Raw genomic sequence first — 140,576 nt, 5'->3', positions numbered from 1 at the left:
GCTCTTTTGCTGCGAGTTGCTCTCGATTTATCCATTATAGCTCAGTGGGTGTACCACACAATGCTTCCATATGGCAGAGGGAGACACATTCATAACCAAAGTGCAGAGGCCTGCCCGCAGCGCTGTCCCGTGATAGATGGAGCCCCATCTGTGCAAAAGCCCACCATTCGATCCCATGGAATCTGTTTTTCGTCAATATAGCCACACAGCACACTGTGCCGTTTCATGCTTGGGAATCGTGAGACAGAACAATATGTCCTCGTGAATAGCATCCCCCAACATGTAGCGATCAAAAGTCAATGCATCTCGGCCCTCACAGCTAACGTCCATTTAGAGAGCATATGGTGGGGAGTTTTTGAGTCGTTCGGTCAGAGTTTCCTCTTGATTGCTAGCTATAGCATCAATTCCTAGTTTCACAGTGTTATCTGACAAAGGCATTGATGTGAGTTTCTGTGCCTCTGCCTCCCCACACATTGTTTTCACCATATCAATTGCGGCCGGAAATATCAAATTCTCTGCAATAGTGTGTGGTTTCATAGCATAGTGGGCTAAGCCATTCACCGTGGGAATGATTCAAGTGCAACGGTCAAGTGCAGCCTTTTCCCGATCACGATCTAAGGGCGCTCCCTGGTTAAATTTTTACTTTTAGATTTGAATAATTTAAATTTCGATTTTGAGAGACAAAGACGATAATATAAAGTATATATACAGTACCAGTCAAAAACTTGGACACACCTACTCATTCCAGGGTTTTTCTTTATTTAGACTATTTTCTACATTGTAGAATAATACTGAAGACATCAAAACTATGAAATAACACATATGGAATCATGTAATAGCCAAAAAAGTGTTTAACCAATCAAAATATATTTTATATTTGAGATTCTTCAAAGTAGCCACCCTTTGCCTTGGTGACAGCTTTGCACATTCTTGGCATTCTCTCAACCAGCTTCATGAGGTCGTCACCTGGAATGCATTTCAATTAGCAGGTGTGCCTTGTTAAAAGTTAATTTGTGGAATTTCTTTCCTTCTTTCAACAGGACAATGACCCAACACACCTCCAGGCTGTGTAAGGGCTATTTTACCAAGAAGGAGGGTGATGGAGTGCTTTATCAGATGACCTGGCATCCACAATCACCCGACCTCAACCCAATTGAGATGGTTTGGGATGAGTCGGACGGCAGAGTGAGGAAAAGCAGCCAACAAGTGCTCAGCATATGTGGGAACTCCTTCAAGAGACTGTTGGGAAAGCATTCCAGGTGAAGCTGGTTGAGAGAATGCCAAGTGTGTGCAAAGCTGTCATCAAGGCAAAGGGTGGCTACTTTGAAGAATGTAAAATATAAAATATATTTTGATTTGTTTAACACTTTTTTGGTTACTACATGATTCCATATGTGTTATATCCTAGTTTTGATGTCTTCACTATTATTCTACAATGTGGAAAATAGTTTTTAAAAAATAAAGAAAAACCCTTGAATAAGTAGGTGTGTCTCTCGCCTCTGCTGGGACCTGGCCTGCCACTGTGGGGGAGCCTCCAACAGCACCTGACTGGTTACATGCCATCCTCCTGGACACCTTCAGCACTCTGTCCCCTGGCTGCTCCTTGCCTGCCACTGATGGGGTTGCCCAGCGGGCTCTAGACTTACATTCCGGCAGGGAATTATTTTCTTTGTAAATATGCCGCTCATATTTCGGGGTGGCTGCTACGAATTCCCTGCCGGTGACACTCATCAGCACCTCACAACCCTTCCAAGTTGCACACTCCACTCCACTCCACTCCCCATCCCCCAGGAGTGGTACCTGAGAGACTAGGGGTACCTTAAACCGGCCTCTCAAACTCTGATTGGTTGCTAGGGCAGTTGCTAGAGCAGTTTGTAGGGGGCGGGACACCCTTCTGACTCTCCAGGTCACAAATGTTTTAGTCTCCTCCTTGCAGTGGTAGAGAGAGCAGCAAGCTCACCTCTATCCTGCATAGAAACTTCTGGACTCATAACTCTGAACTTGGGATTTTGTGCGTGCGCAAAGTGAGTTGTGTGACATTTCAAATCAAATCAAATCACATTTTATTGGTCACATACACATATTTAGCAGACGTTATTGCGTGTGTAGCGAAATGATTGTAAAAAAAAACAGAATGCTGGTGAGTTACCTCCGCTCTGAAATCCAAAAGTTATTTCCCGGCTAATAATGTAAGAAATAACACACACAAAATAAAAAATACTGCAAAGTTGCTTAGGAGCAGAGCTGCCATGTCTGTCGGCACCATGTCTGTCTTAAACAACTAAAACACTTGTATAATGTTCTTCATAGTTATTTGCTAATATTGCCTATTCTGTACAGTATATACCTGAGTTGTTATATGTACAAGTAGTATGTTCATTTATACAGTCCTTTATTACCATTATCATTGATCTTGTGCTAATGTGTGTACAGTGTTTTCATTACCTATTTTCTCCTGTTTCAGAACCACTACCATTCCTATTCCCATTTCTATTCAATGTCTGTGTTGTATGTCAATAAAGTATCCCTGTGTGTAACTCTGTGAGGTTGCCTCATTCCCCTTTGACCGGGGGAGGTACTAGCGGGTCACAGATCAGCCCAATCAGAGAGTCGTACTCTTTCATGGTCCTTTTTATCGCCGGATTTGTGACTTTCCTGACACCACTACGCTATGGCGGTCTACAGAATGCGCACAGGGTGCTTTCCACACTGCCCACCTGCGGTCCAGTGGAGAATGGCTCTGGGGTATGCAGTGGATTACCACTGCTTGGATTATGCCCCCTCTCTGGAGCCTATGGGAACCCCACGCCTGCCGACGGCGCAGCATGGACTATATGGCTCCACTCCTCCACTACATGGACTACAGGCATCAGACATTGTGTGGTTGATGCAGGGGTTATTCCCGTCGTTCCTGCATCAGCAATACCCTGAGTGGCTGGACTATTTTATCCTGGGAATACAAAAGGCATTGGAGGAGCCAGTGGCAACCCGCAGAGAGGTTCTGCAGCCACTCAGGCGTTACATTGCAGAGCAGCATGCTCTTCCACCTCGCACAGTTTCACAGGTGGCCCTGCAGGTCTACTGCTAGCCTGCAGTCCAGTGTTCACCTGTGTGGGAGCCATCTCAGCCAGCACCAGTACTAGCTCCTCTGCAACGGTCCCTGTTGGCAGCACCCAAGCCAGTCCAACGACCCCTGGGACTACAGCCAGTCCGGTCGCCGTCGGTGCTCCAGCCAACACCCCAGCCACTGAGAGAGATGGTACTCCAGCCGCCAACTCCACCAGAAGCCCAGCCTGTCCGGGGGCCACGAGTGCCCTCACCAGATCATCACCAGCCAAAGCTACCCAGTGAACCTTCTTCAGCAACCGCTATCACAAGCTGCTGACAGCACAGCTTCACCTGATCCAGCCACAGCTCAATGTACAATGTAATTACAAGGTGTTACACAGGATTTAGCTAGTTAAAATGAAATGTATCTTGAGGAGCACTTACTTGTAATTAATGTGTACTTATATACAACTTTATTGCAACATCTAAAAATACCTTACATTTATTACAAAATAATAAGGATTTTTATTGTTAATAAATTGATTAATTACATTAAATAAAGATATAGGCCTACTCAATAACATAAAGCCTACAGTATGGTGAGTAGCCTAGATCAGTGGATCCCAAACTGTGGGTTGGGACCCACTTGTGAGTTGCGGCAGGGGTCCACGTGGGTCTTGGGATGATTTTTTGGAATGGAAAAATGCTTTCAGTGTGAACTTAATATATTTTTTTAAATAATAGCCTATAATCTTTGAGAATTTACAATCAACTAAATAAAAGCTAGACAATCAAGCCCCCATTGCTTTTGTTATAATGTTTGAGCATAAGAACACAGCATTAGCCATGGCAAAATGTATAGAATTGCAGAAAATTAGCTTTAAAGCTACAACATTTTATATTGGCTGCCAAGATTATATTTTTTACTTATACTTTGGTCTATGTATGTTTTTTCACCGCTCAACTCTTATGGTGGGTCGCAACTCAAGACACGTCAATTGGTGGGTCACGAAGCAAAAAAGTTTGGAACCTCTGGCCTAGATCACTGTTTCCCAACTCCAGTCCTGGAGTATCTCCAACAGTACACATGTTTGTTGTAGCCCCGGACCTGATTCAACATGTCAACTAATCATCAAGCCCTCTATGAGTTAAACAGGTGTGTTTGTCCGGGGCTTCAATAAAAATGTGTACTGTTGGGGTACTCTAGGACAGGAGTTGGGAAACACTGGCCTAGATAGCTAACTTAGAAAAACTGGATTGTATTTTTCTTTCCTTGAATCCATGTATCCAAAAAAGCTAAACAAATTGAATGGAAAACTTACTTCTTCTGTGTTTATGTTTTTGACCTACAACACTTTGTTTCTTTCATGACAATCTTTCATGTCTGGATTTTGCACACTGACCTTCTCAACCCCGTTCTTTGCGCACTGTCACATGATGTCAGTGTCAACACATGTGGGCAAGTTCAAGATCATCCTTATTTTGAGCGTGTTAGCAGATGGGCAGATCTTGACATGATTCCTTAACTCCTGGGATAAATAAATAATTGCACCAATGCATCCCTTCCAAAAGTTAGAATGTTCCTCAACAGTGAAACCCTTGCAAGGTTACATGATGGAATAAGAGTTTGTCTTATGATCATTTTAAGTGCATTTATAAACCATTATTCAACCAAGCTTAATAGGCTTACAATTCGGTAAGCACAAATTACTCTATCACAATTTTAACCAAAACTGTTTATTAATGTGTCTAAAAATGTCATTGACCCATTGTCAAATGCACCGTTAAATGATTTAACAATATAAAGTATTTTTTTATGTGAACTGTTTGTGAACCCATTTTTGCTATTGAGCCTGGGCATCCGACTCCAGAGCCCTTTATTGCAGAGTTATGCCAATGAGGTGGTCGGTTTTCAATTGGCTAAAACTTATCACCTTGTTTGTGCAGACTAAAATATGGTGTTGTCCGTGCTATCTGGGATCCTTGGGACGACCCTATCCCATTGAAGTTGACATTTAAAATAGTTAAGGTAAGGGTTAAGGTTAGGGTTAGGGTAAGGGTAAGGGTAGGGGATAAGGTTAGGGTTAGGGTTTAGGGTAGGGATGTCCCAAGGATCCCGGATAACACTGACCAATATGGAGCGTTGGGATGCTATCGGAAACTTTAACATTTCTAACAAGCATGGTAACAAGCATTCGTTGTTACACTTCTGTAATTACAGACTGCAATTACCACCAGTTACATGTTGTTATTACAGTGTAACTATTAATTATTACAATTAATTACAATACTTGTTACAGTGTCATTACATATCTAATGATACTGTAATAAGGCCCCATTCAAATGTAGTGTTACCTTTATATATATATATATATATATATATATATATATATATATATGTCATAGTGTAAAAGCAGGTGAGCTGGTTCTACTCTTTTCTGCCATTTTCTGCTGTTTTGTTGTGGTGGACAAGAGGCGTCGAGCATAACACGTCAACCATGTTATATACTATAGAATTACTTTTGTGCCTTTCATATCAAGCGAACCTTTTGAATTCGAGAACAACATTCTTAGTATTGCAAACAAAAATAATGATATTGAAAGCAAAAGTTAACCCAAAAGTATTGAGAGCGCAAATTCGATGAAACGCTACTCTCTTTGCCTGCAATCTTTTCTATCTTTGGTTACGTTACCCCGCCCTTTGCTTTTGCTGCCTTTTTTTGGGGTTGCACATTTTTGACGCATTCATTCCATGTAGGAAGGGTTAAGAGGGAGCCTAAGATGATGTGTCTCTATTGGTAAACGAATGGCGGAAGCTGACACATAGTATGAATCTGATGGCGCTAGCAAAGATGAGAATGAGAATGAAGGTGATGAGAATACTGGATGAATTACAGTCGCTAAAGGAGGGGTAAAGTGAGCTAAAATCACATTTAAAAAGGCGTCTAGTAAGCCTACTGCTCATGGTACTTCACAGTTTGTAGTAGGAGTGCGGTTTGAGGATAAGAAGTACCTGGGAGATCCGTTTGATGTTGCCATGATGGTGAAGAAAGTGTTGGGTACTGTGGAATCTATGAGGGTGATCAGCATATGTTTTGTGTGTCGGCAGAACAAAAGGAGCACGCGTTGCGCCTTAACAGAATCCAGGAGAAATTCATAACTGTCAAGGGCTTGATTTCTGGAGTCTCTTTGGAAGTTGGGGCTGAGAAAATCAAGATTAAAATTCCTGGGGTAGAACTGCACTGCAGGAGTGGATAAGAACTCAAGAAAGATCGATACCATTGTATCTGCAATTGAACGCTTCTTGGGAATGGAGGGTGTAACACAGGGGTTCCAAAACTTTTCTGGCCCACAACCCCATTTTGATATCTGAAAATTCTTCCAACCCCAACCATGTGAAACAAATAAACATGTAATTAACAGCCAATGTTCACTTTTTTTAATTGGGGGCTTTGGCAGTCAATTGCAAAACATTCTAACCATATTTCTGATTGTATTATCAACTCACCATCATATACTTTTAATGTGGGGCTATGACAGTCAATTGCAAATGAGTCTGACATAAGTTATCTCACCACCACTAATGAGATGGGTGTGCTTGATGCATGTCTCTCGTCGAAGGTTTTCAAAGTCAGGGGGCGTGGTCGACAGTGCGCGCCTCATCTCTCCTGTCACATCCCAACCTGGATCGATATTTGTTTTTAATGCAGATCTGTGAATCAGTTGTCTGCAGCATTCGGTCACATGACAGCTCAATCAGTTGTTTGATTTCACTTACCGGCATGTCAACTGAGTCAGGATCACAGTCAAACAGAGAAGATATCAGTTGGAAAACGTACCTCAATGCAGGGATGGGATATGCCACTGTACTCCAAATTTGACCTATATCCACTCTGATACATCGAGAAGATTGAAATACTGCTAGTTTTCAGGGAAAACATCCCTTTTCATCCACATGCTAGCTAGCAGTAGCCACCGCAGCCATTTTGGAATGGCAGTGTAAGCCAATCAGCTCCTTTGTTGTTTCAATGGGACGTGCCATTCCATAATGACTGATGTGGCTACTGCTAGCTAACATGAGGATGAAAAATTTAGTATTTAAATCTTCTCGATGGAGCAGTGTGGATAAAGGTAAAATTTGGAGTACAGTGGCATATCCCATCCCTGCATTGAGGTACGTTTTCCGACCCTTATCTTGCGCCAGCTCCAAGGTGTTGTAATGTAACCATGATTGCGTTCCGACCTTTTGTTTGTACCTTTCGGCAACAGCAACTCAGAAGAATCAGATCGATTCTACTCTATATCATAGATAATCAGGCCCCTTACAGAGTCTCTGGTACTGTCCCCTGCGGGATATAATACCTCACTACTGTAGCGTTGACAATTGTCAATATTTACTACTGTATGCAAACAGAAACTTGACATTCAACAAACAGAATGTAACTTACAAGACCTCAGTGGTGGAGGATAGGACTACAATAAGAATATAATGACATTTGAACTCTACCGTGAACACTACCATGCCGTAGAGTAGCACTTAAAATTGAATATTGCTGTAGGCTTCAGCTACAGGGCATGGTGTAGAGGTGGTTGAGAGAGCACACAAGGGCTACGTCCTACTTCTCCACCATTCTCCTGAAGTGTGCACTTGCAAACTCCTTGTCATGTATTTAAAAGCATAGGATAGGTTTGTAAGCATTGGCAGGAGGGAGTTTCCAGCATTGCTAAATCCATCCAAGAAAGTGTGTAAGTGCACACTTTGGAAGAAGGGTGGAGGATCGGGATGCTACTCACACAGTAACATGACTTTTAGGTCAAACTCTTATTGGTACTGCATATGAAGAGAATCAGTGCCAAGTAATGACTTGTAATGACTTGAAACCATAAAGTTAGATACTGTCGACAAGTAGTAGTAGGCCTACCTAATATAGGATACCTACTTGTATCAGCTGGTATAGATGAACTCCATGAGGATGAGCTCCTACATGTGCTCACTACTAGATGCCCTCCACATCTGGAAGTCTTAAACAGACAGACAGACAGACAGACAGACAGACAGACAGACAGACAGACAGACAGACAGACAGACAGACAGACAAACAGACAAACAGGCAGGCAGGCAGACAGGACAGACAGATGGACACACACAGCCAGTGTGAGAGACAGGACACAAAAAAAGAAACAAATGCAAAACAAAATTGTCTATATTACATGAACACCAGTGGCAGACTGTGACGTTTAAAATAAGGGAGGATTATTTTTTTAATTAGCATGACCTTATTTCTATTACAGCATATTGGATGACTGTCATTCATATTCCATTCACCCTGCTCAATGTAACATCGATAGATTTAGGATACTACATGATACTCAAATTTTCCCTATAACCATCATGAGGGTGCTACAACCTAGCCTATGAATGAAAGTTTACAACGTACACTACCGTTCAAAAGTTTGGGGTCACTTAGAAATGTCCTTGTTTTCTGTACACTTAGAAAGAATTAGATATATTCTGAACAATAAATTATCAACATTTGATCAAATCTGGCAGCCTTTCCTCTCTTACTTGGACCAGTCGGCACTGTGACTTTGTACTTTTTAACGCACTCTCAATTGTCATATTGTAATCTACCTTTGGGCAGCGTGTGCTGGCCCCGCCACCCGAGCAGTCGGGAGGGGAATAGGGTGGAATATGGGGGGGATAAAGGGGGGTATAAGTATAAGTGGGGGGGTTACATCTACCCTTTTCTTTCTACCTGTCCCTGTTCTGTATGTCGTGTTTTGTAATATTTGTTTTGTGCCCAGAACTCTGGGTCTTGTTGTTCATATCTGTTCTCTTATGTTTAGATAAGAACTGTACACGTGTCTTTCATACCTATACACCATTGTTGTGTGTGTTCAAAAAAAAATATTTGAATGAGAAATGTCCTTGTTTTCGAAAGACATTTTTAAAAAATGTCCATTAAAATAACATCAAATCGATCAGAAATACAGTGTAGACATTGTTAATGTTGTAAATGGCCATTGGAGCTGGAAACGGCTGATTTGTAATGGAATATCTACATAGGCGTACAGAGGCCCATTATCAGCAACCATCAGTCCTGTGTTCCAATGGCACGTTGTGTTTGCTAATCCAAGTTTATCATTTTAAAAGGCTAATTGATCATTAGAAAACCCTTTTGCAATTATGTTAGCACAGCTGAAAACTGTTGTGCTGATTAAAGAAGCAATAAAACTGGCCTTCTTGAGACTAGTTGAGCATCTGGAGCATCAGCAATTGTGGGTTCGATTACAGGATCAAAATGGCCAGAAACAAAGAACTTTCTTCTGAAACTCGACAGTCTATTCTTGTTCTGAGAAATGAAGGCTATTCCATGCGAGAAATTGCCAAGAAACTGAAGATCTCGTACAATGCTGTGTACTAATTTGGATGAGGCGGTTATTACAGTTATACATAAAAAGGGTAAAGATCCGGAAGAAGTAGGGTCATACAGACCAATATCTCTCCTCAATACAGACCAAAAGATCTTAGCAAATACTCTGGCTAACAGGCTTAGCACTTTAGTGGGCAAATTGATCCATTCGGACCAGATCAGCTTTATCCCTAACAGAAACTCATTCTTCAATCTCAGGCACCTCTCCAACATTATGTATTCTCAGAGGTTACCCAACGTGGACCTTGCCGTTATATCAATTGACGCCGAAAAGGCCTTTGACCAAGTTGAGTGGTCCTATCTATTTAAGGTCCTACAGAAATTGTATATTGGAGATGGGTTCATAAAATGGATCCAGCTTCTATATAGGAACCTCTGTGCGAGAATACTCACTAACCAATCATTGTTGCCCTGATTTAACCTTTATAGAGGGACAAGGCAGGGTTGTGCGCTGTCGCCTCTGCTTTTTGCTCTAGCCATTGACCCTCTCGCTCAAGCGATCAGATCTCACGCAACAATACACGGCTATAATACTAAAGATACTCTAAATAAGATTTCTCTATACGCAGATGACATTCTCCTCTATGTAACGGAACCCCAATCTAGTATTCCAGCTATTCTTGATTTGATTAACCTGTTTGGTACCTTCTTGGGATACAGAATAAATTGAAACAAGAGCGAATTAATGCCCATACGGTTGCATAACCCCTCTTGGTTAGAAATTCTTCCATTTAAGGTATCTTCAGATACATTTACCTATCTAGGAATTGTAGTTACCAAACAATACTCCTCTCTATTTAAAGAGAATTTCCCCTCTCTGATGCAAAAACTCAAGGCAAACATACAATTTTGGAGAACTCTCCCAATTTCCCTGCTCGGAAGAATTAATGCCATTTAAATGGTCTTCCTCCCACAACTGCTTTACCTATTCCAGAACATCCCAGTGTCACAAACGTTAATTAACGAGACGGACCAAGGCGCAGCGTGGTAAGCGTACATTTTTATTAAGTACTAAACTCACGACAAAACAACAAACAAACGAAACGTGAAGTCCTAGGTTACACAAAACAAACCTTAACGGAACAAGATCCCACACCGACTAGTGCCAAACAGGCTGCCTAAGTATGGTCCCCAATCAGAGACAACGAGATACCGCTGCCTCTGATTGGGAACCACCCTGGCCAACATAGATCTAAACGATCTAGAAAACACAACATAGAAAATATGACATAGAAACTCCACACCCTGGCTCAACATTTAAGAGTCCCCAGAGCCAGGGCGTGACAGTACCCCCCCCCCCAAAGGCGCGGACTGCGACCGTGCCACACAAACACAACAGGGTAGGGGCCGGGCGGGCATTCCGCCTCGGAGGTGGATCCGGCTCCGGGCGTGACCACCACTTTCTCTCCACCTCCCCGTTGCGCCCCTGGTCTGGTCTGGCACCGCTGACTGGAGCTGGACCCGACGACGGTGGATCGATCTGTACAGGCTCCGGACTGGAGCCGCTGGCCGGAGCTGGACTGGGCACCGGTGGAGCGGATTGCTCTGGCTCCGGAGTGGATCCGCTGACAGGAGTTGGACCGGACCCCGGTGGAGCGGATTGCTCTGGCTCCGGAGTGGAGCAGCTGACCGGTGCTCAGGCACCGGTGGAACAGGCACGGGCCGTGCCGGACTGGACACACGCACCACTGGCTTGGTGCGGGGAGCAGGAGCGGGCCGGACCGGGCTGACGACGCGCACCACTGGCTTGGTGCGGGGAGCAGGAATGGGCCGGACCGGGCTGACGACGCGCACCACTGGCTTGGTGCGGGGAGCAGGAACGGGCCGGACCGGGCTGGCGACGCGCACCACTGCCTTGGCGCGAGGGACAGGAACAGGCCGGGCTGGACTGGGAACACGCACCACTGTCTTGGTGCGGGGAGCAGGAACAGGCCGGACCGGGCTGGCGACGCGCACCACTGGCTTGGTGCGAGGGGCAGGAACAGGCTGGACCGGGCTGGCGACGCGCACCACTGGCTTGGTGCGAGGGACAGGAACAGGCCGGGCTGGACTGGGAACACGCACCACTGGCTTGGTGCGGGGAGCAGGAACAGGCCGGGCTGGACTGGGAACACGCACCACTGGCTTGGTGCGGGGAGCCGGAACGGGCCGGGCCGGACTGTGGAGGCGGACTGGAGGTCTGGAGCGAAGAGCTGACACAACCCATCCTGGCTGAATGCCTACTTCCACACAATACGTGTGAGGCATCAGCACAGGACGTACGGGGCTGTGCACTCGTACTGGCGCTACAGCACGTGGCACTGGCGCAGGATATACGGGACCGAGGAGGCGTACTGGAGACCACGAGCGTTGAGCCGGCACACCCCGTCCTGGCTGAATGCCCATCTTTGCACGACACGTGCGTGGTGCTAGCACAGGACGTACAGGACTGTGCCAGAACACTCGCGGCACAGTACGTGGCTCCGCATAACACGGAGCCTGCCCACTCACACGCATCCTAGCCTGAGTACGGGCAGTTGGCTCTGCTCTAACCCTAGGCTCCGCCAACCACCCTTTTAGCCCCCCAAATTTTTTTTATTGGGGCTGTCTCTCGGGCTTCCTCCTCGGCCGGTACCCTCTGCGTTGCCGCTGCTCCTCTCTATAGCGCGCCTCCACAGTCTCCTCCCAAGGATGGCGATCCATTCCGGCCTGAATCTCCTCCCAAGTCCAGGATCCCTTCCCGTCCAGGATCTCCTCCCAGGTCCAGGCTGTCTGTTCCTGGACACGCTGCTTGGTCCTCTTTTGGTGGGATCTTCTGTCACGAACGTTAATTAACGAGACGGACCAAGGCGCAGCGTGGTAAGCATACATTTTAGTAAGTACTAAACTCACGACAAAACAACAAACAAACGAAACGTGAAGTCCTAGGTTACACAAAACAAACCTTAACGGAACAAGATCCCACACCGACTAGTGCCAAACAGGCTGCCTAAGAATGGTCCCCAATCAGAGACAACGAGATACCGCTGCCTCTGATTGGGAACCACCCTGGCCAACATAGATCTAAAGGATCTAGAAAACACAACATAGAAAATATGACATAGAAACTCCACACCCTGGCTCAACATTTAAGAGTCCCCAGAGCCAGGGTGTGACACCCAGTATTCATCCCTAAGTCCTTTCATAAACAACTGGACTCAATTATCAATCCATTCATCTGGGATTATAAAACACATAGGATAGGTAAAAACCACCTCTGTAAATCCAAGATGGAAGGAGGATTGTCTCTCCCAAATTTTATATTTTACTATTGGGCCGCTATCCTCCGTGCTGTTACGTTTTGGCTGGATGATTACACTATTCCAAAACTGAGCTGCATAGGATATTTCCTGATACCTCCCCAATGTGTGATAAATGTCATGCTGCGGAGGGTTCACTACTCCACTGCTTTGCCCTATGCTCTAACTTGCATGGTTATTGGTGTGGAATCGTTTGGATCCTCTCTGAAGTTCTGGAGATTTCAATTGACCCAGACCCGCTTCTGATCATCCTGGGAGTGTCAGAAACCCTAAACAGATTAACCAACCCCCCAGAACAACTAATCTCTTACAGTCTCATTTTGGCAAAAAAAATAATCTTGTTGTTTTGGAAAAGGAAGGAAGTTCCCTCTACCAAATTATGGCTCAGTGATTTGGCAAACACTCTAGACACTTAGAAAGAATTCGATATCTTCTGAGCAATAAATTATCAACATTTTATCAAATCTGGCAACTTCTCCTCTCTTTTTTGGACCATTCAGCGCTGTGAATTTGTACATTTTAATCCACTCTCACTTGTGATATTTTAATCTACCCTTGGGCGGCATGTGCTTTCCACGTCACCCGAGCAGTAACTCTGGGTCTTTTTGTATCTGTCTGCTCTTTTATGTTTATATAAGAATTGCATACTTGTCTTTTCTACAAAGTACCTGTACACCATTCTTGTGTGTGTTCAACAAAAAATATTTGAACCGAGAAACTCTGTGTTAAAAGGACAACTGCACCTCCTAATTTGGCCTTGTTTTTCATCAATGCTCATTAAGAAATGCTAGCAGCCATGACTGAAGGCAAACGAGAGTTATGTAGCACTATATTGGATCATTCCAATATGGTATCCTTCCGTGCAGCAGGATACATTCTGAGTAAGAATTTCAGATTAGTCTCATGTACTGGGGTAGTGCTACGGCTGACCCCCTTAAATAGCTGCCGCCACACTACTTCCACCTCTTCCATTCCAGAGAGGATTCGCTTGGTAAGAGCTCTATGTTAGAGTGTATAAGCTCAGAAGTATACCCACAGCTATTCAATAGCTTAGAGCAGCTAGCTAGCTAGCTAGCCTCTCCATCAGGGTCCCCCCACTCCGTTTGGCTTGTGCTATCTCGTTTGGGTTTCGTCCTTGTTTTTATTACTTGTGACAGTGTACCAACCTGGGCCATACTCGGTTTGGTCTACCAGTATTGCGGCGCTGAGGGTTTGGGCTTTTTCAAAATGGCGCCGACAGACATGGCAGTTCTGTTTCTAGCTCCTAAGTAACTTTGCAGTATTTAGTATTTTTGTGTGTTATTTCTTACATTATTAGCCCAGAACTTATTTGTGTTATTACATACAGCCGGAAATAACTTTTGAATATCAGAGCGGCGGTAACTCACCAGCATTACGACCAGAAATACGACTTTCCCAAATTGGATCCTTTGTTCGTACCCCCCAGGGCAATTTAACTTATCCCAGGGCTGTTCCAAGACGCCGCCGGTGGAGAAGAGGTATTTGGAGTGGACTTCTAGTCCGACTCAGGAGGCGTGCACACCATCCACCGCTTCCAAGTATATTACTTGCTAATGTTCAGTCCCTGGACAATAAAGTAGATGAGCTCAGGGTGAGGGTCTCCTTCCAGAGAGACATCAGGGACTGTAACATACTCTGTTTCATGGAATCATGGCTCTCTCTACTGTTCCCGTCCATTCAGCCAGCTGGGTTCTCAGTATATCGTGCAGACAGGAATAAAGAACTCTCCGGGAAGAAGAAAGGCGGTGGTGTATGTTTCATGATTAACTACTCATAGTGTGATTGTGATAATGTACAGGAACTCAAGTTCTTTTGTTCACTGACCTAGAATACCTCGCAATCAAATGCCGACCGTATTACCTCCCAAGATAATTATCTTTGGTTATAGTCACAGCCGTGTATATTCCCCCTCAAGCCGATACCACGACGGCCCTCAAGGAACTACACTGGACTGTGCAAACTGGAAACCACATATCCTGAGGCTGCATTAATTGTAGCTGGGGATTTTTACAAAGCAAATTTGAGGAAAACGCTACTGAAGATCTATCAACACATTGCCTGTAGTATCATGACTCCATTCTGCTCCTCCCTTCCTATAGGCAGAAACTGAAACAGGAAGTACCCATGCTAAGGTCTATTCAACGCTGGTCTGACCAATCGGAATCCATGCTTCAAGATTGTTTTGATCACGCGGACTGGGATATGTTCCGGGTTGCCTCTGAGAATAACATTGACGTATACACGGACACGGTGACTGAGTTCATCAGGAAGTGTATAGGGGATGTTGTTTCCACTATTAAAAACTACCCAAACCAAAAACCGTGGATAGATGGCAGCATTCGCGCAAAACTGAAAGCGCGAATCACGCATTTAACCACGGCAAGGTGCCTGGGAATATGGTTGAATACAAACAGTTTAGTTATTCCCTCTGTAAGGCAATCAAACAGGCAAAACATCAGTGCCTCAGACATGAGACGTATGTGGCAGGGTCTACAGACAATCACGGATTGCAAAGGGAATCCCAGCCACGTCGCGGACACCGTTCTTTTGCTCCCGGACAAGCTAAACACCTTCTGCGCCCGCTTTGAGGATAACACCGTGCCACCGACTCGACCCGCTCCCAAGGACTGTGGGCTCTTGTTCTCCATGGCCGATGTGAGTAAGACATTTAAGCGTGTTAACCCTCGAAAGGCTGCCGGCCCAGACGGCATCCCTAGCCGCGTCCTCAGAGCATGCGCAGACCAGCTGCATGGAGTGCTTATGGACATATTCAATCTCTCCCTATCCCAGTCTGCTGTCCCCACTTGCTTCAATATGTCCACCATTGTTCCTGTACCCAAGAAAACAAAGGTAACTGAACTAAATGACTATTGTCCTGTAGCACTCACATCTGTAATCATGAAGTGCTTTGAGAGGCTAGTTAAGGATCATATCACCTCCACCTTACCTGACACCCTAGACCCACTTCAATTTGCATATCGCCCCAATAGCTCCACAGATGATGCAATCGCCATCGTACTGCACACTGCCCTATCCCATCTGGACAAGAGGAATACCTATGTAAGAATGCTCTTCATTGAATATAGCTCAGCCTTCAACACCATAGTACCCTCCAAGCTCATCATTAAGCTTGGGGCCCTTGGTCTGAGCCCCGCCCTATGCAACTGGGTCCTGGACTTCCTGACGGGCCACCCCCAGGTGGTGAAGGTAGGAAACAACACCTCCACTGATCCTCAACACAGGGGCCCCACAAGGGTGCGTGCTCAGCTCAGCTCCCTCCTGTACTCCCTGTTCACCCATGACTGCCTGGCCAAGCACGCCTCCAACTCAATCATCAAGTTTTCAGACGACACAACAGTAGTAGGCCTGATTACCAACAATGACGAGACAGCCTACAGGGAGGAGGTGAGGGCCCTGGCGGAGTGGTGCCAGGAAAATAACCTCTCCCTCAACGTCGACAAAATGAAGGAGCTGATCGTGGACTTCAGGAGACAGCAGAGGGAGCACACCCCTATCCACATCGACGGAACCGCAGTGGAGAAGGTGAAAAGCTTCAAGTTCCCTCTGTGTACACATCACTGACAATCTGAAATGGTCCACCCACACAGACAGTGTGGAAAAGAAGGCGCAACAGCGCCTCTTCAATCTCAGGAGGCTGAAGAAATTCGGCTTGGCCCCTAAGACCATCACAAACTTTTACAGATGCACAATTGAGAGCATCCTGTCGGGCTGTATCACCGCCTGGTTCGGCAACTGCACCGCCCGCAACCGCAGGGCTCTCCAGAGGATGGTGCGGTCTGCCCAATGTATCACCGGGTGCACACTGCCTGCCCTCCAGGACACCTATAGCACCCGATGTCACAGGAATGCCAAAAAGTTCATCAAGGACATCAACCACCTGAGCCACGGCCTGTTCACCCCGCTATCATCCAGAAGGCGAGGTCAGTACAGGTGCATCAAAGCTGGGACCGAGAGACTGAAAAACTGCTTCTATCTCAAGGCCATCAGACTGTTAAGTAGTCATCACTAGCCGGCTACCATCCGCTTACTCAACCCTGCACCTTAGAGGCTGCTGCCCTATGTACATACAGTAGACATGGAATCACTGGTCACTTTAATAATGGCCCACTAGTCACTTTAATAATGTTCACATACAGTTTTACTAATTTCTATGTATATACTGTATTCTACTATATTTTAGTCAATGCCACTCTGACATTGCTCATCCTAATATTTATATATTACTTAATTCCATTCGTTTCCTTTTAGATTTGTGTGTATTGTTGTGCATTGTTAGATACTACTGTACTGTTGGAGCTAGGAACACAAGCATTTCGCTACACACAAGCATTTCGCTACACCCTCAATAATATCTGCTAAATATGTTGTGATGCCACGAGAGGCTACCGCTTCCAGCGGGGTTGCCCAAGTAGTGCAAGGAGTCCAGGTTCAACCAAAACAAGGATTTTTATTAAAGGTCTTCGGCAACTAACGAAATTATAACACAATTCTCTTCTTCCCCGAGCCCACCTTCCAGACCGTGTCTCTTCCCTTCCAAAACAACCCCTGCCTATCAGCCCCTGATTGGTTTCAGCTCCGTGGGAAGATTGGCCACAGAGGGTTGGAGTTCCCGACCATACCAGCAGATGGAGCCATAGCTGTCTGGGTTTGCAGCCACCTCAGGGGGATGTAACGTCCCTCCAGGACACAGCCTCTCGTGACATCACAATGTGTATGTGACCAATAACATTTTATTTGATTTGATTTCGTCTTAGTTGTCTGTGTGACTTGTCTGTCCACCGGAACCCTCCCGGTTATAGCCTTTGGGTTCGGGGACCGCGCCTACCCGCAAGATCGGGAGACTGTGTATGTTTCGCTCTGGCGGGCTTGCAGTTCTCCCCTGAGAGTGAGCTAGATAACAAGCTATGCAAAGTAGCTAGCTTAACGAGAGGTGACATTTGCAGGACTAAGCACGGTTATAAACACACTTTCCCTTAAGTCCTGCCAACCTCCACCCCCACTTATATAGCAAGAGATAAGCTATAAACGTGGCGTGAGTTACAGCCGACCCACACGTATAAAGCAAGAAATAAGTTATAAACGTGTGTGAGGTAGAATGCCCTGCCCCTTCACGGTCAGGCAGTTTATACTGTTGGCTTAATTATTTTTCCACATGGAAAAGCTACAGCCATTCATGTCTCCTCTCCTACCTTCAGATAGTGTATGAGACAAAGGCTGATACTGTAGGCCCGTAGTAATTTTTACTATTATACAGTATTGCGCAGTGTTTACTATAGACATAGTACAGTGCATTTGGAAAGTATTCAGACTCCTTGACTTTTTCCACAGTTACAGTCTTATTCTAAAATTGATTAAATAGTTTTGAGTGCATGTTTGAGGACCCTATTGAAGTGGCTATCCCGCTCCTTCCTGTTAAAGGGGATGAGCCTGATCAGAGTCCACCACAGAGAGCTGAAGCCTCTCTGACGGGTTGAGGTGCCATGTTCAGAGGCAGCTGGCCGCTGGAGCCTCCCATGGAGTGATCAACACATCAATGTGCTGGAGCTCAGGATAGTTCGCCTAGCTCTTCAACAGTTCCAGCCCTACCATTTCCCCTGATCACAGCTACGCTAGACAGGGTCATCTTGATTGGCCACCAGCTGCTCGTGATAACTCCATGCTGGCTGAGACCACCATGGTTCAGCCTTCTGTTGTCTCTCCTTTCGGGGACCCCATGTTAGCTGCGCCTGAGGCCCAACATATTCTTCAGGCTGGGGGGATACTGTGGCATCCGGACCCGCAGAGCCTCCAGCTTTTGGCTTGGCCTCTGAGAGACATTAGTGGACCAGTCTAGGCCTTCAGGACAATGGGGTGAACACGTTGCGGTTTCTTCCACCAATGCGTCATGTCAAATGGGGGGGGCATATTCTGTACCTGGTTTGAGAGCGGTTTTACAGTTTTCACAGTCACTGCTCAATGCGGGCTGAGCGGCATCCACATTGAGAGTGTATTTAGCCACTACCTCGGCATGCCATGACGAAGGCCAAGAGGGACCCATGGCTGGCTAACCATTGCTCTCCAGATTTATGAAGGGAGTTCGACGTCTGTGTCCAGCAACGGCCCGCTTGGTGCCAAACTGGAACGTTGACGTGGTGCTGTCAGCGATTGCTAAGCTGCCCTCGAGCCCCTAGAGTTGATGACTTTGAAGCGCCTATCCATGAACGTGGCATTCCTGTCGGCTATTACCTCCACTAAGAGGGTGAATGCCTTTTCAGTGAGCACTGAATGTTTTTCCGAATGGGTCCAGACAAGAGAAGTGTCACCCTCCGTCTTAACCCCTCATTCTTGCCGAAGGTCCTGTTTGACAGACCTGCACCGGTCCTTACATTTGTCCGCATATGCTCCTCCCGCGGCTGTGGGTGAGCTGTGTGTTTTTTTCCCCAGGTGTGCTCTGCCCGGGTCAGGGCCTTGGACACTTACATTACACAGACACAGGCAATGCAACAGTCTGATCGGCTATTCGTTTGCTATTGTGAGAGAGTTCTGGGCCAGAGCCTATCGATACAAATACTCTCACATTGGATGGTGGACACTAGTACTACAGCATGTCGGCTGGCCAGCCAGCCTCTGCCGTCTGCTGTAGTGGCACATTCTACTAGAGCAACTATGACTGCCCTGAGCTCAGTCCTACGGGACTTTGCTCTCTGTCACTCCAATCCTCTTTGTCAGTTATCTACGGCGCCTCGAAAATGACACGAGGTGGAAGTAGTGCCTGCTCGTGGAAAGATACCATTTTGGAGTGATCCAATAGTTCACATAACTGTGATTACATACGTAACCTTCATTGTCTTGGGGGTGTGGTTTAATGTGTGTGTTTCTTGGGTGTGTCTTTGCCATTCAATCACAACAAACAAGGCCAGTAGCAAATATTTTTTATAACTATCCCAAGCTAGACCAGAGCCTGTCGTTTCCAATGGGAGCAAATTAATCATTGTGGGCAGAACAAGCAAGGAGGTGGGCAGAGCCAAGCACGAGCTAGTGAGATCATATTGGTGCGTTCTAGCATTTATTTGCATATTTATTTATTTTATTTATTTAACTTTTATTTAACTAGGCAAATCAGTTAAGAACAAATTCTTATTTACAATGACGGCCTACCAAAAGGCAAAAGGCCTCCTGCGGGGACAGGGGGCTGGGATAAAAAATGTAGGACAAAACACTCACGACAAGAGAGATAAACACTACATAAAGCGAGACCTCTTCCCGTTAAGGAACGCCTAGTCTGTGAAGCGTGCGTGTGCAATAAATCAATTCGCCCTCGCACTCCTTATAAACAAACAAAACAATTATAATCTTTGGCAAAGGGTAAAGTCTTGTCACAACTTCCTCAGAAGCTGCCTCCCCTCCTTGTTCGGGCAGGCTTCGGCGTTTGTCGTCACCGGCCTTCTAGCCACTGCCGCTCCTCATCTCATCATTCCATTTGTTTTGTGTTTATTACACACACCTGGTTCATATGCCCTCATCAGTACCTGTATAAGTGTTCCCTCTGCCCCCTTGTCTTTATGTGAGATTGTTTATTGTGGAGGTTAGATTAGCTCGGTGGAGCTCTTTGTATTTTGTATCGCCAGGATATTTCACCTGTGTGCCTTGTTGTTTTCCAGTGCACCTGATTTCCGCACTGGAGTGTTTTACGCATTGCTGAGTACCGCTGTGTTTTCGGAATAAACCTTTTATTCTGTGATTTACCCTCCTGCGCCTGACTCCTCCAAAATCACTCACCACAAGTCTACAAAACGCAGTCCACTCTGTTTGTTATAGATTTTAATTTTGGAAACAGAAAACTGTATGGAGAACAAATGTTTAATCAGTGAGAACATTTGCACAATGTCGGCCAAAATCGATCTCGCTCCATCTTCTACCACTGCCGGCCACTGGGCTTCGTCTCATCACCATATTTGGTATATTTGGTAGTGAGTGGAAATGCCGATCGGATGCTTCACATTTATAGATCCGGTAAAATATCTGGCTCATTGTTCTATCTACGCCAGTAGTGAGTACAGCGAGGTAAGCGAAGTTAGCTTTGCTATGGAGATAACTACGTTTTGAAGTTGAGGACTTCTCCCCTCCTGACTGACTCGCCATCTCTCAAGATGCTCAGCTAATTCAGTTCTACAGTATGTGTAGGCTAAAGCCTGCACTGACCTTGTGTTTAGCCAAGCTGACAGCAGCTAGCTAGCATAGCTTGCTGATAACTGCAGCTGGCAATCCTATTTAGCTGATATTTCTCTGTCAAATCAGTTATGGCAAGATAGCAAGAGCCAGTGTCAAGAATGTGTTTCTTAAGACGCTCTTTCTACAACACCTTGCTACAAAAGTAACTTGCAACTTAGTGTCGTATATGAAGATTATGACTATTCTAGAGGAACAAAGAGGGGATGTTTATCTTAGTTCAAAAGTAGCCATTTGTAGGGTGACGCCCCAGGGGAGACAGGTGATTGGACAGCAGAGGGAGCAACCCATATTTCTGCATTGTTTATAAGTATATGCTGGAGGGAGAGGGGGTTAGAGCAGACATTACAATTTGAGGACACTGCTCTCCGGGTGGTCATGACATCCGTCACTTATGCTGAAATCTTGTGATATGAATAAACTTATGATCAAGGGTTCAGTATGAGCGGACTCCTTTGTTTGACAGTAATGAGCACCAGCAGCGACAAGATACACTACATTAGTTTAAACGTTTCATCGCATCATGTAAATATATGTTACCGTGGAAAAGGTATCAACTGTGAGTTGAATTCCCAGTCTTGAGTAAGCTCAGCTGTCCTACAACACAATATTCTATAACTGGCTAGTTTTGTCTCATCTCGTCTCGTCTCTCCTTATGTGTGCTGTTAGATCTTTCCCGTGGGACAAAGCCCAGAACTACTAATCTCCCTACAACATTGACTAAAAATCGATGTGTGTTCATGTTACAAAGACAAAACATGTTATGCTTTAAGTATCATATTGGTGTGCTTATAAAGACAGTATGCCTACACTTAGATAGAAAATAAAAATAAGTTGTGTGTAGAGTACAACTTCAGCTGTCTAACCAGAACTAGAATGGCATTGTATTTGTCTAACTAGGCAAGTCAGTTAAGAACAAATTTTTATTTACAATGACGGCCTACACCGGCCAAACCCGGGCGACGCTGGGCCAATTGTGAGGCTGGGTGAGGTTCTGTCTTCAAGTCTCCAGTGGGTGATGAAGTCCCCTCAATCTATAGTATGTCATGTATTACAGGTTATAGACAGGTGCAGTCAGGTGGCAGGATGGGTGGAGTGCATGACACTTCATCCTGGATGAGAGTTTGCCTCAACCCATGTGTCCAGCAGGCAGAGTTCAATAACAACAGGCAGATGTGAGATGCTGGAGGATGGCACTCTTCTCATACCTCTCTGTAGGCTACTGCCTACTGACCAATTAAATGCTTCCTCCAGCCTACAGAGGTAAGTAGCCTACAGAGTAATATGAGAAGAGTGCAATTGCTGAACTTATGTAGATATTCTAAACAAAGTGTTTTGATAACTTTCCAGTGTAACAGTTCCATGTAGAATAAACCATACTTCACATAATACTGTAGAAGCAGTGTTCTGCTAATAAACAACGTGCAAATATGATACTTTCCTGTATGGTGTCCCAAATAAGACAGGAGTTCCCTAACATGTTTGAAGAATACATAGGAATAATAAAAACTACCAGAGGCGTAGACTGCACTTTCAGCACATTATCATTCACACTGCACCAATCCATTTCACTGCATTGCTCATCACACCAGTCTAGCTACAGTAAATATTGCATAATGTTACATTTTGGTTTTAAGTAGTAATATTCATATAATTGGTCTAAAATGCCTAAATTCAAACACTTCACCAAATTTGTATGCATTAATTAAGTTTCCCATAATCGCTCCGGCAATTTTTTTTCCTTTCTCATAGACTAAAGTAATAAGCTGAAAGGAAGTGAACAATGTTTTTATTTCTTCAGGAAATTACATTATTATGAAAAGTGTAGTCATAATAAACTACTTTGTGTTACTGATGGTTCATGAAGGCGGCACAGACACGTAACCAAAGGCAGGTTGTTGAACATTGAGTTGTCTTAAGTCCTCCTCAAAGCAGTCAAAAGATTCTGCAAAAACTCTGAAATTTAGAGAAAGCATTAGAGCTGACCAAAGTCCATTTGAAATTGATATTGTAACTATGAAAGCAGTGTTAATAATAATATATTACCTATGTGTCACATGGAGGAACATTCATACAGGCCAGACTCTGTTTTGGGTCCTTCAACAGTGTGCAGTTCGCAAATGGCGTCCCTTCAAAGTATGCTTTAACCTTAATAGGAAACCCTACTGTCTCACTGGCAAGGAAACAAATAGCAAATAAAAAGAGTTAGATTCACCTAATTTACACTTGACACACCAAAACACAGCAGAGTGCACATATTTCACACTGCACCAAATAATCCTGAATGTGCCACAGAGACCAGATACATAGGAGCAGATACACACAAACTACTTGGTTAATCAGTGAATAGTATTTTATACAGTCTCCTTACCTGTATTCTGACAGATCAGGTATGCACTTTTGTTCTCTGGTCGTTTTGGCTCCTTCTCCACAGGGGGGCTCACACTGACTCCACTCACTCCATTCACTCCACTTACCATCAACTAAACACAAGTGAAGCATTATGTGAGGAACATTACTTCTTAAGTTTACCATATGTTTCCCAGTCTAAACAGTTCACACATATATTATGAAAACATTTTGTGACGTTTTTGTTCATTTTGGTGTTAGACAGCATTAGGCTGTTTTTTCCCGGCTGTTCGAGCACACACATTTTTTTTTTTTAGGCTTGTCGGAGTTTGGTAGCTGAAGTCTCTTCATCAGTGATTTGTCAACAGTAGGGATTATTCTATGAAGTTTGTCATTCAACAACAGATGACTAGTTTTCATGCACATTTTCTCACTTGAGAAATACTGCACCAAACATCTTAGTTAAATGTCTAATTGCGTGACTAAGACCTCCTCTGCAAAAACGTGAAAACGTTATCTTAGATCACGACTTCCGCCGAGGCTGCCTCCCCTCCTTGTTCGGGCAGGTTTCGGCGTTCGTCGTCACCGGCTTACTAGCTACTGCCGCTCCATATATCATCATTCCATTTGTCTTGTCTTGTCAATTACACACACTTGGTTCATATTCCCCTCATTAGTACATGTATAAGTGTTCCCTCTGCCCCCTTGTCCTTGTGGGTGATTGTTTTATGTGAAGATGAGTGTAGCTCGGTTGAGCTCCCTGTACTTTGTTTTGCCGGGGTTATTTATCCCTGTGTGCCTGTAATGTGTTCCAGTGCGCCTGTATTACGCACCGTGCTGTTGACGCTATCCAGCGTAACTGTGTACTACGGAATAAACTCTGTATTCAGTGATTTACCCTCCTGCGCCTGACTCCTTCAAATCACACTCTCACATTCTGACTATTTTCAGGAAATGTACTTGTTGCTACGGCGTCTCAAGTGGGACAAACAGTAATATTGCAGTTTTTTCTCGTTTTTCAAGCGAAGGTATTTTAAGGGAGGATGCGAGCACAGATGTTCACTTCGCCTAGCCGAGTTCTGCAAGGAGCAAACCAAACCTATGTATGTGGATGCCTTTAGCCTACTGCATATGAAATGCATAATGAGAATTTGTATTATCCAATTATCACTGCAAAAACATATAACACTTGGACTGAATAAAATGTCATGAAAGAAAGCAAACAACACAGCTTAATCAATGGAAGCTAAATCTTGTTTAACTCACAGTAGCATGATTTTATGTCATAGCAGGCCCTGTAGTCTGTAATCTTTCCTTCACACGCCTTCCCATCAAAACCTGTGTGTTCACACCATCTTTGCCGTCTTTGCTGTCCACCAATTTTTCGACAACGAATCTTTCCTCTATTAGATTTACATTCTTCCCATCTCCCCCACTGTGACCACTGACCATCCACTGTGGGACAAAGAAATAACCATTATCCTCATGGGAAGTCTTTCAGTTGTTAGGAGGACTTGAAGGATACAATGTTTTCACTACAGAGTACCATATACAGTAATAGTATTACTATAAAAGTGTATAATATTATTCTAATTACAGTGACAAAATACAAATCTAAACTGAACATCAGCTGTGTGAAAGCTATAATCCTCTCAAGAGAGACTACATTTGATCAAATGACTCATCTGCTAAAAACAATATTTGCTCAGAGGTAAATAATTGATGAAATGAGCAGAGGGAATGGGTTCTTCTCCGGCTGTCAGTACTTTACCTGGGCAATGGTTTTTGGTATTGCAGATTTTTTTGTCTTTATTTGATCCAGAGCAGGGCAGACCTCCATGTTCAGGGGCTGGGTTGTTACACTGTCTGAGCATTTCAGAAATCCCCAACCCACAGGTAACGGAGCAGGAGCTGGGGGGGCCCCACGGCCCCCAGTTACCATTCACTGTCGAGGATAAAGAGGGGAGTTTGTTTTACATACAATATGAGTACAACAACTTTAGGTTATCAGTCAGAACCTCAGAGGAAAATAGGATTGCTTTGCCATGCCACTTACCAGGACAGAAAGGAAGCTCATCACAGGTCCTAGTGTTGCTCCCTAACCCAGGGCATTCATCACCAGGGGGCACTGAGGACGGTGGTGGTTTGGTGCATGCTCTGTTGCGCTGCTGTGTAGGTCTGGGTAAATTCTCCCCCACACAAGTGCCTGAGCATGGCTGCCAGTTCTCCCAGTTCGACCAACCACCATGAGCTACAATCAAAAGAGGAGGAGAGCGGACTTACTCCAGTGAAAAGACATGCCAAACTTGTATCATGTATGGTGATGGTTATTGCACGTGAAGGAATAGAGTGTATTGTCTAAATCATGATGGTCTTTACTTGGACAGACGCGATCAACCACGCAGGGTTCCAACTCTTCACTTGGACCATCACAGCTGCCTCCACATCTAGGTTGTGGTTCGGTGCATGTCCTCACTCTGTTTCTTACGCCCTTATCACAAGTCACTGAGCAGGGCTGCCACTGACCCCACTTACTCCATTGGCCTTGTTCTGAAAAATGTTGGGCAAGATCATCAAAAGAGGCACAAAATACATTGACTGTCTGTTAGAGAGGGTATGTACCTGGACAACAGTTTGAATCAATGCAGACTTTGGTCTCTAACGTGAGTTTCTGAATCTCTCTTGGGCTAGTCGTCTGAGCACATTTTCCCTGTCCCTGGCATTCTCGTCGTCTCTGCGAAACTCCCTCCTCACAGGGGACAGAGCAGCGGCCCCAAGCAGTCCATTCAGACCATAAAGGTGGCCTACAGGTGTCATAAAACACAACAAATCACATCCTGCACTGGGACGTTGGATGTTCAAATCTGAAACTCATTGACACCAGCCTGGTCTCAGAGCATTTCGTATTATTCTGTACTCACCCACAAGACTTGCATTTTCCATCTGATCCAATGTATCCGTAGTGAGGGTTAAGACAACAGTCATCCATTGTCACTTCTCCTAGTAGCCAGAGATCGTCACAATTTCCCGAATCCCCATCAAACCTGGTGTAACATTTCACCTCCGGTGATACTGGAATCATATAGAACATTCATAGATTCTAATCACTGCTTCAATAATTTTTCTAGCATTTCACCATATTATTCATTTTTTACTTAACCTTCATTTTATCAGGGAGTCATACTGACTCCAAGGTCTCTTTTACAGATGAGCCCTGAATTACAGAAATTACAGAAAATACACACATCAAAATATAAATACAAAATGCAAGCAAAAAAAAAAAAGGTCATTATAAAAAACATTCATCAGTAATAAGGTCCTCAATCAGCTTTCTGAATTGCCCTAGAGGCACCAAAACATCAAATTTAAGAACATTTTGAAGATTGTTCCACAAATAAGGTGCTAGAAAACTAAAATCTGATTTACCTAACTCAGAGACCAAAGGAATTTCCAGAGTTAGTCACCCCTTAGACCGGGTAAGTCTAAAGTTTAGTAATGATGTTAGGTACAGTGGGAGTATTTGTAAAAGGGCTTTATACATGAAAACATATCAATGTATCAACCTACGTGACATCAAAGAGGGCCAAGGACATTTCTGGTAGAGAATGCAGTAATGAGTACCGAAACTGTCACCCATAATAAAGCACCCTTGATAAACTGCATCTAACGGCTTTAATAAAGTGGCAGCTGCATTAATACAGATGATGTCGCCATAGTCTAGGACTGATAGGAATGTCAACTGAATAATCTGCCTTCTACTTCTACTATTTTGCAAGAGGCATGACCTATTTCTATAGAATACATTTTTACTCTCAGCTTCTTAACTAACTCATCATTATGCATTTTAAAAGACAGCTTTTCATCTGTCCAGATGCCCAGATATTTGTAAGCAGGGACACGATCAATATGGACACCCTCCAAAGTACATATGTTTAAGTTATTTGTATGCGCTCTAGAGAACAACATATACTTAGTTTTACCTGTATTCAATACTAATTTCAGGTCAATAAGGTTTTTCTGTAATACAGTGAAGGGAGACTGTAGTTCAGATCAGTGACAACCTGTCATTCAGGGCAGGTGGGGCAGAGCCCAACCTGTTTTGAGCCCCACCTGTGTATATATATATACATATATAAACAGTATATATTTATTTTTTTGCCTGTGTTGCATGTTATTTTGGCATTAATACGTGTCACATATCAGTTTGCAAACAATGTAAAAAGAAAAATCATTGAGTTAATAAAGCCGCATTCAAACATGGTCTCTTTTTTGCTTTCTTGAGTAAGGCAGCTCCAAAATGCAGGTGTTTCAGCCTAGCTCAGTGGTTTCTGTGGTGGTGGGGCAGCCAGCAGAAAATACGGAGCGTAGGGGTTGATAATGTTCTCTAGTTGCGCCGTGATTGGCTCAGTGTTCTGTCACTCATGGGGACACTATGTCATCACAAAATCTACAGGGAGAGCTCGAAAATTCAAGCCCCTTAGGTGCTGCCATAGATTTACATTAGAAGTGCCCATCGAAGAAGGCTCAAGGTCATTGGCCACAGATATAATGACGTCAAATCATGTTATATCTACAGTAGCTTTGATTGGACTGATCATGTCAACATCATACTTTCAAAATCTTTCAATTGCTTAGCTAATAAGCAGTCATCATCATGAATCAAGTCGACAATCTACTGGCAAATCCTTTTCAAACCTTGTCATACGAAGATAAATTATAGATTAAACGTATCGGTGCTCATCGGCCATTGGACATAAATATTACACAACAAGTTGGAAATCGCAAATTCAACAATGAGTGGTTTGGAAAGAATCAGTGGCTAACTGCAAGCGTTGCAAAGCAATCACTAGCCTGCTATTCAGTGGAGTGGGTATGTGGTCCAAGTCTGGGTTTAAGGGTCTCTTTTCCAAGCTTAAAAGTATAAACATTCACATACAACACTATGGGCCAGAAAAGGTTGAATACATTGGCTATGCTGTTAATCCAGCATGATTTCTGCCGCGTTCAAAACAACTGGAAACTCAGAACTGGGAAATCTCAGACTTCAGTGAGTTCAAGACAACTGGGAACTCTGAAAAGAATGAACTCAGACTGGGAAAATACGATTTGAATGGTCATCCAACTCGGAATTCCAAGTCGGGAACTCGGGCCTCTTTCTAGAGCTCCGACCTGAAGATCACTGACGTCATGATTAGACCTTGTTTTTTTCAGAGTTCCCAGTTGTCTTGAAGCACCATAAATCCAGAGAATGCCAGACTTTGATGACAAAGTTTGATGACAAAATTTGCCCACAAGAAGGACTGCCGCGCCACCTTCCTGTTCAAGTGAGCACAGAACAACAAGGTTAGTCCAAAAATGTATTGTATGCTGCTGCATAATGATGTAATATGCCAGGGAGATATGTATACTGTAGCTAAGAAAGTAATACTAAGTGTATGTTGTGTAGTAAGCTGTTAGAAGCCCATGTGCCTCACCTTAATAACTTGGTCCCTTTCCCCCTCTTAACTTAGCCTACTGTTCTGACTAGTGGTGCACATGTAGCCTATAGCCTGTTTTATAGAAATGTAATCATCAAATATTGTAAGAGCTTTCATTGTCTGCTTATATGCCCCCTTTATTTATCCTATGGTTCTGACTTAGTGTACAGGGAGAATACTGTAAGAACGGTCCATGTTCTGAATTCTGTCGCTGTACATTTCAAAAGTGCTGAGCAAATAGTTATATTGACTACGTCCGTCCTAGCTCACTCATTAATGTCTTAATCGAATTGACGGATTGCCTCTTATCTGCTCATCGTTCCTTCATGCCATAGTTTGTACATCTCAATTGTCAGTAGAAACCACATTTGTTTAAGCAAGTCAGACATATCAGCTATGTTTTTTAAAAAGGCAGTAAATTAGGCTGAATTAACTGTTTCGCTGCCAGATAAGGCTCCGCTGATAGCCAGGTGTAGCGGTGGTAAGGATTCACTCCATGGTGCTGAAAAGAAAGCTCTGCTGTTGGGACAGCTTTGTGTAGGCCCTAAACGTTTGTGGGCACCGTTTGTCACCATTATAATGCAATTAATGTATTGTTTAGTGTTTTGTTGTGTAGTGGATTTGCTGGCATGCATCTAAAAGAAAAAAATTGGGGAGTTTGCCCCACCAAGATTTACATGCTAAAATTGCCACTGGTTCAGATAGAGCCTAGTCAACCGTGGGGGCAATAGCATACACAACAGTATCATCGGCATACAAGTGCAGGTTACATGTTTTTTTTACAGACATGTCAATATTGTTCATGTAAATAGTAAAACGTACAGGACCCAGAATTGACCCATGATGATACATATTGAGTTCTATCTGTCAAGTCATTTTTAAACCAGATACATGCAGCCTGGTCTAGGCCAATTGAGGAAAGCCTCTGAATTAGCAGTGAGTGATCAGCAGTATCGAAAGCCTTTGACAGGTCAGTGAAGAGGGCAGCACAATGTTGCCTTTTATCCATTCAGTGAACCACATCATTTATAACTAGGGATGCAGCAGAGATAGTGCTATGACCTGGTCTAAAACCCAACTGATGTACATTTAGAACACATTTCAAAGATAAGAAAGATCTTAGCTGAGAATTAATCAAGGATTCTAATATTTTAGCTAGGCAAGAAAGTTTATAAATTGGGCGATAATTATTTAGGTCACAAGGATCACCACCTTTGTGAAGGGGTAGTACATGGGCTGCCTTCCAAACCTTGGGGATAGTACCAGATGTAATCGTCAGATTAAAAATATTGGTTAATGATTCAGCAATCAGGGTGGCCGAGAACTGCAGCAAAAATGGATAAAGCATATCAGCCCCAGTGGATTATTTTTTACATCAAGGCATCTAGCCCATCACAGGTAGTAAATTGTTGAAATGAAAACAAAGATTCACTAGAAGTTGACAGGTTAACCGTCATGTTAGCTAGAGGCTGGCAGAAGGAAGAGCAGTCAATTGACTGACCAGGGTCAATTAAACCACAGTTTCTCTCAAATAAAAAGCCTGCCGAGATAAAATGATTAAAAGCATCACTTATCCCATTCTTCTCAGTTATGATGCCAGAGTCAGAATTTAAAAGTAACGTGGTGTCTAGCATTATAGTGAAGTGTTCACAAATCAATATTTTTTAATATCACATTAATTCTAGTGTTATGAGTAGGTTGTAAATATTTGTTGAAAACAACAATAGTAAAGGCACTGACCTGATTCCCTTACAGTCATCAGCAACACTAATGAAGTCCACAACAACTGCGCCATTTCTCTGTCTTTGTCTATGCCTAGTACTTCTTACTGTAGCTCTCTGTCCACTCTCTCTAGCAGGCTTATCTGGTTAATGTTTCACTTTATAGGAAAAAAACCCCAGAAAGATGTGCATCCCATTCCCGTAAGGTTAATAAACTCCCCAGTAAGCATGGACCGACGCCGGTGTCTTTTGGACGTCTTTGTTTTGGTCCGGACCCTCTTTTTTTTCTATTTTTCTTTTGTGATCCGGACCGGCCTTGATTTCAACGTCCATGGATGTATATTTTTGGTCCGCTCTGGTCCGGCCTTGATTTTGCCCAAACATAGATGTCCATGTTTGGTTCAGATTTGGTCCGGTACGGACCAGCCTTGAGTTCAACGTACACAGACTTCCGGTCCAGACCGGCCTCGATTTGGCCCAAAAATAAACGTCTTTGTATGAAAAATGTATGCACTCACTAACTGTAAGTCGCTCTGGATAAGAGCGTCTGCTAAATTACTAAAATGTAAAAATGTCTTTGATTGGTTCAGATTTGGTCAATCATAGATGTCTATGTTTCACAAGTTTGGACAGTACAGCACACAGTACAGTACAGTTGTCACGGTTTCGGCCGAGGCTGCCTCTCTTCCTTGCTCGGGCAGGCTTCGGCGTTCGTCGTCTCCGGAATACTAGCTGCCACCGTTGCATGTTTCTATGTTCGTTTGCTTTTGTCTGATTGTTGTCACACCTGTTATCATTTAGTGTCATTAGTGTCCTATTTAGTTCTCGTTGTGTTTGTCAGGTGTTGTGTGTGATTGTTTTACTGTCGTGCCGGTAGGCTGGATATTTACTGTTTGCTCGGTTGAGCTAGTTTGCTCCTTAGTTTTGGAGTATTTTGTCGCACCTGTTTGTGCGCTTGTGTTTAGGCCTACGTGCGGAGCTTTTGCCTCAGGGCATTTATTTCGTGTTTGTTTTGCTGTGCCTCACTAAAGTCTGTTGGACTAACGTACTGCGTCCTGCGCCTGATTCCACCCACACCCACCTACATCTACCTTGACAACAGTACATCAGAGTACAGTTGTTATGATGAGTTTCTCGGGTATCAAGTAATTCATGATGCAAGAAGATATTTAACACTTAGATGGAGAGTTCATACAAATATTTAATAGAATCGGTACCGGGTTCATCTAACAAAATGCACGTGCTTCGCCTCTTGCCATTCAAACTACTAGACAAAGAACACCTCTCAGTTTATATACGTTATGTTGCACGTTTCTTCAACACCATCTGTTAACCATCAGTGGGCACTCCCTTCTTTGATGTTATTACCTTGTACCCCAAGTCAGAATATCATGTCCATCAATAATTCTAAGATATACCTTAGTAAGCTCCCTCGACATACTGGAATCATTGGTATTCAGACTGTGCGGCACCCAGAATCACTTATCTACTAAATTTAACCTGGTTCCCACAACACTATGAAATGACATCATAACAACAGTACAATACAGTAGAGTGCAGTACAGTAAAGTACAGTATAATGTACTATTGTACTGTACTGTACTAAACTCTACTGTGCTCTACTGTACTGAACTGTACTGAACTAAACTCTACTGTGCTCTGTTGTACTGTGCTGTGCTGTCCAAACTTGTGAGACATAGATGCAGTGTTCCTTTTTACATTTACATGTTGGGCTTTTAGCAGACACTCTTATCCAGAGCGGCTTACAGTCAATGCATTCAACTAAGGTAGATAAACAACTTTTCTGTAACCGTTACTGAGAATGTTATTGTAGTTTAAGTGTTCTGTTGGTTTTTATTTTGGTCTGAAAGGTTTGACCATGATCACTGCCAGAAAAAGCTAACATAAGTGCATGTGACAGATGGGAGGAATAATACATATTCCATACTGCAATCTTCAGTTAGCTCCATTTTCCTATTTTAATTGGAATAAAAATGTTGAATGTGATATGCTTTCTTCATTGGCATGTAGATATAAGTGAATTATGTACGGTTGAAATTTGGCCATAGAAATGTATTTTCAGCGTCTGAAGAAGATGTATTTTCAACGTTCATATAAGACATATTTTCAAACGTCCGGATGTCATTTTGCTCACTGGGTCATACCTCCCCCTGACCATCTTGACTGTTTTTGCAGCATTGTTGCTCAATTGTTATACAGTGTTGCACAAACTGCCAAATGCACCCAGTTTAACCCTGCCAGACTTACAGACTGTATAGGCAAAACAAAAGTAGTACACAAAAAGCGATAGAGAGAGATCCATGTGTGTGGCCCAGAACTGACTGTTTCTGGGCAGCGTGTTAGAGATCCAGTTTTAGATTTTGGATGCTTGAGGACAGTCATTTTAATCATGGTATGAATCAATTTGGAAATATATTAAGCAATTTTGTCAATTTGCCCAAATAAAAGTATATGAGCAAGTTTATATTTTTTGAAGACATCTCTAAGCTAAACAGTGAGGGAAAAAAGTATTTGATCCCCTGCTGATTTTGTATGTTTGCCCACTGACAAAGACATGATCAGTCTATAATTTTAATGGTAGGTTTATTTGAACAGTGAGAGACAGAATAACAACAACAAAATCCTGAAAAACGCATGTCAAAAATGTTATAAATTGATTTGCATTTTAATGAGGGAAATAAGTATTTGACCCCTTTGCAAAACATGACTTAGTTCTTGGTGGCAAAACCCTTGTTGGCAATCACAGAGGTCAGACATTTCTTGTAGTTGGCCACCAGGTTTGCACACATCTCAGGAGGGATTTTGTCCCACTCCTCTTTGCAGATCTTCTCCAAGTCATTAAGGTTTCGAGCCTGACGTTTGGCAACTCGAAGCTTCAGCTCTCGCCACAGATTTTCTATGGGATTAAGGTCTGGAGACTGGCTAGGCCACTCCAGGACCTTAATGTTCTTCTTCTTGAGCCACTCCTTTGTTGCCTTGGCCGTGTGTTTTGGGTCATTGTCATGCTGGAATACCCATCCACAACCCATTTTCAATGCCCTGGCTGAGGGAAGGAGGTTCTCACCCAAGATTTGACGGTAATGGCCCCGTCCATCGTCCCTTTGATGCAGTGAAGTTGTCCTGTCCCCTTAGCAGAAAAACACCCCCAAAGCATAATGTTTCCACATCCATGTTTGACGGTGGGGATGGTGTTCTTGGGGTCATAGGCAGCAATCCTCCTCCTCCAAACACGGCGAGTTGAGTTGATGCCAAAGAGCTCCATTTTGGTCTCATCTGACCACAACACCTTCACCCAGTTCTCCTCTGAATCATTCAGATGTTCATTGGCAAACTTCAGACGGGCCTGTATATGTGCTTTCTTGAGCAGGGGGACCTTGCGGGCGCTGCAGGATTTCAGTCCTTCACGGCGTAGTGTGTTACCAATTGTTTTCTTGGTGACTATGGTCCCAGCTGCCTTGAGATCATTGACAAGACCCTCCCGTGTAGTTCTGGGCTGATTCCTCACCGTTCTCATGATCATTGCAACTCCACGAGGTGAGATCTTGCATGGAGCCCCAGGCCGAGGGAGATTGACAGTTATTTTGTGTTTCTTCCATTTGCGAATAATCGCACCAACTGTTGTCACCTTCTCACCAAGCTGCTTGGCGATGGTCTTGTAGCCCATTCCAGCCTTGTGTAGGTCTACAATCTTGTCCCTGACATCCTTGGAGAGCTCTTTGGTCTTGGCCATGGTGGAGAGTTTGGAATCTGATTGATTGATTGCTTCTGTGGACAGGTGTCTTTTATACAAACTGAGATTAGGTGCACTCCCTTTAAGAGTGTGCTCCTAATCTCAGCTCGTTACTTGTATAAAAGACACCTGGGAGCCAGAAATCTTTCTGATTGAGAGGGGGTCAAATACTTATTTCCCTCATTAAAATGCAAATTAATGTATAAAATTTTTGACATGCGTTTTCCTGGATTTTGTTGTTGTTATTCTGTCTCTAACTGTTCAAATAAACCTACCATTAAAATTATAGACTGATCATTTCTTTGTCAGTGGGCAAACTTACAAAATCAGCAGGGGATCAAATACTTTTTTCCCTCACTGTAACTGCCACAAACTTCTTCAACTAGTACCATGGAAATACTTTTAGCCAGCTAAGTCCACAAAGTTTATTCAGGAATGTCCATTTTTAGTTCTTTTAAAATCTTAAATTGATAAAGTTGTAATGCGCTGATTCTCTTCACTGCAGATCTGACCCATCACACCACTTTTCAAGGGGGGCACTAAGATCCAGATCTCATTCTGTGCTCAGTGGTCCTTGATGAGGATCTACCCCATGACACCACTCTTATTAATCATTAATAAAATAAAACAATGGGCCTTTATATACTCTGTGTCCCAGTCTTTATATGCATGTTTTATGTTTCAAGTTTAAATGTCACATGCACAGTGTACAGTGAAATGCCTATCTTGCAAACTCAAAACCAAACAATTAAATAATATATAACAATGTATTACTAGAAGAAAATACACAATAAATAAGAATAGGAAATATGAAATACACAAAGTAAGTAGGTAAGCACACTATATACAGGAAATATTTAAGAAGTCAGTTCCAATACCAAATTTACATGTGCAGGGATACTGGAGTGATGGAGGTAGATATGTATAAGGGTAAGGGGACTAGGCAACAGGATATAAGATAAACAGAGTAGCAGCAGCTTGTATGTGAGTGGGTGTGCGGGTGTGTAGAGTCAGTATAAATGTATGTGCCTATTATCTGTGAGTGAGAAAATGATGGTGTGAGTGTTTGTGTGTGTGTTGGAGTGACAGTGTGTGTGAGTGTGTAGGGCCCTGTGAGTGGGCATACAGACAGTGTAAATATTTAAATAAAAGGTCAGTAAAGATACATGGTAAACTCAGTCCATGTTGCTTTTTTGTTAGCTGTTTATCAGTCGTATTGCTTGGGGATACAGTGTCTTGCAAAAGTATCCCCCTTGGCGTTTTTCCTATTTTGTTGGATTTTTATTTGGATTTCATGTAATGGACATACACAAAATAGACCAAATTGGTGATGTGAAATGAAAAAAATAACTTGTTTAAAAAAATTCTACAAAATAAATAACGGAAAACCTGCGCGTGCATATGTGTTTATCCCCTTTGCTATGAAGCCCCTAAATAAGATCTGGTGCAACCAATTACCTTCAGAAGTCACATAATTAGTTAAGTAAAGTCCACCTGTGTGCAATCTAAGTGTCACATGATCTGTCACATGAGCTCAGTATATATACACCTATTCTGAAAGGCCCCAGAGTCTGCAACACCACTAAGCAAGGGGCACCACCAAGCAAGCGGCACCATGAAGACCAAGGAGCTCTCCAAACAGGTCAGGTCAAGTTGTGGAGAAGTACAGATCAGAGTTGGGTTATAAAAAAATATCAGAAACTTTTAACATCCCACGGAGCACCATTAAATCCATTATTAAAAAATTGAAAGAATATGGCACTACAACAAACATGCCAAGACAGGGCCGCCCACCCAATCTAATGGACAAGGCAAGGAGGGGATTCATCAGAGAGGCAACAGAGACAGATATATGAGCGTCCAATCGTTGCCAAATGTGCTTTTTTTAAGGATAAAGCAATGGTTAAAGCCTAGGTGAAAGACTTGCTGGCACCAAAATAGGAATTAATGATCAGTTCCCGAGTGAGATTGCAGAACGGCGCAAAGTTCTGTAACCAATCTTCAAGGAAAATAGATTAAAAGGGAAGCGTGTTGCTCTCGTTGTCAATAAACTGTATATTGACCACCAAATGTACCGCGACACAAAGACTACTCCATGGCTATTCTGAAAGTTCTAATAGAGGAGTCGAATAATGGAGCACCCAATACTAGCCATGGTAGGGATTGTAATAATAAAGAACATTTATAGTATTTATAGTATTTTATAAAAGGATAAAACGGTATTACAAGAAAAGATAACAAGCAAAATAATACATCTTCAAATACAACTAATTAGAACACATGTACTCCATCAACATAGTGGAGATAAAAACATAGCGAACAGAAGACATAGAAGGCACAGTATGTGGGTATGTGTGGATGAATTGTGATGGAAGGTGTGGTGTGCGTTTTTGTGTTTGAATAAGTGTGGCGTTAAGTGAGTGAGAAAGGAAATGGTTGCATATCCCAGAACCAACGTGTGTCTGTGAGCAGGGGTTGTGAGAGAGAGCTTTACATTTTGTGCAGATGAGGGATATACATTTTAAAATATAGTATACATCGATTTTTTTATTTTATTGTCCTATCATGATGGAACGATCCCCAACCCTATATCCTAGACACCCACCTGAGTGACCCATACACCAAAGAGAAGTCCCCATCTGTTTTATGTACCTACTGTGAGCCTATATGCAGCCTAAACAGAAAAATTAATGCGGTCAGAGACGTACTTGAGCAGCACCGCCCCCTCAAGATTCTGAGTCTGCCTGGCAGGGTTGGTCCTACAAAGCCAGAGCCCCCTGATGGGAGAGCATAATATACAAGGACATTCTCAAAGCTGCTAATGAGAACCTTGACGACCTTGTACCTAGCCGGTGGGGATTCCGGTGGGGTACCGCCACCCAGGTAGTGGCAGTGCTGGCAACACTGGCTGCAGTAAACCATGGGGAGGGGGTTACACTCGGACAATCAGAGAGGGGGCTTATTATTGTGGCCCAAGTGGCACAAAATAATCAAAGGTCTGACTGCACGGAGATGCTTGGGAAAAATGGTTACAATGGGGTACCAGAGTGTTTGTGTTTCAGGTGAAGAGGGTGGATCTGATCTCCATCACCTAGGACTTGACATAGATGAAATAGATTCATCAAATCTCAAATCTGCATGCTTTCTCAAACAGCTGTAACTGTATATGCATTCGTAAATCAGGTCCTTTCTTGAGTTGGGCTCTGGGATGTAACAACCGTTGAGCATCTGATCTTATGGTTGATTATGGAGGAAAGGGGCTGAGTGTGTTAGAGTATGTGCGTGTATGTTTATCCCACATCTGTTGCAAGGGGGTAAGAATGTTAGGGAGAATATAGGATGAACCACAAGAATTGTTTGCTAAAATAATAATTGCTTGTCAAAAATGTCATGTAAAATAATGGCAATCCGGGTTATAGGTTAAAATCCTACGCATGAATTGCCAACATTATTACGCATATTAATCGATAATGATGGAAAATAAGTGGGGAGAACAGTGGGGAGAACAAGTATTTGATACACTGCCGATTTTGCAGGTTTTCCTACTTACAAAGCATGTAGAGGTCTGTAATTTTGATCATAGATACACTTCAACTGTGAGATACGGAATCTAAAACAAAAATCCAGAAAATCACATTGTATGATTTTTAAGGAATTAATTTGCATTTTTTGCATGACATAAGTATTTGATCACCTACCAACCAGTAAGAATTCCGGCTCTCACAGACCTGTTAGTTTTTCTTTAAGAAGCCCTCCTGTTCTCCACTCATTACCTGTATTAACTGCACCTGTTTGAACTCGTTACCTGTATAAAAGACACCTGTCCACACACTCAATCTAGCAGACTCCAACCTCTCCACAATGGCCAAGACCAGAGAGCTGTGTAAGGACATCAGGGATAAAATTGTAGACCTGCACAAGGCAGGGATGGGCTACAGGACAATAGGCAAACAGCTTGGTGAGAAGGAAATAACTGTTGGTGTAATTATTGAAAATGGAAGAAGTTCAAGATGACGGTCAATCACCCTCGGTCTGGGGCTCCATGCAAGATCTCACCTCGTGGGGCATCAATGATCATGAGGAAGGTGAGGGATCAGCCCAGAACTACACAGCAGGACCTGGTCAATGACCTGAAGAGAGCTGGGACCACAGTCTCAAAAAAAAACATTAGTAACACACTACGCCGTCATGGATTAAAATCCTGCAGCGCACGCAAGGTCCCCCTGCTCAAGCCAGCGCATGTCCAGGCCCGTCTGAAGTTTGCCAATGACCATCTGGATGATTCAGAGGAGGAATGGGAGAAGGTCATGTGGTCTGATGAGACAAAAATAGAACTTTTTGGTCTAAACTCCACTCGCCGTGTTTGGAGGAAGAAGAAGGATTAGTACAACCCCAAGAACACCACCCCAACCGTGAAGCATGGAGGTGGAAACATCATTCTTTGGGGATGCTTTTCTGCAAAGGGGACAAGATGACTGCACCGTATTGAGGGGAGGATGGATGGGGCCATGTATCGCGAGATCTTGGCCAACAACCTCCTTCCCTCAGTAAGAGCATTGAAGATGGGTCATGGCTGGGTCTTCCGAAACACACAGCCAGGGCAACTAAGGAGTGGCTCCGTAAGAAATATCTCAAGGTCCTGGAGTGGCCTAGCCAGTCTCCAGACCTGAAGCCAATAGAAAATCTTTGGAGGGAGCTGAAAGTCCGTATTGCCCAGCGACAGCCCCGAAACCTGAAGGATCTGGAGAAGGTCTGTATGGAGGAGTGGGCCAAAATCCCTGCTGCAGTGTGTGCAAACCTGGTCAAGACCTACAGGAAACGTATGATCTCTGTAATTGCAAACAAAGGTTTCTGTACCAAATATTAAGTTCTGCTTTTCTGATGTATCAAATACTTATGTCATGCAATAAAATGCAAATTAAAGTTGAAGTGTACCTATGATAAAAATTACAGGTTTTTTATCAATTAGTATATTTTAGTTTAACCACAATATTTGTTGCATTATTTGTTCTGTCGTTTCTGGAGGATTAAATTGAAATTGCAACCAACTTTCTATGGCTTGTTTTAGAAATAGTGATATTTGGGAGATTATTTCCTTTTCAAATAACTTAAAGTGAGAGGTTGTAATCTGAATAAAGGGAAAAAGGCCTTTCTTGAACATTGGGTGAGATAATCTTACTAATTTGCTAGAGAACCAGTTCGGATTTAAGTATAGCTTTTGGATGACTGAAGCCTTTAGTGATAGGTCTAATGCTTTCATATTTAATAATTTCTGTCCTCCGAATTCATATTTATTATATAAATAGGCCTGTTTAATTTTGTCTGGCTTGCCATTCCAAATAAAATTGAATATTTTTTTCTCATATAATTTAAAAAACTGTTCGCTAGGCGTAGGCAAGACCATAAGCAAATAGGTAAACTGGGATAATACTAAAGAGTTAATCAGGGTAATTTTTCCACAAATTGACAGGTATTTACCTTTCCATGGTAGCAAGATCTTATAAAAATAAATAATATGCCATTTAGCAGACGCTTTTATCCAAAGCGACTTACAGTCATGCGTGCATACATTTTGTTTTGTGTATGGGGTGGTACCAGGGATCGAACCCACTACCCTGGCGTTACAAGCACCGTGCTCTACCAGCTGAGCTACAGAGGACCTAATCTATTTTTGCTAACTTTCTATTAAAATGTATTGGAGTGAGATCATTTATTTCATTTGGGATATGTATTCCGAGTATATCCACATCACCATCAGACCATTTGTTTGGTAAACTACATGGTAATGTAAAAATTGTATTTTTTAGTGATCCAATACATAATATAGTACATTTATCATAATTTGGTTGTAATCCAGAGAGGTTAGAAAATGTATCTAGATCCTCTATGAGGCTGTGGAGGAATTCAAGTTGTGGATTTAAAAGAAAACATGAATCATCAGCGTACAATGACACGTTTGTTTTTAAGCCCTGGATTTATAATCCCTTGATATTATTGTTGGATCTGATTTTAATAGCTAACATCTCGATGGCAATAATAAATAGATATGCCGATAGTGGACAACCTTGTTTCACTCCTCTTAGGGAGAGGTTGTTGCTCCGGCACCACACTGCCAGGTCACTGACCTCCTCCCTGCAGGCTGACTCATCGTCGCCGGTGATCAGGCCTACCACCGTTGTGTCGTCAGCGAACTTGATAATGGTGTTGGAGTCGTGCATGGCCATACAGTCATGGGTGAACAGGGAGTACAGGAGGGGACTAAGCACACACCTCTGTGGGGCCTCTGTGTTAAGGGTCAGCGTGGTGGAGGTGTTGTTGCCTACTCTCACAACCTGGGGTCGGCCCGTCAGGAAGTCCAAGATCCAGTTGCAGAGGGAGGTGTTCAGACCCAGAGTCCTAAGCTTGGTGACGAGCTTGGAGGGGATAATGGTGTTGAACGCTTAGCTGTAGTCAATGAACAGCATTCCCACATAGGTATTCCTCTTATCTAGGTGGGTGAGGGCAGTATGGAGAGCAATTGAAATTGCGTCGTCTTTGGATCTGTTGGGGCGGTATGCAAGTTGGAATGGGTCTAGGGTGGCTGGGATGGTGGAGTTAATGTCTGCCATAACCAGCCTCTCAAAGCACTTGAGTGCTACAGGGCGGTAATCATTGAGGCATGAAGCCTTAGAGTTCTTAGGAACAGGAATGATTGTGGTCATCTTAAAACATGTGGGGATTACAGACTGGGACAAGGAGAGGTAAAAAATGACCGTGAATATGCCTGCCAGCTGTTCTGCGTATACTCTGAGAATGCGCCCTGGAATACCGTCGGGGCCCGCAGCCTCTCGGTCAGTGATGGCCCTCACACCCGGCTCGATGTTGTTGTCAATACTGTATGCAATGTCTGTGGGTGAATTATGAAACAATTACTGTAAGCAGATGTGCAACAAAATTGTAATTTAGATTTGTTTTTGCCGTTACTTGATCTATTTTAAATGTACTGTAAGAATATGTTGCAGATTACACTTTAATTGGTGCCTATGGAAACAAATAGAAATGTAATGAACAATGTTTTCAATATCCAACCTAATCCTCCGCAATACTTTTTATCAATGCTTAAATTAATTTCCCTTGCCAAATGCAAGTAGGGTATGGGCTTGTTATTTAATGAGGGGCAATTTTGGTAATTTCTTAGGCCGGGTGAAAAACATGTATTGTATGAGTGATTGCTCTTGTAAATCGCTCTGGATAAAATAATCTGCTAAATGACACATTTAAAATGTAAATGTAATAACAGGTGGTCATTACCAGGTTATGATGAGGTCTTAACTTTGACCAGCACAAAATATAGCACATAATATAGTGGTCACAATTATGACCAACTGGTCTTATTCTGGTCAGTAAAAATACGTTGTAAAAAAAACGTTTTCAATTTTTCAACCAGTTTGTGACCAAAATAAGATGTCATAGAAAGACGTAATACTGACGTCTTTCTAACCAGGTTTTGCCCACTGGGCTGTGTTCGTGGTAGGTGACAGCAGCAGGACAGCAGACTGCAATCCTCCCTTTTCCCACCCGTTCTGTAGGTGGCGACAATACCCTATCTTGAAATTATCTGATGCGGTCCCGCAAGTTGAAGAAGAAAATGCGAAACAATTCCGGTTCCGTGGACTTGAAGTGTTGACCTGACAAAATGCTCGCCCGGTTGTCACGGTTTAGGCCTGCCTTGACCCGTTTTCGCCCTAACCTGGCGTGCGGGACTCGGTTCGTATCTCAATCCTCGGGTGCTGCTGGTTCGGCCACAGTGTCGGATTTGCAGCCCTCGCATGCCAAAGAAGGCCATGGACAAGCAGAGGTCAGCGCGTTCGAAAAGGTGAGTTGGTCCTGAATCGAAACGGAAATACCATTCTCTAGTTCTCATCTGTTATTATTTACATTTTTCACATCCATTGTAGTTTTTGACATAACGATACACATTCCTTCAGTCAAACATAGTGGCTAGCTACATTACTATCTGCACTCAGGGATAGTACTAGCTAGAAACGTTAGCTAGCTACTGTAGCTAGCTAGGTAACACATTGTTTACAATGCAGTGTATCATGAAACCATAACAACAATCTCTCTCAAATCTCGACAGAATCGAGATTATCATGGGTTCTCTCAGGACCCTGTCGTTGACGAGTGGAACATGAGGATGGCCTTCTTCTTTGGCATCTCTATGGCTATTGTAGTTGGGGGTACCTTCATCCACTATTTGCCAGACCATGGGTATGTTTAAGCCACACTGCACATCCCTCTTTGTTACTTGCTCTGTCACTTGCTGGAGCAGGTGCACAAAGAGTTTGAAAAGCCCAGCTACAAAACATACAAAGCACATGCTCTTTCCATGATAGACTGACCAGGTGAATTCAAATGAAAGCTATGATCCCTTATTGATGTCACATGTTAAATCCACTTCAATCAGTGTAGATGAAGGGGAGGAGACAGGTTAAATAATGATTTTTAAGCCAACCAAACTACACTGATGAAGAATGTCTTGAAACATCTCTATCAAGCTTGTCAACCAGATACTACTTTAAGGCAACCAAACTATCGGAAACCAGTCTTTTTCAGTTAAAGGCAGCGACGTGAGGAGACTCATTTTGTCTTTTGTTTTTGGAAAACTATTTTGGGATAATGGTGCAAAAGGTTGTGTCATCATCCCCTTCATTTGACGAAGACGACTGATTCAATATTTTATTAATCAAATGTTTTTTTGTGTAAAAAAATAGTAATGTTTATATATCACATTACACATTTAGTAATGACAGAATGCATTTTAAACTTCACGCACAATAACACTTTTGTATGACTTAAAAAAAGTATTGTAGCGATAGGAGTGGGGGATAAAAAGGTGCTTGTACATTGATAATAGAGCTCTGCTACCCAACCCAGACGGGCCCGACATTATACATTGGGTTAGGGCCTGTTTTTTTAATCAATTACTAGGGTACTGGCAGGGCTCGCGTATCACTAAATTGATCACTATCATTTTGAAGCTGAGCCATTTACTTGTGCTCTGCTATGCAGTACAGTCATATCTGACTAAGATCATAACATGGTGTCAGAAGTGCTTCAACCTCATCAAATATAAGACAGGAGAGACTATTTCACAGAAAATAAATGTTCCTTGATTTGGAAGGCGGACGAGCAATATACACCGTCGTAGTACGGATGAAGCCTGAGCTGGAATGTGAAGCTGGTTAGCTTTAGAAAACCCTGAGTAGAATGTAGCTTGCTTCGTAGGATACCCCTCTGGACTCCACAAATTCACTTATGTTGTCTCCATCTTTGAACCTCTAAACAAGCATCCAACAGACACACACACACACACACATCTTACGTGCTTGATTTAGTTGATCATCACAAACATAATAATTGATCATTAATCTTTTTGGCCTGTCTTTTTCTCACCAGTATGAGACAGTGGGCCAGGAGGGAAGCAGAAAGGTTGATCACACAGAGGGAGGCTGCAGGTCTTCCTCTTATGGAGGAGAACTACTATGACCCAAGCAAGATTGTGCTACCAGGAGCCGGAGAAGAGTAGGATGTACTATAAGGAGCTGCACATTGATCATTTGTTTTTTCTGACTGTACATTTCTCTTCAGTATAATGTTATAAAAAATATACTACTCTACTACACCATTGCTTGATCATTCTTTTGTAGCCAGTGGTCAAACGGAATAGCCCTTAGTAGCAACTGTGACTGTATCAGTGATCATGAAATGGTACAAGAGTGTCAAACTACTGGAGTCAATACTCTGTGAGCCCCTTGTAGTTGCCCCGAGCCATGCCATCACATCTCCAATGGATGATACCACAGCTGTGAAAGTGTGACATTGTTATCATGCACCACCCCCGCAAATAATATTAGAGTAGCAGACAATCTCCAGGAAGTCTATGGCATACATCGACAACAGAGGCTGCGTTTAGACGGGCAGCCCAATTCTGATATTTTTGTTCACTTTTGACCAATCAGATGAGCTCTGAAAAATATCTGATGTGATTGGTCAAAAGACCAATTAGTGGAAAAAATATCCAAATTGGGCTGCCTGTGTAAACGCAGCTTTTGAGTGATGGCATGGATGCACAAGTGCACACAGTAGTAGTGCTGGTGATTGACAAACTTGAATGTGGCCTAATGACCATTCTGAAAGAAGATAAGGATTTAAGTACCTACCGGTAACACCTTATCACAATGCGTGCAGGAATAGGCTTCAGTTAAAGATGAACTGAAACGCTAAAACAAACCATGACATCTCATTATGAAACATAGTTCCGCCCCGATACCCAAATAGTGGCCCGGGTGCTAAATCCGGTCCCAAATAGTGGCCCGGGTGCTAAATCCGGTCCACAACATTTAATGTGGCTGGGTGAAATTTAATTTAGAGCAGGGCTGTTCAATTCCAGTCCTGGGGGGCCTTTATGTGGCATCATTTTGAGTGCGGACCCCATCACAACTTTTTGCTTATCTGAATTCATGGGTTTTGCGCACCAACCAAACTTCTGGGAGAGCACGATGGTCCCCTTTTGATCAATCCTAGAGGGCCGAAACAACATTTCTGGTTTTGTTTCTACCTGGTAGTTAAATTGCACTCACCTGGTTTCCCAGGTCTGAATTACCATCATATTGAACCATATTATAGCCATTTCCCTTAATGATGCCATCTCTACAAATCATAAGCAAAGATTGTCTATTATATTTACAAGATATTCGAGTGGCAGCTCTAATGGAAATACATGTCCTCAAAGATGGAAGGCAGGCGGAGGAGGTGAGATCAGGAGGGACAATTCTAGCCAATGAGAGGGCAGATGTGTGTGTGAACAACAGGCCATAGAGATACGTAGAGGACTCATCTTTGTATCTGTGCCATTATAAATTGAATTTTATTTGTCACATGCTTTGTAAACAACAGATGTAGACTAACAGTGAAATGCTTACTTACAGGTCATTTTCCAACTATGTTAAAGATTTACAAAATTGAAATAGTGACACAGGGAATAAATACACAGTGAATAACAATAACAAGTAAAAATAACACGGCTATATACAGGGAGTACCAGTACCGAGTCGATGTGCAGGGGTACGAGGTAATTGAGGTAGCTACCGTGGGGAAAAAAAGTATTTAGTCAGCCACCAATTGTGCAAGTTCTCCCACTTAAAAAGATGAGAGAGGCCTGTAATTTTCATCATAGGTACACGTCAACTATGACAGACAAAATGAGATTTAATTTTTAATGAATTTATTTGCAAATTATGGTGGAAAATAAGTGTTTGGTCAATAACAAAAGTTTCTCAATACTTTGTTATATACCCTTTGTTGGCAATGACACAGGTCAAACTTTTTAAGTCTTCAAAAGGTTTTCACACACTGTTGCTGGTATTTTGGCCCATTCCTCCATGCAGATCTCCTCTAGAGCAGCGATGTTTTGGGGCTGTCGCTGGGCAACACAGACTTTCAACTCCCTCCAAAGATTTTCTATGGGGTTGAGATCTGGAGACTGGCTAGGCCACTCCAGGACCTTGAAATGCTTCTTACGAAGCCACTCCTTTGTTGCCCGGGCGGTGTGTTTGGGATCATTGTCATGCTGAAAGACCCAGCCACGTTTCATCTTCAATGCCCTTGCTGATGGAAGGAGGTTTTCACTCAAAATCTCATGATACATGGCCCCATTCATTCTTTCCTTTACGGATCAGTCGTCCTGGTCCCTTTGCAGAAAAACAGCCCCAAAGCATGAGGTTTCCACCCCCATGCTTCACAGTAGGTATGGTGTTCTTTGGATGCAACTCAGCATTCTTTGTCCTCCAAAAACGACGAGTTGAGTTTTTATGATTTTGGATGATCCAGAAGAGGATTGGGAGAATGGCATATGGTCAGATGAAACCAAAATAGAACTTTTTGGAGGACAAAGAATGCTGAGTTGCATCCAAAGAACACCATACATACTGTGAAGCATGGGGGTGGAAACATTATGCTTTGGGGCTGTTTTTCTGCAAAGGGACCAGGACGACTGATCCGTGTAAAGGAAAGAATGAATGGGGCCATGTATCGTGAGATTTTGAGTGAAAACCTCCTTCCATCAGCAAGGGCATTGAAGATGAAACGTGGCTGGGTCTTTCAGCATGACAATGATCCCAAACACACCGCCCGGGCAACGAAGGAGTGGCTTCGTAAGAAGCATTTCAAGGTCCTGGAGTGGCCTAGCCAGTCTCCAGATCTCAACCCCATAGAAAATCTTTGGAGGGAGTTGAAAGTCCGTGTTGCCCAGCGACAGCCCCAAAACATCACTGCTCTAGAGGAGATCTGCATGGAGGAATGGGCCAAAATACCAGCAACAGTGTGTGAAAACCTTGTGAAGACTTACAGAAAACGTTTGACCTGTGTCATTGCCAACAAAGGGTATACAACAAAGTATTGAGAAACTTTTGTTATTGACCAAATACTTATTTTCCACCATAATTTGCAAATAAATTCATTAAAAATGATGAACCTATGATGAAAATTACAGGCCTCTCTCATCTTTTTAAGTGGGAGAACTTGAACAATTGGTGGCTGACTAAATAATTTTTTTCCCCACTGTATCTGATGCTGTCTGGTCCAAACGAGTATGACAATGTTGCTGCCCGTAGCATTGAAGGCAAGGGAAGCCAAAGAGCATCTGGCCTCCCTTGACAAAAAAAGTATAAAAAATGTGCCAATCAGCGTTGAGCTAAACTGAGCAAGCTCAACTGTGAATGGTCCTGGCGCACCAAAAAAAAGTGTCAAGGGAAGCCAGCTTGGATTTGGTATCACTCCTATCAAATCCCATTGAGAGCATACGTCATTGATAGAAAACCTTGAATTGCTGCATCTCGTTGTGTTGTTTGTTGTCCTCCGGTAGGTAGCTAGCTAGCCAGCTAGCTAAGATTGGCCCTTTCCTAAATTAGCCACGGATGGAGATAGGGATTTGGACTTGTGGTGTTACTTAATTCTCTTTACTGGCCAATGATTATAACGGCGATTTTAATCCAACCATTAATTCATACATTGTTGTGCCCCTGACCTGAGGATGGAAGTTCAATGTTAACTAGCTAACGTTGGCCATGAATGGAAGTTAGGCTAGTGAACAAGCATTTTAGCCAGGTAGCCTAGGACAACAAAAAAAATAAGAGTGTACTGTATGACAGAGTGATAGACCGTTTCGTCAACATGAAAGAGAAGAGGATGGCATTGGCGTTTCTCTACATGCACGAACACACACACAACGCATTTGGCTTCCCCAGTGATTTTACCCACGCACCGCTCCTGCGTCTGTGACAGCATGGGCAGTGCAATTGAGGTTATCTCCATTTTAAAGTAATACATTTTCTTCTTCATTGGCTGATTGTTCCCAACTCAGGAATACCCACCCATTTGACTACTTTAAAATGGTGGAAGTCCTCAATGTCCATGCTAAAATGGGTTTTATAAACTGGGTGGGTCGAGCCCTGAATGCTGATTGGGTAGCAGCTGTGGTATATCAGACCGTATACAACGGTTATGACAAAACATTTATTTTTACTGCTCTAATTACATTGGTTACCAGTTTATAATAGCAATAAGGCACCTCAGGGGTTTGTGGTATATGGCCAATAAACCACGGCTAAGGGCTGTATCCAGGCACTCCACATTGCATCATGCGTAAGAATAGGCCTTAGCAGTGGTATATTGGCCATATACCACACCCCCTCGGGCCTTATTACTTAAATATCCATGATGAGTCCTATATCTCTATGAAAACAGGAACAACTCCAATATAAACTTGTTTTTTTCAAAATTGCCGAAATGCCATGTGCGTCAATTTATATCAGTGCATTCGTAACAACCTAACCATTACGAAACGTATATTCGATCAAATAAGCCCCACGTAGAAAATTAGCAATTACATTTTTTGTTGACCAAATTCGACACTCATCCTCCATACAAAAATGTCTCACTTTGTGTGTTTCTTTTCGTGAACAGATTTTGGGCAGAGTAAAACATCTCACGTCGCCTCTTCCTCTCTGGCATAAGAAAGCAAGCAAGCATTAACATTTATATTACAATCCCTCAATGTTATAAGGCCAATTATTGATTTACTGCTGTATACAATTTTGGGTTTGACCCACCCAACATTCTTGACTTAGTATTGCAGAAACTGCTTCTCCAATAGAAATCCCTGATCACACTTGCAGGCAATGTCATGGTGACATTGGCTAGCTAAGCTCATGCATAGAAACACATCATTGTGTCTAATGGTCGTCTCGCGCTGACCTACGCATGTGCAGGCCGTCAAATCAAAGGCATTCCTTCGATATAAAGTAGTTTTTGACGAAAATGAAAACTTGTCAGTTTGTCACTTTCACAAGGTTGGAGTAATTAACAACTAAGGAACGATTTTTCACTTCTCTCATTGACCATGTTTACATGCGCACAGTAGGTCATATCCCGCTTAAGGTCTTATTCCGGATAAGCTGTTTACATTACCTTTGATATCCCGTTCACAAGTATCCCTGTATCCGCGAATAAACAGAATATTCCTAATTGAAGTTCATATGGGTTAAAAGGAATAGTAAATATAATATGGACACTGACTGTAGGCCTATACAGGGTTCCCCAACTGGTTGCCTGCGGGCAATTTTATTTGGCCCCCCAAGTTTTCTGACACCAAAAATGTTTTTCTAAGTTTTTTTAAATGTTTTTTTTATTTATTGTTGTACATTAAGACTGTAAAAACACCAGCAAATCAGCTCCAAGTAATTTTAATTTTGGAAATCTGTTCCAAAGTATTCTGACGCATAATAGAGAGATACAGTATGTGATCGTATACAAATGTATCTGTTTCGGCTACTTGCGGTTGTGTTGGAATATTTTATGTTGCCGCTTTTCTATTTACCAATTTCTGTGTTCATGCAAGTGACTGATTGAACGAATCCTCACTATCAGTGTCTGCAATTTGGCAGTATGCCCAGAACCTTGTTTAGAGAAAGGGATATCTCAGTTTCAAGGTCTCAGCTTAGAGAGAAGAAGCCTCGTGAGGTATTGGTCTGTCACATGCATGACCCAGTATTGGTCAGTCACATGAGTGAAGCAAACGTTAATTATGAATAAGCTAAATCATGCAAATATGACTTGTCAGTTTATAACTAACGGGACTGCCCCGTGAGAGCTTCTGACAGACGTTCACTATGGTGCATTAAGTTTGTTGGAACTTCTCCAGTGCGCTGACAATAAATAATGTTTCATTTAAGATTGGCTTCGAGTGTCCCTATGTTAGAATTTCCACTACAATTTGGCATCACGTTCAAGTTGATTGATTCTGCCTGTGGAGCTTTCCAGTGGGGGTCTGTGAGAAAAACTGGTGGCACATTTTATGAAGCGTGAGGGAAATTCCTGTCTGACCAACAGACGACGAGACCCGCCCAGGACAGACCCTTACTGTGAGCTGCCCAGGAGGAGACACATAATTTGCGAACAATTGAGTGACGGCAACTGATTTCAATAAGTCAATTTAAATTAATCTGTATTTTAAAAAATTATAATGATAAAAAATCTAATAAAAGGGAGTAGCGCATAAAAAGGTACCCATAGTCTTATAGAGAGAAGACTATTCACTAGTTTTATGAGAAGACTAGAGTGAGGGCGTAACGGTACCATGGAATGCCCCGCTGACAGCTGTCTGTAGGCATTTCTAAGAAACATCTACGTGGTCTGCAGCCACTACAAAATAACAGGGAATGAATACGGGGTGTTATTTATATGTATAGCAAGTAGGGGCAAGAGAACCGTTGAAGATACATATGATGCATAGCAAGTAACGACAAGAGAATCGTTGAAGATGCACAGGAGGTAATAAGGGAGATTACAGATTGTGTTTGGAAATAGTACTAAGTGAATGTGGATGTGAAAGTTGTGTGATTGTGAGATATGACATATTAAGCTGATTGAAATTTGGATAGTAAATGGATTGAAATTATTACTATTAAGATTGGAATTTAGATAATAAGATTGACATTTGGATATTAAGCTGATAGAAATGTGGATAACAACATTGAAATATGGATAAAAAGCTGATTGAAAATTGAATAATAAGATTGAAAATGAGCTATAAATGACTGAGTGAATGAGAGCTGTTAGGGGACTAGCTCCAGTGTGAATATGGAGTGACTGTGAGCTGAGTTTTCCAGTTCTGTGTGCTGATTTATACCATTATCTACGTTATGTACAGGTAGAGGATAACATGTCTCAGAGGATGTCTCGATTAGTAACGAGGATAACATGTTTAGATTACATGTCTCGTCAATAACGAGGATAACATATCTCTGAGGGTAACATTACTCATTTTTTGTGATTACACGAGGATAACATGTCTCATCAGTGGAGTTTGATGTATAACGTTATTATGTGTGTGGCGATATGAATGAAGAGTATTATTCCCGAATATGCTGTTAAATAGAACTACTGTAAATATCTAAACCCCTGTATGAATAGAACACTAGTCTGAAGGAGGAATTTGTGATGTAACACAAATATATAATGGGTTACTAGATAAAGTAACATAATATTGAGTATAATGGGTTATGATGATGATCTGATGAAGTAACAATAGAAAAATAATAATAAATATACAACTTGCACACCCACACGTAGACGTACGTAAGTGGTGTAAAAAGTATTCTTTAATTTTTCCCTTTTTCTCCCCAATTTCGTGGTATCCAATTGGTAGTTACAGTCTTGTCCCATCGTAAGGACACGGTAGAGGCGAAGGTCGTCCTCCGAAACACAACCCAACCGAGCCGCACTGCTTCTTGACACAGTGCCCACTTAACCCGGAAGCAAGCCACACCAATGTGTCGGAGGAAACACTGTACACCTGGCGACCTAGTCAGCGTGCACTGCGCCCGGCCCGCCACAGGAGTCGCTAGTGCGTGATGGGACAAGAACATCCCTGCCGGCCAAACCCTCCCCTACCCTGGACTAATTGTGCGCCGCCCCATGGGTCTCCTGGTCGCGGCCGGCTGCGATAGAGCCTGGACTCGAACCAGGATCTCTAGTGGCACAGCTAGCACTGCGATGCAGTGCCTTAGACCACTGCGCCACTCGGGAGGCCCTTGTGTAAAAAGTATTCTGAGAAATGTTCAGAGTGGTCCCTTTATGGATCATTTGAGGTATGATAAGGTTCAAGCATTGTACGGGACTTCACTTACCCCTAACCAATACAACTATAAATAGAACCAATTATTTTCTGCTAACTAAAAGTAAGGCTACAATTTATTGTACTCCCGGTGGAGTTTTTGTTGATATCCCAAATGATGACGTTCTAAACCAATTCGTGAGTAGGCAAAATGGAGACTGCATCTGTTTCCCTGCCTATGCTGTCTCAGGTGCCAGACTTATTATGGACGGAGCGCACCATCTACTGGGGACTGAGACAGTGCCAACCCAGTTAATACATATTGATCCCTCCAAAGCATTACACATTAATCTTAAAATAATAGACATTTAATAAATATTGAAGCAGAAAGTGAATATCCAACAGAGATTGGTAATAAAAATATAGAGTAATTTTTTGAAGGTATACTCAAATGAAAACAATGCCTTCCAATATGGAGAAAGTTATGTTTGTTTTGTTTTAAACCTTGCAATAGGGGGAAAAGCAGAATGTTGTTTGAGAGTGATCTGTGTGTTTAAGCAGTAGTGATTGAGGTATTCCTATTGGGAAGGGAGTCCAAGTTGAGGGAAACAGATATGGAGACTAGTGAAAGTAACAAAGTGAATGGTAATTGGCTTTCAGATAGCAATCCAATAATGCAATATCTTAGTAATTTGAAGAAGTAAGACAGAGGGATTGAGCATTGCGACTTCAATTAGAGGCCGCTCACTCTTCAAGGCCTGGTCCACTGCTCTCGTGTTTAAGTCATCTGTTGTTTGTGATTTAAGATAAGCTTCCTGTGGAACAATAGATAGCCGCCAGTACACACTGAACTCAAACAGGCTGTAAGAGAGACAGTGGGAAATTTGGGACAGAGGTGAATAATTGAATAAGACACGTTTTTGACAATTTATTTCTCAATTCTATAGTTTGGGTAGCACCAGGGATTTAAGTAAGAAGGTAATGTCATCTAAAACAATAATCTGTTTCCATTACGTGGAACTGTGTCCAGAATGAAGTAGATCCAATTAAATGTTTTAGTACCAAATATTGAGCTGATAAGCCAGCACCAACTTTTTGAAGGTCCTAGCAGATTTGTTAAACAGGTTTTATATTTTGACTAAGTTTATGTCCCTGGAACAGTTTGTACAGAATTGTATTTCAATGCAACAGGTCAAACTGACAATGTTTACTTTAGAAGGTGCCTATTCAGCTTGACAAGACACTATCATCTGATGTGTCTGAAGTATAATTCTGTATACAACTGATGGAATGTCCGCTACCAAGGTTTTTTTTTCATGTTTATCAATGATTCTGTATCTCCCCCTTTGAAAGGCTTCCTACGGCAAGTGCATTGGGAGAGCAGTTAAAGGTACCCGGATCCAGATGTTAAGGGAGCTCCCAAATTAAGTAAGGCCTGGCCATTTTGATTGTTTTTACCCTATGATTTTTACTAAATACACGCCAGCACCCACACACAACCCACCTGTTAATGAATATTTGTTAGTGGTGTTAATACTGATTCATGGTGTGGGGTCTTTTTATTTGGTTTTAGTGGGTTTTTCATGGGCTATAAAGGATGCAACTTAAAGGGTACACAAATGACATTTTTGGAAGTCTCTATTGTCAGAATTCTAGTTGCACACATGTAAATTCTCTTGATAAGAAATATACTGAAAAACCCAATGTAAACCTAATACACAAATAATGTCTGAGGTACAGGAAAACAAACACACACTTAATAGGGCTGACTGACCTTTGACCTGACTTCCTGGTGAGGCCTGATCACCTTCACTAGAAAGACTGGAGACATTCGGTGAGACTTAAATGGGCTATGTAAACACTAATAATTAGAAGAAGTTTATAATTTATCAATAGTCCTATGTGTGATTCGGACCACGAGAAGGACAGAGAGAGAGCGCTGCCCCTGAATGAGGGACACCTGTCTCTAGTCTATTTTACCATTACCTTATGGGATAAAATTATTTCCTCATGGAGTTATCAAGAGTTGTAATTCTAATTTGATTTGTTTATGTAACCATACCAAACATAACATATCATACTAAATGTGCGTCTCAGATTTACATACAGAATAATACGAAATGCTCTGAGACCAGGTTGATATCCCAGGCATCTTATCCTGGTTCCACATAACCAGGATACAAGCTTTTTCGGGTTATTGTAAATGGGATATGACGTTTATATGCGTCAACTCAAAAACAGAATACTTTAGTATCCCGAACAGCAGTAGTGCGTGGGTAAAATCACTGGGGAAGCCAAGCCAGGAAAAAAAAGCCATATTACAACCTATGTGTTGTGATAATTGCTCTATAACCTGTTAGTTCATATGCCTTGCGACCGTGATGTATAGGCTTAAGGCCGAGACAATAAGACACAGTGGCAAAATAAATTCAACCAAACCTTTGTTTCATCACAAAACCGGAGAGCAACCTCTGTCCAGTGAAGTCCACAAAGCATATTGCATGTAACAAACAGTTACATGACCTACAGCATGTTCAAGCAAGTTAATGTTTCCGACATTTTCGGACTACTAAACAACTATTGATTTAGAACCACGGAGAGTAACCGCAAGTCGCAAAGAAAACAGGAGCTGCCTCCGCTATTCCAGCACCAGTTCAACATCATCAAATCACCTATGCTTAGTCTAACACAGTGACAACTGAAAGATACAAAAAAACAATTCAGTCCAATCAATGTAAGCCTCAATATGATGTAGCTGTCCATGGTTCTGATTTCTCTGTGTGTGTGTGTGCGCGTTCGTGCAAGTAAAGAAAACATGTTGACTCAGCCTACTTGTACCCTAAACCCTATCATAACCCTAACCATTTTCCAACAAATAGAACAATGAGCCAGATATTTCACCGGATCTATAAATGTGAAGCATCCGGTTGGTGTTTCCACTCACTAACAAATATGGTGATGAGAGGAAGCCCAATGGCATGCAGTGGGAGAAGATGTAGCTAGATCGATTTTGGCTGACATTCTGCTAATTGTCTTATCGATTAAACAAACATTTGATCTCCATACAGTTTTGTGTTTCCAAAACTAGAATATGTATATAAATGCTAGAACGCGCCAATAGGATCTCACTAGCTTGTGCTTGGCTCTGCCCACCTCCTTGCTTGTTCTTGGGTTAGTTATAAACACCTTTGATTTTACATTTCAACTTCAATGGGGTAGGGACGTCCCAAGGATTCCGAATAGCACGGACAGGAAAATATCAACTCTTGACTTCCGTTTTAGTCCCTGAACCGGTATACATGTATCGATTTGTTGACTTAAATATCTGTCACTCATTAATTTGAGGCGTCCTATTGGCGCGAGATCATGGGCATAGGCGGATGTTATCAGCGTGGCACACTGTCGGGGGTGGGTTGAAGGGTCGGACAGGAAAAGAAAAAGAAGGCGAGGACATCTGTAACGAAAACGGTAATAAAACGAGTAGCTAAATGTAGCCTATTTTAACATCTTTATTATTGATCACCTTGAAAAGAGACCATTTATAAACTAAATGTTTGAATGAGGCGTTAAACGTGTTTTCTGTAGCCAAGATGACATTAGGCCAGAGAAACATATTAGCCAGCGACGTTGATGCCGGAAACGAACGAACAATTGAAGTGAAAAGACTCGTTTCAGACAACACCAGTCAGAGCTAGACAGGCCAATGCTAGATAGCTAGCAGGTCATCATAGTCATGTATATAGTGCCATCATTACCATTGTGAAGTTAGTAACACATCCCTGGTCAGCTAGCTAGCTATTCTTCGCCCTGTAGTAGTGGACAAGCTCTCTAAGCTAACTAACTAGGTTAACTATATATCCTAGCTTTCTAGCTAACTCGCTAGCTACCACTGACATGACAAGTGACTTGGCCGGTTTCATAACCGTCGTCCACCTATCCGCACTTACTATACTGGGCGTTTTTAAATTAGAATCATTGTAACTAACTAACGTTATTTGTTTGTCCAACTAGCTACAGTAGTTATCTAGCACTGATTTGAGTTTACGTGAAGAGGGGGAAATTAGCCATCTAGCTAATAGAGCTTGGGTGCGGCTAACCCAGTCATAGACGAACTACCTTTAGCGCCTATTGACGATAGTATCTTCTGCCAGGCCTGGGGGGTTTTGTTAAGATCCCCAACGCTCATTCTGAATGTTAAAACGCATCGCTTGCGGTATAGGTTTTGGAAGCTGTACCTGTGCTATCTAGCGTGCTCTGAACACCTGTGTGTAAATGGGTAGGAAGTGTAGTTCGTCAACTGGAGGCACACACAGTATAGGTCTGTGCAAAACTGCTTCACTTACTGTTAAAACAATTAAAATGATATGAAATATAGGGGCAAATCAGCATGTTTCGAAAACCGTTTAGCAAGAGATGATTTGACGTTTCTAAACGTTAAAACAGCGTGGGCGAAGCTAACCGCTGAAAATCCTACGGAGAAGGGTTTTTGAGATAGTTAAGGTGCAGGTGTTGTTGTTGAGGACATGCGTCCATGTGGTGGCTAGCTGGATGGCAATCAAAGGGTCTTCTGCAGGTAGTCTGCCCTTGTTTAGTGATGATAGTGTCAATGTTTTTAGGTATTATGGGTCATTCCATGTGAAAATTGAATAAACATTCCCACGAATGTATTTTCCTGAAATTCAGTAGGCTTATTGAGAAATAATTAATCAAAGTTTGGTTACTATAAATGTATGGGGTTACAGGCCTTGAACACTATGGACTGGTTTCATGGACTCAGATTAACCCTAGTCCTGGACTGAAAAGCACTGTGCAATGTAGATCCTTCATTGAATGCTCTTCTTAGTCAAGGAGGACTAGGCTAAATCTGTGTGTGGGGAAACTGGCACTATAGTAATATTCCAGATGCACAGAATCTGTAGCCTAACTCTGTAATCACTGGAGCTGAGGTTGGTGGCTGGCTTTCATAGGTTCTTTGGTGGGGGGTATGGGTTTGATGCATTTAGGAGGCTTAGCCCCAAATTAAGTTCATTAACAGGAGGGAACCAGGGTTTCCATTAGCCATAATAGAAAGCCGATAAATAAAATTGGCACCAGCCAATTGCCTGTGAGAAGAAAAAATTGGCGTGTGTATATTCGTTATGTATCTTATTTATCACACGTGCACAACATACCGATACAGAGCCTTTGACATGTACATATTACCTAAATTACCTTGACTAACCAGTGCCCCTGCACATTGACTATGTACCGGTACCCCCTGTTTATAGCCTCCCTACTGTTATTTTATTTTACTGCTGCTCTTTAATTATTTTGTATTTGTATTTTTTACTTATCTATTTTTTACTTAACCAACAATGCAGTTAAGAAAAAAATTGTTAAGGGCTTGTAAGTAAGCATTTCACTGGAAGGTCTACACCTGTTGTATTCGCCGCATGTGGCAAATACAATTTCAATTGATCTGTCAGACAGTGCTTTTATAAGCCCAATCATTGCGCAACAATTCTAAATGCAATAGTTTATTTCTCAACTGGTAATTGAAGCGCGCTTCCCATTCGCCATTCAAAATCATAGGCAACAGAAGCCAAGCTTCATCAGCGCGTCACACACCGCTTTGCAATGAGCTGGAGGCAGTATGCATTTTGAAAACATATAGCTACTTAATTGTTTGAAACCTGAACGTTTTACTTCATATTATGAGGCATGCTTTAAAGTATACCTTGCTTCAAAGTAGCCTAGGCAAAATCCGACCATATCCGTGGAGGAAACTATTTTATAGACTTCCATAGGCCATTGAAACCAGTAGCCTATTTCGCTCATGTTCTATTGGTTTTCAACATTTTTTTCATTTTCCGGTAGCCAAATGTACATTTGCATGAAGCCTACTGCCTTGTGCACATTTCTGTGCTAATAATGTTAAGACATAGTAGTTTATCAACATTTTAAGCTAAACTTTCTGATCTGTTGCATCAGATTAATTGCTTTTTAATGTTGTTGTTTTTTATTTTGCCTAGGCCTACTGATTTGTAAGAATTTGGGATCTATCATCCTACAACTGTCCCAGAGTCTGTTTGGGCTATTTATTTCTCAACAAGCTGACCAATAGAATAGGTCAACTTTTTACTATGGGAGATAGTAGATTGACATGGGCTCACAGACGGCGCGTCCATAATGCTAGGGGAAGCTTTCCCTGGGTAAATTGAATTAAATTGCCAAAATGACATAGCCTAATTAGCCTACTGTCAATACAAAAATAAATAAAACCATTCAAAATAGGCTACTAAAGCATGATTTGGCAACAGCAGATCATTAGCTTCCCCTAGCCTTAAAAAACAATAAAAGTTGTGTATTGTTTTAAATTGCATTGCCTACAATCGAAAGGAAAGGCAGCGCGCGCAGCAAATACCAAATAGATAGTTGTTGAGTTGTGACTGTCAGTGAAAAGTAGAGGCCCAGCCAGGCATATCGCAATATTAAAAAATTAAATCACGGGAACGGAAAAGGCTATTGGAGTATTTTCATTGTCTTCTCTTTACAGCAATCTGTTTTTTAGTTATCAAAATTCTCAACTTAATTGAGCAAACAGTAGGCCTATAGCCTATCTTATTGGCACCAGCTGAGAGCATCGGCCATATCCCTGGTGAGTGCGCACTGCGTATATTCACTACCATTGTTGGGTCAGTGCCACTTAAGTTTGTTTTTGGACAATAATTTCGTCCTCCAGTTTAGATGGACGTCATATTATATTTGTGTCTCCAATTCTCGTAGGCCTATTATATGGCAATGTCGTTTTTATTGATCCGTTTGTCAGTTGAGTAGGCTACCCTGTAATATGTCCTAAAAAAAATCTGCTGTCTCCAGTCATATAAAGTGTAGTAGAATTGCATGAAATGTATTTTTCCCTAGTAAAGAAATAAGAAACGTATCTGATATAGCCTATAGCCCAGGCCTCTACGCGCTCAGCCATGCATTGAACGGTATTTTTGGCGAACAGTGATTTAATTATATTATTAGCCTAAATTATGACTATCCTATCTACTCATCACATTACGAATAGTAGGCTATTTTGCTGTTCGTTACTCGTCTTGTTGGCTGAGGAAAGGTAAATGTGGACAGTTATTCTAACATCTTCAAAGTGCATGGTAAGAACACGCTCAATTTGCATGTTCTGTTAAGATTAATTACCATCATCTAAATGTGACTTCTGTCATTCTGAGCTCCATGGGTGGACACCCTAATCCAGTTACGCATCCAATGCATATGGGTCCGGTGAATTTCTCAAATGTCCGGTAAATTAAAACGCTGCCAGTCAAATGCCCAGAGCCACATTTTCATAATGAAAACCCTGGTAGGAACACTCTTTCTGCACTCGGGGTGCACGCAACAGGCACCGTAGTGGTCCCATTGAACCATGGTTCGGTTCACATTCAAAGGCCGCTGGATAAAATGCAGTCCAGTCCGACACAGGAAATGCTTTGCACAGTATTATAGATTGTAGACTGAGTGGGCAATCGACAAAATGGCTCACAGACTTACTTGGAGCCAAAATGAGTGCTGCATTCCAATTTTCTACCCTCTGCCTTAAGTGTGCACTTATTCAATAGCCTTCATGGATTTAAAAGGAGAGCACTGGTGGCTTACTACAATCCAATGCTTTTATGTGTTGGGAGGAATGCAAGAGGTAGAATTGGGACGCAACCAAGGTTAAATGTCTATTGGAAATATGGGCTGATGAAAACGTTAGGCCAACTCAGTCAGTGCCGATGAGTTCCAGAACACTGACCACATATTAATAGAGTATGCAATGTAGGTCAAGCAATGCATTTCCTTCTCCATCCACATTACCTTGTATGCATCCTCCACATGTGCCGTTTAGCTAGCTAATCATTTACAATGGGAAAATAAGTTATGTTTCTTCACCTGTCTGTATATTTATTTTTTATTTTTTACTAACTCAATAACTTGAAAGCCCTGATTTGCTAAGGTAATTTTAAGATGTCAGGCTTGAAAATCCATTGAGCCATTTTGGCACAGTGACTCACTACCCAAACCAGACGCAACTGGTTTCAAGTGGCCAAGAGATGTCATGTAATCTCCTACTGCTATCTAGTGGAAGAACTGGGAATCAGACGGAGGATATATTTAAATAAATGGATAGGTAGAGACTTCAGCTTTCTACTCATATGTACAGTATATCATTCCTGTAAGACGACGGTATAGCACGTTACAAAAGCCCTGCACTTTTAAAATGTCTGTGTACCAATGGGAATTTGCGCATGATTAGACCATCATTAGGTAAAAGATCTGATCTTTTTTTTTTGGAACAGTAATTGGTGACATTTTCTCAAACCTAGACTTTCAAATCTCTTATTCCCCAACATGGGGACAATTGGGGGGACCCCACCCCCTAAAAAAGAACCCCCGGTAAATGTCAGTTTTGTTTGGTCTGCTGTATCTCGGGCTCTGTAGTAGTAGTTACATTGTTTCTGACCCCTTTATCTGAGTCCCACAGTTCTTACCTTTCTAACAGTTTTTGTAGGACTTAGTTTTGAAAACAATTTACTTTTAGGGTAGTATACAATATTATGCGTCGTTTAGAAAATGCCACCAGAGGGGGTCAGAGTAACAGTTTAACACTGTATGAACACATTTGTTTACACATTTTAATTCGCTTGGTTGTACTATATTATCACTAAAACTCAAAATAGTTTTTCTAAGAAAATGTTGCCACTTTTGCTGGATTTGCACTTTAACTGAGAAATTTTCTTGCAGATGGCTGCGATCCGTAAGAAACTGGTGATTGTTGGTGATGGTGCTTGTGGAAAGACCTGTCTGCTCATAGTCTTCAGTAAAGACCAGTTCCCTGAGGTCTACGTACCTACAGTGTTTGAGAACTATGTGGCAGATATTGAGGTGGACAGTAAGCAGGTGAGTTTGTACTGTTAGTCACACAGTATGCTATCAAGACATAATTTAAAGCACCATTTTTATGTTGAAGTCTTATAGTTTTCACCTTTTCTCCAGAACAAGTTAGTTTTTGGCCAAACAGCAGTGTATGCACTCACTACTGTAAGTCGCTCTGAATAAGAGCGTCTGCTAAATGATTAAAATTTAACTGAATTTCTGCTCTCCATGTGGCTTCTAGGTGGAACTGGCCCTCTGGGACACAGCTGGACAGGAGGACTACGACAGACTACGGCCTCTCTCCTACCCCGACACTGATGTCATCCTCATGTGCTTTTCCATAGATAGCCCTGACAGCTTGGGTAAGACATTGGGGACTGTAATGTTAATTTGTCATGTGTGGTAAATGCAACAAATCGTCCCGTTTCACTTGCAGCATTTTCCTAAAATGATCCCCTGTGTCTGAAACAGAGAATATCCCAGAGAAGTGGACCCCTGAAGTAAAACACTTCTGTCCAAATGTGCCCATCATTCTTGTGGGTAATAAGAAGGACCTGCGGAATGACGAGCACACACGTCGGGAGCTAGCAAAAATGAAGCAGGTACAGTATGCATCATAAAAATGTATTATTTAATTTCAGCAAATTGACTCATTGTCCTGATCCAGTCAGGATATTTCTGAAATGTAGCATTGAAACTAAACAAACCATTGACATTTGTTTTCATATGGTTGTGTTGCCTCCGCTACCTTCACTTCATGTATTGTCTGCTATTGTCTAAATCTACACAGGTTGAGGTTTTTGTTTTGTTCAGTTATCCAACATGCTAGTTACGTTTTTGTTTGGCTTGTTATGATTGGTGGTTAAGTATGTCACAGGATGCCAACCATAGCATACCTCTGAACACTTTTCCACCTCTGACACATAAACAGGAACCAGTGAAGCCAGAAGAGGCCCGGGACATGGCTAACCGCATCAACGCGTTTGGCTACTTGGAGTGCTCGGCCAAGACGAAAGACGGCGTGAGGGAGGTGTTTGAGATGGCCACCAGGGCCGCACTGCAGGCCAAGAAACGCGGAAAGAAGAATGCCTGCCTCCTGCTATAGAGAGCTGGGGAAAGACGGGAGCGGGAAGGAAGGGGGAAACAAATCGGGCCGAAGAAAACGCTGCACCCCTCTTCTAAGTCTGCCTCTGTGGAAGGGTGGGTGAGTTTCAAGGGGGGTGCGAGGGAGAAAAACATAATTAAACTAGGCCAAAGGAAATGGAGAAGATGAAGGTTAAATGTAATGAAAAAGGGAGTTTACATTTAAGGCCAAGGTGATTGCCAATCGGTTTTCAATGTAAGATTATTGTATGGTTAAGATTTTTTAAATTGGGTCTTGGACGAGTAGAAGGTAAAGAAAAAACACAATATCTCTCCGGTAAACTTGTCAGAGTGATGATCTCTGAGGGACGGGATAAGATTGGTGTTCATGATAGGGTGTTCACCACAGAGCTATTGCCCTGGTTCATAGAGCTGAGCATCGTCAGAGAAAAAGGGGGTTTCATTGCATCATGGTGCATGTTCTCCCAACTCTGTGACCTCCCTGGCTTGCAGTGTGTCTGTCTGCGCTTGTCTTTCATTTCTGTCCAGCCATACCATAGGTGTTTATTTTCTTTGTTCTCCCTATGGATAGACTAACCCCATCCTTGCGCGGACCAGCATCTCCTTCTATGGTATCATAATCTTGCGTGGACCAGCACCTCCTATGATATCATTGGTCAAATAGTATAGTTAATTTGATAAAAGCAATTTTGATTTTAAATAGCTACATGTTTTTATTTGCCTTTGACTATAAAATTCATATTAAAATGCATACAATAATAATGATACTAACTGATTTTTGTAAGCCTGTTCATGTATTGTAATAAAAAATGATTTTAGAATTTGATTTTATCATTAGTTGGCCTCTAGTCAGATATTATACATTTGGTGCGGCCTGTCAGACACTGGTTTGAAAGGGGGTTATGACTTTGTATTAAGTGATAAAGGTTTTGCAAATTTTGTATTTTCCTCTTGCAGATTGTTTTTGCCTGCATGCCAGGCTGTTATTGGGAGTGGGTTTTTAATGTTGACCTATTTCTCACTCCTTCCATGTCTTTCTAAAACTGTTGATGTCTTCCCTTTTTTTTTGTCTCTTGTACTGTATGTTTAACCTTGTGAGAGTCTACTGGCTTATCCTGTATCAGTTGTGCATATTTTGCAAAAACAAGTAACTTTAGAATGAAAGAGTTTTAAAATAACATGTAAAATGCTTAGTAATTCATTAAAGATTATGACAAGATGTCATACTATTAAACGCAAGTAACTTCTTTAAAAAATATTTTAGTCATTTGTGGGGGGGTGGTCTTTTGTATACAAATGCATCCTCACATGTCCGCAGTCCTCTTTTTAAAAGTACTCAAGAAAATAAATTGTTATAGGGAATGATTGGTTGTCGTTCTTTCATGCTTCATGCCTCTCAACACAAAATCCCAAGATGTGAATGGAATTTATTCACAATTCTCAGTTACAAAACATTACAAGAACTTCAACATTTGACAGAATAGATCAAGGCATCTAGAAAGGAGTGCATCTCCTTACCATCCCTCATGTAACTTCCATCTTTCTCACTTAAGTATTTACAAAGTGTGGTGGAGTCCGGCAACAAACTCCTGGTAATAGGGCTCTGAAAAAAAGAGATTTGTCTTGAATCTTCTGTTGTTGGTGTTTAAAGAATTGACAATTGCACTACTGTTCATAGTTTTTATGGTGTGGCTGCGGATCCGACTTTTACTGGACCTCTCTTCCCGACAGTTAAGGTATGAGAGGGCCTCATGCGGGATACTCTACATACAGTGGGGGAAAAAAGTATTTAGTCAGCCACCAATTGTGCAACTTCTCCCACTTAAAAAGATGAGAGAGGCCTGTAATTTTCATCATAGGTACACGTCAACTGACAGACAAATCGAGAGAAAAAAATTCCAGAAAATCACATTGTAGGATTTATGAATTTATTTGCTAATTATGGTGGAAAATAAGTATTTGGTCACCTACAAACAAGCAAGATTTCTGGCTCTCACAGACCTGTAACAACTTCTTTAAGAGGCTCCTCTGTCCTCCACTCGTTACCTGTATTAATGGCACCTGTTTGAACTTGTTATCAGTATAAAAGACACCTGTCCACAACCTCAAACAGTCACACTCCAAACTCCACTATGGCCAAGACCAAAGAGCTGTCAAAGGACACCAGAAACAAAATTGTAGACCTGCACCAGGCTGGGAAGACTGAATCTGCAATAGGTAAGCAGCTTGGTTTAAAGAAATCAACTTTGGGAGCAATTATTAGGAAATGGAAGACATACAAGACCACTGATAATCTCCCTCGATCTGGGGCTCCACGCAAGATCTCACCCCGTGGGGTCAAAATGATCACAAGAACGGTGAGCAAAAATCCCAGAACCACACGGGGGGACCTAGTGAATGACCTGCAGAGAGCTGGGACCAAAGTAACAAAGCCTACCATCAGTAACACACTACGCCGCCAGGGACTCAAATCCTGCAGTGCCAGACGTGTCCCCCTGCTTAAGCCAGTACATGTCCAGGCCCGTCTGAAGTTTGCTAGAGTGCATTTGGATGATCCAGAAGAGGATTGGGAGAATGTCATATGGTCAGTTGAAACCAAAAAAGAACTTTTTGGTAAAAACTCAACTCGTCGTGTTGGGAGGACAACGAATGCTGAGTTGCATCCAAACTGTGAAGCATGGGGGTGGAAACATCATGCTTTGGGGCTGTTTTTCTGCAAAGGGACCAGGACGACTGATCCGTGTAAAGGAAAGAATGAATGGGGCTATGTATCGTGAGATTTTGAGTGAAAACCTCCTTCCATCAGCAAGGGCATTGAAGATGAAACGTGGCTGGGTCTTTCAGCATGACAATGATCCCAAACACACCGCCCGGGCAACGAAGGAGTGGCTTCGTAAGAAGCATTTCAAGGTCCTGGAGTGGCCTAGCCAGTCTCCAGATCTCAACCCCATAGAAAATCTTTGGAGGGGAGTTGAAAGTCTGTGTTGCCCAGCGACAGCCCCAAAACATCACTGCTCTAGAGGAGATCTGCATGGAGGAATGGGCCAAAATACCAGCAACAGTGTGTGAAAACCTTGTGAAGACTTACAGAAAATGTTTGACCTGTGTCATTGCCAACAAAGGGTATATAACAAAGTATTGAGAAACTTTTTATTGACCAAATACTTATTTTCCACCATAATTTGCAAATAAATTCATTAAAAATCCTACAATGTGATTTTCTGGAGAAAAAAGATCTCATTTTGTCTGTCATAGTTGACGTGTACCTATGATGAAAATTACAGGCCTCTCATCTTTTTAAGTGGGAGAACTTGCACAATTGGTGGCTGACTAAATACTTTTTCCCCCACTGTAGATGTTTTTTTTTTTTTACATAGCTGCTGCTCACACTGCTGCCGCTTCCCCCTCCTGATCGGACGTCTTTGTGGTGTAGTCTACAAACTTTGACGTGTTGTACAACACTGTCTGTTGTAACAGTAGGCTATTGCAAACAAAAGCACGACACAAACAGGCAGTCTAAGAAGCGATTCCATGTTCTTTTTTCAGGAGGGAGTACATGCAGCTATTTAGGCATATCAAACAAGGAAGACACAGGCAGTCTAAATAGCGATTTTAATATTTTTTAATTGTCCTTGCGGCAGACTGATCACTGGAATTCATTGGCATGTTGTCATTGTCAAACTGCTTACCAGCTACACACTTCAGCTGCCTATAACGTTCAAAGGTGGAACAGCTACTCTGGCAAATTTCAATCACATCCTGTGGTACTTGCAAAATAACAGTTGTAACCTGTTACGCAGATTGTTTTGCCCCAATGCAAAACTCAGGTGGGGAGTTCACCATCATTGCAAGCATCGGCAAAACAGGTGGCAGTCGTAGTGTTATTTCTTAGCTACGATATGGCAGCGTAACTATAAAGATTAGACTACATCATCACAAATATACAGTGTGGTTAAGACAGATCCCCAGCCTCTGCCTAGTTTTTATAACTATGTTATCCCATGTAATTGATTGATGTACTGATACAAACCTGTGTCAGGCTGTATGTAGGAGTGTCTGATGAGGAAGTCTAGGACCACCATGGCACAGTTGGGCTTGAAGTCGTCACTGACCAGCACTTCCTTCAACTGAAAACAACATTGTAGGCCTACTTGAATTCATTATTCGTGGGCCAGACATAAAAACTATCATGCAGTACTGGAGGTGCTCAAAAGTAGAGTGCCTGACCTTGTCCATGGAGTAGAGGTAGAAATCTTGCACCTCCCCATCCCCTATTCTAGGCTTGAACTCAGGAGGTAGCTCTAAGTCGAACACAAACTGGCTTTCTGGAAACACCCCCTCCTCATCCTCATAAGTATAGCTATGAGAGAAGACACAGGGATGATTGAAATAATGTGGATAAGATTGTAGGCCTATGTAAAAGCATGCAAAGAGACATTCTCAATGAGACACTGCAGAGAGAGCAGGCTACTCCTGTTGAGTTGTCAATCACCTCACTGTGCTCACAGGGCGGGCAGTCTCTGCTATGTCTGCTGGGATGCAGGCCTCCTCCTCACACTCCTTGATCAGGGTGTTTTTCACACTGATACCTGCTGCTAGACCCCCAGCTGCCTGAAAACATGGTGGAAGAACATTATCAAACCACAGTTTGCCATTCACTAAAAATATGTACAGGTAATATGTCATCGGCTGTATTCTCTTTCTAAATAGGTGCTGACCAGGTTGTCCAGTTTTCCAGGGTAGGTTTGCTTGGTCATGGATCGTCGTCCCACCCACATCCTGAGTTCCCCATTTTCATCCTGACAGTACCCATTAATATGGACTCCATACCGTTTCACACCAAAAAGGCCTACAAAGACAATGTTAATGGGGCATGCAATGGCAGGGGGAACACTGGGATTATTTTCTACTGTTATTGTTTAGGACACAACTTACTTGTGGCCGATCTCTCCATACACATTAGTGGAGTGTCGCAGAATCTGGGCATTACTTCATACTTCTATAGAAGAGGCACAAATATATAATTTCAAGGATTTGTAAAAAATAAAAAAAGTAAACGTTTGTTTTCAGTTTTACAGTATTTTGTAGTACTCTCACCTCATCTCTCCATCCTTTCAAGACAGTCAATAAGCCTTCCCTCCTAAGTGACTGAAGAACAGAATCTACAGCCTCTGACCTCCTCCCATAGGAGTCAAGATTTTGGCACAGAGTAATAGCGCCGCCTTGTGGTGGATTGAAGACCTCTGGAAATTTACTCAAAATGGACGCCACTTTGGAAGGCACCCACCCAACTTGCTCTCCTCCCACCTCAAACCGAAGGCATGTAGTGCGACTGGAGCCTGGGTGACGCAAACAATATTTATGGATGCGAGAGAGATGTGTTGTAGTATAGGCTCGATAATGCCGCGTTCACGTGCTAGCCGGAACTAGGAAACTCGGAAATGTCCGACTTGCTAACTAGTTGTAGTTATAAGTCAGACATTTCAGAGTTTCCTAGTTCTGACTAGCACGTGAACGCGGCATAACATCTAATAATTTCGCTATCAAACACACATAGCTAGCTACAGCTGTCATTCACTTCCAGTCATCACAAATAGTTTTAACTCTAACCTGGCGAATAAAAGTTATTCATTCGGCGAAGCACCTGGAGCATTTTTTCCGACCAAGTAGTCATGATTTCGAGCCTATGTTTCTGGCATGAGTCCAATGCTTTTATGAAGGGTAAAAAATTAAACAACAATATGTTACGTTTTATTTAGCTAGCTACACAATATTTTCACTGTGGTTATGTTGCCGAAGCCACGTTTCTTTCAGCCGTATATAATCGGCATGCGCACTGCACAAATCGACCACATGATTGTTCTTCTTCTGTGGATTTTATATGGCGGTTGGCAACCAACTTTAAGGTGCATTACCGCCACCAACTGGACTGGAGTGTGGACCAGAGACAGTGAAGGTCTAAATCCTACCCAATAATCTCGTCTCCCTAAGGAAACGAAATACATAATTAAATACTACATCCCCTGAAGATTTCCCCAGCAGTTCACTTAATCCTGGCTCTTCAACCCCATTACTCCTCAAATCTAATAACAATTGCTCCCTTTCTCTCACATATTTCTGGCACTGAAATAGAACATGTTCCACTGTCTCCATCTCCTCCTGACAATGATCACACCTCCCAGTCGGATGTTTCCCCACCAATTTCAATGTACTTGTGTTTCCCAGTCTCAGCCTTGTGACAACACTTTCCTCTCTTCTTTCTTCTCTCTCGGCCTGAGGACCTCCCTGCCCCCACCTTTTCCTGGATCTTATACAGGTGTCTTCCCTTACTCTCCCTGTTCCACAACTCTTGCCACTTATTTTTAACCACTGTTCTTATTAATCCCTTAGCTTCTGCTTTACTGATTGACAATTCTATCTCAACATTAAGATGTTTAAGAGCCTGCTTGGCAATAATATCCACTTCCTCATTCCCTCTACTCCCACATGAGCTGGTACCCAGAGGAACATAACAAATACTGACATCTGTTTCACCCTATGCAAGCACTGCAAAACCTCATACAATACATCCTGTCTGATCTGAGACACACATGAATTTAAGCTCATCAGTGCTGCACAGGAGTCAGATTAGATGACTACCCTGACCACATTATTTGCTAAATTTCCATTGGTTGAAACCAGCTGCTGCAGCAGACGAGTCTGACGCACACCGATATTTGGACTCACAGGGCTGTGTGAGTGTGTGTGCGCACGCATGCGTGTGTTGCCGCTTTCAAAACAACTGGGAACTCGGAAATCTCAGATTTCAGTGCGTTTAATACAACTTTGAACTCTGAAAAAAACAAGCTCCGACTTGGCATTCCAAGTTGAACAGCCTTTCAACTCGGAATTCCATGTCGGAAACTAGGGCAGCTTTCTAGAGCTCTGACTTTCCGACCTGAAGATCACTGACATCATGAGTTGACCTTGTTTTTTTCTGAGTTCCCAGTTGTCTTGAAAGCACCATTAGTGTGTGCGTGTGTGTGTTTCACACAATGATAAAGTGATGCCTGGTGTTATGGTGCTTTCAAGACAACTGGGAACTCGGAAAGAGACTAGGTCAAATCATGAAGGAAGGTCATCTTCAGGTTGGAAAGTCGGAGTTCTAGAGTTTCTGACTTGGAATTCTGAGTTGGATGACCATTCAAAACAATTTTTCCCAGTCGGAGCACGTTTTTTCACGAGTTCCCAGTTGTCTTGAACGCACTGAAGTCGGAAGTCGGAGATTTCTGAGTTCTCAGTTGTTTTGAACGTGGCATTAACCCTTGCCAATACCTTGGACTTTCTCACTCATCTAAAGAGCCTCACCAGGCCTACATTGTGCCCTTTATACAGCATCAACCCTGCGAGCTATTCCTTCGGCCCATTACAATATAATACAATAGGCTACGATACAATGTTGATAAGCAATTCTGCTGATATCAGTTTTATTGAATTGAAGACACTTACATCCGGATTACTGAAAATCTTTCTTTATTGAAAATATACAGTATTGTGGAGTATAGTGTTTACTCCCATTTGTTAAGATTTTGAATAGAATAATCTAGGATTATTGGGGATTAAATACATTTATATTTAAGAAATTCACTTGAAGGACATAACAAGACCCCTTGTCTTTAAGGTCCCTAAATGAAGGGGATGATAGTGCTTTGGATAAAAACTGGACCACATACAAGATGTCAACCAAGGCCGATACACATTGAGGATGGATGCATGTGTTTAGTGGTAGATGGAGCCGAGCAGAAAGTGGCTTTTATTTCAATGTTTTCCAACTTGTTCAGGCAATGGTGTGACGGAGTGTCAGAGCTAAGAGGAGGTATGAGTATTTTCCCGGTCTGAAGGTCCATGAGTTTTGAGTCCTTTACTCAACCCCCTTCATAAATTCCAGGAACTCTATGGAAGAGAATGACACACAGAGCTCATGATGGAGCAGGAATAAAATGTCTTACTGACGGCCTGGATTTGAACTGTGAAAGGTTTGGCATGAATGGATAGCCTAGATGAGTGTCAAAACAATTAAATAATAGCACATTCTGGAAGTGCCAGCCTGATCTATAGGCTCAAATTTATTTGAGCACATTTATATTTGATATGTATTATTGACCGCAGTATTAATTTCTATTCACAGAAACAATTAGAATAGAAGGGTTCAGAACCTTTGTAAGACATCACAGTACAGTTGAAAAATATATGGCAAATAGAAATCCAATATGGATGGTGTTAAGAGATAGATGGGAGGTATTGAATGGAGTTGAAGGATGGGACTAATAGCTACTAACAACAATTAATAACAACAAGATAAGTAATGTAAAGTATACTGTGTCCATAATAAGTATATAGGTTATAGGTTGAGAGCTTTTGTGAAAGAGCACAGTGAGAAAGATATGGCATATACAGTGGGGAAAAAAGTATTTAGTCAGACACCAATTGTGCAAGTTCTCCCACTTAAAAAGATGAGAGAGGCCTGTAATTTTCATCATAGGTACACGTCAACTATGACAGACAAAATGAGAAAAGAAAATCCAGAAAATCACATTGTAGGATTTTCTATGAATTTATTTGCAAATTATGGTGGAAAATAAGTATTTGGTCATTAACAAAAGTTTCTCAATACTTTGTTATATACCCTTTGTTGGCAATGACACAGGTCAAACGTTTTCTGTAAGTCTTCACAAGGTTTTCACACAGTGTTGCTGGTATTTTGGCCCATTCCTCCATGCAGATCTCCTCTAGAGCAGTGATGTTTTGGGGCTGTCGCTGGGCAACACGGACTTTCAACTCCCTCCAAAGATTTTCTATGGGGTTGAGATCTGGAGACTGGCTAGGCCACTCCAGGACCTTGAAATGCATCTTACGAAGGCACTCCTTCGTTGCCCGGGCGGTGTGTTTGGGATCATTGTCATGCTGAAAGACCCAGCCACGTTTCATCTTCAATGCCCTTGCTGATGGAAGGAGGTTTTCACTCAAAATCTCACGATACATGGCCCCATTCATTCTTTCCTTTACACGGATCAGTCGTCCTGGTCCCTTTGCAGAAAAACAGCCCCAAAGCATGATGTTTCCACCCCCATGCTTCACAGTAGGTATGGTGTTCTTTGGATGCAACTCAGCATTCTTTGTCCTCCAAACACGACGAGTTGAGTTTTTACCAAAAAGTTATATTTTGGTTTCATCTGACCATATGACATTCTCCCAATCCTCTTCTGGATCATCCAAATGCACTCTAGCAAACTTCAGACGGGCCTGGACATGTACTGGCTTAAGCAGGGGGACACGTCTGGCACTGCAGGATTTGAGTCCCTGGCGGCATAGTGTGTTACTGATGGTAGGCTTTGTTACTTTGGTCCCAGCTCTCTGCAGGTCATTCACTAGGTCCCCCCCGTGTGGTTCTGGGATTTTTGCTCACCGTTCTTGTGATCATTTTGACCCCACAGGGTGAGATCTTGCGTGGAGCCCCAGATCGAGGGAGATTATCAGTGGTCTTGTATGTCTTCCATTTCCTAATAATTGCTCCCACAGTTGATTTCTTCAAACCAAGCTGCTTACCTATTGCAGATTCAGTCTTCCCAGCCTGGTGCAGGTCTACAATTTTGTTTCTGGTGTCCTTTGACAGCTCTTTGGTCTTGGCCATAGTGGAGTTTGGAGTGTGACTGTTTGAGGTTGTGGACAGGTGTCTTTTATACTGATAACAAGTTCAAACAGGTGCCATTAATACAGGTAACGAGTGGAGGACAGAGGAGCCTCTTAAAGAAGAAGTTACAGGTCTGTGAGAGCCAGAAATCTTGCTTGTTTGTAGGTGACCAAATACTTATTTTCCACCATAATTTGCAAATAAAATCATAAAAAATCCTACAATGTGATTTTCTGGATTTTTCCCCCTTAATTTGTCTGTCATAGTTGACGTGTACCTATGATGAAAATTACAGGCCTCTCTCATCTTTTTAAGTGGGAGAACTTGCACAATTGGTGGCTGACTAAATACATTTTTTCCCCACTGTAGAAGCAAACCGGATGGACATCATGAAAATTATCGGTGCGGTTCAGGGTAGAGGAAGTTCAGGAGTAAAAACAAACAAAATTGAATTATTGTAAAATTGACTGTGTCCATAAAATTAATATACTATGTATAAGCTGGAAGTAGAGGCCTATCCATTGTTGTTCACTAGTTTAGTCCAACTAGGGAAGGGGTGGTGGGGTTGGAAAGTAATAAAGGGAAATATATATTTTTTAAAGGATATGTATATATATGTATGTATATGTATTTATATGTATGTATGTGTATGTATGTATATGTATATACAGTTGAAGTCGGAAGTTTACATACACCTTAGCCAAATACATTTAAACTCAGTTTTTCACAATTCCTTACATTTAATCCTAGTAAAAATTCCCTCTCTTAGGTCAGTTAGGATCACCACTTTATTTTAAGAATGTGAAATGTCAGAATAATAGTAGAGAGAATTATTTATTTCAGCTTTTATTTCTTTCATCACATTCCCAGTGGGTCAGAAGTTTACATACACTCAATTAGTATTTGGTAGCATTGCCTTTAAATTGTTTAACTTGGGTCAAACGTTTCAGGTAGCCTTCCTCAAGCTTCCCACAATAAGTTGGGTGAATTTTGGCCCATTCCTCCTGACAGAGCTGGTGTAACTGAGTCAGGTTTGTAGGCCTCCTTGCTCGCACACGCTTTTTCAGTTCTGCCCACACATTTTCTACAGGATTGAGGTCAGGGCTTTGTGATGGCCACTCCAATACCTTGATTTTGTTGTCCTTAAGCCATTTTGCCACAACTTTGGAAGTATGCTTGGGGTCATTGTCCATTTGGAAGACCCATTTGCGACCAACCTTTAACTTCCTGACTGATGTCTTGAGATGTTGCTTCAATATATCCACATAATTTTCCTTCCTCATGATGCCATCTATTTTGTGAAGTGCACCAGACCCTCCTGCAGCAAAGCACCCCCACAGCATGATGCTGCCACCCCGTGCTTCTTGGTTGGGATGGTGTTCTTCGGCTTGCAAGCAACCCCCTTTTTCCTCCAAACATAACGATGGTCATTATGGCCAAACAGTTCTATTTTTGTTTCATCAGACCAGAGGACATTTCTCCAAAAAGTACGATCTTTGTCCCCATGTGCAGTTGCAAACCGTAGTCTCGCTTTTTCTTTTTATGGCGGTTTTGGAGCTGTGGCCTTTCAGGTTATGTTGATATAGGACTCGTTTTACTGTGGATGTAGATACTTTTGTACCTGTTTCCTCCAGCATCTTCACAAGGTCCTTTGCTGTTTTTCTGGGATTGATTTTCACTTTTCACACCAAAGTACGTTCATCTCTAGGAGACAGAATGCGTCTCCTTCCTGAGCGGTATGACGGCTGCGTGGTCCCATGTTGTTTATACTTGCATACTATTGTTTGCACAGATGAACGTGGTACCTTCAGGCATTTGGAAATTGCTCCCAAGGATGAACCAGACTTGTGGAGGTCTTTTTCTGAGGTCTTGGCTGATTTCTTTTGATTTTCCCATGATGTCAAGCAAAGAGGCACTGAGTATGAAGGTAGGCCTTGAAATACATCCACAGGTACACCTCAGGTACACCTCTTATTGACTCAAATGATGTAAATTAGCCTATCAGAAGCTTCTAAAGCCATGACATCATTTTCTGGAATTTTCAAAGCTGTTTAAAGGCACAGTCAACTTAGTGTATGAAAACTTCTAACCCACTGGAATTGTGATAGAGTGAATTATAAGTGAAATAATCTGTCTGTAAACGATTTTTGGAAAAATGACTTGTGTCATGAACAAAGTAGATGTCCTAAACGACTTGCCAAAACCATAGTTTGTTAACAAGAAATTGTGTGTTGAAAAACAAGTTTTAATGAATCCAACCTAAGTGTATGTAAACTTCCGACTTCAACTGTATATATATTTGCGAGAAAAAACAACATATGGGTTGATGGAATTTACAATCTATCTGCAATATTAAAGCTAATCTACCCCCTACATTTTTTTAAATAATAATAATAATAATAATCTATTCACAGTATTTCATAACATAACTATTACTGTTGGACTTCTTGTCTTACCATCATAATCAATTTTTCCATCATTGTTTTTGTCTCCATCCTTCATGAGTTCTTCAATGTCATCCTCAGTGATGGCCTCTCCAGTCGACTCCAGAATGGTCTTCAGCTCCTCCAAATCAATGTAGCCATCTCCATTTCTGTAAGCAGCATCAATGAGTACACATATCCCTGATAACACTGTACTGTACTGTACTCTAGTTACTCTGTCAACAATATAATTTTTTTATTGACATGACTTTTTTAGTTGTCTATATGTTTGTCTTTATAGGTTCTTGTTAGAGTAAAAGCAAATGTTTTTTGGCAACCACTTTGTTTGATATTAGCCTTACTTGTCAAACACGCGGAAAAGTTCGCCCAACTCTTCCTCAGATTTTCCTTTGCTTTCCTCCTTCATGCAACGCACCATCATGACTAGGAACTCATCAAAGTCTACTGTCCCGCTCCCTGTAAACACAGACACACACACACACACACACGCTCACACACACGCACGCACGCACGCACGCACGCACGCACGCACGCACGCACACACACACTCACTCACTCACTCACTCACTCACTCACTCACTCACTCACTCACTCACTCACTCACTCACTCACTCACTCACTCACTCACTCACTCACTCACACACACACACACACACACACACACACACACACACACACACACACACACACACACACACACACACACACACACACACACACACACACACACACACACAGACACAGCAGCTGTAACATGGTGTCTTAATGTTGCAATGTCGAAGGCTGCCTTGAACTCTGTTGGGACATAGTGGTGAGAAGCAGATTTAGTGGAGCTTATGGGTATTACTAGTGTAGAAAGCTCTCCCTCGCCCTCCATTTGGCAAATCTGACCATAATTATATCCTCCTGATCCCTGCTTACAAGCAAAAACTAAAGCAGGACGCACCAGTGATTCGGTCAATAAAAAAGTGGTCAGATGAAGCAGATGCTAAGCTACAGGACTGTTTTGCTAGCACAGACTGGAATATGTTCCGGGATTCTTCCAATGGCATTGAGGAGTACACCACATCAGTCACTGGCTTCATCAATAAGTGCATCGATTGCGTCTTCCCCACAGTGACTGTACGTACATACCCCAACCAGAAGCCATGGATTACAGGCAACATCCACACTGAGCTAAAGGGTAGAGCTGCCGCTTTCAAGAAGCGGGACTCTAACCCGAAAGCTTATAAGAAATCGAGCCTACCAGACAAGCTAAATTATTTCTATGCTCGCTTCGAGGCAAGTAACACTGAAACATGCATGAGAGCATCAGCTGTTCCGGACGACTGTGTGATCACGCTCTCCGTAGCCGATGTGAGTAAGACCTTTAAACAGGTCAACATTCACAAGGCTGCAGGGCCAGACGGACTACCAGGATGTGTATTCTGAGCATGAGCTCACCAACTGGCAAGTGTCTTCACTCTCTTCAACCTCTCCCTGTCTGAGTCTGTAATACCAACATGTTTCAAGCAGACCACCATAGTCCCTGTGCCCAAGAACACTAAGCTAACCTGCCTAAATGACTACCGACCCGTAGCACTCACATCTGTAGCCATGAAGTGCTTTGAAAGGCTGGTCATGGCTCACATCAACACTATCAACACCATTATCCCAGAAACCCTAGACCCACTGTAATTTGCACACCGCCCCAACAGATCCACAGATGATGCAATCTTTATTGCGCTCCACACTGCCCTTTCACACCTGGACAAAAGGAACACCTATGTGAGAATGCTATTCATTGAGTATAGCACAGCGTCCAAAACCATAGTGCCCTCAAAGCTCATCACTAAGCTAAGGACCCTGGTACTAAACACCTCCCTCTGCAACTGGATCCTGGACTTCCTGATGGTAAGGGTAGGTAACAACACATCCGCAATGCTGATCCTCAACACGGGGGCCCCTCAGGGGTGCATGCTCAGTCCCCGCCTGTACTCCCTGTTCACTCATGACTGCATGGCCAGGCACGACTCCAACACCATCATTAAGTTTGCCGATGACACAACAGTGGTAGGCCTGATCACCGACAACGACGAGACAGCCTATAGGGAGGAGGTCAGAGACCTAGCCGTGTGGTGCCAGGACAACAACCTCTCCCTCAACGTGATCAAGACAAAGGAGATGATTGTGGACTACAGGAAAAAGAAGAGGACCCAGCACACCCCCATTCTCATCGACGGGGCTGTAATGGAGCAGGTTGAGAGCTTCAAGTTCCTTGGTGTCCACATCACCAACAAACTGACATGGTCCAAGCACACCAAGACTAAGGAGACTGAAAAGATTTGGCCTGGGCCCCCAGATCCTCAAAAAGTTCTACAGCTGCACCATCAAGAGCACCCTGACCGGTTGCATCACCACCTGGTATGGCAACTGCTCTGCCTCCGACCGCAAGGCACTACAGAAGGTAGTGCGTACAGCCCAGTACATCACTGGGGTCAAGCTTCCTGCCAACCAGGATCTCTATACCAGAGGAAGGCCATAAAAATTGTCAAAGACTCCAGCCACCCTAGTCATAGACTTTTCTCTCTGCTACCGGATGGCAAACAGTGCCGGAGCGCCAAGTCTAGGTCCAAGAGGCTTCTAAACAGCTTCTACCCCCAAGCCATAAGACTCCTGAACATCTAATCAAATGGCTACCCAGAATATTTGCATTGCCTCCCCCACCACTCTTTTACGCTGCTGCTACTCTCTGTTTATTATCTATGCATAGTCACTTTAATAACTCTACCTACATGTACATATTACCTCAATTACCTTGACTAACCAGTACCCCCGCACATTGACTTGGTAGCGGTACCCCCTGTATATAGCCTCGCTATTGTTATTTTTATTGCTGCTCTTTAAATATATGTTACTTTTATTTCGTATTATTTTATATTATATTTTTGTGTGTGATTTTTTTTGGTATTCTTTCTTAAAACTGCATTGTTGGTTAAAGGCTTGTAAGTAAGCATTTCACTGTAAGGTCTACACCTGTTGAATTCGGCGCATGTGACAAATACAATTTGATTTGATTTGATTTGATTTCTCCATAGATATGAATCATGCAAAAGTAAAGAAGAAATGTCATGGGGTTGTTAGAGAGATTATTGTGTCCAAAAAGCAAGACTCACCATTTCTCTGCTCTTCTGTTAAGTTCTCAACCTGAAGGGAACAATGGGGCAAGTTACAAATGCAGTTATAGTGCTTTTGAACTCATCTTAGCCTACTTTATGTGCCTAAATTCTGCAGGTTGGTTGGCCTCTTGTCATTTATTATTTGACAAACCACTCATAGTTGGACCACACTGGAGGCCATTGGTGGCCATTTCCCCATTATCTTGTCTCTCTTCACCTTTATCTGCAGTCAGCCCCTAGCCCTCGCAGTGTGTAATGCATTCCATTAGTACTCCAGCCCCTTCTCTCTCTCCTTGAACTGAAAACCTGTCGAGCACAGCCACCTACCCCTGGTGCAGTCTGACTGAAATGTCACGCTGCTTTCTTCACCTACTATTCTTGTCGTGTGGCGAGGGGGGGCTCTGGCACCGACTCCACTGACGGACATTTGTTTGAGCCGACAGCTCTCTACACTTTTCTTCCTCCTAATCGTCCTTTGTTCTATTGTTGTCAGGTAGAGAAATGCCAGAAATCCCATCTAAACACACAGCACGTCATCTGGGTCCTCAGAGAAGCTAATGATGAGCTCAAATGATCATAATGACATGACAATGTGCTTTCTGTTGTGCTAGCACAGGGATAATTCAAGTTTAATTAACTTTTTCAGAATAGCTGGGCTCATAAAACATGAATAACTTTGTGTTTAACCTTGGTGAGTCCTGGTACTTGTAAGTTGCTCATTCAAAAGATACAATGTTGAATTTCTATTGACTTTACAACTCTTGTGGTGAGATAATTTATTGATACACTGAGCTCTGCTAACAATTATGTTAGAAGGACAATATCCTTTTCTCAATTGGACAATAATGGTCAACACATTCAGAAAAGCTCTGCTGGCCCTTCTCGATTACTCTCCTCTACAAAAAGAGAGTGTTGAATGAATGTTGTGCTTTCCCATCACATGACCATGTTTAGTTGGGTCTTCACACTCAATATTACTGCATTTACTTTTGACCAATCAACGCTAAGGTGGGAACATGTCTATATGTGACTACCAATCCGTTTCCTTTTACGACCTCTTGGTTTGTCAAAGGTATCTTGGGGATACCGAAATCATCATTTACAACCCGGTAGCTCTCGTGAATTATTTCTCGAATTGAGCTTGACTGGTAAACCCATTTCTCGCTTTTCACAGCTCTTGGAAGCGGATTAGGGCTTCTTGATGTCATCAATGTCTAATTCAGTCAAACAGCTAGAGATGGCTTTCCTCAGGGCCCATTAACCTCTATTATCCTCTGGCTCGTGTCCAGAGAGTGTGTACTGGAGCATATAGCCATTGTGTGAAATGTGTTAAACATAACACCACAGTCATGACGGGCTGTTATATTCCTGTAAGTCACTTATCCAGAGTGACTTACAGGAGCAATTAGGGTTAAGTGCCTTGCTCAAGGGCACATCGACTGATTTTTCACCTAGTCGGCTAGGGGGATTCGAACCACGATCTTTCAGTTACTGGCCCAATGCTCTTAACTGCTAGGCTACCCACTCCACAACCTGAGCCAACAAACCCCAAAGAAAAAGCATGTGATTTCATAACAGTGCCTTGTTTTTGGCTTGTCCAGCCACAGTACACCCAGGTACGCCAATGAGGGAAGTTTGAGATCATGACCCTCCTTCCTCCTTAGTATATCAGATGAAGACTCCTAGCTAACCTCAGTCAATCGATTCTAACTGTCCTCGACATAAACTATCTAGCATTCCCCTGTGTCACCTAACTACCACCCTGCAGGTTTCGTCCCTGTATCTGTACTCACCGCTGCTTTGTATACATCATCCATGGCTGCTGGCCTGCCTTTGTCTCTGTCTCAGTCACCGGAACACAACGATGCTCCCACAAATGCCTCAGACACAGGACAAAGGATAGAAGCAACAAAGCCTGCTCCAGCAATTATTGTTAGGGGTGTGTTGTGTTAAAAAAAACTTCTGAACCCCCTCTCTGCGTCATCCTACTGTTCCCATCACGAGAGAGAGATATCTATAAATAGAAGAAGAACAGAGATGGTCCAACAAAAGGAGAGCCTAGGCAGTGGCACCTAAATTGGTGACATGTATTGTCTCCAAGCTAGATCTAGAGCGAACGTGATACCAAGTAGGAATACATTTTTTTAAGGCTGTCAAATCAGTACACTCATTTGTTTTATGCCAATGTGGTTGTTTTGGACATAACAGCAATTTCTTAGTAAAATAATGATCTTTCACAAACAAGATTTGGGGATTTGTTGGGGATTTGGTGGCCTCTCCACACTGGTCTGTGGGGAGAGAAATTAGTTCTGATGTGTTGTCGGCTATGGAGATAATAGCGAACACTGTGTATGAAGTGTATACAGTACAAATAGTCTTTATGGTGTTAAGAGGGGGTTTAAACTACAGTTGGGCCTAAGTGGAGGGCTGCATAAGTGAAGCCCTGTCTATCATAAGCTGTATGAATGTCCTCAAAATACACGAAGTCAACACAGAGGCATCAAATGTACATTTCTTTTTAATTGTTTAAGCTCTTCATATTCTGTAGTTTTTAAGGATTATTCAAAAGCAATCACATGAACACTAGATGTATTGGTCTGCACGTTCCCTATATTCTTGATAGGCCTATAAATGTATAATATGTTTAGCTACATATACTTTATACAGCGAACTTCTGAAATTAGCAAAGAAAGAGGAAGAGAATTCCCTGACAATCGGTGGGTGAAATGGGCACGGGAAGTCATTATGACAATAGATAAATACAGTTGAAGTCGGAAGTTTACATACACCTTAGCCAAATACATTTAAACTCAGTTTTTCACAATTCCTGACATTTAATCCTAGTAAAAATTCCCTCTCTTAGGTCAGTTAGGATCACCACTTTAATGTGAAATGTCAGAATAATAGTAGAGAGAATTATTTATTTCAGCTTTTATTTCTTTCATCACATTCCCAGTGGGTCAGAAGTTTACATATACTCAATTAGTATTTGGTAGCATTGCCTTTAAATTGTTTAACTTGGGTCAAACGTTTCGGGTAGCCTTCCACAAGTTTCCCACAATAAGTTGGGTGAATTTTGGCCCATTCCTCCTGACAGAGCTGGTGTAACTGGGTCAGGTTTGTAGGCCTCCTTGCTCGCACACGCTGCACCAGTCCCTCCTGCAGCAAAGCACCCCCACAGCATGAAGCTGCCACCCCCGTGCTTCACGGTTGGGATGGAGTTCTTCAGCTTGCAAGCTCCCCCTTTTTCATTCAAACGTAACGATGGTCATTATGACCAAACAGTTATATTTTTGTTTCATCAGACCAGAGGACATTTCTCCAAAAAGTACGATCTTTGTCCCCATGTGCAGTTGCAAACCGTAGTCTGGCTTTTTTATGGCTTGTTTTGGAGCAGTGGCTTCTTCCTTGCTGAGCGGCCTTTCAGGTTATGTCGATATAGGACTTGTTTTACTGTGGATATAAATACATTTGTACCTGTTTCCTCCAGCATCTGCACAAGGTCCTTTGTTGTTGTTCTGGGATTGATTTGCACTTTTCGCACCAAAGTACATTCATCTCTAGGAGACAGAACGCGTCTCCTTCCTGAGCGGTATGACGGCTGCGTGGTCCCATGGTGTTTATACTTGCGTACTATTGTTTGTACCGATGAACGTGGTACCTTCAGGCGTTTGGAAATTGCTCCCAAGGATGAACCAGACTTGTGGAGGTGTACAAAAAATTTTCTGAGGTCTTGGCTGATTTCTTTTGATTTTCCCATGATGTCAAGCAAAGAGGCACTGAGTATGAAGGTAGGCCTTGAAATACATCCACAGGTACACCTCCAATTGACTCAAATGATTTCAATTAGCCTATCAGAAGCTTCTAAAGCCATGACATCGTTTTCTGGAATTCTCCAAGCTGTTTAAAGGCACAGTCAACCTAGTGTATGTAAACTTCTGACCCACTGGAATTGTGATACAGTGAAATATAAGTGAAATAATCTGTCTGTAAACAATTGTTGGAAAAATTACTTGTGTAATGCACAAAGTAGATGTCCTAACCGACTTGCCAAAACTATAGTTTGTTAACAAGAAATGTGTGGAGTGGTTGAAAAACGAGTTTTAATGACTCCAACCTAAGTGTATGTAAACTTCCGACTTCAACTGTAGATACAGTAAAGCTATTTTGGATGCTTTGTGTCCTTAACCGGAAATAGTGTGCCTGCACCAACATCTCAGCTGTCAGAGAGAGAGAGAGAGAGAGAGAGAGAGAGAGAGAGAGAGAGAGAGAGAGAGAGAGAGAGAGAGAGAGAGAGAGAGAGAGAGAGAGAGAGAGAGAGAGAGAATATGGTTTGGTGAAATGGCAGATGATAAATCTTTCCTCTTCACAGACAGCACCTGCCATTGTCTGCCAGCTGTATTACAGGCCCCAGGTCAAAGATCTAATCTCTTATGCGGACCTAAAATAAACAGACCATAAATAATAGTCTGATTTTTATGGTGATAAGTGACCACAATCTGCACAGTGGCAAACTCTGGTTATGTCAGTTAGGTGTTTCATCTCATGAAGTGTGAATATATGTCTGATGTGAACATCATTTATTTGCATGTAGTGAGGTTTCAGGTTTCCTTGTGTATTGAGCAAAGATAAGCTTCATATGTAACGCTGTCATAAATGCCAGGCCTTGAGTAAAAATACTATTTTGAAACGTGTGTGACAAATGTGACTTCCTCTCACACCACACTGCTCTCTAGAATAACCTGAGGTTTGTCAGGACTTATAATGGGGATGGATGAATTCAGTTACTTTGAGCACTTAACTTAGCCACATGTTATTTTGTGTCTGGAATTATGTAATTCCCTTATTGTGGCAACAGATACTGCACATAGGTTTAGATACTTATTCAAACATAATATACAGTTGAAGTCGGAAGTTTACATACACTTAGGTTGGAGTCATTAAAACTTGTTTTTCAACCACTCCACACATTTCTTGTTAACAAACTATAGTTTTGGCAAATCGGTTAGGACATCTACTTTGTGCATGACACAAGTAATTTTTCCAACAATTGTTTACAGACAGATTATTTCACTTATAATTCACTGTATCACAATTCCAGTGGGTCAGAAGTTTACATACACTAAGTTGACTGTGCCTTTAAACAGCTTGGAAAATTCCAGAAAATGATGTCATGGCTTCAGAAGCTTCTGATAGGATAATTGACATCATTTGAGTCAATTGAAATCAAAAGAAATCAGCCAAGACCTCCGACATTTTTTTGTAGACCTCCACTGGTCTGGTTCATCCTTGGGAGCAATTTCCAAACGCCTGAAGGTACCACTTTCATCTGTACAAACAATAGTACGCAAGTATAAACACCATGGGACCACGCAGCCGTCATACCGCTCAGGAAGGAGACGCGTTCTGTCTCCTAGAGATGAATGTACTTTGGTGCGAAAAGTGCAAATCAATCCCAGAACAACAGCAAAGGACCTTGTGAAGATGCTGGAGGAAACATGTACAAAAGTATCTATATCCACAGTAAAACGAGTCCTATATCGACATAACTTGAAAGGACGCTCAGCAAGGAAGAAGCCACTGCTCCAAAAACGCCATAAAAAAGCGAGACTACGGTTTGCATCTGCACATGGGGATAGAGATCGTACTTTTTGAGAAATGTCCTCTGGTCTGATGAAACAAAAATATAACTGTTTGGCCATAATGACCATCGTTATGTTTGGAGGAAAAAGGGGGTTGCTTGCAAGCCGAAGAACACCATCCCAACCGTGAAGCACGGGGGTGGCAGCATCATGCTGTGGGGGTGCTTTGCTGCAGGAGGGTCTGGTGCACTTCACAAAATAGATGGCATCATGAGGAAGAAAAATTATGTGGATATATTGAAGCAACATCTCAAGACATCAGTCAGGAAGTTAAAGGTTGGTCGCAAATGGGTCTTCCAAATGGACAATGACCCCAAGCATACTTCCAAAGTTGTGGCAAAATGGCTTAAGGACAACAATGTCAAGGTATTGGAGTGGCCATCACAAAGCCCTGACCTCAATCCTATAGAACATTTGTGGGCAGAACTGAAAAAGCGTGTGTGAGCAAGGAGGCCTACAAACCTGACTCAGTTACACCCGCTCTGTCAGGAGGAATGGGCCAAAATTCACCCAACTTATTGTGGGAAGCTTGTGGAAGGCTACCCGAAACGTTTGACCCAAGTTAAACAATTTAAAGGCAATGCTACCAAATACTAATTGAGTGTATGTAAACTTCTGACCCACTGGGAATGTGATGAAAGAAATAAAAGCTGAAATAAATCATTCTCTCTACTATTATTATGACATTTTACATTCTTAAAATAAAGTGGTGATCCTAACTGACCTAAGAGAGGGAATATTTACTAGGATTAAATGTTAGGAATTGTGAAAAACTGAGTTTAAATGTATTTGGCTAAGGTGTATGTAAACTTCAGACTTCAACTGTATATATTGAGACAAATGTTTTATAACAGTGAGAGTCAAAGTAAAAACAATAGTAAATTAATTGTGTAGCAAACCAGACTTGATTCTCACATGGACTCAAATAACCTTCTATGGTTCGCTGTCAAGGGTAAATTGAGGTCAGCCTCTTAGCCAATCACCTGCTTAGTAAAAAGGCATTGTGAAAATATTCAAGATTTCTGAATTCTCAGACCATGCAGTGCATTGAAAGGCACAAGGACAGATTTATTAAGCGTTTGCACCAGTGCAAAGTTTGCACCTGTGTTTTGTATACTTGCTGTAAGGCTGTTAATTCTCACAATCTTTTATTGACCTGTCACGATCGTCAAAAGGAGTAGACCAAGGCGCAGCGTGGAATGCGTACATCTTTTATTAGAGTACTTACACAACTAACAAAACAACAAAACGAAACGTGAAGTCCTCGGTTACCAAACAAACCAACACGGAACAAGATCCCACAAAACACAACTGCCCAAACGGCTGCCTAAGTATGGTTCCCAATCAGAGACAACGAGAATCAGCTGCCTCTGATTGGGAACCACCCTGGCCAACATAGATCTACATGATCTAGAACATAACATAGAAAATACAACATAGACAATCCACACCCTGGCTCAACATATAAGAGTCCCCAGAGCCAGGGCGTGACAGTACCCCCCCCCCCCAAAGGCGCGGACTGCGACCGCGCCAACCAAAACCAACAGGGGAGGGACCAGGTGGGCATTCCGCCTCGGAGGCGGATCCGGCTCCGGGCGTGACCACCACCCTCTCGCTACCCCCCCGTAGCACCCCTGGTCTGGTCCCGCTGGCCGGAGCTGGACTGGACACCGGTGGAGCGGATTGCTCTGGCTCCGCAGTGGAGCAGCTGACCGGTGCCGGACCAGGCACCGGTGGAACAGGCACGGGCCGTGCCGGACTGACGACGTGCACCACTGGCTTGTGCGGGGAACCGGAACGGGCCCGGACCGGGCTGACGACGCGCACCACTGGCTTGGTGCGGGGAGCAGGAACGGGCCGGACCGGGCTGACGACGCCGCACCACTGGCTTGGTGCGGGGAGCAGGAACGGGCCGGACCGGGCTGACGACGCGCACCACTGGCTTGGTGCGGGGAGCAGGAACAGGCCGGGCCGGGCTGGTAACGCGCACCATTGGCTTGGTGCGAGGGGCAGGAACAGGCCGGGCCGGGCTGGCGACGCGCATCACAGGCTTGGTGCGAGGGACAGGAACAGGCCGGACCGCACTGGGAACACACACCACTGGCCTTATACGGGGATCAGGAACGGGCCGGACCGGACTGGCAACACACTTCAGTACCTCTCGCCGTGCCTCTACACTTTCCCTCCCTCTAATCACCAATGGCTCCCGTAACCCGGTGGCCTTCTCTCCTCGTCCACAAACTCGCCCCTTATCTGCCTCCAGCAGCCCCGTCGTCCATGCCATGTGCCCCCCCCTAAACATTTCTTGGGGTTGCCTCTCGCCTGTCCGACGACGACACTGATGGCGCCGTACCTCCTCTCTCGCCAAGGCTTTAACCTTTGCCCATGGTCCTCTGCCCTCGAACATGTCCTCCCAGGACCACCATTGGCCCACCTGGGCCATCGCCAACTTCTCCATCTCCTTACCCGGCGTTAGCTCCGAAACACGCTGCTTGGTCCAGTATTGGTGGGATCTTCTGTCACGATCGTCAAAAGGAGTAGACCAAGGCGCAGCGTGGAATACGTACATCTTTTATTATATTCACCACACAAACAAAAACAACAAAACGAAACGTGAAGTCCTCGGTTACCAAACAAACCAACACGGAACAAGATCCCACAAAACACAACTGCCCAAACGGCTGCCTAAGTATGGTTCCCAATCAGAGACAACGAGAATCAGCTGCCTCTGATTGGGAACCACCCTGGCCAACATAGATCTACATGATCTAGAACATAACATAGAAAATACAACATGGACAATCCACACCCTGGCTCAACATATAAGAGTCCCCAGAGCCAGGGCGTGACATGACCTTTACCAGTAGATATTGGGGCCCATATTCATAAACCGTCTCAGAGTAATATCGCTGATCTAGGATCAGTTTAGCCTTTTAGAGAGGGGTCTTGATCCTAGATCAGAACTCCTAAGATTCTTTATGAATATGGGCCCATGTGCAAACTTTGAACTAGTGCAATCGTTGAGTAAATCTGATCCTATAAGTATCTATGGCGTATGCTCAGATGACTCATTAGGATTGCGTACTCAGTCTGTTTTGTTCCTGGTTGGCCAGGCAGCAGTTCAGCAGGTGTCTGTTTCTAAAAGCAGGATGATGTAGGAGTGTTTGGTATTTACTCTCTCTGAGCGGTTGGTGTCAGGCACACCTTTTTAAATCTCACAAACAGGATGTGGACACCTCAATGGAAAATTTGGATGGGGTTTTGAGAAATGTTTAAGAAATTAGACATGAAATGCAACCAGGGGTCATACTGGGAGAAATAGTGGCAGAGGGACAGTGAAAGAGTTGGCCCAGAATGCAGTGAGTGTTGCTGCAACCATATCCCACTCCACTCCCAGAGATAAGGTTAAGTGTATATTAAACTTACTATATCGGGAAACATGAATCTACTTTGTCGACATACATTGTGGTTGTCTTAGTTACACGCATTGTGTGTAAACAGAGGAGAGGCAAGGCCCTTGGGACACTACAGGGGGAAAACCGTGCGGTCAAGCAGGGTCGCAAACCAGAGGAAGAAAATCCAAGAATTTCTCAGGAGTGTGGTCTCTGTGTCCCCCTGTCCTGTTGGCTGGTAGTGGTTGGTGGTTGGGGGGGTGTTGGACTCAAAGCAGCCTTTCATTCCAGCTCGGTTCCTATTGGAGAGCTTGGAGAGATTATTTTTTTCTTCCTTCCTGGCCATACCGTACAGTGGGCTATACCTCTTCTGGCTCGTGGCCAATGGGAATGGGAACTGTCAGAAAGCACTCCGCTGGTTGACATCGCAGTAATTATTTGACCCCTCCAATAAGCACTCTCTGACTGGACCTCCTCTATTGGTTTGTTTGGTGTACCAGGGGCTGGGGGCGGAGAGGAGAGAGGTGGGGAGAGGAGAGGTAGGTGGTTTCTTAAAGAGGAATGAAAGAGGGTCTTTGTCCTGAAAAAGTTTTCCTTTTATTTTTTCACCCACTCCCCTGCTTCCTCTCTCCACTCCTCTCTCCTTTCACCTTTGGGTTTTTTCTGGGGTGTGTGGCCAAAAATCATTTGTTGGGGGTGAGAGTATATAAAGGTCCTTCAGGAGTTGAGATTCCTCGAACTCACTTTGAAAGGGTTTCTGTCCAAAGGAAGGTTGACCAGGAGAGTCCAGGGCAGAGCTGACCATGAACAGATTAGCGCTCCTATGTCTCTGCCTATGTGCAGCAGTCTCACTAATCAATGGGAAGCCCAGCAGGAAAGCAGAGAAGCTCAGGAGGTCCAAACCCCTGGTAGTAACTGACTCATCTGAACCGGATGATACTGATGATGCTCTCCTCCTCGGTAAGTTTTCAACATGCTCTTGGAAAAGGGTGGTGGAAAGTTAGATGGAGGAAATATGCATGCATACTTCCCAGTGCTTCTAGTTTTTGTGATTATAGAGTGTTTACCCAAGTCAAGGGTGGTCCACAATCCTTCACAAAGAACTGCATTCAGTTTTCTAAGACTGAATTGGAGTGTGGGGCTTGTATCAGTTTCATGTGGACTTTACCTGTGGATCATGTGTCGTGCAGGTGAGTAATGCTGTGTGTGTCTGTGTCTGTCTGTCTGTCTGTCTGTCTGTCTGTCTGTCTGTCTGTCTGTCTGTCTGTCTGTCTGTCTATTACAGGACGGAGCAGGCAGTGCTCGGTGAATGGGATGTCCCTGTTTGACGGGGCCATGTGGTCGCCTCAGCCCTGCCTCGTGTGTCAGTGTCAGATGGGAACTGTCAGCTGTCACTCTGTCACCTGCGCCGGTAAGCTGGCAGCTGCTCAAATAACAAACGTTTACTAGCTACATTTACACTGCAGCCAGTTTGTACGTCTGCCTTCACTCCTATTGTTCATCATTCAAGTTGTAGATTGTTATTGAACGATTATACTCTTATTTGTTGTTATTAGATTTCATGGCAGCTTTCTAGTTGAAATGGTCCATGCTGCATAAATTGTACAAATTGATCAGGGCATGGAATTGAACATACATATATGTGTACATATATACTGTATAAATGTGAATTTAACATATATTGCCCTTTCCCTCAGGTTCAAACAACCAGCAGACAGTGGCTCCCAAAGCCAAGAAGCCCTCCCCTAATGCAGAGGAGAAAGAGGGGATCCCAAAGCGGAAGAAGAGTCTCCAAAGAAGAGCAGGAAGTCAGAAGAAGGTGGAGCGGCCTGTTACTCCAGCGAAAGCGGTGGGTGCCCACGGGAATATGAAGAGGGCAATGCTATAGGACCTGCACAGCAGATGAACTAACAATGCTTTAAATGTTGTTTGCCCCGTGTAGCTCAGTTGGTAGAGCATGGCGCTTGCAACGCCAGGGTTGTGGGTTTGATTCCCACGGGGGGCCAAGGGGGCCAGTATGAAAATGTATGCACTCACTAACTAACTGTAAGTCGCTCTGCATAAGAGCGTTTGCTAAATGACTAAAATGTAAATGTTTATGACGCAGGTTGACGTTTATTGTCATTAGTCTTGTCCTGGAGGCAGAACTGGGCGATTTAGGGTTAGGAATTAGGGTTAGCAGTCTGGTTAAGGTTAGGGTTAGGTTTAAAATCAGATTTTATGACTTTGTGGCTGTGCCAGCTAGTGACCACTTTGCAGAGCTGCCTACAGAACAAGATTCATGACGAAAAACACTAACCTGCGTTTATGACTAAGTATTGATTGACAGGGATATTTGTGAGGGCAATGAGTCACCAAATGAATAATAATTTTAAATATATATATAATTGTATATATTTTGTGTGTGATGTCTATGTTGTAAAACCCGTGGCCACCCAGAAGAAGAAGCAAGAAGAAGCTGTGAAAAAACAGGAAGTGGTGGTGAAGACAGAGGTCAGGAGGGCCGAGGTCCCTGTGGCCAAAAGGCGTGGCCCGAAGATAACCAAAGTCAGCCTTCCATACCTTCCCTACGATGACGATGATGATGACGATCACGATGACCACGACCACAACGAGCATGATGATGATGATGACGACGATGACAATTACATCATCAGGGCCATGGGAAAATCCACCATGAGGGCCACCGTGCACCTGGCTGTGGCACCGACGGGGAGACCAGTCACCATGGTGACTGGCCGACTGGCTACGACCACCACTAGGAAACCCGTGGCGAGGGCGCCGGGGCCGGAACATCCTGTGGTCACATTCCCCAGGAAACACAGCATCATGGAGTCTCTCCCTGCTGGCTGCCTGCTCTTGGAGTCTCTGATCACCTGTGGCAGCACTGGCATGGCCCACATCCCCATCCTCTCAGACCAGGGGGTCAAGACCCTCTATCTGGCAGGTGAGGAGATACAGAGATCTCAAATGTTCCTTACAGGGACAATTAGCAGAGTCAAGAGGGGGGACAATAATATGGTTTATTAAGATGGGTAGCTATGTTTAATCAGTTTGAATTTCGTGAAGGCAAAGGATTTATCTATAATGGCTTCAATACAATCAAATGTGCTTTGCGGTGCATACACAGTTGCATATAAACATAGTTTGTACACAAAGATACTGCATAAACACTAATGCAGGTCCAATGGCATGAGGGCCCAGGTTTTTCTCTGTTTGAGGTGTCTGGGTCAGCTTGTGTTCTATTCTCTTATCAGACAATAAGATCAGTAAGATCCCTCCCCAGGCTCTGGCTGGGCTGCCCAACCTGGAGTGGCTGGACCTGAGCAAGAACAAGCTGGACGACTCCTCCATCAGCCCTGACCTGTTCCAGGTGAGTCTCGGAGCGTATTTCTTCTCAACACATTTGGCTTTGGTTCCAGTTGGACCTCTACTGCGCCGCCAGACCACCTACATATCTCAGCCTCATGTTACTAAGGGCTCTATTGACCATTCTCATGCTGCATTACCTGGATTCCTCTCAGTCTGTTATGATAGAATATAAACATGTAATATATGTCACAGTCTAGTGTTATAGAACAGGGTTTTCCAAACTCGGTTCTGCCCCCCCGGTGCACGTTTTGGTTTTTGTCCTAGCAAAGCTGATTCAAATAATCAAAGATTGATGATGAGTTGGTTATTTGAATCAGCTGTGTAGTGCTAGGGCAAAAACCAAAACGTGCACCCATGGTGGGCCCCAGGACCGAGTTTGGGAACCCTGTTATAGAATAGTACAGGTATGTGCATGTTACAGTCATTTATGTTATAGGTAGCGCCTAATGTTTCAACAAGACGATCCATCTTGTAGTTGGACTGCTAGGACTTCTGCTGTCTCCCAGTTAGCGCATAAGAGCAGAAGTCGAATCTGGTGCCATCGGGTTGAATCTCACTTAGCTGTTGCAATAAATCTGGGAATATTGTCAGTCAACAGACAAGCCACAACTAAAAACAGAACAATATTTTTTGGCAAGGTGTCCTAACATTCACCTGTTCCCACTTAGTTGTCAGAGTCCCTTGATGCCAAGAACTCACAGTGTTAAAAACTCCCTAGAGAGAACGTTAGTGTTTATCAACTACTCTGCTTTCAGTACATCTCAGAGTTGACAAAGATTAGATAACAAAACACATCATGAAAAACACATCAGAAATAAGACATAGGGTGGAATTCAATCAAATCCCCACTGGGAGAACTATTATTATTCCTGCGCCTATGTCATATGCCTTATACCAAAAATGTGTGTTTCATTTGGTAAAATTAAGGTAAAATTGCAGTTCTTGTGCTTGGCCATAATAGAGAGAGAGAGGGACACTGGTTACATCACAGTTAGCACGCCTTCTGTTCTAAGGTGGGTGGCTTCCTGGCTTGTTTCAGATCCTAACCAAGCTGAGGAGGCTGAATCTAGATGGCAACAATCTGACCAAAGTCCCCTCGTTTCTACCGCCGTCCCTGGTGGAGCTGAAGATCAATGACAACAAGATCCTGGGCCTCACACCTAGCAGCTTTAAAGGTATATGATTGTGAGATTTACAGAGAAAGAGAGAGAGAGAGAGAGAGAGAGAGAGAGAGAGAGAGAGAGAGAGAGAGAGAGAGAGAGAGAGAGAGAGAGAGAGAGAGAGAGAGAGAGAGAGAGAGAGAGAGAGAGAGAGAGAGAGAGAGAGCGAGAGAGAGAGAGAGAGAGCGAGAGAGAGAGAGAGAGAGAGAGAGAGAATGTGTACAAAGCTTTGTTCTGATAGGATGTGCAGAATAGTTCTTTAGCATTGTTGGCATAGCCCATTTGGCAACAAATATCTGTAAAACAAGTCAAGTATCTACATTGGATATTATTGACATGTTGATATTGTCGTGTTGCGATTTGAAAACGTGTCTCTCTTCAGGTTTGTCCAAACTGCTGACTCTGGAGCTTGAGGATAACCACTTCCACGATGGGAATGTGTCACCTTTGACCTTCCGGCCCCTGAAGAAACTAATCTATCTGCGACTGGAGGACAACAAGTTCCGGGCCATCCCCTCGGGGCTTCCTACGACCCTGCAGGTCAGTGATTGGACAAGGTGCCTGTGATGCCATTGTAGTGAGCATGCAAGAGCCAATGACATGCAGTAAGTAGCCTCAATCCAACAGAGGAGTTTAGCTTGGGGAGGCATGACTTTCTGAGACATGTGGGTCAATCAAACTTTCCCTTATTTGAAATGTGTCTTGGGTGCAGAGCGATGATGGCGTGGTAACACTCCCCGGCACATGTCACATATACAACTCCCCACTGGAGACCAGGGTTCAATCCTTGCATCCAGCCTTCCCACAGTTTTCCCCACTTGCCTATCTCCACACCTAATTTCCCCACTGTCTGAATAAAGTAAAAATATGTATAATAAATGAAATACGTCTTGGTATAGTCCACAGACTCTTCAATAATGTAGTAACATGACAGAGGCTTCTGATGTTTTACTAAACATGCAGGTTTTTTTTGTAATTGCGAGCTAGGTCCACACATATCACAAACTCCCGATCTGTAGTGTGTAGACTGATTAGGTCCCCCTCACCCCCCTAACAACACAGTAGGTCCCCCTCATCCCCCTAACAACGCAGTAGGTCCCCCTCACCCCCCTAACAACACAGTAGGTCCCCCTGAACCCCTAACAACACGGACACTCAAGGTGTTTTGCTGCTTGTATTTCCAGACACTTCACCTGTCGGATAACAGAATAGAAGAGGTGCATGAGAGGATCCTTAACAAGACCGTCAACCTCAGGTTTCTGGACCTCAGTCATAACAAGATCCGGGAGGACCGCATAGCCCCAAGGGCCTGGATAAACCTGTTGTAAGTCCCAACAACCCAACCGCTCTCCATTCTTACTTTTGCAGCATTTAGGAGGTTATTGTTCAGTGCAATGATTGCTGATTACTGCTACTCTGGTTTTGATCGCCACCTTGAGGGGAATATTGGAACACATTTTATTCCTATTCTAGATTCTTGTTGTCTTTTAATACTAACATACAGTATTTCAGATCTTGCAGAAAAGTGACCTCTGTATTTACTTTATGAATGTATTGAATATAATTTTTTTTACAAACAATGTAGTGAAATGCATGAATATAAACATGATTGCATACATGATTCTTAAGCAAAACTCTAAATGGTGTAATTCATCTGGCACTCAGTGCATGTGTTGATCTCCCAGTTTGAGTAGCAATAATGAGCGGAAAATATAATGTTTTCAGGGCACAATTTTAATTGCATATTTGAAGAAAAGGAGAAAGGGGAAAAAAGAGAAGAGAGGGAAAAGCAACGGAAGATATTGTTTTGGGACGTGCTGATGTGGCTGGCTACACAGCGGATCAGCAGAAACAGTCCAGCTTTATGATAGGTTGTGGAGAGAGTCAAGCCCAAAGGGAGGGACTGCTGGCCATCTGCCTTTGTATGAAGGCTCTTAGTGGTTTGAAACTCCTACAAAGTCGTGGCATAGATGTGATGGATAAGATGGAACCCTCTGGTGAAAGATTGGGAAACATTGAACCAGCCTTCTAAAGGAAAGGTGGACTAGTAATATAGTCCTAAAATGGAAAAAGTCCCCTTTTAATCTCAGTCAATTGGAGACATAATGCAGTATATTCATTACCTTCTATCTCTTCATGTCTTGTCATATATTGAGCAAAATATCTCCCTGTATTTTCCCTACCATTTCAGAAAGTTGGAGTCGTTGGATCTGTCGCACAATAAGCTGGTGCATGTTCCCTCCTTCCTCCCTGTGGGCCTAAAGCAGCTCCACCTGCACCACAACCAGATTGAGCGGATCCCTGGCTACGTGTTTGGCCACATGAAACCGGGATTGGACCTCCTTCACCTGTCCCACAACAGGCTGAGCAATGACGGCATTGATAATGTGTCATTCCTGGGTCTGTACAACTCTCTGACTGAACTCCTGCTGGACCACAACCAGCTTCGCTCCATCCCAAGGGGGCTACTGAAGCTCAAGAGCCTGCAGCTCCTCCGCCTCAACCACAATGTTATCAGGTAACTCAACCACAACGTTAACAAACTACTCAACCACAATGTTATCTGGTAAGTCAACCTCAGCGTTATCAGGTAACTCAACCACAAAGTTATCTGGTAGCTCAACTACAACATTATCTAACATAACTAAGTTCCTCTCTCTGTCCTCTTCCTCCCACTGGGAGATGAACCAACTTTTTTGAAGAGCACAGTACTGTACTCTTTTTTCGAAATAGATATAGCCAGTTAGCCACATGCAGTCTAACCATAATGGCCCATCCAAATCTATTGTGAATCTCAATGTGTAATTTTGTTTCTCTCTCAGTTGTTATTTCCTTTAGTCGGATCAAAGGTCCTTCTGTCTTGTCTGAGTATTATGTCTTTCTGTCGGTGGTCACTAAGTGTCCATCATCTGTCTAAATGTCTGTTTTTTTCTCTTCCCTGCAGGTACGTTCCTCTGAACTCTCTGTGTGACACGCGCCTGAGCGAAGACTCGCCTCTAGTTTCCATTCACCTGGAGTACAACCTGATTGACCGGCGCCTCATCCCGCCCACCGCCCTCTCCTGCATCAAGACCTACCACAGCATCATACTACGGCCCCAGAGTCACGAGGAAGATTACCACCATGAAGATTACTAGTATCCCCCTTCCTCCCCTCCCTCCTTCTTTTTCCCCCCTTTCTTCCACCCAATCAGTTTGTCCTGGGTTTGACCTAGTCGGCGTGCCTCATTACATCATTTCCTCTGAGTCTGTCTCTGATTATCTTCTTCTCTGATGAGTTGTGATTAGGTTATTCAGACTTATGATACCCACGCTGTATGCAACAGGTGAACTTAGACTTCTATCCTAAGTCTTACCATAAGTCTAGGGCAATGTTTATGCAACCAGCCCTTTGTGAGTGGGCTTCATTATCACAAGTAATAAGAAAGATTGTGTGTTTGTCTTTTACCTGTTTCACAGATTCACTCTGTAAGGCAGTGTTAGGTTTTACTTTAATCTTGCTTGATAGTAGCATGTATCGAAAGAAAAAGAATGTGCAGTTACCCAGGGAGATCAAGGTAGCTACTTGACAGTAGTGAGAGCCAAAGATGTCCAGGTGCCCTCTACACTACACTCACTGTTGTTTTTTATGAATTGATGAACAACTGTTTCAACTTTGTGACCAACTTGTGTAAAGAAACATTTTGAAAATAAAACATGTTAAATAATTGCTATTCATTGTCTATAGTTACTTTAAATAGCCTGAGTAGATCTTAGTAACTCTAACAATCTACATGTGCAGCACTGGGTAGAGGCAGTTGCTGGTTGTTTTATCCTTGGATACAGTGGATGCTGTATTTGCCCTTTAAGTGGTGGCATAGTTCAAAATGGTTTATTTTGGGCATATATCTTAAATAAAATGTGCTTAGCTCACCAGGAGTGGTTGGATTGTAATTGGTGTATATACTGTAGATCTCAAACTAAAATGTCTCTCTCTCTGTTTGTCACACACACACACACACAGCAATGAAAAGGGGACTGGACCAATTATTGGTTATGGCTTAAAATACTTGTTTTTTTCCTTTTGGTAACTCCTTCCGTGGTACTGTGCAGAGCTCTGACGCTGCTGGCAGATGGACTCACAGATAAAGGATCATCCCATGGAATAAAACACTTGTCCTGCATATCAGTTTATGAGGTTTAATTCATCTTTATTTAAAAAAAAATAAACCTCTAAACTTACTTTTTTTTTTTTACTGAAACGGTAAGTGTCTTCCTGTTTCATTATGACTGACATAGTACATTTATTTGAGCTTCTTGACTTAAAGATGATCGTTTATTCAGTATCATTTACAGTAAGAGGACACTATATGTTACAACTTTATTTCACAGTTGGTTGAATATTCTGCATTTGAAACATTTTTTATTGTTAAAGTAATATATAACATTTGAAATTGACTATTACGTTTTAAATTATTTGTTTTAGCCTTCTGGGTCGACACAACCCTCCCTAGCCTACAAATTCTATATTCCTTTTATAGCTTTGGCCATAGTTGATCAATTCCCCTTGAGACATAACAAACATGGACAATTTCATTAACATTCAAAACTTCGAGCCACCCCATACTGTAGTTAAAGTGCTCACTGCAGGGAGACAAGTCTATTACAAAATGATAGACTAAGAATTTAATTTAACAGCAAATAAGTCATTTTTGTGTATGTCATACATCTCATTCACTGTATTTATAAATTTGACCCTCCAGCCTGGTCTCATAGACTAAATGTAACATAGTAAATGTCTGGTTACATAAGACAGAAGGTTACTTAAGGCAAAAACATTTTAGCTAATTAACAGCTTTGCAACGTTAGCCACAACAAATCGGAATTCGTAACATATTGTAAGAATTGCAATTCGTAACATATTGTATGAATTGCAATTCGTAACATATCCTACAAATTGTAATTCATAACATATCATACGAAATGGATGATGGACAGCCACAAATTAATACATACCATACGAAACATAACATATCATAATCATTTACTTTTACTATGTTACGTCTATCCCTGGGTCCAGGTTGGACCCTATGCTGAAATAGCTTATGTTTTGGGAAAAGAGTGGCTGTGACAGAGTGGGGGCTGGATTCAATCCGTATCGCAGAAGTATCGCAGAAGATCCACATAAAAATGTAAAGGTAATTTCCAAATGAACAGACATATGCAGTGTTTTACCGTGAATGCAGTCTCCACAAACGTGGGAACAAAATTTAAATCAAGCTATAATGCGGATCTTCCACAATACTTCTGCAAAACGGATTGAATCCAGCTCTTTGTCTATAAAAAACCTTTCCTGAGACCAGCCAGTTATGTGGCTTCTAGGGCCTTACTGTGGTAAAGGGTGTGGGAGTTTGACTCCTGAGACAGGGAGGAAGCAGGCCTTTCACAACACGTGGCAAAGGCAGGGGAAAGTCAAACTCCAGAGTAAAGACTCTTTGCTCATATGAAAAAATAACTTTGAAGAACAAACCAATTCAATGCTTTTCTTATTTTCAACAAGAAACCTCGAACTGAAGACTTATCCGAGATTATCCCAAATTACCTTAGGGCATCTATTGATAGTTTGCAGTACAATCCTGCTAATGCATATTGACAGATGGCACACACTGTAGTAGTTACAGACCTAAGACAACATAGTATCCATGGTTCATGATTTTCTGCCTCTTATGCCAACCACAAAATTGATGGGAAGAGTAAGACTGGCTTTTAAGTGAGAACGCCTGTGACATATATGATAGATCAAATCTTGAGGATGAAGCCTAACAAACAGATGTATGAAAGCCAGGGTGTATTTCACTCTTTGTCGCTGGTTACTATTTGTTTTAGACTGACTTTTGCTCTGGAGTGGCAATGTTGACTATGAGATTACTCTGGACTGGAGGAGTGAACTGTAACACAATGCTAGCTATAGGTTTGGTGTGTGTGTGTGTGTGTGTGTGTGTGTGTGTGTGTGTGTGTGTGTGTGTGTGTGTGTGTGTGTGTGTGTTGTGTGTTTGTGTGTGTGTGTGTGTGTGTGTGACAAACAGAGAGAGAGATTTTAGTTATTTTAAACTTCTTCTTATTCAACATTTGAGATCTACAGTGTATACAATTACAATCCAACCACTCCTGGTGAGCTAAGCAAATTATATTTAAGATATATACCCAAAATAAACAATTTTGTACTATCCCGCCACTTAAAGGGAAAATACAGCATCCACTAAGAATAAAACAACCAGCAACTGCCTCTGTGTGTGTATTGTTTTATTTTCTAACTGGTAGTTAATCGATTTTTTACATTGAGGAGCAACTCTCCAATTGTAGGCTACAGGAATTTAGTTAGATAGTTGCTGGATTCATAACTGTGGCTCTTTAATGACTGTTGCTCATTTTCCTTGTGCTTTTTTTGTCTTCCTCTTGTGATTTCTCTTCAACAAAAGGCCCAGCCATGCTTCCCTTCTCTGTTGTCCTTCTCCTGCTGTGTGCTACACCTCTACCCACCCCCTCTCTGGCACTGCCCTTTGAGCAGAAGGGCTTCTTGGACTTTGGGAAGAGCATTGACGTAGAGGGGCTGATGATGATGATGATGAATGATGAAGAGGAGGGCTCAGCAGTTGAGGAATACTACAAACCAGAATATTACAAACCAGAACAGCCTACTTGCCCATTCGGCTGTCAGTGTAACCAGAAGGTTGTGCAGTGCTCTGACTTGGGTGAGTTAAGAGATACAATGTCACAATATTATATTCTCTCCAAATGATTCTTCACACCAAATATACAATTGTTAATGTGTAGACAGCAGTCACACTGCACAACTGCATGCTACTTTTTAGTGCTACGTGGAGTCTTGGCCATCTGGTTTCTTCCTAATTATATGGTGACAGCACACACACAAACAACAACAAAGTGCAACATGTCCGTACAAACCATAGCCTAGAGAATTACTCAGCATTTACCAAATTACAGTATGAAGATAAATTCTAACTTGTGGATTTATCCAGATATAACTTTAAGATTGAGAACATACTGTGTATGTCCAAGAGGTATATTGTCATGATTCATAGATTGAAAAAAACTGTTAAGCAACAATAACAATTGTTTATATTACAACTGAACTGTAATGATTGTGAACTGACAGAATGTGGAAAAGTGTGTAAAGTCAAGCAGGTAAGTTCATCTCTTGTAGTTTGATCTGCAGGTTTACACTATGTGCCATATGACATCCCCCCGGAGACCAGGCTCCTGGACCTTCAAAGCAACCAGATCACCGAGATAAGAGAGGATGACTTCAAGGGACTCAGCAACCTCTATGTGAGCACTAACAGTCAAAATACAAATGGTGGAAGAGAGTTCTGGCATTTCAATAGAAGGAAACGTCACTTGTCTGTCTTTGCTTTTTTCATAGTAGCGCCCCCTTTCAGTGTCCATACTGAAAATATACACACTTTTAACGATGTCTCTTCAAATAATATATTGTGTACAATATATAAAACATAACTTTTTCTATAATGGTAATGGGTTGATTCGTATCTGTGTTTGAATATATCATAGTTTAGAATTACAATGAAAACAGTGCTTGTATTATTCTATAAGCGATGGTCTATATTTCTTTTGGGTCGGGGTGGCTGGTCTCCTCATGACCTATCCCTCCTTTCTCAGGCTCTGGTGTTGGTGAATAACAAGATCTCCAGGGTGCACCCGCGGGCCTTCATGCCCCTAAAAAGGATGCAAAAGCTCTACTTCTCCCACAACCAGTTGACAGCCGTGCCCAAGAACCTGCCCTCCTCCCTGGTGGAGCTGCGCATCCATGACAACCGCATCAAGAGGGTGGCGGCCGGGGCTTTCTCTGGCCTGGGCAGCATGAATTGCATTGGTGAGATGACAAGCTATAGTTAGAACTTAGGCCAGATTTACTGTGTTAGCACCAGATTCAAAGGTAGTTTTTTTTTCTTTTTTTGGGTGGAAAAGGTCTTCGAAGTGTACATCTAGCCACTTCAGTACTGGAGCAGGTATTGGCATTGACTTAAACACATACTTTTCTTCCACAGAGTTGGGGAGGAATCCTATTCAGAACAGTGGTTTGGAGCCTGGAGCCTTTGATGGACTCAAACTTACCTTCCTTCGCATTTCTGAGGCAAAACTCACAGGCATCCCTAAAGGTGGAAAGCATGGCATAACCTTTACAATAATGTTATTTGGAGTGCTCTGCGAAGCTGCAGGGCAATATTTGTTTCATTGAAACTTCCCACACATTTACACTGAAAAATCATTTGAATCTATTGGTCACCTGTTTTCCTTCAACTTCCAGATCTCCCTGAGGGTCTACATGAGTTGCATTTGGATCAGAATCAAATTCAAGCCATTGAACTAGAAGACCTAAGGCAATATGAGGGTTTGCACAGGTAGGTCTGGACAAGTAGCTTTACAAGAGGGTGTTCAATGTAATAATAATATAATAATAATAATATAATAATGTCTGAGAGTTTCTAAAAGTCCATCGCATAATGCATTTATGGGGAGTTTATGAATGCTGTAGATCTATATATAATTTTTTCTTTGCTCAGAAAACTTGATTCAGCAAAATAAAATCACCCGCGGGCCGAATTTGGCCTGAGGGCAGCATTTGGGGAACCCTGCACTAGAGGGTGCCACTATCATGATGATACCCGACTCCGTTTCTGTTGTGCAACTTGAACAATTACTCTTCTATTATGCTGTTGTTACTTATATGCTTTTTAAATTTCTTTATAAATATTTTCCTTTGAAGATAAGAAGTGAGCATCTGAGAGATTTTTTTATATATCATTTTTGTTCTTGGACATAAAAGACTGTAAAATCACCAGGAAATTAGCTGAAAGTGATTTTGATTTAGGAAATCTGATTCCAAGTATTCCCACGCATAAATAGAGAGGCATATGTGATCGTATCCCAATGTAATCATCAATTTTGAAATGATTCTGTTTTTGTCAAATACAATATCTGTTTGGGATTATTGTGGTCAATCTGCTGTGTACAAATTATTTATAACTATGTTTCGACCGCCCGACCATTCACTCAAGGAAAAATCGTCCCACGGCTGAATGTAATTAGGGACCCCTTCTCTAGTTGGTCTGACCTTCATTGTCTCATCAATCACTCGATTTCAATGTGTGTGTGTGTGTGTGTGCGTATCCGCATGCATGTGTGTGTGTGTTAGGTTGGGTCTAGGCTACAATCATATTCGCCACATTGAGCACGGCAGCCTGTATTACCTGCAAAACCTGAGAGAGCTGCATCTAGAGAACAACCGGATCCCCAATGTCCCTGGAGGCCTTGCTGGAATGAAGTATCTGCAGGTAAAGTGTGGAGGAGGTTGTGAAGCAGCATCAATCACATAAATATTGGTGATTTCACTTGATATGTTATGTTGATAACAGTCGATATATGTAATGTTTTTTAAACAGGTGGTCTACCTTCACTCCAACAACATCAGCCAGGTTGAGGTGAATGACTTCTGCCCTGAGGGCTTTGGTGTGAAGAAGACTTACTACAACGGGATCAGTCTCTTTGATAACCCAATCAACTACTGGGAGGTGGAGCCGGCCACCTTCCGCTGTGTCAGCAACAGGATGGCTGTACAGTTTGGCAACCACAAAAAGTAGTGCATGAGAGGCACCAGTTGGGGAGGAATACATGCAACTCAGATGTAAAATAAATAACTTTGTTATACAGTTAAAAAACAATTCATTAATAGTCTGACGTAGCGTAAAAGATAGATAACTAAAATAACTTAAGTCTGTTTTGCATGCATGGGGTGGGTGATATTGTATATTGGAAAAAAATGGATCATCCTCATCATTTCAATCAATCAATCAATCAAATGTATTTCGATAACACTTTTGTTTTTTGTAAAATCTTAGGTGGGTTGTTTCACAAAATGAGTCCCTTTTGCGTCCCTTTGATATTTTAAGTAGAAATTCTACACCAATATTGCATTTTAATAGCCTGTTATATTAAATTAAGTGCCCTTTAATATAGAGCACGTGGACATTTTTATTTATTTTTATGAATAAAGACTTGCTAAAGTGCCAACATTCTGCATTTTGACATGTCCCTATGTGCACTCTGTGACTTGAAGGAAGAGTTTAACCCACTTAACCCCAACATTTTCCATAGTTTTCACCATCATAGCCTTGGTTATTTTCGTTGCTTGACAAAGTCATTTCTGAAGATTATTATTTATTTCATGTGATTATTGAATAATTTTAAGGAAGAAAAAAACCTGCCCCTCATTTTAAGGTCAACCATGTTACGTGAACTGAACTCTTGCTCTAATATGGTGAAACTATCCTCATAGTATAAAAGCAGGTACTTTTTTTGCCATTTTCTGGAGTTTTGTGGTGGAAAACTGAATGGGTCGAGCATAACACGTCAACCCTGTTACCCATTCATAGACAGGCTAGTGGAAATGTTTTACAACTTACATTTTTTGTGATGCTTTCATTTAATTGCCCCTCCCTGTTTCACACAACAAGCTTCCTGTCACAAGGGGATTTATGGCTGATTTAAGATGAAATAATCAACCCTGTTATGCAACCCTGTTACTTTATTTGGCACTTAATAGGCACTTACTATAGTATTTTTTTATTTAACCTCTTGAGATGGGAAAACACGTTTTTTATTAAGTTGAACATCTGTTGTTTAAATTAGTTGAAATAAAACGTTTTTGTTTTTTTCACCAAGTTAACATACTCAAAAGGGACTCATTTTGTGGAATGACCCAGGCCTACTTTCAATTAAGCTGGTCCATAGCAATTTGTGATTCTCTGTAATTTTGTTTGTTTGTTTTTGTTTGATCTCAACTGACCTTTGATCTGACAACTGATCTCATGTTTTGGATATAAAAGAAACTGTCAGCTGAAAGCTTTAAGCACCTTCAGAAGAATTGATCACTCATAAAATTTGTGGAAAACATTTTGTTGTCATGATGTGTTTGCATTTTGTATGGAGTTGAACATTGAATAGGCTTATTGGAAATTATTTAGAATACATTTTGCCTACCTTTTTATGAAATCTTGTGATTTTTTCAACAAATTCAATATTCTACTACTTTATCCTACCTATTAGAATATTCTCAATATTCTTGCAGACTGGCTAATGTTTTAATAGGCTTCAGCCTGACAATAATATAAATACTAGCCAAACATTAATGAGTCACTGACACTTAAAACATTTTACAAACGACTTTCCCTTAAACTCGAAAAACACGCCCTGCCACCAAACCTGCTAAGATTTAGTTGTCAAAACTATTGACACAAGAATGGACTACACGCAGCAGGTAAGCTATAATATATTTTACCATAGCCTAATGTACTAAGAAAATATTGCGTTCTACAGCAGTCAGTGATGATGAAATTCGTTTGTAAATGTAATTTACATTTGACCAATTTGCATTTTAATTAACGCGCGAGAACACCTGTCAGCTTTACTGTACTCTGTGACTGTAGCCTATCTTTCTGCTGCGGGTAAGGAATGTGCACCTCCAGAACTTGGGTAAATCCTTCCTTGTGTGTGTATTATGTTTTGAAAGCAGGTTATTAATAAATCACTCTTATAGTTTATTTCTTGACCAACTACCAACTTTACAAAATAGTGGGCCTATGTAGCCTACAGTGTCGTTAAATGACAGATGAGATGTAGGCCTATAATATAATGTCCTATAATGTCCTCCCGAGTGGTGCAGTGGTCTAAGGCACTGCATCGCAGTGCTAGCTGTGCCACTAGAGATCCTGGTTCATATCCAGGCTCTGTCGTAGCCGGCCGCGACTGGGAGACCCAAGGGGCGGCGCACAATTGGCCCAGCGTCGTCCAGGGTAGGGGAGGGAATGGCCGGCAGGGATGTAGCTCAGTTGGTAGAGTGTGGCATTTGCAACACCAGGGTTGTGGGTTTGATTCCAGTATGAAAAATAAAAATATATGCACTCACTAACTGTAAGTCGCTCTGGATAAGAGCGTCTGCTAAATGACGTAAATGTATAATGTATAATGCCTTCAGAAAGTATTCACGCCCCTTGACTTTTTCCTAAATGTTTTGTGTTACAAAGTTGGATTAAAATTAATTGAATTGTCATTTTTTGTCATCGATCTACACAAAGTACTATGTAATGTCAAAGTGGAAGAAGAATTCTAACATTTGTAAAAAAATAAAGTAATGAATAATAAACCACTAATATATATTGATTAGATAAGTATTCAACCCCCTGAGTCAATAAATGTTAGATTCACCTTTGGCAGCGATTACAGCTGTGAGTCTTTCTGGTTAAGTCTCTAAGAGCTCTGCACACCTGGATTGTACAATATTTGCACATGATTCTTTTTTAAATTCTTCAAGCTCTGTCAAGTTGGTTGTTGATCATTGCTAGACAGCCATTTTCAAGTCTTGCCATAGATTCTCAAGCCGATTTTAAGTCAAAACTGTAACTAGTCCACTCAGCAACATTCAATGTCGTATTGGTAAGCAACTCCAGTGTATATTTGGCCTTGTGTTTTAAGTTATTGTCCTCCTGAAAGGTGAATTCGTCTTCCAGTGTCTGTCGGAAAGCAGACTGAACCAGGTTTCCCACTAGGATTTTTCCCGTGCTTAACTCTATTCTGTTTTTTGTATCATAAAAAAAACTCCCTAGTCCTTGCCGATGACAAGCATACCCATAACATGATGCAGCCACCACAATGCTTGAACATTTGAAGAGTGATACTTAGTGATGTGTTGTGTTGGATTTGCTCCAAACAAACGCTTTGTATTTAGGACATGAAGTTAATTTCTTTGCCACATTTTTTGCAGTTTTACTTTAGTGCCTTATTGCAAACAGGATGCACGTTTTGGAATATTTTTATTCTGTACAGGCTTCCTTTTCTTCACTCTGTCAATTAGGTTAGTATTGTGGAGTAACTACAATGTCGTTGAACCATCCAAAGTTTTCAACTATCACAGCCATTAAACTCTGTAACTGTTTTAAAGTCACCATTGGCCTTATGGTGCAATTCCTGACCGGTTTCCTTCCCCTCCGGCAACTGAATTAGGAAGGATGCCTGTATATTTGTAGTGACTGGGTGTATTGATACACCACCCAAAGTGTAATTAATAACTTCACCATGCTCAAAGGGATATTCAATGTATGATTTTTTTAATAATTTTTTTTATTTACCAATAGGTGGCCTTCTTTGTGATGCATTGGAAAACTTCCCTGGTCTGTGTGGTTGAATCTGTGTTTGAAATTCACTGCTCAACTGACGGACCATATAGATAATTAAATGAGTGGGGTACAGAGATGTGGTAGTCATTAAAAAATCATGCTAAACACTATTATTGCACACGGAGTGAGTCCATGTAACTTATTATGTGACTTGCTAAGCACATTTTTACTCCTGACCTTATTTATGCATGCCATAACAATGGGGTTGAATACTTATTGACTCAAGACATTTCAGCTTTTCATTTTTAATTTATTTGTAAAAATGTCTAAAAACATATTTCCACTTTGACATTATGGGGTATTGTGTGTTGGCCAGTGACAAAACATCGCAATTTAATTTCAGACTGTAACACCAACAAAATGTGGAAAAGGTCGAGGGGTGTGAATACTTTCTGAAGGCACTGTATGATGTGTCTTAAAAAAAAAAAAAAATCAGCACTGCAAGTCTATAACTCAACTACAGTAAGCCTACTGATTGAATGTTGGAAAATTGCAAGAACTATTGTGTGAAATCATTTACCAACCTGCACCTGCGTCTACAATGTTGTCAAACCTGCTCCTAAACCGGATAGGTAAACTGTCACAGGGTGGAGTTTTGAATGCATTGCTTATGGTATGTTCTGTACAGATTGATGAAATTGTGTCAGCTGCCAAGTTTGGAGACTTGATCGAATTATCTTACCCTATTGGATACTCACATTGGGGTGTATATGATGAAGATGGACACATAATCCATTTTGCAGTGGCAGGTGAGACATGAATGTGAAAGCAGGGTAACGCAAGATTGGTGTGTTACAGAGTTCATATATTGATATTTAGAGTTAATGATACCCATAAAGTCTTGAGTCAACAAATTGACAACTCTTTTTATGTAATTACTATTTTATGACCCTCAAGTGCATCTTTATTCCCAAACTGCTTTGATCCTAGATGAGGGGCGGCTGATGAGTACCATCCGCCATGACCTGCAAGCAGCATTTCCTGTGTGTGGTGACCTCCTTCTTGGGCAGACCAAGATACACAGGATGCATCTGATGGAGGTCACCGTGCCCAAAGGAGTTCATGTGATGATCAGCAACAACAAACATGGCCACCAGCCCTCATCACAGGAAAATATGAGGCAGAGGTGTGATGCTCTGATGAACACAGAGTTCCCATACCGACTATTCTCACTCAACTGTGAACACTTTGCCTCATTTGTACGATATGGAGAAGCTGTGTGCAACCAGGTCAGTTGAAACATACATATACAGTTGAACTGGGGTCTCCATCTCCAGTTCTGGAAATTGAATCAGGTGTGTAAGTGCTGGGCTAGAACAAAAACATGTACATCCAATAGCTGCCGGGACCAAAGTTAGAGATGCATATCAAGGACATTCTGGGCACAAAGTACTCATAAAATAAATACATTTGAGAAGCACATTTGAGTTTTGTTTTTTTATTCCGGGAAGAACTAAGGATAAGGAGTGTGAAGACGGGACAGATGTTTTCCAAGACATTGTGTCTATCTATTTAGTAAACCGGGATCTATTTGACTTAATGTGCTAAATGTTGCCAATGGAGCAGAGCAATATGAAATCATTTGGCATTTGAGTTGTGGATGATTTTGTTGTGATATGTTTGTGGTATTTGGATGAGGTGTCCTACAGGGCAACTGTAGTGTGTGTTAAGAAGTAAAGCTTCCAGTGTGGATTCATCCTCAATCAGTAGCCTGTGTCTATATTATTTTATAATAACCACAAGTAAAGTATAGTGCATATTAGGCTACATTGGTGGTAGCTGTGGGATGGCCTTTGTAGGGAACTGTTGCCATTTGGGGTTTGGTGAGAATGGAAAGATGCTCTGCCTCAGCCCTTAGGCATAAGCTTTTGTGGCGCAGGGAGTACAGCTCTCGTCTCTGCACCGCAGAATCCATGGATCGAGCCCAAGTACAGCTCATTCTCTCCACGTCAGCCTGTTACTTTCTTTTTCAAATAGGTTCTTGTTTCAACGGACAAGTTGTCATTGTAAACAATAATTGTTTCTTAATTTACTTACCGGTACCTGTATAAACAAAGATTAAAATCCCCATCATATATACTGTGAATACTGTGTAGGCTATATTGAATTACATGTATAGTATAGGTGCGATCAGAAAGATGTCCTGCTGTCATAGGCTACGCATCTTGAAGCCTAATTTGTAAATGCCTCCGTTATGAGCTGCATATCACCTTTCATAACCCAAAAACATACTCCTGTTTATGTTGTCATAAACAAAGGATCAATTTCATGTTTACATGAAAGATTAGTTCAAGAGAGAGAGGAAGGAAGGAAGGATGCACTTTACAAGCAAAGACTGTCTGGTTTACAAGTATTCTAACAGGGCCTGAATTAATAACCTGGATGTGAATCCTACTGTGTACCGGATATTCTTTCATTTTAGCTGAGAAAGGAAAATGGGCATGCTAATTGTTAGCCTCTGGAAATATTGACATTATCCACCATCATTGTGTTTTCTGATCTTGAAGGAGCTTAGCATTCCACAAAGAACGTTAAGTAAGTAGGTACGGTCTTTCAAGTTGATTTATTTTGAATCAATGTAGCTAACGTTATTAACTTAAGGTAACGTAGCTAAGGTAAACATTGTTAGCACTAGTTATCTACATTGCTAAAGTTAGCCAACTAGCTAGCATAAGCAAACCAGTCCCTAAGCAAACATTAGCTAGCTACCGATAGTGTCGTTTAATTTATTGTGACCACTTTTTTGTTGTTGTGTGTAACTAAATAACGTTTAGCAAGCTAGCTAACGTTAGTTAATTAAAATTTAAACGAGTTGATGTAACGCGTTAGCTAGCTAGCTACATACCAGCTACTAGTTAGCTAACGTTAACTACATTTCCACAATAACAAGCTGCTTGTAGCTTGGTGGTTAGCCAGTTATCTGGGTGGTTTATCCAGCTAACGTTAGCTAGTTATTTGGGGTTAGGGAAATTGAACAATGACCTCATGTAGCTAACTTAACTAACTAGTAGCTACTGTACTGACTGTAACGTTAGATGGTCATTGTTGTTAACAGAAACTAACGTTACCTAGCTAGCTTCCTGACTGTTGTGATTAACGTTAGCTAGTTATACCAAAGATGATCTATATACTGGCTATGCTATTGTATATAGCTAGCCAGCTAGCTTGGACCTCTGCCTGTCTGAATGGCGCTAGCTACCTACTGTAGCTACGTTGTTGTTGGATTGGTGCATTGAGCTAGCCTAGAAAGCCAGTCATCATTGCCCATTTTCCATGTTGATGTTTAGTAAACTTAGTTAGAGAGTTACGTCACTGATATCATCACTGATGTTGTGTACATTTGTTTCCCTTACTCAAATAAGTGTTATTCTTATTTTAAAAGGATAAACCGGGCAATATGATTTGGCCTAGAAGCTAGCTGTTATCATTACATTAGGAACTTGCAGTCTGGTTAGCTTGCTAGCTATAGACTTGGTAGACACTAACGTTAACGTTAGTAGTTTAGCTACACAGTAGAGAGAGCTTAGTTACCTATCTAGATGCTGAAACTTAAGTGTAGATAATCAACCTAATTTCATGTTAAAAGTCATTCCTTTGTTTGAGATTGTTTGAGTTTATGCTCTCTTTCAGTTCCGATCTTTTACTGTTTTGCCAGGTGTGAAGTGTTTTGTCCCTCTTTTTTTTGTAGGAAAGTAGTTAAAGTATTCAGACACAACATAGAAGTTGTTGGGATTTCTGCATCCCATCATCGTCCACCCCTAACACAAAGTGATGACCTCACAGCAGCATCTCCTCCCCAATGCAAACGTCAACCCTCCCCTCCTCGTCCCCCAGAACTCGTCAGCTCACCACGGTAGACCTCACATTAATCCAAACCAGCTGGACTCTACTCAGAGTAGTGCTGCGGGGCACCTTGCCCCCCACAGAGGTCTGATGGGTGGTGTGGGGTCCTCATCGGTGGGGACCTCCAGTGGAGTGGCAGTGAACAGGGGCGCCTCGGCCTCCTGCACTAACTCTGCCACCCCCAGGAGGCACTCGTCGGGACGCTTCGAACACTGGCCTGAGGAGGCCGTAGACAACTCTTACGGCTTGTACTCACTACACCGCATGTTTGACATAGTGGGAGCCCAGCTCACGCACCGCGACGTGCGAGTGCTCTCCTTCCTGTTCGTGGACGTCATCGACGAGTATGAGCGCGGAGGCATCAGGAGCGGCCAGGACTTCCTGCTAGCTCTGGAGCGCCAGGGGCGCTGTGATGAGACCAACTTCAGACACGTCCTGCAGCTGCTCCGCATCATCACACGCCACGACCTGCTGCCCTACGTCACACTCAGGAAGAGACAGACCGGTGAGTGGTGGTTTCCTTCTCAACCTTTGTCTTTCTCAGGCCCACTAAAATTCTATTGAAAATGAAAGAGCAAAAAAAATGTATTGGCGTCAAGACAGAAAAACTTAGGTTGTCAATCTCCAAAATGTTATTCCAAAAAAAAATTCCCCCTTTTCACCATCCTCTTGAAAACACACTTTCTGTGTTTTCTTAGTTAATAATTTACAATTTACGTTACATTTTAATATTAAGTCACTAACCAAAAGCATTCCTTTCAGTGTGCCCAGACCCAGTGGATAAGTACCTGGAAGAGACGTCGGTGCGTTATGTGTCCCCCAGAGGAGGAGAGAGCAGGGAGGCTGCACCCCATAGGAGGACAGGTGAATGTGTGACTCTGCATGTATACATCTACATACAGTATATGTGTGTGTGTGTGTGGAAATAGTGAAATGAATACATCTGTAAATGTCTTAGCATTTTTTTCCCACTCCATTAACAGGCCCCCAACCAGTAATATGCTGTTCTCCATCGGGACCCCAGGTGGGCTCCCCCCGCACCAAGCCAGGCCCCCCATTACCCAGCCGCAAGAGGAAGAGGGCCCACACCACAGGAGACTGCAGGGAGAAGCAAACCTGTGGTAAGGGAATTTTGGGTGTTTATTGTGAAAGCATGAAAAATATCCCCTCAAAATAATTCAAAAGCAACTTGTTTAGTAACTTTATGCCTTCAGAGGCCGCATGTGTGTATCTACTTTTTGACAGTTCTTTCATGACAATAAATGACAAAAGAGTTGGCTAAAGCACATGCATACATATCTGCGACCAAACTATACAGATGCTGAATTAAAAGTCTAAATTGCTCCAGAATTCCTTGACTGTATAGTTTCCATGGCATTAGACGGCACACTCTTCCTCTGTGTAACCATTCCCCTTGCTCTTCCCTATTCACCCCACACCCCTGCAGACATCCGCTTACGAGTGCGTGCCGAGTATTGCCAGCATGAATCAGCGCTTCAGGGAAACGTCTTCTCCAACAAGCAGGAGGCTCTGGAGAGGCAGTTTGAGAGGTTCAACCAGGCAAACACTATTCTCAAGTCCCGGGACCTGGGCTCCATAATCTGTGACATCAAGTTCTCAGAGCTCACATACCTAGATGCTTTCTGGCGGGACTACATCAACGGCTCCCTGCTGGAGGCCCTGAAGGGTGTCTTCATCACAGACTCACTCAAACAGGCGGTGGGCCATGAGGCCATCAAACTGCTGGTCAATGTAGATGAGGAGGACTATCAGGCCGGCCGCCGCAAGCTGCTCCGGAACCTGGTCACTGGAGGTGGGGCCGGGGCTGCAGCCGCACCCGAAGGGAGCAGAGGGACTCCATCCTCCTAGAAGCGCATGTCTGCTTCTTTTTGAGTGGGCACCCGTGTCCCAAATAAGAGAACTTGACTTGACAGAAGCAAGGAAAGTGGAAAGTACGGTCTGATTCACAAAGAAGTATGCTGGGTGCCCTGCCCTTTCATCTATGAAGGGAATGTGAAATAAAAGTGAGCAAGAGTAAGTTGAGTTAGATGTATGGAACACAGACATAAGATAAGTGTTTTGAATGTTGAAGGTTTTGTTTTTTTCTGCTGGAAGGACAATGCTAATATTTTATATTGTAACTTGTGAATTGACTATAAAATCTGATTTAACATTTTATTTTGGTATCACACAGCTCTTTGCCATAAAGTGTTCTTGAAATGGCCCCTAGTAGACTATTACTACACATTGCTATAAACAGGCAAGTCCCTGTTGGGACATTTAGAATTTTGTTTACTGCCAGACAAGGACAGAATCATTGTAAGCCAGAGACATACCATCATACAATTATTTGGTAGTAAATAATTTAGAAACATTTTTATCCAACACTTTTGGTACGTTGTCAAATGAACAAATCTTGTGCGGGTCGTTCTTGTTGATTTGGTTCAACAAGGATTCAAAAGATTAACCGTACTGTGTGGTCTCAGATGTGCTTGAAAATTGCAACACAAACATAAATTCAACAACATAGAATGCAGTAATAAGTATTTAAAAAACAGCAAGTCATTTTGAAATAATTTTGCTCCCCAAATACTGTATCTACCCTCCCATCTCAAATATTAATGACCTTTTAGAAAATGTGTATTCACCCATGGCTCAGATTTCTATTTCTTGATTTGCTTGTCAATATTAGAATTTCATTAGAAAAAATATACACATTTATTCATTAAAGCTGGAATTCTTAGCAGTGAAATTGCCACGTCTGTTTGCGATATTACAACAACAAAGACAGTACTTCAAACAAGAAACCCTGTTTTTTCCCTCGGACATCATTTCACATCATTGCAAGCGCGATAGAACAGCAGAGTAGGTCCTACACGTTTTTTTTTTACCACGAAGCTCCTCTGCGCTGTTTCATAAACAAAACCTGTTTCACCTTATGTGGACCTCAACTTTAAACAATTGTTTTGTAGTTTTATTATATTTGAGTTACAACAAACATACATAGTTCCCCCCTTATTTTTGCTTTTTAATGGTCATTCCATGTAAAGAGAAAAGGCTCTACAGTCGTGGTCAAAAGTTTTGAGAATGACACAAGTATTGGTCTTCACAAAGTTCGCTGCTTCAGTGTTATGAGATATTTTTGTCAGATTTTACTATGGTATACTGAAGTATAATTACAAGCTTTTATTGACAATTACATTACGTTTATGCAAAGAGTCAATATTTGCAGTGTTGACCCTTCTTTTTCAAGACCTCTGCAATCTGCCCTGGCATGCTGTCAATTAACTTCTGGGCCACATCCTGACTGATGGCAGCCCATTTTTGCATAATCAATGCTTGGAGTTTGTCAGAATTTGTGGGTTTTTGTTTGTCCACCTGCCTCTTGAGGATCGGCCACAAGTTCTCAATGGGATTAAGGTCTGGGGAGTTTGGCCATGGACCCAACATTTCAATGTTTTGTTCCCTGAGCCACTTAGTTATCACTTTTGCCTTATGGCAAGGTGCTCCATTATGCTGGTAAAGGCATTGGTCATCACCAAACTGTTCTTGGATGGTTGGGGGAAGTTGCTCTCAGAGGATGTGTTGGTACCATTCTTTATTCATGGCTGTGTTCTTAGGCAAAATTGTGAGTGAGCCCACTCCCTTGGCTGAGAAGCAACCCCACACATGAATGGTCTCAGGATGCTTTACTGTTGGCATGACACAGGACTGATGGTAGCGCTCACCTTGTCTTCTCCGGACAAGGTGTTTTCCAGATGCCCCAAACAATCGGAAAGGGGATTCATCAGAGAAAAGGACTTTACCCCAGTCCTCAGCAGTCCAATCCCTGTACCTTTTGCAGAATATCAGTCTGTCCCTGATGTTTTTCCTGGAGAGAAGTGGCTTCCTCGCTGCCCTTCTTGACACCAGGCCATCCTCCAAAAGTCTTCGCCTCACTGTGCGTGCAGATGCACTCACACCTGCCTGCTGCCATTCCTGAGCAAGCTCTGCACTGGTGGTGCCCCGATCCCGCAGCTGAATCAACTTTAGGAGACGGTCCTGGCGCTTGCTGGACTTTCTTGGGCGCCCTGACGCCTTCTTCACAACAATTGAACCTTTCTCCTTGAAGTTCTTGATGATCAGATAAATGGTTGATTTAGGTGCAATCTTACTAGCAGCAATATCCTTGCCTGTGAAGCCCCTTTTGTGCAAAGCAATGATGACGGCACGTGTTTCCTTGCAGGTAACCATGGTTAACAGAGGAAGAACAATGATTTCAAGCACCACCCTCCTTTTAAAGCTTCCAGTCTGTTATTCTAACTCAATCAGCATGACAGAGTGATCTCCAGCCTTGTCCTCGTCAACACTCTCACCTGTGTTAACGAGAGAATCACTGACATGATGGCAGCTGGTCCTTTTGTGGCAGGGCTGAAATCCAGTGGAAATGTTTTTGGGGGATTAATTTATTTTTCATGGCAAAGAGGGACTTTGCAATTAATTGCAATTCATCTGATCACTCTTCATGACATTCTGGAGTATATGCAAATTGCCATCATCAAAACTGAGGCAGTGTGAAAATTAGTATTTGTGTCATTCTCAAAACTTTTGACCACGACTGTACACACTGCATTTAGTACTTATCAACCATTTAGTTAGTGAAGTACACAGAGAACAATTGTATTTTATTGAGTTGATCAATATTTTTAAATTTTTAATTTTAGCAGACTCTCTTAATATTGATGGAATACTGTCTTTGATCTGCTTTCCAAGTCATCATACATTTTACTACAACGGTATAATTAGGTATATTTTGTTTCATGCAAATGTGCAAGACCAGAGTAGTTGGTGATTATTTTGGACCACATTTTCAGGACATCTTTGTCCACAGTTCATTACCCTAGAATCAATCAGACAATGTAGCATAGTGTAGTGCTACCCAAGTTAGGAGCCTCTGATACTTGCTTTAGGAAACAAGGAACAGTAAACATGTCGTACCGCCTTGGGCCAATCAGTGTAATTTTCTAAATGCTGGATCTGTACGGCAAGATGCATCACGTTTTGTCAAAATCGGCCCAGTGCTGTCTGAGATATCGCGTGTGACGAACGTACGGACAGAGTCAGACCCACAGACAATAACATTGAGCAAAGACTGCCATCTGATAGATTATTTAATACAGTTGGCTATACCTCTGACATATGAGGGTGTTTTCTAGGCAACATTTTCTATAGGTTGAGTGTATAATGTGTACATCTGTTACTTTGAACAGATGTTCAATATCTATACGATTCCTCCCACATGAAAAGGTAATATAGTTAATCAGAGTGAAGTATCTGTAATATTTGTATTCCCCTAATATGTTTTAATTTGTGTTGGTAAATGAATGTTATAGCCAACAAGATTAGCATTTCAGCGCTGCTACTTATAGTCTCTTTTCCTGGATCAATATACTTTTTTATGGAAGATTAAATGATTTTGCCAACCGCTTTCAAAATTCACTCTTGCTTTTAACTTGTTAAAATTATCAGTGACATTTCCCTTTACCTTTCCATATGTTAAATAAAAGAGCTAATCATATTTGGTACTAAAATCTAATCTTGGTACATAAGGTTCTGTTTTAAGTAAGAACACCAGAAATTAAATTCACATTGTTTTGCAATATGTCACGTGCCATCTTTTATTTCAGTTTTACTGCTACTTTTTCTTGCTGTTGGATGAGAAAAATACATTTAAAAGGAATTGTAACCAATTATCTATAGATAGATAGATAGATTTGAAAAACGAGTCCCCTCAGCCAACTGAAGTTATAGAGAAGTTTGCCATACCACACATTAAAGCAAGTATTACAATGCAATACAGCTGTTCATATGTTTCCCTAATGGAATATAACACAAAGTTGCAAACTGGTATCTACTATATAGTTTCTATGTTATTGTTTTTAAGCACCTGTCTTAATAGATTGCATGTCTGATTATGATCCCCAGAAACATGAGACAACTTCTGTAACCTGTAGATAATTCAATAGGCTATATTTAGTTTTCTTTGGAACTTTTTTAAATTCATTTTTCTTGCGTAGTGCAAGCAAATGGAACTGTTCATAAATTGGAGCGATATTGTCAATACATACCATACAGCAGATGGGAAGGAGCACTTTATTTTTTATCTGTTTTAAATATTCACCTGTAGCACACAAACATAGTCAAATCCTCTACTCAGAAACCAAGGACATAAAAGCAAGAAATGCATCACATTGTTTGCCCATATTCGCCGTATGTTGTGTTTTTTTCTTTTTCTTTTTTGGACCAAAAAAGAGATTGTGGTATTACGTGAATATTTACATTGATATGTGACTGGTACATTTGTCTGCACAAATACAAAAATACGTTGTTTAAAAGTCAATAAAAATGTTGTATAAACAATGTGACATTTTGAGCAGATTGCATTGATTTTAAATGCTTTACTGCTGTTTCTATTTTATTACAAGAAATAGAATAATTGAGAATGACTGAAACCGGCTCTAGTCTAATATAAACATTTGTGATTTTGACAATGTTTCATGCCTATTTGTCTTGTAGTAGAATATAGTAGTTGCGTAGTTGTATATACTGTACTGTAGTATGTAAAACTGGAATTCTTCAGAGACTACTGCAGTTTTTCCTTTTTCTTTCGGCAAAGAGCCCTACCTAGAACCCTGCAAGTCATTAGGGTTAGTAGCAGGACAGAGACAACAACAGTCAGGAGAAGTACCAGTATATCCACATTGTGGTAAGCATACCAGGGCATCTTGTAGGACTCGGTGCGCAAGTGTGCTGCACCCTTGTGCCTCATAGCAAATTCTAGCCAGAAGATGGCGTTGTCCATTGGTTTGAGAGGTGTATCGTGGTGGAGCTTTGACATCCTGAGCATATTCTCTCCGTAGGGCTTACTCTTGTCCAGGATGTCTGTCAGAGCCTGTGTCATAGGTTCCACCTCTAGGGCCGTCACCTCGAGAATCTTAGCCACACCCCTGGCCTGTAGACGAAGCATGTTGTCAAACTGGTCAAAGATGAGAGGAAGGCCTAACATGGGAACCCCATGGTAGATGGCTTCATAGATCCCATTGGTGCCCCCGTGTGTCACAAAGGCTCTTGTTTTGGGATGGCCAAGTAGGTCGTTCTGAGGCAGCCAGTTCACCAGTAGTGTGTTGTTGCCTAGAGTAGAGGGCTTCTCTCCTGTATGTCTCCACACCACCTTCTGAGGCAGGCGGGCGAAGGCAGCTGCAATTACCTCTGAGATCTCCGGGAGGAGGCTACCCAGCAGACTCCCCAAAGACATGACCACGACCCCATGTTCCCCCGAGCTCTGCACAAATGCCTCTAACTCTGCGGGCAAAGGCTTAGAGGGCTTACACTGGAAGCCCCCCATGTAGACCACGTTGGGCATGGTGGGGCGTGGGAACTCAAACACAAAGTCCACTCTCATCAGCCATAGGTCAGCCCCCTGAATGAGAGAATAGATATTGGTGTTTGGATCGATGAATTCGTTGATCACACCCTGGTATAGAGGTCTTGTTATGCCGTAATCAATATAAAGAGAGATTCCATAATGCAAGACGTTTTTTAGTTTGTTGACAAAACTCATTTTATCTGTGACCAGCGACCCAATAGTTGGTATGTAAGAAAGGGGCGAAGGTGCAATCGCAAAGTGTCCCTCTGCATTGGTGATCCAACGAACGTTGAGCACAATAGGAAGACCCAAGTAACTCCCCAATACAACTCCTCCTGCAAATCCAGGATCTGTCAACATTAAATCAAAATTGGCTCCCTTCAGCTTCTCCATTAACTGTTTGTCCTCCATGGCTAAGCGGGCCATTTCAGCACTGCCGCGATGGGCCTCCTCCAGCAAATTAATAGTCTCCTTCTGTAGCTCGATGAAGGACAAAATGGATCGCTCTCGTGTCCATATCTCTAGGCTCCTCTTCAGGAAGGATGCCATGTACTGCGGGTCCTCCAGGCTATTGGCCCCGGGCACGGGCAATGTGACTGAGGAGTAGTGGGGGGCGTGTTCAGGAACGTACCAGCTAGTGGATGAGCGGACCACTGTTAAAGAGTGCCCCCGCAGGTGCAGCTCTCGCAGGAGGATGTCCATGTTGAGCCAATGGCTGCCGTCCACAGGGTACACCAGGATGTTGCCAGCCTGGCTCTGAGCTGGGAACACCCACAGGAGACAGGTCAGTAGGAGGAGAGCAGGATGTGGAGGGAAGCAGGGTGGGGCTGCCACGGTGACTATCATGGTTTGTCTGGAGAGGAAAAAGAACGTAACAAATACGGTTGCTTTCTATAGTTGAAAGTGTTTTAATTGACCACTGCTTTCCACCCCCGTCTCACCACACACACACACACACATTAATTCATGTGACTATAGTCTCAAACATACAGGTAACTGCCAAAATAAAGGAAACACCAACATTAAGTGTCTTAATAGGGCGTTGGTCCAGCACGAGCCAGAACAGCTTCAGTACACCTTGGCATAGATTCTACAAGTGTCTGGAACTCTATTGTAGGGATGTGACACCATTCTTCCACGAGAAATTCCATCATTTGGTGTTTTGTTGATGGTGGTGGAAAACGCTGTCTCTTGCGCCGCTCTAGAATCTCCCATAAGTGTTAAATTGTGGGTGAGATCTGGTGAATGAGACCAGCACGGCATATGGTTTACATTATTGTCATGCTCATCAAACCATTCAGTGACCACTCATGCCCTGTGGATGAGGGCATTGTCATCCTATGGGGGCATAACCATGGTAGCCAAAATAATGGCCTATCTAACCAAGTATAACATAATGTTTAGTGTGTGTGTGTGTATTGGTTGCATATTTTCAGACTGCCATTGATAAAGAGATGACTTACTGCAACTTCAAGATTTGCCGGCAGAAGAGGATATGAAGCTGGCTAGGCAGATATGAGGGTAGGTGAGGCAATTATTGATAATAATTCGTGCTTAGATTAAAAATGATGAGAGTAGTCATGTTGTAAACTTTAACCAAAGTTGGGTCCCTCCCTTTACCCGACACCAACCTTTGTGAGAGCCACAATGGACATGGTCAAACAAGTTTTGACAAGATAATGGATGATATGTACTGCACATAGATATGATCTCATTCAGTGTAATCAGAGGGAGGCACATTACATGTCTGATACTGGGAGGTCACTGAAAGCATAATGTGCTATTGAACCAATTCTCAGTTCAAGTAAGTTCATGCTAGTGATTAAGCTTGAGGATCGTATGTACAGGTACTTTCTGTTACTCATTTACAGAAAGTCATAACATTTTGCAATCTCTTGTGTAACACAACCTCATATCAACTTTCCCTGAATACAAAAGTGTGTGTGTATAATGTAGCTTACACATGGGTCATTCCATGAAAAGTGTTTTTTGGATAGTGTAATTATGTCACACAAAAAACACCAACTTTATTTCACCTAATTTGAATATTCTGTCAGAAAGAGCACATGTTCCACTTTATATATATATATTTAAAATTGTATTTCAAGAGGTCAAATTAAGAAAAATGCCAATTAAAGTAACAGGAAAAGTGCTCATTAAAGTAACAGGGTTGACCGTAATAGGGTTGACCATAACAGGGTTGACGATTTCATCTTAAATCAGCCATAACTCCCGTTGTGGCAGGGGAAATGTTGTGGGCAACATGGAAGGGAAATGTAATGCAAGCTTAACAAAAACATTTGTTAAAACATTTCTAGCCCATGTAACTATTGGTAACATGGTTGACGTGTTATGCTTGATGCTCTACAAAACACCAGAAAATTGCCAAAAAGAGTAGAACCAGCTCACCTGCTTTTACACGTAACAAGGTTGACCTTAAAATGAAGGACAAACATAAATTAAACACTAATCACATGAAATAAAACAATCTTCAGAAATGACTTTGTCAAAGCAACAAAATAACTAGGGTTTTACTAAATTTATGATGGTGAAAACTTGGGAAAATGAAAAGTGAGTTAAAATCTTCCTAGAAGTCAGAAAAAGATGTGGACATTTCAACATTTCTGGCACTTTCGCAAGTCTTTATTTATATTAAAAATCGGATTATTTAAATATTCCATGTGGTTTATATTAAAGGGCACTTAATTTAATATAACAGGCTTTTAAAATTCAATTTTGGTGCACAGTTTCTACTTAAAATATCAAAGGGACACAACAGCACTCTATTCGTGGAACGACCCAGATATACAGTGCCTTGCAAAAGTATTTATCCCTCTTGGCGTTTTTACTATTTTGTTGCATTACAACTTGTAATTAAATTGATTTTTATTTGGATTTCATGTAATGGACATACACAAAATAGGCCAAATTGGTGAAGTGAAATGAAAAAAAATAACTTGTTTCAATAAATTCTAAAATATTAATAACGGAAAAGTGGTGCGTGCATATGTATTCACCCCCTTTGCTATGAAGCCCCTAAATAAGATCTGGTGCAACCAATTACCTTCAGAAGTCACATAATTAGTTAAATAAAGTCCACCTGTGTGCAATCTAAGTGTCACATGATCTGTCACATGATCTCAGTATATATACACCTGTTCTGAAAGGCCCCAGATTCTGCAACACCACTAGGCAAGGGGCACCACCAAGCAAGCAGCACCATGAAGACCAAGGACCTCTCCAAACAGGTCAGGGACAAAGTTGTGGAGAAGTACAGATCAGGGTTGCGTTATACAAAAATATCTGAAACTTTGAACATCCCACGGAGCACCATTAAATCCATTAATAAAAATGGAAAGAATATGGCACCACAACAAACCTGCCAAGAGAGGGCTGCCCACCAAAACTCATGGACCAGGCAAGGAGGGCATTAATCAGAGAGGCAACAAAGAGACCAAAGATAACCCTGAAGGAGCTGCAAAGCTCCACAGCGGAGATTGGAGTATCTGTCCATAGGACCACTTTAAGCCGTACACAAGCCGTACACAAAAAAAAAAAAAAAAAAATGTGGGGATGTTTTTCATCGGCAGGGACTGGGAAACTGGTCAGAATTGAAGGAATGATGGATGGCACTAAAAACAGGGAAATTCTTGAGGGAAACCTGTTTCAGTCTTCCAGAGATTTGAGACTGGGACGGAGGTTCACCTTCCAGCAGGACAATGACCCTAAGCATACTGCTAAAGCAACACTCAAGTGGTTTAAGGGGAAACATTTAAATGTCTTGGAATGGCCTAGTGAAAGCCCAGACCTCAATCCAATTGAGAATCTGTGGTATGACTTAAAGATTGCTGTACACCAGCGGAACCCATCCAACTTGAAGGAGCTGGAACAGTTTTGCCTTGAAGAATGGGCAAAAATCCCAGTGGCTAGATGTGCCATTCTTATAGAGGGGGGGTTGAATAGTTATGCACGCTCAAGTTCTGTTTTTTTTGGTCTTATTTCTTGTTTGTTTCACCCCAAAAAACATTTAGCATCTTCAAAGTGGTAGGCATATTGTGTAAATCAAATGATACAAACCCCCAAAAAATCCATTTTAATTCCAGGTTGTAAGGCAACAAAATAGGAAAAATGCCAAGGGGGGTGAATACTTTCGCAAGCCACTGTAGCTATTATGTTCAATATCACATGCACACACACACACACCAATAGGCTATGCCAGGGGTATTCAACCGGGGGTCCGCAATTTTAGATTTTTTTAACGTGGAAATATATTTGTTTCATTTCAAGGTTTTTATGAATATCACTATCAATAACAGACTAAACTAATTTTGAATGACATGCCTACAGTAGAAAATAGGGGAATATCTTCTTTCTAATGATGTCAACTTCATTTCTCAACTCCTAATATTGAGTATATTACACTCTTTGGAGCTAATTACACTCACTTGAGTATATGACATAGGCTTTGAAAAAGCACCAGCGAGTACCAGTCGTGGAAAATGACGCTGGCTGCGCGCAAGCTTTCTTGACTTGGACATTCATTTTTGCCAACACATTGCTAAGGGATGGATTGAAATGTACAGAATGGTTACCTGTAAGAAAATGGGGGAGGGGCTTTCTTTTTCAATTTCGGTCAAGGGGAGGGTTTAGTATTTAAAAAAAAAAATCTAGTCCAGGGGAGAGTCATGTAATTTGTAATTGATTACATTTCAATATTTCTCAGTGTTTTAGAATTTGTTTGTTATTAGGCTATATATCGTGTGCCTCATGCCGGCCCTCATCTCTGATTCTCCGCTGGGCGTGCAATATCAAGTATGCCTATAGGTCTATTTAGTGTGGTCTCAATCAAATGATCTATTGCCCATAGGCAACGAAGTGCATGCTCGGAGAAGCACAGAGCAAAGTTATATTTCTAAGATAGCTGCTGGGTTGGTGTAAATACAACTAGGCTGCATTACACACTGTAATGGATATTCGAACTCTGAGCCCCGGCCTGCTCTGCTCTTGCTGATCAATAACTTTTTTTGTGTGCTGCCTAAACAATGGCTGTGCTGTGTAGGCCTACCGTGGCAGTTCAGGGGGAGAGTCAAAGGCTTCTTCCGATTTTTGTTGTTGTTGATTAGGCCTAGTCCAATCTTGCGCGCGGACTAGCCTATAACCTATATTATGTTCAGTTTGAGAAGGAGAGAGCAAAGATGAGGAGGACCGGAGGTCAACTTTGATACCTTGTTACTACTATAATTGACTTTATTAAAACAATATGTTTCTTGCCCATGATGTATTTATCAGAGTTATTGACCTCACAATAATCCAAATTCAAGTAATTTACATTGTGGTGCTGAAATTTTAACCAGCAGCTGTGGCACAATCAATCGGAAATGGACAGCTCATGGTGTGGAAAGAAGTCAAATTCAAGTAGGTATAATTAATTTTAACCGTCTTCATTTTAACTATACTTCACTAACAACATGAGGGCTTTGTGTTGGAGCCTATTTCTTCCTATTTAAGAAATAAGAGGTAGGCCTACCTGTTTGACAGACGAAATTAGGCTATAGGCTGGTATATCCATAGATTTGTTGTCAATTCCTTCATCCACCATGCATTCTTTAAATAGCCTGAGGAATAACTGATCCGATTATATAAAGTGATCTATAACAGTGCTTTGGTCCACGATGCTTTATGCTAGCATCAAGCTGTAAAATAGCCGGGAAAGACGTGACTCCGATGCATATGGGAATATCATTGTTTCGTTTCTTTGACATTCAGAGGCTGAGTTACAACCTTCTATAGCCGAGGAGACACAAAAATAGACTTTGCTTGGGAAGTAATCTAATTCCGTCAATATCAATTGATTAAGCTATTCACTTTGTACAATATAATATTTTTTAAACCCAGACAGTTTTTAGGGAAACACCTGCGACCTTCTCTCATTGGGTTAAACCACGGAAGTAGAGTAGCCAGCAGTAAAGCTTAAATTGTTCTGCTTCGGTAGACCTACTCTGCTAGGCCTAACTTTGGAAAGTATGATGTTCAGATTCCTAATGATGTCTCAGATTTAATTATTTGCAGACAGGGACAGTTTCGTTGCAAACAAGACACCGATTTGGCATTGGAGAAATATGATAAGATGAACACATAACGTTAGGCCTATCTCTCTGTCCATTCTTAGCCTGTAATTTCGGTAATTTGTGTGGTATTAAAAAATATTCTGCTAATATGTCAAATGATGTACAATTGCATGAAATGTTTATAAAAGGCACTTTTAAAAGCTTCATTTCAAAAAGATCTAAGCTGTCAAAACCATTCGTTTTTGAGACAGGGGTGTCAGCGAAGCTGTGTTGTATACATTAGGTATGTAGTAGTTGTATTTATTAGGTATGCTTTTCAAATATGCATTATGATGCATTACAAGCAAAAAATATAAATAAAAAATCATAATTATGACAATAACTGTGGCGATTTGCATGACAATTAATCATTACCCTATTCCATAATCGTCACAGCCCTAATTTGGAGTTACCTTCCTAGCTAATAGGCTATGTTAGAGTTTACACTTCTTCCAATTATAATGTGGGAAGGTGAAAATAATGAAAAACCATCTACCAAATCTATTCATTTTTAAAATGATGATTATTTGTCCTTACTATTATCATTCAACGGATGATAAGACAAGACATTTGGAGAAAAAAACATCCCACTGAGCAAAAACGGGTTGAATCAACGTTGTTTCCACGTCACAATTTACCTTGAGTCTGAAGATATGACGAGTACCTTGTTGTAAGTGGCCCCAAAGAACCCCTTTGGGTATGAGAGCACTTCGTAAAAATAGGTTGAATATTTCCAAGGCAATGGAAAATAAAAGCCTGGCAGTGGCTGTTTCTTCACTTCTCCGTGGGTGCATGCATTTCTCTCTGCTTATCGAGGGTTTTCAGAGACTACTACACCAAACATATATGCTGCACTTTGGCACACAGCAGGAAAAGTACAAATTAACTTTGACCCAGATTTCTGACGTGGTCTGTGCTATAGTGGAGGGAGAGAAGGGGTACTGCTTCTGAAGCACGTGTTCTGGAATTCAATGCCTGCTCCAAAAACAGATTATGCAGAGGGAATTATGTAACATTCATTCACACTGACTGAGCCTCTCATAACCCAAAAACAATGTGCACTTTAAAAGTGCAAGATTTGAGATTTATTCCCATACAAGCGTATTCATTCATTATAATTAGGCCTAAATATTGTTTGAAAACCAATAGTAAGAGCATTAGCAGTTGTATAACATCTAAAGGGGATTTCTAGTATTGTGGTCATGGCTGAGTCTTCTAGGCCAAATCCACATACATTTTTTCAGAACTAGATTTTTTATTTTCCTGCTTTAGTTTCTCATTTACATAATGCATGTGCCTGTTTCCCAATTTATGATTTGGTCCTTAGTGAATAGCGAGTGTCCTATATGTGTAACCTATTGATATATTGATGCATCACACTGAAATGACTTATTTCCTTGCTTAATGTTAGACTGGGTTTGTTGCTGTGAGTTGAATCCGTTTACACCATGGACTTTAGATATTTACCTCCACTGTCAAAGAAGATTGTCGGGCTGGGTTTAACTAGTCAAGATAGCCTTGGAGTTTGTAACGAGCTAAATTAATGTTGTCTTGTGTTTACGTGTCCAAGGTTAACATTTCGAATAAGAGAGGGGCTTACATCACATTATTACATCAATTTATATGGAGAGCATCCTGACTGGTTGCAACACTGCCTGGTATGGCAACTGCTCGGCCTCCGACCGCAAGGCACTACAGAGGGTAGTGCGTACGGCCCAGTACATCACTGGGGCCAAGCTTCCTGCCATCCAGGACCTCTATACCAGGCGGTGTCAGAGGAAGGCCATAAAAATTGTCAAAGAATCCAGCCACCCTAGTCATAGACTGTTCTCTCTGCTACCGCACGGCAAGCGGTACCGGAGCGCCAAGTCTAGGTCCAAGAGGGTTCTAAACAGCTTCTACCCCCAAGCCATAAGACTCCTGAACCCCCCGCATGTTGACTCGGTACCGGTACCCCCTGTATATAGCCTCGCTATTGTTATTTTTACTGCTGCTCTTTAATTATTTGTTACTTTTATTTAGTATTATTTTATATTGTATTTTTTTGTGATTTTATTTGGTGTTCTTTCTTAAAACTGCATTGTTGGTTAAGGGCTTGTAAGTAAGCATTTCACGGTAAGGTCTACACCTGTTGTATTCGGCGCATTTGACAAATAAAATTTGATTTGATTTCCCATAGAACAATAATTCTGTCAAAATCTTTGAATGTTTACTGTGTGAGAAGAGCAAACTTGTCAAAGTCACTAGGAAACTAGTCAGAGCCTAAGCCCAGGAGATGTTGTGTTTCTAAATTAGCTTGTTAAAATTGACCCCACACCACTACCTATCATGAAACAGGCCTACCCCCCAGGGAATTGAAAGTGGGAAGAGGAAAGCCCATGGCTCTGAAACAACCACCACCCAAATACATGCATTCTATTTTCTCAAAATACTTTCTATCATGGAGCTGGTGTCAGCCCGTGCCTGATATTCTCACATGCTATTAAATAACCCGACAACTTTCATTTAGCTGTTAAATTCTGTCACCTCATGGTTGAGCTCTCCTTTAATCGGAGCCTAAGATCAATAGAACAACCAGCACATAAAGCTTGTATTCTGTTTTGATAAACAGTGTGTTACTCTTATTCCCAGTGAAGATGCCTTTGTGTGGTTTCTTTTCAAATAGTAATCTTCACTGGTGTTATGTAATATATATTCAGTGATAAATAAATGCCACCTTTTGTTAGATATCAGTTTTCCTCTTTGGAGAAATCAGGTGACACACAACAAAAGGTAACAAAACCTGGCTATAAAAAGGCTCATACATGACATTCTCAACTTTGATCATGACTCTTACACCCAAGCGCAAGTGGTACCTAGCATTTGTGATTGCAGGTGAGCAAATTGTATTTTAACAATACCATACCTTAATATTTATGTTAACTATTTATGAAAATGTTTGTCCCATGTGAACAAAAAGTGTGTTTTACAAAATACTTAATACACAATTAATATGTTGTGTACTACACAGGGTCTAGGATTTCATATAGTAGTTTTGTGCAAGGTTCTCTGCAAATCATAATTTATTTAATATTAATGAGTTAATCCACAATGGCGACTCTGCTCACTAACATTTTCATTGTATAAATGCCATATTAATTTGCGAAAGTTCAGAAACAGCACTGTGAAGTATATGACTACTAATATCATGGTCTAATTTGTTTTCCAATTTATCTGTTAACTAATAGCAAATGAGGACTGAAACACATCCATGTCCACCTCCTATCAACTCACACACACAGGACCTTTGACATGGCAATACAATATAACATCTTTAACTTATTGTATGTTTTATCATTATGTTCCTCTCATGTAGTTGTTTGCTCCAATGAAGGAGCATCTCGAGTTCTAGACACACGTAAGTATAACAGTGAAGCGCTGAGACCATAGACCCTCTAATAAGTTATGTTATTGAGTTTGTTGGCAAGTTTAATCTCCATAAAAAAATTTAATTCCATGATGTCAGTCATACACTTTAGTTAAAGTACCTCTTTATGTGACTATCATATAAATACTCAGTCACCAAATAGGGCTCTATTCAATCCGTATTGCGGTAGTTCAGCATTACAGCGTGATTGAAATTAAAAGGCAGTGTTTCCGCGTTAGCTGAGACTGCATTCACGGTAAACGCTGCATATGTCAGCTCAATCGGAAATTACCTTTACATTTCTAGTGCGCAATCTGTAACGCTTCAGCGATACAGATTGAATAGAGCCCTTAACGTGGGACTTAACTAAACAATTATTTTCCAGCCACCTCAGTCAGTGCTGGAGGAGTACGTTTAGTGCGTGGCCCAAACAACTGCTCTGGCAGGGTGGAGGTGTACTATGCAGGCCAGTGGGGTACAGTGTGTGATGATGACTGGGACCTGCTGGATGCCAAGGTAGTGTGTAGAGCACTGGGCTGTGGAGCGGCCCTGGAGGCCCCGGACCAGGCCCACTTTGGCTGGGGCAGGGGGGAGATCTGGCTAGATGATGTGGAATGTTCTGGGAATGAAGAGTCACTGCTTAGCTGCAGCTCAGATGGACTGGGGTCACACAACTGTGGACACTTTGAGGATGCAGGAGTGATATGTGAGGGTCAGTCAGGTGAGTGGTTGAATTTGCTATAAAGATGTATCTAAACTACCAACTTCAACTAGGGGCTTGTGTAATGCTACCATTTCTCTCTCTCACTGTCTACCCGCCCTTCTCTCTCTCTCTCTCTCTCTCTCTCTCTCTCTCTCTCTCTCTCTCTCTCTCTCTCTCTCTCTCTCTCTCTCTCTCTCTCTCAGGTCAATCCCCTTCAGATTCCCATTGTGAGTAATAAAACAATTATTCCTTACTTGATGTTTCAGTTGCAGAACGAGTCTTAATACGTATTTGCAAAACAAAAAGTCAGTGCCCTTTCCCTTCCTTTTAACTCAAACAGCTGACTTGACAGTGCGCCTAGTTGATGGTCCCAATCGCTGCTCTGGCAGGGTGGAGGTCTACCAGGATGGGAGTTGGGGGACAGTCTGTGATGATAACTGGTGTTTGCTAGATGCCCAAATTGTATGTAGGGAGCTGAGCTGTGGACCAGCCACAGAGGCTCCTCACCAGGCTCACTTTGGTGAGGGGAGTGGCTCAATCCTATTGGACGATGTGGCGTGCATGGGAAGTGAGGGATCTTTACTGGAATGCAGATCAGGAGGGATAGGAAACCATAACTGTGGCCATGATGAAGATGCCAGTGTAACTTGCATGATGGGTAAGCCTCAGCCTACAAATACAGTAAGCTCAATTGACTAAAATAGTTTATGTTCAGATTAAGGAGAATTGAAAACCTGTTTTTCACAATATCTCACTCCCCTTTTTCATTATTTAATATTTTCCTAACGTCCAATTCAAGAACAAGAGGACCCAGATAGAAACAGTAAGATAAATTCCATAAAACTATATTCAAATAATTGACAATATGAGTGGTCCTTACAAAGCAAACATATACTGCACTGAGGAACCAAGCCTTGAGACTACGTAACATAATGTACTCTTCTCTCCAGTGGTCCCAGATGATGGCCCGTTGATCCGGCTGGTGGATGGTCCTGATCAGTGTTCAGGGAGGGTGGAAGTGTATTATGCGGGGCAGTGGGGTACGGTGTGTGATGATGACTGGGACGTGAGCGACGCTGACGTGGTCTGCAGACAGCTCAGCTGTGGGTGGGCTATGAATGCCCCCGGACGGGCCTGGTTTGGAATGGGAGTTGGAATTCCCATTCTGCTGGACAACATAGCCTGTGTTGGCACAGAAGGCTCTCTCTTTGACTGCACTTCTGATGCGATAGGTCAGCATAACTGCATTCATTCTGAGGATGCGAGTGTGGTCTGCTCAGGTGAGATTAAAGGGAAAGTTATGTATTTAACTGTTAGATGGTTCCTGACCCTGAAAGTAGTTTATCAAATCAAATGTATTTGTCACATGTGCCGAAAACAACAGGTGTAGACCTTACAGTGAAATGCTTACTTACAAGCCCTTAACCAACAATGCAGTTTTAAGAAAAATTCAGAGTGGGGCAGTGGTCTAAGGCACTGCATCGCAGTGGTAGCTGTGCCACTAGAGATCCTGGTTCGAGTCCAGGCTCTGTCGCAGCCAGCCGCAACCGGGAGACCCATGGGCGGCGCACAATTGGTCCAGCGTCGTCCAAGGTAGGGGAGGGTTTGGCCGGCAGGGATGTGGGTTTGTTTCCCACGGGGGGCCAGTATAAAAAATATAAAAAAACACACTAAAAAAACGTATGCATTCACTAACTGTAAGTCGCTCTGGATAAGAGCGTCTGCTAAATGACAATATTTTTATTTATTTTTAAATAAGTGTTAAGTAAAAAATAGATAACAAAAAAATAAAAAAATTTAAGAGCATCAGTAAAATAACAGTAGTGAAGCTATATACAGGGGGTACCGGTACAGAGTCAATGTGCGTGGGCACAGGTTAGTCGAGGTAATTTAGGTAATATGTACACTACCGTTCAAAAGTTTGATGTCACTTAGAAATTTCCTTGTTTTTCGAAAGAAAAGCAATTTTTTTGTCCATTAAAATAACATCAAATTGATCAGAAATACAGTGTAGACATTGTTAATGTTGTAAATGGCTATTGTAGCTGGAAACTGCTGATTTTTAATGGAATTTCTACCTAGGCGTACAGAGGCCCATTATCAGCAACCATCAGTCCTGTGTTCCAATGGCACATTGTGTTTGCTAATCCAAGTTTATCATTTTAAAAGGCTAATTTATCATTAGAAAACCCTTTTGCAATTATGTTAGCACAGCTGAAAACTGTTGTGCTGATTAAAGAAGCAATAAAACTGGCCTTCTTGAGACTAGTTGAGTATCTGGAACATCAGCAATTGTGGGTTCGATTACAGGCTCAACGTCAACAGTGAAGAGGCAACTCCGGGATGCTGACCTTCTAGGCAGAGTTGCAAAGAAAAAGCCATATCTCAGACTGGCCAATAAAAAGAAAAGATTAAGATGGGCAGTCTGAGATATGGCTTTTTCTTTGCAACTCTGCCTAGAAGGTCAGCATCCCGGAGACGCCTCTTCACTGTTGACGTTAAGACTTGTGACGAGTACTGAGTATACGAAGAGGCAGGACACAGACGCAGGAATTAACAAGGTCAAGGTTTACTTAACAATGACAAAGAGAAATAACAAAGATAGAGTAAACGACACGAAGCTAAACAATCACACACAACATCATCCAGAACAGTCCAGGGCTAAATAGGGGTGGTGATGAGATGATGAGGTGCCAGTGCGCTGGAGGTAATTAGGATGTGTTTGGTTTCCATTCCAGTCTTGCTGAGGTGGTGCGCTCAGATCGGTGGCTCAGTAGATCGGCGAATCAGAGCACCTGAGGGGAGCAACGGGAGGAGACGTGACAAGACTGGTGTTTTGTGGGTACTATTTAATGAAGCTGCCAGTTGAGGACCTGTGATGCGCCTGTTTCTCAGAACAATATAGCCTTCATTTCTCAGAACAAGAATAGACTGACGAGTTTCAGAAGAAAGTTCTTTGTTTCTGGCCATTTTGAGCCTGTAATCAAACCCACAATTGCTGATGCTCCAGATACTCAACTAGTCTCAAGAAGGCCAGTTTTATTGCTTCTTTAATCAGCACAACAGTTTTCAGCTGTGCTAACACAATTGCAAAAGGGTTTTCTAATGATAAATTAGCCTTTTAAAATGATAAACTTGGATTAGCAAACACAACGTGCCATTGGAACACAGGACTGATGGTTGCTGATAATGGGCCTCTGTACGCCTATGTAGATATTCCATTAAAAATCTGCCGTTTCCAGCTACAATAGCCATTTACAACATTAACAATGTCTACACTGTATTTCTGATCAATTTGATGTTATTTTTAATGGACAAAAAAATTGCATTTATTTTGAAAACAAGGACATTTCTAAGTGACCCCAAACTTTTGAACGGTAGTGTACATGTAGGTAGAGTTAATGTAAGTGACTATGCATAGATAATAAACAGAGAGTAGCAGCAGTGTAAAGGGGGGGGGGGGGACAATGCAAATAGTCCGGGTAGCCATTTGATTAGCTGCTCAGGAGTGCTCGGTCCTCTTTTTCCCGTAGTCCACAATCATCTCCTTTGTCTTGATCACGTTGAGGGAGATGTTGAGTTTTATGGGCGAAACTGTAATCCTCGGTTGAGTTTTATTTAAACAGCCACTACGAACTTCAGCTAATTTAAGGCACAGTTAGCTTTATTTATTAATAGCGCTTTTCAAGGTAACATACAGTATATGCAACAACTCTTTGTTTTTCATGTTCCTCCCAATGGACTGCAGGTTCACATCAGAGTGAGTACATATCAAGGCTGAGGTGTATGTGGTGTGGGAGTCAGGCGCAGGACACCGAAGCTTAGTCCAACAAAGTATACTTGTGAACTTCAAGGCAAAGATACAACGATCGGCCTCAAACAAAACAGAGGCGAGCTATTACGCAAACCATGCGTAAAACAATAAAACAACAAAACAGAGAAAAAACACGCAGCACTACGGACAGGCGAAAAACAACACACAACCTAACCAGAACAACACAGGCAACTTATAGAACACGTAATCAGACACAAACGGACACAGGTGTAACAGACAGACAAAAGCAATCAAACATAGAAACATTCAACGGTGGCAGCTAGTACTCCGGGGACGACGAACGCCGAAGCCTGCCCGAACCAGGAGGAGGAGCAGCCTCGGCAGAATCCGTGACAGTACCCCCCCCCCCCCCCCTTGACGCGCTGCTCCAGCCGTGCGCCGACCCCGGCCTCGGGGACGGCCAGGAGGACGCGGACCCGGGCGCGTGGGATGCCCACGGTGGAACTCCATCAGGAGGGATGGATCTAGGATGTCCCTCCTAGGCACCCAGCACCGTTCCTCCGGACCGTACCCCTCCCACTCCACGAGATACTGGAGACCACTCATCCGGCGCCTCGAGTCCAAGATGGTCCGGACCCTGTACGCCGGGGCCCCCTCGATGTCCAAAGGGGGCGGAGGGGTCTCTCCTATCTCATGTTCTTGGAGTGGGCCAGCTACCACCGGCCTGAGAAGAGACACATGGAACGAGGGGTTAATATTCTTGTACTCAATAGGCAGTTGTAACCTGTAACACACCTCATTCAATCTTCTCAGGACTTTAAAGGGCCCCACAAACCGCCGACCCAGCTTCCGGCAGGGCAGGCGGAGGGGCAGGTTTCGAGTCGAGAGCCAGACTCGATCTCCCGGTGCGTATACCGGTCCCTCACTGCGGTGGCGATCGGCGCTCGCCTTTTGTTGACTGATGGCCCGCTGCAGATGGACATGGGCAGCCTCCCTCGTCTCCTCCGAGCGCCGAATCCACTCATCCACCGCAGGGGCCTCGATCTGGCTCTCGTGCCATGGTGCCAGGACCGGCTGATAACCTAAAACATACTGGAAAGGTGTTAAATTGGTGGAGGAGTGGCGGAGAGAGTTCTGGGCCATCTCTGCCCAGGGGATATACCTAGACCACTCCTCCGGCCGGCCCTGGCAATAGGACCTCAGAAACCTACCCACATCCTGGTTGACTCGTTCAACCTGCCCATTGCTTTCTGGGTGGTACCCCGAGGTAAGGCTCACCGAGACCCCCAAGCGTTCCATGAACGCCCCCCAGACTCTGGAGGTGAACTGGGGACCTCGGTCAGACACAATATCCACGGGGACCCCATAGTGCCGGAACACGTGGGTAAATAGGGCCTCAGCGGTCTGTAGGGCAGTAGGGAGACCCGGCATCGGGAGGAGACGACAGGCCTTGGAAAACCGATCCACAACGACCAAAATGGTGGTATTCCCCTGGGAGGGGGGTAGGTCGGTCACAAAATCCACTGAGAGGTGGGACCATGGTCGTTGTGGAACGGGCAGGGGATGTAACTTTCCCCTGGGCAAATGTCTAGGCGCCTTACACTGGGCGCACACCGAGCAGGAGGAGACATAAACCCTCACATCCCTAGCTAACGTTGGCCACCAGTATTTCACGCTAAGGCAGTGCACTGTCCGGCCAATACCTGGATGTCCAGAGGAGGGTGATGTATGAGCCCAATAAATAAGGCGATCACGAATCTCGAGCGGAACATACGTCTGCCCCACAGGACACTCGGGGGGAGTAGGGTCGGTACGCAGTGCCCGCTCGATCTCCGCATCGACCTCCCACACCACCGGAGCCACCAGACAAGACTCCGGCAGTATGGGAGTAGGCTCAATGGACCTCTCCTCTGTGTCATACCGCCGGGACAGGGCGTCTGCCTTACCGTTCTGGGACCCTGGGATGTATGTGATCTTAAAAATAAACCGGGTCAGGAACATGTTCCACCTAGCCTGACGAGGGTTCAATCTCCTAGCTGCCCGGATGTACTCCAGGTTACGGTGATCAGTCAGAATGAGGAAAGGGTGTTGAGCCCCCTCAAGCCAATGCCTCCACACCTTTAGGGCCTGGACTACAGCTAACAGCTCCCTGTCCCCTACGTCATAATTACGCTCCGCCGAGCTGAGCTTCTTAGAATAGAACGCACAGGGGCGGAGCTTAGGTGGCGTGCCGGACCGTTGCGACAGGACTGCCCCAATACCGGCCTCGGACGCGTCTACCTCTACTTGGAATGGTAAAGAGGGATCCGGATGCGCCATCACCGGAGCCGAGGTGAACAGGTTTTTCAGTTTGACAAATGCCCTGTCCGCCTCAGCTGACCACTGCAAGCGAACCGACCCCCTTTAGCAGGGACGTAATGGGAGCTGCAACCTGTCCAAAGCCCCGGATAAACCTCCGGTAGTAATTAGCAAAACCCAAAAACTGCTGCACCTCTTTTACAGTGGTTGGAGTTTGCCAATTACGCACGGCCGACACACGGTCAACCTCTATCTTCACACCAGACTCGGACAACCGATAACCCAAAAAGGAGACGGACTCCTGGAAGAACAAGCATTTCTCTGCCTTGACATACAAGTCATGCTCCAACAGTCTCCTCAACACTCGGCGCACCAGGGCTACATGCTCGGCTCGTGTAGAAGAGTACACTAGGATGTCGTCGATGTATACTACCACACCCTGCCCATGCATGTCCCGGAAAATCTCGTCAACAAAGGATTGGAAGACTGAAGGAGCATTCATTAACCCGTATGGCATGACGAGATACTCGTAATGACCCGAGGTGGTGCTAAATGCTGTTTTCCATTCATCCCCCTCCCTAATGCGCACCAGATTGTACGCGCTCCTGAGATCCAACTTTGTGAAGAACCGCGCTCCGCGTAATGATTCTGTCATAGTCGCAATCAGTGGAAGAGGGTAACTGTACTTAACCGTGATCTGATTGAGACTACGGTAATCAATACACGGGCGCAAACCCCCGTCCCTTCTTCTTCACAAAGAAGAAACTCGAGGAAACCGGGGAAGTGGAGGACCGTATGTATCCCTGTGCCAAGGGACTCGGCTATGTAAGTCTCCATAGCCGCTGTCTCCTCTTGAGACAGGGGATACACACGGCTCCGTGGAAGTGCCGCTCCTGTTTGGAGATCTATCGCACAATCCCCCTGTCTATGAGGTGGTAGCCGTGTTGCCCTCGTTTTGCTGAACACAAGTGCTAAATCCTCATATTCAGGGGGAATGCGCATTGCGGGCACTTGGTTCGGACTCTCTACCGAGGTCGCCCCTAAGGAAACACCTAGACATCTCCCTACACACTGGGCAGACCACTCCATAAGAGCCCTCTGTTGCCACGCAATGGTAGGATCATGGGTGCTTAACCAGGGAAGCCCCAGCACCATGGGATACGCAGGAGAGTCAATCAGATAAAACTGAATGATCTCCTCATGACCCCCCTGCGTCGTCATCTTAAGTGGTGCTGTGACTTCTATGATCAACCCCGACCCCAACGGCCGGCTGTCTAGGGCATGAACAGGAAAGGGGGCTTCTACCGGCCGAAGGGGGAATTCCTAACCTATAACAAAATGCACGATCAACAAAATTCCCAGCTGCGCCTGAATCTACTAGCGCCTTATGCTGGGAATGAGGTGCCACCTGTGGAAATCTCACAGGTATACTCATGTGACCAACAGAGAGCTCTGGGTAAGTGGGGCGCCTACTCACCTGAAATGACTCCCCAGTGCGTGACCTGTTGTCCCCTCTCCCAGGAGACCCTCCCCAGCACCTGGCCGCGGTGTGTCCTCCACGGCCACAGTTGGTGCAGGGGATGGCCCCCCTCGGGTTCTCTCTCCTCCTCTCTCTAGCGCCAGCACCTCCGAGCTCCATGGGAATCGGCTCGGAGGTGCTGGAGGGTGGAATGGACGACCCCCACTCGGGATGTCCGCGGGTAGCCAGCAGGGTGTCGAGACGGATGGAGATGTCCACCAACTGGTCGAAGGATAGGTTGGTGTCCCTGCAGGCCAGCTCACGACGAACGTCCTCTCGTAGGCTTCACCGGTAATGGTCGATGAGGGCCCTCTCATTCCACCCCGCATCCGCCGCTAGAGTCCGGAACTCCAGGGCGAACTCCTGTGCGCTCCTCTTCCCCTGTCGGAGGTGGAACAGACGCTCCCCCGCCGCCTTCCCCTCAGGTGGATGATCGAAGACAGCCCTGAAGCGGCGGGAGAACTCCGCGTAGGTGATGGTAGCGGTGTCTATTCCCCTCCATTCGGCGTTGGCCCACTCCAACGCCTTGCCGGATAGACAGGAGATGAGGGCGGAGACGCTCTCGTATCCCGAGGGCGCTGGGTGTATGGTGGCCAGGTAGAGTTCCACCTGCAGGAGGAACCCCCGACACCCGGCTGCAGAACCATCATATGCCCTCGGGAGCGAGAGCCGAATGCCACTGGGTTCCGGTGCTGGGAGAGTAGGACTGGCCGTTGGTGATGGTATGGTGTGGGAAGGCGTGGGCACCTCTCCCGTAACCAACCGGCGCAGAGTGTTGGACACCTCGTTCATGGCGGCCCCAAGTTGCCGGATCATGGTGTCTTGGTCGCTGATCCGATCCTCCAGCGACTTGGGTGCCGCCGCTGCTCCTGCTGACTCCATACTGGTGTGTTGTTCTATCAAGGCTGAGGTGTATGTGGTGTGGGAGTCAGGCGCAGGACACCGAAGCTTAGTCCAACAAAGTATACTTGTGAACTTCAAGGCAAAGATACAACGATCGGCCTCAAACAAAACAGAGGCGAGCTATTACGCAAACCATGCGTAAAACAATAAAACAACAAAACAGAGAAAAAACACGCAGCACTACGGACAGGCGAAAAACAACACACAACCTAACCAGAACAACACAGGCAACTTATAGAACACGTAATCAGACACAAACGGACACAGGTGTAACAGACAGACAAAAGCAATCAAACATAGAAACATTCAACGGTGGCAGCTAGTACTCCGGGGACGACGAACGCCGAAGCCTGCCCGAACCAGGAGGAGGAGCAGCCTCGGCAGAATCCGTGACAGTACATTAATATGTCTGCACACTACACAATAATCTCCACAGCCTGATGCGTCAATTGGTTAACATTAAAACAGATTATTTACCTATCAAAGCTGGACCTTCAATTCGCTTGGCCCAATTCGCTTGGCCGCTGGCTCCAACAACTGCTCTGGTAGAGTGGAGGTGTTCCACTCTGGCCATTGGGATATAGTGTGTGATGATGACTGGGATCTGAGGGATGCCCAGGTGGTGTGTCAAGCACTGGCTTGTGGGATGGCCCAGGAAGCCCAAGGTAGAGCCTGTTTTGGTCAGGGCTCAGGACCATCAGTCTGGACGACGTGTCATGTGAGGGCACAGAGAGATCATTACAAAACTGCAGCGGAAGTGAACCAGGGGTACACAACTGTGACCATAATGAGGATGCAGGAGTAATCTGTGCAGGTAAGAAAGGTTGGGGAAAATAAGGTTGTCACGGTACCTGCGGTGTATTTGATCTGCGCATGTGCTATCACGAGCAGCGCCAGCCTCGCTCTTTGGCATGAGTAAAGTAAGTTCAGAAAATATGAAAGTATGCATCTTAGAAATAGTTTTTACTTACAAACTTTATATGTCCAAACTCAGATCAAAAATAATATGGTCACTGTGATATAACTTTTATTTTGATTGCCGATTTTCTGCATTTTCCAAAGTCCCATCAGGTAGCCTGATTATCAGATGTACCCAAATAAGCCGGATTGTAAGGGTGATCATTCTTCTTGCAAAGCATGTAAACATTTCAATCAAACTATTATATGAATCTTAGTATTGTGTGCATGTAAACGTAGTCAAAGACAAGTAAATATATGTGTTACCTTTACCATGAAGATGGCATCTTTGAAGTGCATCTAGTCAACAGCCCCAACAACTGCTCTGGTAGAGTGGAGGTGTTCCACTCTGGCAAATGGAGTACAGTGTGTGATGATGACTGGGATCAGATGGATGCCCAGGTGGTGTGCAGAGAGTTGGGCTTTGGAGAAGCTCTAGAGGCCTTTGGATCTGACAGGTTTAGAGAGGGCAGTGGCTCCATCTCTCTGGATGTCCTGGCCTGTTCTGGCTCTGAAGACTCTTTGCTGAAGTGTCCCCACAGTGGACTGGGGAACTATAACTGTGCCCACTATGAAGATGCAGGAGTCACCTGCACTGATCAGATAAATGTTTGGTGGAATGAAGCTTAGACATCATGATATTGTCTATGTTGTTAACAGTACTAGATGGAAACCCTAATTATATGACAGGTCCTTCTGGAGACATCCAGCCATTTAACTCAGTGTTGTCCTAATATGGGGTCTTACTTTATTAACTGGATCAAAACCATTTATGAAAAAACAAATGCCATATTCACTAATGATGTCCTATTAAAACAATTCCTTCAGAGCAGAGGAACCAGGCAAGGTTGCCGACTTTTGCCTTTGCTTTTATAGAGCTATGCTATACGCAAAACCAATGTAAGATGTATGAAACATGCGCACACCTCAGTGTTGTTCGTTAACCTGTTTGTTGCTAAATAAATCATAACAGGGAAGCACCTAATTTCTGATCACAACACTTAGTAAATGGAGTTCACAGTTATCTTTGTTTACAGGTCCTACAGAAAACATCCAGCCAAACTCTACATTGACCTACAGTAATGTATTCTCTTCATATTCCATCTACAAAGTTTTCAACTCAACAACCATTCCAGTATCGGTTCATCTTCACAGTTTTTCTTGTATTTTACAGATGGCACTTCTAGAGTGCGTCTGGTCAATGGCTCCAACAACTGCTCTGGTAGAGTGGAGGTGTTCCACTTTGGCCAGTGGGGTACAGTGTGTGATGATTGGTGGGATCAGATGGATGCCCAGGTGGTGTGCAGAGAGTTGGGCTGTGGAGAAGCTCAAGAGGCCTTTAGATCTGCAGAGTTTGGAGAAGGAAGTGGCTCCATATCTCTGGATGACCTGGCCTGTTCTGGCTCTGAAGACTCTTTGCTGCAGTGTCCCCACAGTGGACTAGGGAACCATAACTGTGTCCACCATGAAGATGCAGGAGTTACCTGCACTGGTGAGATTACTGTTTGTTGACATGAAGTTTAGATATCATGATTTGTCTATGTTGGTAACAGTACTAACATCACCACTGTAACTCCAAGCTAATAAATGTAACTGAATATTCAGGTCCTTCTGGAGGCATCCAGCCATTCACCTCTTCATGGACCCAGGGTAAGTTACATCCTCATTCCAGTGGGTCAGATTCAATTCATATCCAACTTTTGAGGTCTTCAATCCTAATTGTACCCCAAAATAAATGTTTGATTGATTGTGTGCAATGTCGTTGAATATTAACACTTATGCCAACCCCCGATACACACAACAGAACATTCATCCTTTAAAAAAGTAATCAGCAGATGTGAGTGGCTTTAAGCAGAAATCTGTCAAAAAGTTTGTGCTAGCAAATACCTAGACGTTGTGTAAAAGTCTGTGTGAAACAAATCATAGCCTATGTGTCAATATTTGACTGTTTTTCAATTTTAGGTTCTGGTTCCGGAGGCTTCTGAAAGCATGTAGATCTCTCATCCATACAGTCTAGGAGTATCAATGGTTAACCATAGATACTGTTTGTGTTGACATTTTTCTAGTTATACTAAACACTGTATTATGTTCCTTTCATAGTTAGCATTCTACAAGTAACAGGACCTTGAGTTCTATTCCCAAACTAGTCTATTGTGAATTATTATCATTAACTCTATCTGTAATTAAATCAAAACAAATAATACTGTATTGTTCTTCAAAGTTATTTGGGATTTTACCCATATATTCACCAAGTTGCACATAAGGAAGAGTAAGTTCACATGCTAAGTTCCTCTCCAAGGAAGAGTAAGTTCACATGCTAAGTTCCTCTCCATCTTCTCTATCAATAGAGAGCAACAATAGGTCGTTGTTAGATAATCAAGTTATCTAATTAAGCTTTATCACCTAGGCTATCTTGAACACTTGAATATCCCCCAAATCTCAATTAGGAATGCATTTTTCAAAAGCATTTCTACTTTAATTTACTGTCCTCCTATTTCTCACCCACAATCACTACAATTGTTTCACCATAGAGATCCTATTTAATTACTAAAGGGGCTATGCCATGAACCCTCAAAGTTCCAGAATGGTATGATAATGGCAGCCATTTTGGTCAGGGAGAAATCCAAACCAGTCTAATTGGAATTAATGGCAGTAAGAGCATAGGTAATGCATTTCCTGCTTTTACTTATTCAGGAAAATAAAAGTAAGGCAAGTGATACTGTTTATCTGAAATTGTGTAATAAAATATTGTCGCCCCAAAATATTGTCAAATAATTATAAATACATTTATACAGGTTTTATAGCCTACCAGTGTTCTGTATAAATAGCCTCTAAAATATATGTAAACAGACCATAGATGTCTCAGTGTTTGTTTTCTTGGAAAGCTGTGAGTGTTACAATATGATACAATATCAGTAGCCTACTTGTTGCATTTACAACTTGTCTAAATCCTATCATCAACTGATTTCAGACAGTGTATGGCTGTGGATTGACTGCATTGTTTGTATGGAATGTTGGCATATTGACAGTTAATTTGAAAAATGTATGGAATCATTCAACTAAAACTGCCTGACTAGCTAGCTAATAAACATAATGTGCAGATAATCTTACACAATATTTTATCACAGCACTGGCTGACCATGGCTGACCAAGTTCTTTACCATTTTTGACAAAATGTTTAAAAAAGGTATAATCTTCGTAAATTATATTATCGGAAGGACTGGTGGAGTTATGTCGCACATGCAGCTAACAAAAACATATTCCATCTACAAAGTTTTCAACTCAACAACCATTCCAGTATCGGTTCATCTTCACCATCTTCACAGTTTTTCTTGTCTTTTACAGATGGCACTTCTAGAGTGCGTCTGGTCAATGGCTCCAACAACTGCTCTGGTAGAGTGGAGGTGTTCCACTTTGGCCAGTGGGGTACAGTGTGTGATGATTGGTGGGATCAGATGGATGCCCAGGTGGTGTGCAGAGAGTTGGGCTGTGGAGAAGCTCAAGAGGCCTTTAGATCTGCAGAGTTTGGAGAAGGAAGTGGCTCCATATCTCTGGATGACCTGGCCTGTTCTGGCTCTGAAGACTCTTTGCTGCAGTGTCCCCACAGTGGACTAGGGAACCATAACTGTGTCCACCATGAAGATGCAGGAGTTACCTGCACTGGTAAGATTACTGTTTGTTGACATGAAGTTTAGATATCATGATTTGTCTATGTTGGTAACAGTACTAACATCACCACTGTAACTCCAAGCTAATAAATGTAACTGAATATTCAGGTCCTTCTGGAGGCATCCAGCCATTCACCTCTTCATGGACCCAGGGTAAGTTACATCCTTATTCATCATTCCAGTGGGTCAGATTCAATTCATATCCAACTTTTGAGGTCTTCAATCCTAATTGTACCCCAAAATAAATGTTTGATTGATTGTGTGCAATGTCGTTGAATATTAACACTTATGCCAACCCCCGATACACACAACAGAACATTCATCCTTTAAAAAAGTAATCAGCAGATGTGAGTGGCTTTAAGCAGAAATCTGTCAAAAAGTTTGTGCTAGCAAATACCTAGACGTTGTGTAAAAGTCTGTGTGAAACAAATCATAGCCTATGTGTCAATATTTGACTGTTTTTCAATTTTAGGTTCTGGTTCCGGAGGCTTCTGAAAGCATGTAGATCTCTCATCCATACAGTCTAGGAGTATCAATGGTTAACCATAGATACTGTTTGTGTTGACATTTTTCTAGTTATACTAAACACTGTATTATGTTCCTTTCATAGTTAGCATTCTACAAGTAACAGGACCTTGAGTTCTATTCCCAAACTAGTCTATTGTGAATTATTATCATTAACTCTATCTGTAATTAAATCAAAACAAATAATACTGTATTGTTCTTCAAAGTTATTTGGGATTTTACCCATATATTCACCAAGTTGCACATAAGGAAGAGTAAGTTCACATGCTAAGTTCCTCTCCAAGGAAGAGTAAGTTCACATGCTAAATTCCTCTCCATCTTCTCTATCAATAGAGAGCAACAATAGGTCGTTGTTAGATAATCAAGTTATCTAATTAAGCTTTATCACCTAGGCTATCTTGAACACTTGAATATCCCCCAAATCTCAATTAGGAATGCATTTTTCAAAAGCATTTCTACTTTAATTTACTGTCCTCCTATTTCTCACCCACAATCACTACAATTGTTTCACCATAGAGATCCTATTTAATTACTAAAGGGGCTATGCCATGAACCCTCAAAGTTCCAGAATGGTATGATAATGGCAGCCATTTTGGTCAGGGGAAATCCAAACCAGTCTAATTGGAATTAATGGCAGTAAGAGAATAGGTAATGCATTTCCTGCTTTTACTTATTCAGGAAAATAAAAGTAAGGCAAGTGATATTGTTTATCTGAAATTGTGTAATAAAATATTGTCGCCCCAAAATATTGTCAAATAATTATAAATACATTTATACAGGTTTTATAGCCTACCAGTGTTCTGTATAAATAGCCTCTAAAATATATGTAAACAGACCATAGATGTCTCAGTGTTTGTTTTCTTGGAAAGCTGTGAGTGTTACAATATGATACAATATCAGTAGCCTACTTGTTGCATTTACAACTTGTCTAAATCCTATCATCAACTGATTTCAGACAGTGTATGGCTGTGGATTGACTGCATTGTTTGTATGGAATGTTGGCATATTGACAGTTAATTTGAAAAATGTATGGAATCATTCAACTAAAACTGCCTGACTAGCTAGCTAATAAACATAATGTGCAGATAATCTTACACAATATTTTATCACAGCACTGGCTGACCATGGCTGACCAAGTTCTTTACCATATTTGATAAAATGTTTAAAAAAGGTATAATCTTCGTAAATTATATTATCGGAAGGACTGGTGGAGTTATGTCGCACATGCAGCTAACAAAAACATATGGAAATGTCTGCTCTACACAAAATTACAACCAAATAATTGCAGCATTACCACAAAAATGGAAGATGACAGTGGAAGGGGGAAAAAGTAAGGAACTTGTCTATCGGCCTTGCATTAAAGAACATAATTGGTTAAAGAAAACTGCGATAAATAAAAAAGTATACCAGTTTCATTTAAGGACCAAAGGATTGACAGCCGTCCCATATAGATTGCAAAATAGTTGCGAAGAGATTTTTGACGTACCGATTCCATGGCATAGTGTTTATGAACTGATACGCAAAACGACGCCGGATTCAAAACGTAGAATTTTTCAATTTAAATGATTATATAAAATTCTTGCTACCAATAGAATGTTATTTATATGGGGGATACAATCTTCCCAGATCTGCAGATTTAGCTGTGAAGAGACAGAATCATTAGATCATTTGTTTTGGTACTGTCCATTTGTAGCTTGTTTTTGGACACAGGTCCAGGAATGGCTAAAGCAGGGGTGTCAAACTCATTTTAGCTCAGGGGCCACATGGAGGAAAATCTATTCCCAAGTGGGCCGGACCGGTAAAATCATGGTATATATAACTTAAAAACAACAACTTCAGATTGTTTTCTTTGTTTTAATACTATCAACATAAAACATAAAGCTGGAGCCTGAGGACAGTGTGTCCAAAATAG

General features: G+C 42.5%; 11 protein-coding genes and 3 long non-coding RNA genes across 23 annotated transcripts; 9 read left to right on the top strand and 5 right to left on the bottom strand.

Annotated features, from left to right (window-relative positions):
- Positions 1 to 1,937: 1,937 nt before the first annotated feature.
- LOC121537506 lies at positions 1,938 to 3,843 on the top strand. The gene is made up of 2 exons (XR_005995088.2): positions 1,938 to 2,024; positions 2,465 to 3,843. It is a non-coding gene; the product is annotated as an uncharacterized LOC121537506 (long non-coding RNA).
- Positions 3,844 to 22,782: 18,939 nt separating this feature from the next.
- LOC121538395 (properdin) lies at positions 22,783 to 30,696 on the bottom strand. The gene is made up of 10 exons (XM_041846348.2): positions 30,577 to 30,696; positions 26,281 to 26,431; positions 25,982 to 26,163; positions 25,739 to 25,909; positions 25,416 to 25,610; positions 25,131 to 25,304; positions 24,626 to 24,814; positions 23,382 to 23,493; positions 23,057 to 23,183; positions 22,783 to 22,966 (listed from the first exon to the last, which is right to left on the bottom strand). Exons 1-9 carry the CDS (start codon positions 30,629 to 30,631, stop codon positions 23,057 to 23,059), a joined length of 1,356 nt encoding a protein of 451 aa, XP_041702282.2. The 5' UTR covers positions 30,632 to 30,696; the 3' UTR covers positions 22,783 to 22,966.
- On the top strand, positions 29,962 to 34,953 carry LOC121538396. Its single transcript, XR_005995196.1, has 2 exons — positions 29,962 to 30,234; positions 34,814 to 34,953. It is a non-coding gene; the product is annotated as an uncharacterized LOC121538396 (long non-coding RNA).
- A 6,882-nt stretch (positions 34,954 to 41,835) lies between these two features.
- On the top strand, positions 41,836 to 43,972 carry LOC121538397 (NADH dehydrogenase [ubiquinone] 1 beta subcomplex subunit 11, mitochondrial-like). Its single transcript, XM_041846350.2, has 3 exons — positions 41,836 to 42,163; positions 42,428 to 42,558; positions 43,747 to 43,972. The coding sequence occupies exons 1-3, from the start codon at positions 41,984 to 41,986 to the stop codon at positions 43,874 to 43,876; spliced, it is 441 nt and encodes a 146-aa protein (XP_041702284.1). The 5' UTR covers positions 41,836 to 41,983; the 3' UTR covers positions 43,877 to 43,972.
- A 10,853-nt stretch (positions 43,973 to 54,825) lies between these two features.
- LOC121538399 (rho-related GTP-binding protein RhoA-C-like) lies at positions 54,826 to 62,830 on the top strand. Its single transcript, XM_041846352.2, has 5 exons — positions 54,826 to 54,931; positions 60,233 to 60,388; positions 60,606 to 60,726; positions 60,836 to 60,966; positions 61,296 to 62,830. The coding sequence occupies exons 2-5, from the start codon at positions 60,233 to 60,235 to the stop codon at positions 61,467 to 61,469; spliced, it is 582 nt and encodes a 193-aa protein (XP_041702286.1). The 5' UTR covers positions 54,826 to 54,931; the 3' UTR covers positions 61,470 to 62,830.
- A 48-nt stretch (positions 62,831 to 62,878) lies between these two features.
- tpk2 (thiamin pyrophosphokinase 2) lies at positions 62,879 to 67,308 on the bottom strand. The gene is made up of 8 exons (XM_045207113.1): positions 67,079 to 67,308; positions 66,566 to 66,807; positions 66,404 to 66,467; positions 66,187 to 66,317; positions 65,961 to 66,079; positions 65,696 to 65,828; positions 65,499 to 65,595; positions 62,879 to 63,071 (listed from the first exon to the last, which is right to left on the bottom strand). The coding sequence occupies exons 1-8, from the start codon at positions 67,140 to 67,142 to the stop codon at positions 63,025 to 63,027; spliced, it is 897 nt and encodes a 298-aa protein (XP_045063048.1). The 5' UTR covers positions 67,143 to 67,308; the 3' UTR covers positions 62,879 to 63,024.
- A 1,683-nt stretch (positions 67,309 to 68,991) lies between these two features.
- LOC121537507 (troponin C, slow skeletal and cardiac muscles-like) lies at positions 68,992 to 74,086 on the bottom strand. Its single transcript, XM_045206856.1, has 3 exons — positions 73,924 to 74,086; positions 73,595 to 73,731; positions 68,992 to 69,400 (listed from the first exon to the last, which is right to left on the bottom strand). Exons 1-3 carry the CDS (start codon positions 74,001 to 74,003, stop codon positions 69,369 to 69,371), a joined length of 249 nt encoding a protein of 82 aa, XP_045062791.1. The 5' UTR covers positions 74,004 to 74,086; the 3' UTR covers positions 68,992 to 69,368.
- Positions 74,087 to 74,260: 174 nt separating this feature from the next.
- Positions 74,261 to 78,986, bottom strand: LOC123481118. Its single transcript, XR_006657322.1, has 3 exons — positions 78,534 to 78,986; positions 76,738 to 76,768; positions 74,261 to 74,377 (listed from the first exon to the last, which is right to left on the bottom strand). It is a non-coding gene; the product is annotated as an uncharacterized LOC123481118 (long non-coding RNA).
- A 7,435-nt stretch (positions 78,987 to 86,421) lies between these two features.
- On the top strand, positions 86,422 to 94,018 carry si:dkey-6n6.1 (uncharacterized protein LOC100170811 homolog). Of its 2 annotated transcripts, none has more exons than XM_041846353.2 (10): positions 86,422 to 86,734; positions 87,060 to 87,185; positions 87,472 to 87,623; positions 88,214 to 88,721; positions 89,032 to 89,147; positions 90,186 to 90,321; positions 90,689 to 90,846; positions 91,491 to 91,630; positions 92,498 to 92,824; positions 93,251 to 94,018. In XM_041846353.2, the coding sequence occupies exons 1-10, from the start codon at positions 86,578 to 86,580 to the stop codon at positions 93,441 to 93,443; spliced, it is 2,013 nt and encodes a 670-aa protein (XP_041702287.1). In that variant the 5' UTR covers positions 86,422 to 86,577; the 3' UTR covers positions 93,444 to 94,018. The 2 variants fall into 2 exon arrangements, with proteins under 2 accessions (XP_041702287.1, XP_041702288.1); XM_041846354.2 differs by having other exon boundaries at positions 86,423 to 86,734; positions 88,217 to 88,721.
- A 383-nt stretch (positions 94,019 to 94,401) lies between these two features.
- Positions 94,402 to 100,320, top strand: bgna (biglycan a). Of its 2 annotated transcripts, none has more exons than XM_041846355.1 (8): positions 94,402 to 94,548; positions 96,764 to 97,036; positions 97,522 to 97,634; positions 97,983 to 98,196; positions 98,372 to 98,482; positions 98,632 to 98,725; positions 99,520 to 99,658; positions 99,767 to 100,320. In XM_041846355.1, exons 2-8 carry the CDS (start codon positions 96,772 to 96,774, stop codon positions 99,962 to 99,964), a joined length of 1,134 nt encoding a protein of 377 aa, XP_041702289.1. In that variant the 5' UTR covers positions 94,402 to 94,548; positions 96,764 to 96,771; the 3' UTR covers positions 99,965 to 100,320. The 2 variants fall into 2 exon arrangements, with proteins under 2 accessions (XP_041702289.1, XP_041702290.1); XM_041846356.1 differs by lacking the exon at positions 94,402 to 94,548 and adding an exon at positions 95,426 to 95,482.
- Positions 100,321 to 101,478: 1,158 nt separating this feature from the next.
- si:ch211-229n2.7 (uncharacterized protein LOC100002243 homolog) lies at positions 101,479 to 105,082 on the top strand. 2 transcript variants are annotated; one of them, XM_041846357.1, is made up of 3 exons: positions 101,479 to 101,640; positions 104,184 to 104,304; positions 104,486 to 105,082. In XM_041846357.1, exons 1-3 carry the CDS (start codon positions 101,623 to 101,625, stop codon positions 104,791 to 104,793), a joined length of 447 nt encoding a protein of 148 aa, XP_041702291.1. In that variant the 5' UTR covers positions 101,479 to 101,622; the 3' UTR covers positions 104,794 to 105,082. The 2 variants fall into 2 exon arrangements, with proteins under 2 accessions (XP_041702291.1, XP_045063047.1); XM_045207112.1 differs by lacking the exon at positions 101,479 to 101,640 and having other exon boundaries at positions 103,875 to 104,304.
- Positions 105,083 to 105,586: 504 nt separating this feature from the next.
- dedd (death effector domain containing) lies at positions 105,587 to 109,574 on the top strand. 3 transcript variants are annotated; one of them, XM_045207109.1, is made up of 5 exons: positions 105,587 to 106,090; positions 107,244 to 107,903; positions 108,161 to 108,262; positions 108,382 to 108,519; positions 108,846 to 109,574. In XM_045207109.1, the coding sequence occupies exons 2-5, from the start codon at positions 107,327 to 107,329 to the stop codon at positions 109,265 to 109,267; spliced, it is 1,239 nt and encodes a 412-aa protein (XP_045063044.1). In that variant the 5' UTR covers positions 105,587 to 106,090; positions 107,244 to 107,326; the 3' UTR covers positions 109,268 to 109,574. The 3 variants fall into 3 exon arrangements, with proteins under 3 accessions (XP_045063044.1, XP_045063045.1, XP_045063046.1); XM_045207110.1 differs by having other exon boundaries at positions 105,587 to 106,098; XM_045207111.1 differs by having other exon boundaries at positions 105,589 to 106,090; positions 107,390 to 107,903.
- Positions 109,575 to 113,026: 3,452 nt separating this feature from the next.
- On the bottom strand, positions 113,027 to 122,594 carry ugt5e1 (UDP glucuronosyltransferase 5 family, polypeptide E1). Of its 5 annotated transcripts, none has more exons than XM_041846362.1 (4): positions 121,549 to 121,634; positions 119,869 to 119,962; positions 117,213 to 117,238; positions 113,027 to 115,656 (listed from the first exon to the last, which is right to left on the bottom strand). In XM_041846362.1, the coding sequence occupies exon 4, from the start codon at positions 115,647 to 115,649 to the stop codon at positions 114,021 to 114,023; it is 1,629 nt and encodes a 542-aa protein (XP_041702296.1). In that variant the 5' UTR covers positions 115,650 to 115,656; positions 117,213 to 117,238; positions 119,869 to 119,962; positions 121,549 to 121,634; the 3' UTR covers positions 113,027 to 114,020. The 5 variants fall into 5 exon arrangements, with proteins under 5 accessions (XP_041702296.1, XP_045063043.1, XP_041702293.1 ...); XM_045207108.1 differs by lacking the exon at positions 121,549 to 121,634 and adding an exon at positions 120,331 to 120,541; XM_041846359.2 differs by lacking the exon at positions 119,869 to 119,962 and having other exon boundaries at positions 121,549 to 122,594.
- Positions 122,595 to 123,735: 1,141 nt separating this feature from the next.
- Positions 123,736 to 138,852, top strand: LOC121537261 (deleted in malignant brain tumors 1 protein-like). Its single transcript, XM_045206815.1, has 12 exons — positions 123,736 to 123,784; positions 124,696 to 125,037; positions 125,223 to 125,246; positions 125,360 to 125,677; positions 125,819 to 125,842; positions 125,970 to 126,385; positions 134,712 to 135,080; positions 135,558 to 135,963; positions 136,077 to 136,121; positions 137,817 to 138,134; positions 138,248 to 138,292; positions 138,612 to 138,852. The coding sequence occupies exons 1-12, from the start codon at positions 123,736 to 123,738 to the stop codon at positions 138,632 to 138,634; spliced, it is 2,379 nt and encodes a 792-aa protein (XP_045062750.1). The 3' UTR covers positions 138,635 to 138,852.
- The last annotated feature ends 1,724 nt before the right edge of the window (positions 138,853 to 140,576 follow it).

The sequence above is a fragment of the Coregonus clupeaformis genome, chromosome 24, assembly GCF_020615455.1.
Source record: "Coregonus clupeaformis isolate EN_2021a chromosome 24, ASM2061545v1, whole genome shotgun sequence".
Classification (NCBI taxonomy): Eukaryota; Metazoa; Chordata; class Actinopteri; order Salmoniformes; family Salmonidae; genus Coregonus; species Coregonus clupeaformis.
The sequence above is the reverse complement of the archived record's forward strand: the minus strand, read 5'-3'. Positions and strand labels throughout refer to the sequence as shown.

Coding starts and splice junctions, on each gene's coding strand:
- LOC121538399 (XM_041846352.2), top strand. CDS start 60,233: ATGGCTGCGATCCGTAAGAAACTGGTGATTGTTGGTGATGGTGCTTGT. Junction 60,727..60,835: donor AGATAGCCCTGACAGCTTGG/GTAAGACATTGG, acceptor TGTCTGAAACAG/AGAATATCCCAGAGAAGTGG. Junction 60,967..61,295: donor AGCTAGCAAAAATGAAGCAG/GTACAGTATGCA, acceptor ACACATAAACAG/GAACCAGTGAAGCCAGAAGA.
- si:ch211-229n2.7 (XM_045207112.1), top strand. CDS start 104,097: ATGTTGTCAAACCTGCTCCTAAACCGGATAGGTAAACTGTCACAGGGT. Junction 104,305..104,485: donor AATCCATTTTGCAGTGGCAG/GTGAGACATGAA, acceptor CTTTGATCCTAG/ATGAGGGGCGGCTGATGAGT.
- dedd (XM_045207109.1), top strand. CDS start 107,327: ATGACCTCACAGCAGCATCTCCTCCCCAATGCAAACGTCAACCCTCCC. Junction 108,263..108,381: donor TGCACCCCATAGGAGGACAG/GTGAATGTGTGA, acceptor CTCCATTAACAG/GCCCCCAACCAGTAATATGC. Junction 108,520..108,845: donor CAGGGAGAAGCAAACCTGTG/GTAAGGGAATTT, acceptor ACACCCCTGCAG/ACATCCGCTTACGAGTGCGT.
- LOC121538395 (XM_041846348.2), bottom strand. CDS start 30,631: ATGGCGCAGTTGTTGTGGACTTCATTAGTGTTGCTGATGACTGTAAGG. Junction 25,305..25,415: donor TGAGCTTCCTTTCTGTCCTG/GTAAGTGGCATG, acceptor TATCCTCGACAG/TGAATGGTAACTGGGGGCCG. Junction 23,184..23,381: donor CCTGATCTGTCAGAATACAG/GTAAGGAGACTG, acceptor TTTCCTTGCCAG/TGAGACAGTAGGGTTTCCTA.
- tpk2 (XM_045207113.1), bottom strand. CDS start 67,142: ATGACTACTTGGTCGGAAAAAATGCTCCAGGTGCTTCGCCGAATGAAT. Junction 66,318..66,403: donor TATGGAGAGATCGGCCACAA/GTAAGTTGTGTC, acceptor TTGTCTTTGTAG/GCCTTTTTGGTGTGAAACGG. Junction 66,080..66,186: donor CTGGAAAACTGGACAACCTG/GTCAGCACCTAT, acceptor CCATGTTTTCAG/GCAGCTGGGGGTCTAGCAGC.
- LOC121537507 (XM_045206856.1), bottom strand. CDS start 74,003: ATGATGGTGCGTTGCATGAAGGAGGAAAGCAAAGGAAAATCTGAGGAA. Junction 73,732..73,923: donor CTTTTCCGCGTGTTTGACAA/GTAAGGCTAATA, acceptor TGCTGCTTACAG/AAATGGAGATGGCTACATTG. Junction 69,401..73,594: donor TGGAAAAATTGATTATGATG/GTAAGACAAGAA, acceptor TCTCTTCCATAG/AGTTCCTGGAATTTATGAAG.
- LOC121538397 (XM_041846350.2), top strand. CDS start 41,984: ATGCTCGCCCGGTTGTCACGGTTTAGGCCTGCCTTGACCCGTTTTCGC. Junction 42,164..42,427: donor AGGTCAGCGCGTTCGAAAAG/GTGAGTTGGTCC, acceptor AAATCTCGACAG/AATCGAGATTATCATGGGTT. Junction 42,559..43,746: donor CACTATTTGCCAGACCATGG/GTATGTTTAAGC, acceptor TTTTCTCACCAG/TATGAGACAGTGGGCCAGGA.
- si:dkey-6n6.1 (XM_041846353.2), top strand. CDS start 86,578: ATGAACAGATTAGCGCTCCTATGTCTCTGCCTATGTGCAGCAGTCTCA. Junction 87,186..87,471: donor TCACTCTGTCACCTGCGCCG/GTAAGCTGGCAG, acceptor CCTTTCCCTCAG/GTTCAAACAACCAGCAGACA. Junction 91,631..92,497: donor AGGGCCTGGATAAACCTGTT/GTAAGTCCCAAC, acceptor CTACCATTTCAG/AAAGTTGGAGTCGTTGGATC.
- bgna (XM_041846355.1), top strand. CDS start 96,772: ATGCTTCCCTTCTCTGTTGTCCTTCTCCTGCTGTGTGCTACACCTCTA. Junction 98,483..98,631: donor ACTCACAGGCATCCCTAAAG/GTGGAAAGCATG, acceptor TTCAACTTCCAG/ATCTCCCTGAGGGTCTACAT. Junction 99,659..99,766: donor CTGGAATGAAGTATCTGCAG/GTAAAGTGTGGA, acceptor TTTTTTAAACAG/GTGGTCTACCTTCACTCCAA.
- LOC121537261 (XM_045206815.1), top strand. CDS start 123,736: ATGACTCTTACACCCAAGCGCAAGTGGTACCTAGCATTTGTGATTGCA. Junction 125,678..125,818: donor CAGTGTAACTTGCATGATGG/GTAAGCCTCAGC, acceptor GTCCAATTCAAG/AACAAGAGGACCCAGATAGA. Junction 138,135..138,247: donor TGCAGGAGTTACCTGCACTG/GTAAGATTACTG, acceptor CTGAATATTCAG/GTCCTTCTGGAGGCATCCAG.
- ugt5e1 (XM_041846359.2), bottom strand. CDS start 121,704: ATGCACCCACGGAGAAGTGAAGAAACAGCCACTGCCAGGCTTTTATTT. Junction 117,239..121,548: donor GTCATATCTTCAGACTCAAG/GTAAATTGTGAC, acceptor CTTCATTTTAAG/GTCAACCTTGTTACGTGTAA. Junction 115,657..117,212: donor CTTGTTACGTGTAAAAGCAG/GTGAGCTGGTTC, acceptor TTTCCTCTCCAG/ACAAACCATGATAGTCACCG.